The sequence below is a fragment of the Lampris incognitus genome, chromosome 1, assembly GCF_029633865.1.
Source record: "Lampris incognitus isolate fLamInc1 chromosome 1, fLamInc1.hap2, whole genome shotgun sequence".
NCBI lineage: Eukaryota > Metazoa > Chordata > Actinopteri > Lampriformes > Lampridae > Lampris > Lampris incognitus.
Genome location: NC_079211.1, coordinates 100,578,359 through 100,722,537, shown reverse-complemented (window position 1 = coordinate 100,722,537; position 144,179 = coordinate 100,578,359). Strand labels below are relative to the sequence as shown.

General features: G+C 44.8%; 4 protein-coding genes across 6 annotated transcripts; 1 reads left to right on the top strand and 3 right to left on the bottom strand.

The window, feature by feature from the left end:
- Positions 1–15,777: 15,777 nt before the first annotated feature.
- LOC130114845 (proliferating cell nuclear antigen) lies at positions 15,778–19,165 on the bottom strand. The gene is made up of 6 exons (XM_056282746.1): positions 18,748–19,165; positions 17,601–17,698; positions 17,374–17,441; positions 17,054–17,248; positions 16,702–16,825; positions 15,778–16,562 (listed from the first exon to the last, which is right to left on the bottom strand). Exons 1-6 carry the CDS (start codon positions 18,966–18,968, stop codon positions 16,486–16,488), a joined length of 783 nt encoding a protein of 260 aa, XP_056138721.1. The 5' UTR covers positions 18,969–19,165; the 3' UTR covers positions 15,778–16,485.
- Positions 19,166–24,679: 5,514 nt separating this feature from the next.
- On the bottom strand, positions 24,680–34,115 carry zgc:152830 (uncharacterized protein LOC767682 homolog). The gene is made up of 16 exons (XM_056285058.1): positions 34,041–34,115; positions 29,710–29,751; positions 29,509–29,599; positions 29,237–29,385; positions 29,005–29,113; positions 28,749–28,876; positions 28,569–28,668; positions 28,245–28,320; positions 27,986–28,071; positions 27,053–27,157; positions 26,556–26,631; positions 26,294–26,412; positions 25,893–25,976; positions 25,707–25,764; positions 25,371–25,552; positions 24,680–25,263 (listed from the first exon to the last, which is right to left on the bottom strand). The coding sequence occupies exons 1-16, from the start codon at positions 34,049–34,051 to the stop codon at positions 25,126–25,128; spliced, it is 1,554 nt and encodes a 517-aa protein (XP_056141033.1). The 5' UTR covers positions 34,052–34,115; the 3' UTR covers positions 24,680–25,125.
- A 282-nt stretch (positions 34,116–34,397) lies between these two features.
- fahd2a (fumarylacetoacetate hydrolase domain containing 2A) lies at positions 34,398–51,279 on the top strand. 3 transcript variants are annotated; one of them, XM_056292240.1, is made up of 8 exons: positions 34,398–34,440; positions 48,702–48,938; positions 49,114–49,330; positions 49,749–49,808; positions 49,897–50,059; positions 50,305–50,413; positions 50,562–50,649; positions 50,979–51,279. In XM_056292240.1, exons 2-8 carry the CDS (start codon positions 48,769–48,771, stop codon positions 51,039–51,041), a joined length of 870 nt encoding a protein of 289 aa, XP_056148215.1. In that variant the 5' UTR covers positions 34,398–34,440; positions 48,702–48,768; the 3' UTR covers positions 51,042–51,279. The 3 variants fall into 3 exon arrangements, with proteins under 3 accessions (XP_056148215.1, XP_056148202.1, XP_056148208.1); XM_056292227.1 differs by having other exon boundaries at positions 34,406–34,440; positions 48,650–48,938; XM_056292233.1 differs by having other exon boundaries at positions 34,411–34,440; positions 48,653–48,938.
- An 8,014-nt stretch (positions 51,280–59,293) lies between these two features.
- Positions 59,294–105,169, bottom strand: gpat2 (glycerol-3-phosphate acyltransferase 2, mitochondrial). The gene is made up of 22 exons (XM_056278554.1): positions 105,107–105,169; positions 103,723–103,833; positions 103,243–103,316; positions 103,032–103,142; positions 102,521–102,643; positions 88,301–88,400; positions 83,722–83,855; positions 83,494–83,593; positions 82,023–82,199; positions 81,096–81,197; positions 80,649–80,731; positions 79,531–79,649; positions 79,344–79,414; positions 73,433–73,593; positions 72,465–72,568; positions 71,491–71,675; positions 70,755–70,832; positions 62,688–62,807; positions 62,269–62,389; positions 61,264–61,338; positions 60,539–60,594; positions 59,294–59,410 (listed from the first exon to the last, which is right to left on the bottom strand). Exons 1-22 carry the CDS (start codon positions 105,167–105,169, stop codon positions 59,294–59,296), a joined length of 2,385 nt encoding a protein of 794 aa, XP_056134529.1.
- Positions 105,170–144,179: the final 39,010 nt, after the last annotated feature.

Sequence of the window (144,179 nt, the reverse complement as noted above, 5' to 3'; positions counted from 1 at the left end):
ATTTTGTCCCCATTAAGATCGAAAAACCTGGTATACCCCCCCCCCACACACACACACACTCATATGTGGGTTTTATTATGTATTGTAATTTTGCAACTTAAATTCGCAATCAGGGCAGGCTAATAATTTGTTTTCTGTTGTTTTGTTTTGTTTTTTTCAACATTTAAATGTTGTTTGACAGTTGTCCCTGTGCCTCTGGTCTCTTCAGGCCCTCTATTGATCCCAAAGAGACAAGCTAGAGAGAGAGGGAGAGGGAGAGAAAGAGAAAAAAATCCAGCTTCTCCTCTTTCTCTCTTTCTGTTTAAGTTCAATGCAAGACTCACCAGACTCCAACCACTTCATGAAGAAAGACAGATGTAGACGGCAAAATACAATGTCTCATCCCGTGTTCCCCTTATCTCCCTGGCCGATAATCCCCTGCCTCCAGAAAGTAATTTAAAAGGCCAGAGAGAGATAGACAGACAGACAGACAGACAGACAGACAGACAGACAGACAGACAGACAGAGAGAGAGAGAGAGAGAGAGAGAGAGAGAGAGAAATGCATCATCATAATAGTATAATAGAGTTTAGACCAGGCTTACTGGACTACAACAGACTACATGAATGAATGAAAGCCACTTTATGTAGTCATTGTACAGTTGTTTGGTTACAATGAATGTGTTCGCCGCATTTAATCCATCCTATAGTATAGGAGCAGTGGGCAGCTGCAGCACCCGGGGACCAACTCCAGTTCTTCTTTCCTTTGCCTTGCTCAAGGGCACAGACAGGAGTATTAACCCTAATATGCATGTCTTTTTGATGGTGGGAGGAAACCGGAGCACCCGGAGGAAACCCACGCAGACACGGGGAGAACATGCAAACTCCACACAGAAAGGACCTGGGACGGCCTGGGGTTCGAACCCAGGACCTTGTTGCTGTGAGGCAACATCGCTAACCACTGGGCCACCGTGCTGCCTGTTGTTCTACCAATACTACGCACAGATGTGACTGCAGACAAATGTTACCGAGAAGAAAATCATGCTTGTTGTGTGTGAGAATCACATCTACTGTAAAAAGTCTCACAGGTGTCTGGTCTCAAATGATATCTGCTCCGGTGGCCTGCCTCTGCTAAAGGCCTGGATGTACGAGTATTTGCACTGATTTCATCATATCGATACATGCCGTAGGCCGCCAGCATGACCAGTAGAGCTCCCAAATGTTCACAAAACAGACTGTGCAGTTCTGAGAGCGACTTTTGGTTTTGCTTTTGTGGCCTTTGGCAAAATTCAGTTAGGGTGTCATTTTTTTTGTTGGGCAGACAAAATAAAAGGCTGTAAGGGGCCAGTAAAGGCCCGTATCTGCCAAATATCAGGTCACGTTGCTTTTTGAAATAAAATATACTACAGGCTAGCAAACCACCCTGTGGACCCACCACCCGAAGGGATGAGCATTGGGGTGGGGTGCAATGCAGGCTGGGCGGCAGGCAAAGGCGGGGATTGGGGTGTGCTGACTTCCGTCATCACAGACTGGTCCTGGAGGACCAACTGGGAGGAGACCCCGGGGTGGACCCAGAACTCACTGGAGGGACTACATGTCCAATCTGGCCTGGGAATGCCTTGGGATCCCCCAGGAGGAGCTGGAGGGTATTGATGGGGAGAGGGATGTCTGGGGTGCCCTACTTAGCTTGCTGCCACCATGACCTGACCCCAGAGAAGTGGCTGATGATGATGATGATGATATGAGCGAATGAGCGAGAGAGCGAGAGAGAGAGAGGCTAGCAAACTTGGTCCGTAATGATAGCATTGAGGGTTTGAACCTTTTATACTCTATGTCAGCAATGACCAACTCTCAATCCAAGGAAGATATGTAAAACATGTCAACATAATGCCAGTGAACTAGAATATTAGTAAAATTGTCACAAGCTTTAAAGTATGTGGACCATAGATGAAGGCAGCATGTGTTGGAGGCTCTAATATTGTGTCTTTAGCCTGGTTGTGAGTCTACGACGACCAACTCCTCCACTGCTGATCCCACTCCAACCATTTAATATTCATTACCACAGTTTTCCTCTAATATTATTTGAAGTCACTGAAACGTGCCTTGTACAGAATTGCTGTGTAATTGGCAGCAGTGCGACAGCCTTGTTCCAGATTGGAAACCTAATCCCAAATACCAGGTTGCAACTTCTCTTTTCTTTCCAGGAAGCAATTAATCTTGACCTGGACGGCAGTATTGAGGCGGCTGTGATGGTCTACATGGTTACACTGTGGTTTTGCTTTATTGGGTACCGCCACAGATCACCTCCCCCCACCCCCACTCATCTCCCTCTGTTCCTGTTGGCTCTCGCTCAGCTTTGAAAGCCTCCCCTCCCTCCTCTCGACCGGGGCTCTCTCGAGTAAACTCAACGCTTCATTTTCATGACAGAAAATAGCCTCAGCAGTCCCATGGGCCCAACTTGCTTCATCCCCTTACAGAGATGTGCCTCATTGTAAAAGAGGAGACTGTAGCTAGCCTGTCCATCATAAAAGGACATTCAAGTATTAGTCCATGGGCCAGAGCCCAAAATTTCCTATTTCGGTACACTCAAGGTGGCAAAACTTACTTATAATTTTTGAAAGGATCCATGTCTGTAGATGATATTTTGGTATGATAACCATTCCTGAGTGGCAGCTGTATCACAGTTATCAGCTCATGAAGTTAACCACCCCCTAAAGTAAATTGCATTTTAGACGCTCGTGCATATCCTGGTTTAGCCTCATGGTCAGGACATTTTTCAATGTTCTATAATATTGTCTTTGGTATCATTTTAAAGGGGACCTTCTTAGCTTTCATTCAAGCCCTGTTGTGGATATTTCTCACAAATATAGAGGTCACTTGAGCTCTTCAACCCGTCAATAACACACATCTTTCTGCAATGTTCGCCTAAACTATATACTTTCTTTTAGCCCTGTGGCATCTAGGAATATCAGGGACACAAAACACAAAAACTGGAATACTCACAGGACTGTAAAGATTCAGGAAATGTATAATATACCCATACTATTTCATTGTGTGAGGTGATTGTGAACCTTAAATTAGAAGGGCATTATTACTAAGAAACTAACTAGACCAAAGCCAGTTAGTCCATGGGTCAGACCAGATATCGATATCACCCAAGGTGACACAACTTCACTGGTGCCATTTTATTTGGTACACTAACAGATGTAAAATAATACATGATAACCTTTCCAAATGAGCAGCTATTTCATTTTTCTTTCAGGAAACCTGTTTCTGTGCCTCTCACGATTGTGTATTTGCCCAGATTTTTACAAATATAGCATTTCAACACCCCTGGTACTGATTAGCCTAGCTTAAACTCTGGGACAGTTCTTAGTTGGCCAACAACCAAGGATAACCAGTACTGTGTACTTCCATTCATTGTGCTAAGCTAGGCTAACGTGCAGCCAGATAGCTTTCTACTAAACACATATAGAGGAAGCTGGTATCTATCTTCTTGTCTCACTCTGGAGAAGATTGTAAGCTAATTTCCCATAATGTTAGCATGTTCTTTTAATGTATATGTTAATATGATTAGTTAAAGTGGCTACGAGGAACTTTCATCTTGTGTTGATTTTAGCGGCCTCATGTGGACAAAATACAGCTGTTGCATAGCAACTAGGTAATGTATCTATTTGTGGCTATGTAAGATAAATAATGGTAATATGACGCTGGTGAAGCAAAGTAAACTTTGTTTTAGTAGTGTTCATACACCTAAGTTACATGTATTTGTTTGTATGTGGCAGGTGAAAACTGACTGAATATGGCCACTGGTGAACAAGCAAGTTTTTACCCAATACCAAAGCGCCCACGGGTGGAGTGCATTATCCACTGTTCTGATGATACAGATAAGCTGGTTTCACTACAAAGTGTCGACTCATGGAGAACTCTGCTCAGGGCAGCTCAGATACGAAATCATGCACCAGTTTTGAAACTGGCAAAAGACATTCCTGAGGGACAGATTCCAGCAATCTACTACCACAGAAAGTGTCGCAGTATCTTCACTATGAAGCAAATTCTTGATGGCCTCCTTGCAAAAGAAAAGAAAAGTTGTGTCTCTGCTGAAGGGAAACAATCTAAGAGAGTAGCTCAACATGCTCCAAGTACATCTAGGACTTATGATGCAGAGTGCATATTTTGTCAGAAAAACAGCAAATATTCCAAGAGACAGAATACGAGAGAAGTACTGGTGCAGTGTCGAGAACTGCGAGCTGATGCAAAGATCAGGAGTGCAGCCACAAAGAAAAGGGACAGCAGAATCCTTGCCATTGTGAGTAGAGACCTTGTAGCAGCTGAAGGGCACTACCACAGGTCATGCTATAGACTTTACACCAAAGAAGAGGTTTCCAAAGGAGAGGTTGCCAGCAATGAAGATGATGATGCTGCAGCCCAGTATGAAGCTGCTGTGAATAAGGCATACAATGAGCTGTTCCTCTTCATCAGGATGGAGCTTTTTGGCAATCCTCAGGTGATGACAATGACTGATCTCTCTTCTAGACTGGTAGCTTCAATGAACTCCCAAGGCATTGCCCAAGTCAAGTAATCAACCAAGAAGCACATAAGGCGAAACCTGGAGAGTGAGTTTGCTGGAGCCTTGCAGATATTCCCTGATGAGAAAGGAAAATTCCTCCTCTATCCCGATAACTTGTCCATGAGGGAACTTGCCAAAGAAAATCAGTCTCTCAAAAGGGAGCTGCAGACCCTGAAAAGTGTCAGTGCACAAGATGTTATAGCCAAAGCAGCCATCAAATTGAGAGCAGACATTAAAAGTCAAGATGTTCCTCAAACCTGGCCGCCTGAAGTCAAACCAGAAGCAGAATGTCCTACCATTCCAGAGTCGCTCATTATCTTCCTGTACTCTCTACTCACAGGCTCAAATGATCCTGATCATGCATCCCAGAGAGTGCAGTCCCTTCTGCAGTCATTTGGCCATGACATAGTATATGCAGTGACATGTGGAAATACCAAGCCTTCCAAGCACATTGTTCTGCCATTCAGTGTCAAATCGTTGACAGGAAATGTAGAGTTGATAAACATCCTCAACCGACTTGGTCACAGTGTGTCCTATTCACAGATGGAAGAGATCAACACTGCCCTGTGTCTCCAGAAACTCTCATCATCAGGGAGTGGCATTGCCCTTCCAGCTAACATCCATCCTGGCATATTCACAACTTTAGCCTGGGACAATATCGACCGTCTTGAAGAAACTGTCAGTGGTGAGGGAACATCTCACAGAGTCAATGGGATTGCTGTGCAAGCAAAGCCAGTCAACCCACTTCCTGTCCAACCCATGCCCACTGTTCCCAAAACAAAGAAGAGAAGCATTGATGGACCCCCACCAATGTTACCAACTTACAATGCTGGACAACGGGTAGGGCCACCACAAAGCAAAAAGTCAGATGCCGATACTGCAGCCAATACTAAGCTTGCCAGAGAGAAAAACCTTCTTTGGGTCCTAGCACGCATGTCACAACAAGAAGAACAGTCAGTCAGCAGCTGGACAGGCTTCAACATCCTGACTCGAGGAGAGATGACGGTCATCCCCGACAATATAGGCTATCTGGCTACCATCAATGCTCCAGCGACACAAATGTCTACTGTCAACGAGGTGCTTAACCAGTCACTGAGCATCATGCAGTGCTTAGGCCTGAGGAAGATTGTCTGTGTCTTTGACCAAGCCCTGTATGCGAAGGCTGTCGAGATCACATGGAAACACCATGACAAGTTCCATGATATCATCGTTAGGCTTGGGGTATTCCACACCATCTGCACACTGCTGGCAATAATAGGAAAGCGTTTCCAAGATGCTGGACTCAAAGACCTCTGCATTGAGTCCAGCATGATTGCAGAAGGCTCAATTGCTGGTGTTATGGATGGCCGCAAGTACAACAGGGCAGTGCGACTACACAAGCTCCTGTATGAGGCTCTCATGCGACTGACCTTGAATGGTTTCCTGTCCTGGTTGGAAGAAACTCACAGGAATGACATGGTTCACCTGAATGAGACACTGAAGACCATTGACAGCCTTGGGAAAGAAGTCTCACAACATGCTTTGAAGGAGGTCCTCGAGAACAGCTCTTGTACACGCATCATGGATCTATTTGAAGTCTACCGTGAGTTCCTTAGAGGTGGAAACGGCAGCCTCTCGAACTTCTGGATGTCCTATTTGGACATGGTTGAAATCTTGTTGGGGCTCATCCGAGCATCCAGAGAGGGAGACTGGATGCTACACTTGGCTAGCATTCGAGCAATGATCCCATGGTGCTTTGCTTATGACAGGATGAATTATGCACGCTACCTCCCCTACTACTACGCCCAGATGTCTGAGCTGCCCATCACACACCCAGATGTGTACACAGAATTCATGGAAGGAGGCTTCTCAGTCCAACTGGGCTCCACCAATCCCTTTGGCCGAATCCCTGTTGACCAAGCTATAGAAGAAACGGTGAACAAAGACACCCAAACAGCTGGAGGGACAAAGGGATTCAGCTTGAAGCCAGGAGCTGTGACCAAATATTATCTCACAGCTGAGTATAGAGGCATGTACCTCAGACAGCTGAGAGACCTGACAGGTCAAGGCAGGTGCAAATGGTCTCATCCAGATCTACAGAGTCCAAGGATCAAGAGAGATGAAGCAGATGTCCAGTCTCTCATGGACCTTATGGAGAATAACTGGCTCAATCCTATGTCCCCTGATGAGATTGATTTGGTTAGCCTCTCCACTGGCAACATGGCTCCACCTGATGTGACCATAGATCTCTTGAGAGCTCTTGAGAAAGGAGAAGAGGCCTACCAAGCATTCCAGCAAACAAGGTTAGATGCAGACCCACCACCTGTGAAATTCCACGACAAGATGACCAAGCAAATTCTGAAAACATTCTCCAATGTCAGCACAAAACAAGCTCATGGAAAGAAAGCACAGGATGTAGTTCTGAAGGCAGATAGAAACCTTTTCAGTCACATGATCCTGGTGGCTGAAAGCAGGAAGGTGAATCTGAAGGATGTCCTTGCCTACCCATTGGGCCCACTACCATGGGCACTGGCAAATGCTGATGGGTCCTTACGAAAAACAAACAGAGCTTGAAAAGAATGTATCTCCTGCAGAAGACATCCCAATCCCATCTACTTCCATCATTGATGGGATGAGCCTGGTCCAAAAAATGAATGGCAACAACAAAACCTTTGCACAGGTGGCAGAGTCAGCCTTGACCCAGGTCCTCCATGAGGGAGCACGGAGTGGGAGGATTGATGTTGTTTTTGATGTCTATCACCAGACTTCGATCAAAGATGCTGAACGACTGAACCGGGGTGGAGACATCACTCTCCAGTATAAGAATCTTTCAGGGGGACACCACGTCCAGCAGTGGAGAAAATTTCTGTGCAGTTCCTCCAACAAGACCAGTCTCATCAAGTTTCTGGTGGAAGAGTGGAAACTCCCACGATACAGAGCTATGCTGCATGGCAAGGTGTTGTACATGACCTGTGAGGAAACATGCTACAAGTTGACAGAAGATGGGTGTGAGGAAGCAGCAGAACTGCACTCCACACATGAAGAAGCTGACACCCGTCTGCTCCTGCATGCATTGCATGCAGCAAATGCGGGCTCAAAGTCAGTTATCATCACAGCTGAGGACACTGATGTCATGGTGCTTTGTCTTGGCTTCCAGAAGGACATCACCTGTCCCATCTACCAGAAGTGTGGGACTCAGAACCGCACACGGTTTGTCGACATCACCAAACTGGCAAGTTCACTTGGAGACAGCATCTGTGACAGCCTAATTGGCTTACATGCCTTCACAGGCTGCGACACTGTCAGTGCATTCGCTGGTCGAGGGAAGCTGAATGCCCTGAAGATAGTGAGAAAGCACACTTCCTGCCAAGAGACTTTTAGTCAACTGGGACAGACATGGAATGTGAGTGATGAGCTGTTCCAGAAAATTGAGCAGTTCACCTGTCGGATGTATGTTGCTAATAGCAGCACTGCTGAGGTGAACAAACTGCGTTACCAGCTCTTCTGTACCAAAAGGGGCGAGGTTGAGTCCAGCCAGCTGCCACCATGTAGAGACTGTCTCTTTATGCATGTTCAACGAGCCAACTATCAGGCAGCAATATGGAAGTGCTGTCTGCAGGCTAACCCTGTGGTGCCAAGCCCTACTGAGTATGGATGGACAGACGATGAAGGCAAGCTGGCCATTTACTGGATGCGCTCCCCACCTGCACCAGATGTGGTCTTGGAAATGCTAACATGCAAGTGTGTGCATTCATGCAAAATGCCAAGCTGCATGTGCCTGTCAAATGGACTTCCATGCACAGACATGTGCAGGTTACAGACCTGCAGTAACCAAAAACAGCAGGATGGTCCACAACTGGACTTTGAACTTGGGGAGTCAGATGATGAGAGAAACGAGCAGTTTGATGAATGACAGTGTGATGATTCTGATGGTATTACTGTGGTAGTAGTCTATTGATGCACAGGATGTTGATTCTGGACTTGGTTACCCAGAGCTTGATAACAATAATGTAACCATATTCACATATACCCATTACCCTACCCATTACCATTACATATACCCACTAATGATATGGGACTACATGTATCATTGACTAAGTATATGTAAATGTCAATGTTGTTTAAAATATTAAAATAGTTCATTACCTCACTATGGTATTCCTTTTTATCATGTATTTTGATTGTGTATTTAAACAAATGTATAGAGACCAGTTTGTGACCTAACTGGCTTTGGTCTAGTTCTCATTTAAGGCTCACAATCACCTCACACAATGAAATAGTATGGGTATATTATACATTTTCTGAATCTTTACAGTCCTGTGAGTATTCCAGTTTTTGTGTTTTGTGTCCCTGATATTCCTAGATGCCACAGGGCTAAAAGAAAGTATATAGTTTAGGCGAACATTGCAGAAAGATGTGTGTTATTGACGGGTTGAAGAGCTCAAGTGACCTCTATATTTGTGAGAAATATCCACAACAGGGCTTGAATGAAAGCTAAGAAGGTCCCCTTTAAAATGATACCAAAGACAATATTATAGAACATTGAAAAATGTCCTGACCATGAGGCTAAACCAGGATATGCACCAGCGTCTAAAATGCAATTTAGTTTAGCGGGTGGTTAACTTCATGAGCTGATAACTGTGATACAGCTGCCACTCAGGAATGGTTATCATACCAAAATATCATCTACAGACATGGATCCTTTCAAAAATTATAAGTAAGTTTTGCCACCTTGAGTGTACCGAAATATCGTCTGGCCCATGGACTATATTGGGAATTGTGAAATATATTTCTGAACTACACGCAGTGCAAACTAATCCTCAAAAAAAAAAATTTTTTTTTAAAATCTGTAAACCTCAAAATAAAAGAAATCCTTTGCCTCCTGCAGGGGCTGCAGACATTTAAACTCGAACCTTTCAGCTGATGGGTGTTGATCTCTCGGTGGAGTCTGGGATTACTCTGGCAGGGCCTTAATCTGCTCTGCCCATGACATCCTCCGTTAGGCTGTTTTTAAGCTTTATTTACTATGTTGGTCGCTTAAGAACACACTAGTTACCTACAATGCCCTAGAAAAGGCAAAATACAGTGCCTTACAAAAGTATTCAACCCCCGTGACAGTCATCACTAATTTCTGGATTATAAAGGATACACATCTGTTCCTGAACAACATTATTTTTGTGAACCCAGAAGCTCTGACAGCGTGTTCCTAAAGCCAAAATAAGTTATGTTTCGCTGACTTTTTATTAATAAATTAAAAACTAAAATATAGTGCTTGCATAAGTATTCAACCGCTTCTGCTCTGAAAGCTCCAAGTTCACACAAATGACAAATTATTCCTAAAACAAATTGGACATAATTAGTGTGCCCCTGTAATATTAAAGTAACGGTCTCGTTTATGGGTATAAAAAGCACTGTGTGTAAAGTTCATTAGCCAGGCGTGAACTCCATCAGAAAATGAAGACAAAGGAGCATAACACTGAAGTAAGAGACAAAGTGATTAAAATGCAGAAGGAGGGAAAGGGACACAACACAATATCCAAGAGTTTGGATGTCCCGCGAAACACTGTTGTATCCACTGTCAGGAAGTGGAAGCTGTATCACACCACCCAGACGCTTTGTAGGACAGGCCGTCCCTCAAAGCTTAGTGTCCGAGCAAGACGTGGACTGGTGAGGAAAGCAGCCACAGATGATCCTGCAATCACTTCGAAGGAGCTCCAGGGTCAGTAGCTGAAACTGGAGTAAATGTGCATGAGTCAACCAAATCACAGGCTCTCCATACATCTGGCCTGTATGGGAGGGTGGCAAGAAAGAACTATGCATATGAAAGCACGCTTGGAGTTTGCTACCAAGCATGAGAGAGACCCAGTTAGGAAAGGTTTTGTGGTCAGATGAGACGAAAGTTGAGCTTTTTACCCAAAACTCAAAGCGTTATGTGTGGCGCAAACCTAACACTGCTCATGCCCTAAAAAACACCCTCCCTACAGTGAAGCATGGTGGCGGCAGCATAATGCTATGGGGTTGCTTTTCATCTGCAGGCACTGGGAACCTTGTTCAAATTGAGAGAAGAATGGATGGAGCTAAATACAGGGAAATATTGGAAGAAAACCTGTTGCAGTCTGCCATAAAACTGAAGTTTGGGAGAAGGTTCACCTTCCAGCAGGACAATGATCCTAAGCACAAGGCTAAAGCAACAATGGCATGGCTCAGCAACAAAAAGGTGAGCGTTTTGGAGGGGCAAAGTCAATGTCTGGACCTCAACCCCATTGAAAATCCCTGGCACAGACTGAAAATTGCAGTCCAGAGGCGCCGTCCCACCAACCTGCAAGACCTGTACAAATTCTGCCAAGAAGAATGGGCAAAAATTACTCCAGAAGAATGTACAAAGCTTGTACTTACTTACCCCAAGAGAACCACATTTGTTATTGCAGCAAAAGGGTACTCTACAAGGTATTGATATGTGGGGGTTGAATACTTATGCAAGCACTATATTTTAGTTTCTAATTTATTTACAAAGTCAGCTAAACATAACTTACTTTGGCTTCGGGAACATGTTGTTTGAGCTTGTGGGTTCACAAAAATGTTGTTCAGGAACAGGTGTGTATCTTTTATAATCCAGAAATTAGTCATGACTATCAAGGGAGCTGAATACGTTTGCAAGGCACCGTATTTCAGATTTCTATTTTTAATTCAGATTTCTATTTTTAAGTCAGATTTCTATTTTTAAGTGCTTTTACTGTATATATTGTGCTGTCTGTTTTCTTTTTACAGAGAGGTCTTAACTGTTGATTGTAAATTGTATATTACAAATTGGAATGCATGTGTACCTGTTGTACTTTGTTGTTTGCATATCTCGGAGCTCGTACCTTTTTTTCATTTCACTGCACTTGGGACTTGTACTTGTGTGTACGTGACAAATAAAACTTGAATCTATTTCCCAATGGGGCGGCGTCCGAGTGACGTCACAGCATCGCTGTCGCTATGGACGCGTCACAGGAAGTCAGACATGCGGAGCACGTTAGACAGTACAAGCATGGCTGTTTACAACACCAACTAACGTATATGCTGCCATATATCTGATATGAAATTACACAAAAAACGAAAACAATTCCAACAAACTGCTTACTTCTGATGTAGTCTAAAAGGGCTAAAAATAGCTCATGGACGCTGCCCCACTGCAGCGGAGACCAGCTCCTCAATCAAACCCAATTAAGAATTGAGACGATGCATATAAAGGCATTTAAACAATGAGGCAACAGCCAGAGGAAGCACGGTTAGAAAAGTAATGAGACAATAATCATTTCAAGATGAGAAAGGGGCATCAGCAAATAGATTTGCTGTAAAATTAGAGCATAATTTTTTGGTCCTCTGCTGTGCTTCCAGTCCGTGTAGCAGTCCACGGCCAGATGTACCAGCCGGTCTGACTGATGTTTTTATAGCCCCACACAGACTAGCCCCTAAACAACAGGGCAGCGGAGACATGGATCTGTGCCCTGGGCAACTTTTAGTGATGTAAGCGGATGAGCTCTTCCAATATTCCTACTGCATGAAACATCTAAACCTGAATTTACTACGAGTATTAACAATCATGTGATGTAAGGATTGTATGAAAGCTTGGGCAAGTGGATAAAAAAAAATTGCGCATCAACATTTTGGCATCTGAATATCCAGCCGAATAGAAGCTTGGCAAAAAGGGGGGGGGCGGGATTGTTCTGCTGCCAGCTTTGGCAATGAATTCAAATTAATTTCGAAATTGACAGTCATATCTGTCTGGAACAAAACAAGGTGTCACCGTGCCCAGATCGCCTTCTCAAACAGAATACTTACTCCAAATAGTATAAAGGGCATGAAATTACGTTTAAGCGACAGGTCAAGACGTGGTAGAAGAGCGCCGCTCAGTGGTAGATAATAGTCACTGCCACATGGTGTGCAAGATGGTGAATTCAACGGCATCGCCAGCACAATTAAAAGTGCAAGAGAAGCCCCACAGCAGTGTTTCTCAAATGGGGGTACGCGGACCCCTGGGGGTACGCGAGAAAAGTTCTCTTAATGTGTGAAAGTCTTTATCATAGTCATGAATAATTCATAAATGAATGTACCAATATAATAAATTCAATTAAATTTCATATCTTAAAGTTCAATAATCACCTTTCTGCAACATTGATGTGAACAATGGTGTTTCCAATAGCAGCGAGCGCAGTCACATTATCAGTAGGCTAACGTTACGTCGACTGGCGTCGTTCACTTTGAACCTTGGAATGAGAGTTTTCGAATTAACGTTAGCAAGCAAAGACAATGAATAGGTGGCTGAAACGTAGCAGCTGCAATGCAGCTGAACATCATGAGAAAACAGATGAAGAACCCACAAAAAAGAAAGAGAAAACGGACTCTAAAAAATATCGTCAGTATCAGGAAGAATCCAGTAGCGAATTCGGGGGGCAGTCTGGGAACCGCCACAGCCGGGACGCGAACCCGTGTCTCCCACTCCGCAAGCCACAACGTTTACCAGTCGACTAAATGGTACGAATTAGTAGTTAAAGACCAACGTGTCTATTTATTCATGCACGTTACAATACATTTCTATGGGCTTCACCTACATGAGCTCCAATCCTCCCCAGGCGTTGTGCTTTTTTTGGGGGGGGGGGGGGATTAGCTCCATGAAGCCAGCCCACCTCCAACGACACCTCGTCACAAAGCATCCATGTCACTGGGTACACACGTTGTTGATCAAGCGGTGGAAAAACTCAAGGTCTGCGAATCATTTTCACTCCAGCTCGATGAGTCTACTGACGTGAGTGGACACGCGCAGCTAGGTGCTTTCGCGAGGTTTGTGGATATGGACGATATTTGTGAACGTGTCCTTTTTCTCTTTTTTTGTTGCAAGAGTTTAGGGGGGAATACAACTGGAGAAGACATTTGCAGCGTTGTTAATGCGTTCCTCTGCAAACGGCCTTGACTGGAAATCCTGCACCAGTGTGTGTACCGACGCGGCTGCGTCGATGGCAGGCCGTGTGAAAGGGCTCATTGCGCGGATTAGGAAGCAGAATCCCGACGTGCAGTGGACTCACAGCATCATACACAGGGCAGCATTGGCGTCCAAGAAAAAGCCCTGTGTTGCATGCCGTTTTAAACGACGCCGACAAGGCAATTAACGACATTAAGTCAAGGCCTCTTAATGCACGACTGTTTCGCAGACTGCGTGAAAACTGCTACATTGTAGCGAATTCGGGGGACAACGCAACCACAGAAAGTGCCGCGGCCGGGAAGCGAACCCGTATCGCCCGCACCGCAGGAGGCATCGCTAACCGCTCGTCTAAAGGGGCCGCGGCAGTTCCTGTGGTTACGTTGTCCCCCGAATTCGCTACAATATATTGTGATTATACCTGGTTCGTTGCTGCCACCTATAGGCGGACCAGGGTATTGATATTACGGGTGCCTCGGAGTGTCATGTGACCGTCGTTGTAGACTAAAACCACCGGCTGTCATGGCGGCAAGTTTCGAGCCCCTCTCCCGACCGATTTATGTTGTAACCCTAGCAGTGTAAGTTGGTCAATACTCTAGGGAAGGTACAACAAAACACATGGAATCTGAACACACACAATGGTTAGTACACACCGAGGTGCGCTGGCTCGTGTTAAGTGATATTAAATATAACCCGAGTGTATTTGTATTACTCTGTAACCAATGTATGCAACCAGAACAGAGGGTGAAGAAAGACACATTCATGTACATGAAATATATTGCATGCCTCGCACTGAATGTGGGTTGCCCTCCCCTGGGGCCTTGGGAGAGATACCGTGTCTGGTGCAAGGAGGGCCCCCGATAAGAGTTACAGGTCCAGACAGGATGAGCACTCCCTAAAGCTCAACCATGAAAGGGAGCATTGACCAAACATAGTGGACAGGAAAATAAGGGTCATGTGTGATGAATGAACAAGGGAGGTTTAGCATATAAAGAAGCTCACACACAAAGAAAGTCAGACACACACGACGGATTGGCAGTGTGTCTCCAGATCTGTACTCAATAAAATTATTTTAATCTCCTAAGACGTGGTGGCTGTTTTCTTCACATCAACGGACCCGGGGACGAGGAACACGAAGGTGATTCCCAACACTCGCCCGCGGGAGGACCTCAACAGGCCGTTTGAACTACGAGCTGAAGAGGTGCGCGTCTTTCTGTCGGACCATGGCTCTCCCCACATGCCAGGTTGTTTGAGGACGCCGACTGGCTTGCAAAGTTAGCGTGTCTTTCAGATATATTCACAAAGCTGAATGAACTTAATGTGTGTCTGCAAGGCAAGGACACTTACCATTCTGAACCTGTATGACAAGGTGGGGGGTTTTCTCAAGAAAGCAGAGCTGTGGAAAAGTTCATGTGCAGGGGGGGGATCTCACCTGCTTTCCTGGGGTAGACGCTTTCCTCTCCAATGAGGATGTGGAGAGCACCGGTGACGTCAATAATAGAGGGACACTTGGCCAACTTGACTTCTGATTTCAATTCCTACTTCCCCTGACATTGAGAAGAGCTCTGCACAGCTGGACTGGGCGAGAAATCAATTTCTCTCTTGTCTGAAAGCAACAGAAGCAAGCTTCCTGCCAGTCTGCAAGAAAACATCTAGGATGTTTTATGTGACTGTGGTCTACAGATGATGTTCGAGGGATGTACTCTCACAGTTTTGGGTGTGTGTGAAGAAGGAACACCCAGAGCTAGGAAAGAAAGCCTTGGAACAGTTGCTCCCATTTGGATCCACCTATCTGTGTGAAACATCATTTTCTACGACAGATAAAAACAAAGAAACAGACTGTCTGGAAAACACCTTAATCACTGCAGTTGCCTCTCTGCCACCCAGAATGACAAAACTCATCAGTGAAGTACAAGCCCACGTCTCACTAAATTGTAAGTAAATCTATATTTGTGCGACTCTTCCTCAATTGGCTTACCTGGTTAAATGAAGGTGACAAAAATATCTCAAACTGTGTGTGTGTGTAATGTGGGAATACATGGGAAATAGGTATTTGGATAGGGAGGGGGTGGGCTGGAGGGAAAAAGGTACACTGTGGTATATCAGTTGTTGAAATGTTACTGATGGGCTGTGCTTATTGTTCCAACTAACAGATGATATTGATGTAAATAAATTGTGTGTGGCTGTGGTATGTTATTTTTTCCTTCAATGGGATTACTTTAATGTACATGCTGTCTGAAATAGTTGTTACTGTTCACAATAAATATATTATAAAAAATAAAAACAATAACATTGCATATTATTTATTTATTCATTTTTTCTAAAAGTTTTGGGTTGGCCAAGGGGGTACTTGTTGAACAAAAATCTAAGAGGGGAGGGGGTACAGCAGCCAAAAAAGTTTTGAGAACCATTACCCTACAGTGTAATGCTGGGGAAATATAGTTACTATACACCATTGAAGAATACACAATTGTTGGAAATTTTGGAAACAATTTCAACCACGTATCTGGGAATTGAACAGGTGAATAAAAAATAAAATGAGGCTGGCTGAAACCATGGGACAAAGACAAGTATTTACAGATGCATATTTACAAGTATGTTTGAAGCTCAGCTACCCTAGAACAGAGATGGGGGGGCGGCTCTTTCCACTTGGGATAGTGGCCACAGGTTTTACAGAACCTCGCTCTGAATATTGCATAATAGGACAACAGTTGACAAATTGTCTAAAACAAGTACTCTGATAAATAAAAATCTCAGAACCTGTTAAAATAAAAATTTTGTGCTAGCTATACAAGTAGAGACCTTCCAATGGCTCCTACAAAACATTTGTACATAGACAGACAAGACTCAACAGATGTCAAAGAGAGTAAACTGCCCAGAATGTGCAGAATTTCCCCTCAGGGATGAATTAAGTATTCCGATTCACTTCAGCGCTTTTTTCAGTGGATGGAATACCCATTGCACGCTCTTTTCAGCATTCCCTTTTGGGTTGTTCCGCGTTTATGAAGCCTCTTCATCAATCTTGGGTGCAAGGTAGTATCTAACATGCCCCATGTCAGCAATCTTGTACTCCACCACTGTAAATTACAAAGAAAAATAGGTAAAATATAAATGCAGAATCTCTACATATGGGCAAGTTAAAATTAAATGTGTGACTATGTGGATCGGGTTTCTCTTATTAGCATTTGTCAGCACAAGTGGAACAGCTGCCCTTACCAAGGGGGATATCTGCAGACATGCTGAGGGTGACAGCCTCTGACAGTGCTGTGGCCTTAGTGAAGAGGTTCAGGTAGTTGAGGGAAAATATCAGCTGGGCAGGCTCATTCATCTCAATGGTCACCTGGAGATCAAGGAAGACAATGAATTTGTGACATCCTTGGAGCACAGCAGTGGAGACCATGTTGATAGTGGCAACGAGTATGCGTCTCCCCCCCCCCAAACAAACTCCTACGACACACTTCACCAATTTTGAACTGCTTGCTTTGGTAATAAATTCTGTATATCACTTGATGGCCCCAAGGAACAGTAAAAACTAAAGTGGTCTGTTTTATATCAAGTTTAGACTCACTGCTTCATCTTCCTTGTCCACATTGCTGGTCTGGGACAGCTTGATGTTCCCAGTGCCCAGCTCTCCACTGGCAGAGAACTTGACTCCGTCTTTGGCACAGGATATCATGACTGCGTCACTGATCTGGGACAGGTCACGGCAGATTCGGGCAAACTCCCGTGAGGGCATCTTCACCACACAACTGTATTCCTGCTCCTGGAAGGGCAGAGATGGGCAATTTGAGCATTGTGAAGCAATGTGGAGCCATTAGCATCGGTGAAAAAATATGTAGGCAATGCACAAATGTGACTGATCATTAGATTGGTTTGACAAATTCTTACTGGGATTCCAAGCTGCTCCACATCTAGGTCCATCAGCTTCATCTCATAGTCCGAGACTTTCTCCTGGTCTAAAATAAAAACAGATGATCATCATCTAGACCCAGTTTTAAAAAAACGTCAGCATGAGTCCAGTTGTGACTTGACGCCGTGCCCCCCCTCCCATGTTGTGATTCCTCTAAGTAAAACAATTCAACAATTAACTTTTATAAATAACAAACATGACTCACTGACTGTCTCAAACACAAGGGTAAGTGTATCTGCATTGTCCTCTGCTCTGAGGGTGATGATATCTTCGTTCCCTGCACATTTCAAGATTTTTGACATACTGTGTGGGAGAGAAAAAAAAATCAAATGATTACAGATAGCAGGTAGAATATGCAAGCTATAAGTATTGTTGCGAATTCGGGGGACAACGTAACCACAGGAAGTGACGCGGCCGGGAAGCGAACCCATTTCGCCCGCACCGCAGGACACATCGCTAACCGCTCGACCAAAGCGGCCAGCGTGTCTTCTTTTCTATGCACGTTACACTATAAACATTTACAAGACCAACTTTAATTTCATGATAGCCCTTGGTTGAATACAGCACTCCCAAAAACAAGATACAGTTCTTATTAACAAGATAAAGTTCATATTTTCTCCTTTGGTTTGGGCTGCGAGATCAGATTTATCAAGCCACCCAAAACATCCCGAGCGGGTACATTATGAGCGCCGTTAAGTAGCAGCGGAAGTAAAAGTTCCCGGGTTGAATATTTCCCGCCAGCGAATCTGGCGCTCAAATGACGTCACTGGGTAATTTCATAAAAGCGCGCCACGCGCGATAAAGGAGCAGCTATCGCAGCGGCACATCTTATGATATTCGATGTTACACGTTAATCTATGTGAGTAACACGACCATTTGTTAGCCTGACGTACATCGATCTTAAACGGCACCAAACTAACTTCAGGGCTTGGTCTGCGAAACGTCAGACATCGAAGGGTAGACATCACGTCTGGGCAACCGGGCCACCTGTCGGCTTTCCGCTGCCACTCTCTTACTCTAAAGCCGGTGAGATACGAGATAAGACCAACAGCGGAGCAAGTATTTACACAAAAGTGCACCCCCACCCCAATATGCGTCTTTTCACTCGCTGACGCCCAACAAATAAGTTGCGTCAGCTGAATCTGACAGCAAGCCCACGGTAGAGATGACGCCTTATCCTAGCCAGGTTTAGCTGCAACAACCAGGCCGGCTCGTCCGCCGAGCCGGGTCACACATACGAACTGCTTTAGATCACAGTCCGTTTTAACGACCGACCCTCACCTCGACTCACACGCGGTTGACAAGAGAAAACCATGTCCCCGATACCTACACGCAACCGGCGTATTCCTCACCTGCCGAGGTTAATTCCCATAGCCAGGTTTCTGTCGCAGCGGTAGGAGTCGAACCCATCGCTGCGGAGCGTGAGCTGCACCAGAGCCACGTGAGAGGAGTCCATGCTCTGCAGGGAGATGCTGGACGAGCTGACGTCCCAACACGCTTCTGTGATCAGGTCTTTCAAAGCCTCCAGCACTTTCTTCAAGATGGAGCCCTGGATCAAGCGAGCCTCAAACATGACGTCGGGTTCAAATAATCGTTTTGAGAGAGGAAAGAAAAAGAAAATCTAGGCGTTGCGGGATCCCGTTAGAGGCTTGTGCAGCAGGTCAGAGCTAAAGGTTTTGGTCCGAATCGCGGTGCGGCCGAAACGGGACGCCCGACGCTGTTTACAGGAAGCGGAGTACTGCGAGAGCGCGCCAACGCGAAGTTTTAATGGAGTCGTCGTCGTCTTCTTCTTCGTCTTTTAGGTTTATTAGCGGTTGGCAAACAACGATTTGGCTCATTACCGCCACCAGCTGGAATGGAGAGTGGACCAAAATATATCTGTTAAAAAAAAAACCCTCATATTTTCATTCATTATCCAAACCGCTTATCCCTACTCACGGTCGCGGGGATGCTGGAGCCTTTCCCGGCAGTCACTGGGCGGCAGGTGGAGAGACACCCTGGACAGGCTGCCAGACCATCACAGGGCAGCCCCCCCCCACCCATGGCAGCAACCCCCCCCCCACACACTCACACCGAGGGACAATTTAGAACGGCCGAGTCACCTGACCTACATGTCTTTGGACTGTGGGAGGAAACCGGAGCACCCGGAGGAAACCCACGCAGACACGGGGAGAGCATGCAAACTCCACACAGAGGACACATGTAACGTACATGTAACGTGTAAGGTGTAACAGAATCCACCAAATTGGAGGACTTGACGTGATGTGACCATAACGCCGACCCGGTCTGGTTTCCATCCTTCTCCATGTTGTTCTTTACTTTTTGTGGCCTTGACAACATCCATGTTGTTTGGCAGCCGCATACATTCTTCTTCGTTGATCCAATTTGAAGGCACTACTTCCGCTTCATTTGTTTTATCAAAAATAACAATGTGATACATTTGTCTATTGATAATGACAAAAAAAGACTCAAATTTAGTTTAACATGTCTGTAAGAACTGACAACTTGAGAACAATATGAGGAGAGACTTATCATTCACCAAATAGATTACTTAAAAAAAGGTGATGGCAGGAGCAAAAGGTACAACGGTGATCTCAACTTGAACAAGAGTTCATGCGCAAATGCATACTGCAAAGAATATGCACTCATATCTTCTCAATTAAACTAATTATTTTGCAGGTTTCTGAGAGGGACTAAACACCTCTCTCAGAAGCTTCTGCACACCTTCTCCAGAAACTTCCACAACACCCAGAAATATCCTTGCTGCATCTACAATTAAGTCACTTCTCTAAGATTTTTTTTCCCTTTTCCTGTAGTACAGTTAATGCACATTGCCAAAAATTTAATCTGGTCCTTACAACAGCAAAACTCAGCATGCTTCCTTCATTCTTCTCCTTAGCTTCTTGTCTGGCATCATTTTTGTTTCTCTCCATTCACCTAGCAGCTTCAGCATACAGCAATTCCTTCTCTGCTCTCATCTTATTCGCTTTATTTTCCCTAATTCGTTTTGGACACTGTGCTGAGCCTGTATCATTATGTCACTTGCAGTGCAGGCACCTTGCTTGTGCATTCTCAACTTTACAGTCGTCCACATTGGAGTTATCCTTCCCACAATCCCACATCTCCCACATCCTCTGACTCCATTACATAGTACAGTTGCAACATGCCTATATTCTTGCCAACAAAACAACTGAGAGGAACTCTCTCATATGGCCTCACCCTCCAACTCACATATTCAAGGCACACTCTTTCAGGCAATTCCCATTCCAAAGTCAAACAGACAGACTTACTGTCCTCCTTCCTCCCTTCACAGAATCTAGTCATTCTTCTTGCCTCTCACACACCTGCAACATCCCGAAATGACTCAGCCTCTACTGACAGTGGCCCGCCACTCATCACTCCCTTCTTCTTGGCTCTTAATCCGAGTGGGAAGCAAGTCACACAGAGGTACCTTCTAAATACCTTGATCTTAAGGGCTCTGTCTCTCTGACGCTTTGATATACAATCAATGATAACTATTCCACTTCTAAAATAATAATAATAATAATTTTATTCATATAGCACTCCTCTTCATGTGTGGCATGACCGGGGCATGGCCCAGCTGTCTCAGGTAGATCTGGCGATGTCGGCCAGGTTCTGAAAACTTCCAACCTGGTAAGTTCCCCGTCCAGATGATGAAGGCAATGATGACAGCAACATTCACCATGTTCATAAACAGCACCAGCCACCCTCTGTTTATTTTTCTTCTGGGTGTGAATATTTTGGCTAGATGATCCAGATGATCCACACTGCTTTTTGTTGCATTGTAGTGTAGTATGATCTCTGGTTTGTGCTTCTCGCCTTCAACTTTCGTGTCATGGTGCATTGACGACAGCATCAGTACCGCTTTTCCTTTTGCCGGCACATATGACCCCACAATTAGCTACCCATGAAAGCTAAACCGTGAACTTTTGACCTCTATATCATTGTTAGCCTTCATCTTCTCTGGGGTATGAGGCTTGTTTGACTTGATAGTGCCAACATATGTCGGTCCATCCTCTTCAGCTAATGGAACGGATGGAAAGAAATTATCGGCTCTGACATTTTTGCACCAAGACCCCACAAGCTCTTTGACCACAAAGGCCCCTTGACCTAATTATCATTGCTGTCCATGTTTTCTGCCAAGGTATACCTCAACTTTGAGAGGGTAGCTGGTTTCTGCATCACAATTCCACCAGATCTTTATTCCATATTTGTCAAGCTTGGCTGGGTTGTATGGTCAGAAACTGCACTTGCCTCTGAAACCAACAAGTTGATCATCCACACGTCTGTGCCTGGAATGAGGAACTTTGAGAGCTGGGCTACAAACATGGTCCATATACCTCTGAAAGGGGCAAGATTGTCTGTTGCCATTTGCTCTCCCCTTGTTGATTTATAGTCAAACTTCATGTCTCTCACTGTGTTGGTATCATGTTCTGGACATAGTTGCAGTAAACACAGGTTTCCAGTCAGTCTCTGACCAGAGGGGAATCTACAGGCTCACTTGGTTGATTTCTGATGATGTAAGCTACACGTCTTCACCGTGCTGGTGCAGGTTTTTTTCCCCTCCACACTGTCCCATTTTTGGTGTAATATAGTCTGTCATTGGCTTTGCCTCTAGCTCCATCTGCTTCTTTAACTCTATGCCATGATTTCACCCACATGCATTGCTTATAGCTCTGCCCTTACCCCTAGCCCTGGCTCAACTCACTGAACCTGTAAACCAGGGGTGGGCAATCTTATCCAGAAAGGGCCAGCGTGGGTGAAGGTTTTTGTTCCAACCAAGCAGTTACACACCTGATCCCACTAATCAACCAGTAGAGTCTTTGCTGAGGAACTTGATCAGGAGACACAGGTGTGCAATTGCTTGGTTGGAGCAAAAACCTTCACTCACACCGGCCCTTTCTGGATAAGATTGTCCATCCCTGCTCTAGCCCTTCCCCTTTCTTGTCTCCGTTCAACCAGTGGTAGCTTAGTGGTATTGATGTGCAGTGTTGAGGGTCCTGTAGTGTCAGAGTCAGCCTCGGTGGCCCCTGCAGTATCAGGGTGAGCTTCAGGTGCATTTTTAGTGTCACACAAGCCTCTGAATCATGGTCCTCATAATTAATCCCTGAATCACCACTCTCCTCAGAGGTCTCCTCATTTAGAATTTGTCTCAAAACTTCAGCAACGCTAAATCTGGCCAGTCTTTATCGGTTTGCCATTGTTGCCTAAAAAACAAACACTGATGTCATCCAAAACCATATTATAGAGATATATTCTAGATTTATTACAGCCAAACACACCTTGGAGCTCTGAGAAACAGAGGAAACTTCCTCAAATCCTTCTCCTTGCATACTGCTCCTTCTCGCCCTCTCCTTCTACAGCCTCAAAACCCTTTTTTTCCATTTGTGCCCCCCCCCCCAACACTCACACCATGTCCCGATCATGCTCTGACTTCATGTCAATCATATGCATGACACGCTATTTTACGGTCTTATCTCGTATAATAGAGCATAAACATTTAATTTGATAGTCATAAAACATTTTATTATGAAATTATGTATTCTATTTCTGACTTTGAACATCAGCTTATCTTAGGAAGAGCAGTATTTAGGGTTGTTGATGGAGCACATGACGAAATCTGTGTCTGCCTCCTTCAAAATGACTGACAGAGTGCCCCCAAACCGAATAACTTTGAAGAGCAAAGTACAAACATTACGCGGTTCAAGAAGTACAAAGGACTGATTATCAAGAGATACAGGGATAACGAAAAGTTGTGTTAACTGTTAAAGTTTTACTTATCTCCAAACATAGATAAAAGTGCTCAAGAAATGAGGAGTGGAATATTAAGACAGATGTAGGGGGAAAAAATGCATTCAAGCTTTTTTTTCCTACATCTATCTTAATATATATATATATATATATATATATATATATAAAACCTTGTTAAAAGAAACACTCAGCAGTAGGGAAAGTGCTCATCGAATAAGGAGCAAAATAATTCGGTGAGTCAAGTAAATTCTTTGAGACAAGACAAGCCTGTTTCATGCCATAAGCAATCATCAGCTGTCAATAAAGCTACACGGGACACAACACACCGTTTACTGCCTCGTCATGCACATCACGTGCACAACGGCCAATGGGGGAAGGGAGAGGTGCAACGTTCAAAATTTCAAAAACACGTGATCGCTAATGGGGAGGGGGTATTTGTCTATTGTCATGATTTATTTATAATTACAAAATAGGTGCTTGTGTCCATGTCTGCAATTGCTGGCCAATTCATTCCTGTTATTCAGTGTGGACATTTCTGGTTTGCAAATGATAAAATATTCTTCAGTGAGACATAGGTTGCACATTTTACTACTGGTTGAATATGCTTTGTTCTTTGAGAGGGTTTTCCAGGTGGTTGAATAATTAATGTTTCTGTCCGCCAATGACCAAATATAAGGGCTTAAAGATGTTACACTCTTTAAACGGTTGTTTCTAAAGCTACACGTGTGCATTAAACCTCTTTTTGAGTGTTCCCTGTGTTAGACCGACGTATGTCTCTATGGTGCCGTTATCATCTCTCATCACCATAGCGTAGGTAGTTGCAGTTGGGGGAGTCCGGTTCTGATGAAGGTGTCATTGATTTGTTCATGAGTCTTGTGTTGTGGGACGATATTATTTGTTGAATGTTAGGCATGGTGTTCCTATTGAATATCTTCCTCAGTTGATGGTCCGGGGTAAAGCACTTATCCAAAAGTTAAAAAAAGCTGCTTACCAATGTTTGTGGCCCGTGTAGCTTTCTTGACCGCTGATGATTGCTTATGGCATTAAACAGGCTTGTACTGTCTCATAAAGAATTTACTTGACTCACTGGATTTTATATATATATACATATATTCTTTTGTCATATTTTTAGTTATATTTTTTTCCCTTTTTGTAATGTATAGTAGCTGAATTAACAAGAGTAGGCGAGAAGGGGTAGGAAAAAATAAGTGTATACTCCTCCTACTCCTTTTCGAACATGTAACAAATAATCTGATGTATGTGGAGATCTGTTCGCCGAGTTTGATGTGTGGATTTGTCGATCACTTTTGATTACTGGCAATGGATTATCTGTATGTTATATTCTGCTTGTTTACATGTTAGATAAATCATTCATTCATGGGCCATACAAATAAACTGACATTTGCAACTCTTAGCTCAGATTTTTAGAAAATATAAATGACCTCCTGCCCTTTTCTCTGCCCTGATGTATAATGATGTCATACATGTGAGCTTTGGCAAGGCAGTTTGTTGGACTGAGAGAACACCGGACTTTGCAAACATCTTTTATTTATTACCGTGCTTGATCTGTCTGACACACACCATTTTGTCACAAAAAAGGATGGCATTTCTTCTAATTGACCCTGAGTAAATATACAGGCCACTCAAGTTTCAGGATAAGGACTCTTGATGCCTGGTATGGATGGGACGGATATTACCAATCTTGGAAAAAACAAAACTTAGACAACATTCTCAAATAATATTGTTGATCTGGGGCATTAGGGAATGTAGAGTTAAAATGCTGCAAACTTTGCACTGCATGTGTTGATCATGATGTCATCTCTACTAGTTGGACAGCTGTGCAATTGGTGTTGGGGTATAAGCACAGTATAGTGCAGGAGCCATTCTATTTAAACAAGTTGTATAATGATAGTGATTGTATAATAGAGAGGAGACAGAGATAGGAAGTGCATGCCTCCTTAGTGAGCATTAGATAGGATGTAGTTTGTTGCCATGGCAAGGATAGGGGCTCCTGTTGGCACACCGGGGAAAGGACCACTGGACCCAGCAATGTCAACATGGGAGTATGGCAGGGGCTTGTCAGAATCCACACCATGCTGTATCAGCAATACAGGGAGGGCAAGAAGACAAATTACCACTGACCAGTTGCACTTTGCCATAATCATACCGTACACATAATACACAGGTTATATCTTACGTTTACCTTGTCGAGCCCCGAGGCCATGATAAGGAAAGCTGCTGGGGTCTGATGTCCTCGAGGAGTGGCAGTGGATGGCAGGTTGTTGCACTGAAGAATGTCCTCGTACTCAGACTTCCCCTTATGGAACTCGTAGTCCTCACGCCTAATACTGGAAATCTCAAACATGTCCCCCAACACCTCGCCAGCTGCACAGATAGGAGAAGACAAAAGGACCGTGTGTTAGCGCAAGGACTGATACCCATCTGTTGACAGTTGTACCGAACACTGGCTTACAAGGACAATGGGTGTTTGCAACAGATTCAAATGGTGCTCTATATCATTAATCTGTTTTCTTTTCACCTTTCTGCCACTGAGTGGCGTTTCCTGTGCTATGGGCCGGTCCATTATCCATGATAATCTGCAAAAAGATAAATTAAAAAAATCTCAGCAGAGCATAGCACTGAACTGTTGACCATCTATTGTTTGATTATTTAAATCATGCGAGTGTTCGATCTACACTAGTGTTTGTAATGCAGCAGTCCTTACGGAGTAGTTGGGTCCCATGGCTCTGATAGCATGGCCAGTCAGTGTAGCAATAGTAAACAGCTGGGGGGAAACCTCTTCTACTGCCTACAGAGAAAGAAAAGATACAATTATTGTTACTACCATCATTAAAATAATATCAAAATGACAGCTTTACAATTTACATCGTTTCATATACGATTCAGGGCAAACCAAAGACTCAGAAAAAGGGTCACACAACAAGAGGACAGTTGCAAAAACAAAGACGCACTATCAGGAGTGCAGGGGGGACCCTGGCTATGTTAGGGCACACTAGGTTGAGGTGTTAAAGATGGGGAAACTAGTTAGATGGTAACATAGGTTGGATATCTGTGTAAAAAGTGAAGGGTGTGTATGAATGTGGCGTTATGACAGGATGATCTTACCTTCTCCTTCATCTCACAGAGCAGGTCCACCATAACCATACGGCCCTCAGCATCAGTGTTTCCCACCCTCACCCTGCGACCCGCACGGGACACCACCAGCTCATCGGCAACATAGCAGTCTGAGAACACACACACACACAAACACACACACACACACACACACACACACTTATTTCAATGTCCCAAGTTATATGAGAAAGACCCTCTAACAGAGGGAGGGAAAAACAGACACTGAAAATGTAAAAGAGTGATTGACACTGACCTGCCCCCACACTGTTCCTCACCATTGCCATAGAGCCAACAACTTTTAGGTGGCTTGGCTTCAACTTGGCTAGAATCTTTAAAAGAAAGGGAAGGCAGAGAAACAATGGAGGGTTATTGCAAATCCTGAGTGTAATTGCGAGTTCGGGTTCTAGTGGCGAAGTCCCTTAAAGAACAACTTGGTGGTTCTTACATTCCCTCCAAGGGACACTGCCTTCAGCCCAAGCAGAACCAAAGGGTGAAGTACTCGTTTCTCTCATGAGAGCAAATGAGTTGCAGTGTATATTCAAAGTCATCATCGAAACTGATCCCTTTATTTCAAAATTAAGGGACATTTTTAAGTGTTTTCGTATTTAAATCCAGTTGTAGATGTCAGCCTTTGAATTTGTTTTGAAAGAAATGAGCCGTACAAACACAAAGAGAGCATCACATCAAGTATATATACATATATATAAAAAAAAGACACTTGTCAATCAAGTCCTGAAGGGAATGTTTAACCTGGAAGAAGCCGGCAACGGCAGCAGCTCCACATTTGTCCCTGTGCATTCCAGCCATGACGCCTCCAGCCTTGATGTCTGCTCCACCAGTGTCGTAAGTGATACCCTGGAAACAAACATATGCACAAGCCATCATCGCTGAAGTTTGTTAAGCAAAGATGATCTCTGATGTCCGTGGTTCCACAACCCGCTATTTCAAACCTGCTTTTAAAAAAAAAATGCTTTAAATCCATCCCCACAATTCAGCACACCGTTGGAGCACAAACAATCTGACAGCGTTAAGTTTTTCATATCACATCTTCTGGATGTATGAACATTTAATTTTTAGTTTTTTAAAATACTGAGCAGATATTCTTGGCCACGCAGGAGAAAGGAGGTAAAAACCTACAATTTCCCGCTGCATAAGTATTTAGGCTTGTTCTTACTGCAGTATTATTGCAGAGTATGAATATGAAATTAGGCATGTCAGCAGAGGTTTTTTGGGGTGAGGAACTATTTTGACAGATATGAGATTTGACTGGGGAATGGGTGAAATTGTAATAACACCAGAGGTCTACAACCTCTTTTGCTGCCCAGTTACATGACTTCAAATGTGGCCCTATTGGCGACCTGGAAGAATTGGGAAAAACTACAATTTTGTGCTTGATTGCAGGATGCAGTAAAGTGGGCCTGCATGAACACTGTAGTTTTAATGGTATTGCACTATTATTGGAAGACTTGCATATGAAATTGAGTATGTTACCTACCAGAGGGGTAGGAGAGCAAACCCCCGTGATCCAAGACTGACAAAGCACAGCTTAGACTAATGAAAGCAGAACTGATTCTTACCGCAGCGCTGAGCCTGACAGGCTGAGTCTGAGATGTTCTAAAATGGCTGCCGTACTTGTGGTTTAACAGCAGGGTTGTCAAGTGTTAGAGGAATGTCGTAGCTTACCTTCCCAACCAGCATCAGAGTGGTTTGAATGGGTCCCTCCCCACAGTACTGGAGCTTGATGACTCTTCCTTGGTGGCGAGGTATAGCTATATGAGGAAAAAAAAAACCACCACCACCATATAGGTATTACGAGCGGGTCTTTCCCACACTGGCATTCCTAGTACATCTTTTCAGTCATCTAAGTAGATGCAGAGAACTAGTTGTGGCTGAGAGTGGAAAGGGTTTTTTCTCCCCAGTGGTTGGGGGGGGGGGGTCTTACTGTTGGCACAGCGGTTGACTGCAGCCAGGCAGGGGTACTCGCGCTCCAGGGCCTTCACATCACTCAAAACTTCCACCTAAGGGAGTCAGCACAGAAAATTTCTCAGTGTATTGATGACTTAACTCTGCAAAAGAGATCTAGCAGAATACCATGCAACTCTTCACTTGCATACTACATACTGTATTCTAGCTCACCATTTGCCAGTGTAATCACATCTATTCACTTTCCCTTTTTCTGTTTGACAACATACTTGATTAGAATGCCTACTGTCGTGAAGGGATTAATTGGATTCTCTATGTTAAGTTTACAACAGTTTAAGGTCACCTGCACAAGGCTGTCTCTGAAGAGGTTTTGCACATACTCAGCCACGCGGGGGGCAGCCATACGCTCAGGATCTGAACCACCAATATCACGGCACACCAGCCTGAGAGAAAGGAGGATGGGTGAGAGCAAGCAAGAAACAAAGCGAAAAATCTCAAGTGAGGAATGGACGGTTACATTTACCTGCCACTCTCCAGAGCACTCGCCATATCCACCAATCTCTGTCCCAGGGGCTCATGTGGTACCCACAGCCCAAGAACGCACACCTTGTATTGAGTGGGTTTCACCTTGGCCTCCCTAACTTCAATTGGCTTTAGTGACAGGGCCACAAAATGATATTTTGTCAAGAATATACATCCACTTACTCTTCATCTAGAGAATAAGTTGGGGTTAGGGTTTGATATGTCTTTTAGCTGCTGTCTCAAAAAGCGGCGCTCACCATGTAGAGAGCTTGAAGGGCACCCAGGGCGGCCACCAGGGTGTTCTTCTCATAGTTGCTGTGAGACGGGCAGATGAGCAAGGGGCGCTGCATACCCGCTTTCAAGGCCCTGAGGATATCAGTCAGAATCATGTTTATTGTTATTAATATACAGAGATGAGTGAGACATCACAGAAACCTAGAGTGAGCCAGTAAAACTCATCCACTGTTTTCCTTTTGAACAAAAACTGACCGATTAACGCCATTTACAGCAGCATCACTGAAACGCCTGACATCGTCATAGTCACGATTCACCGGGCCAGTGGAGGCATACACCAGTCGGTTGCCAGGGAGACCAGGGACCTTTAGGACCACCACCTCCTCCCCCAGGCCATTGTCCACCTAGGGAGAGAGAGGGAGAGAAAAACAGAAAGAGCAAGAAAACTTTAAGTGTGCGTAAGACAGTAACAGAGGGAATACAGGTACAGAACAAGCGACATGGACAGATTAAAAGGAAAGTCATACTGAGCTGTAGTCCTGTAGAGGTGCTTTGAGACTCTCCAGCTCAATGGGCAGTGTTTCATAGCTCTGGGTCACCAGGACAACGCCATCAAACCTAACGGTAGACAGCACAATCATCCACTGCAACATTTTTTGTTAAATTACAGGGAATAATTATTAACCCCTAGCTTAAAGATAAACCAATGAAGTTCTTTCAATACTCACTTCTGGTTCTTGCAGTCAGTGGTCCACTCGATGGATTGGACGCTATATTTAGAAACATATCAAGTAATACCATGTTAGGGAGTGATGCCATCTACTACTACTACTACTTTCGGCTGCTCCCGTTAGGGGTCGCCACAGCAGATCATCCATTTCCCTCTCTTCCTGTCCTCTGCATCTTCCTCTGTTACACCAGTCACCTGCATGTCCTCCCTCACCACATCCTTAAACCTCCTCTTTGGTTTCCTCTGCTCTGGCAGCTCCATATTCAGCATCCTTCTCCCAATACACCCAGCATCTCTCCTCCACACACGTCCAAACCATCTCAATCTTGTCTCTCCTGCTTTGTCTCCAAACCGTCCAACCTGAGCTGTCCCTCTAACATACTCGTTCCTAATCCTGTCCTTCTTCATCACCCCCAATGAAAATCTTAGCATCTTCAAAACGTGCAAGTTGGCGATACTGTAATTGTCAAGGAAGAAGAGATCCCTTGTAATGAATGGAAACTTGCCAGGGTTCTTGACGTACGTAAGGAATCGAATGGCAATGGACTGGTATGAAAAGCTACAATACAGATAGGAGATCGGAGGTTGAAAAAGGGGGTGAACGCCTCAGCCAGCCATCCATTGTTGAATGACCTATTCAGAAATTAATTATTCTTGTAGAAAGCAGCTAAAAAAAATTTCTGCCTTCCAGCCTTGGTCCAGTCAGTCACTGATCACTTATCCTCCTTTTCTAGGTTAGTATAGGAAGGTTGTTATTGAACCTGTGTGTTGAGAGCAGTGTTCTTAATTATATTGAAACATCCACGGTGTCGAGGTATACCTAAAATGTCAATTTTCTTTAAAGGTTTTTATAAATTGTTAATCAACCAAATCGCTCACTTTTCAAATGTTCCTTGAGTGATCTTAACAAAATGCTTAGAAATTACCACTGATTTACTTGATGAAGAGTGTGTAATGGATTAAGCAGCACTGTTATATATTTGGTTATTCATTAATAGGTAGATAAGATACTTTATTGTCATTGTGTGCATACAATGAAATTTCATTTGGCAACTCTCAGGGCAGCAGCACTAGACAAAGTAAATGATTAAAAAAACTAGATAAAAACAAGGACAAACAACATTTAGTATTATAAATAAGTGAGGTAGCAAAAAAAGTGAGGTAGCAAAAATGATGATGAGACAATGAAAAATATCAACGGCTTTTAAAGTTCAAAATAGTGCATGGGATTATTGCACAGTTGTCCATATTGCAGCGGCTTTAGTACCAATTAGTCCTCAGCAGCTATAGGCAGGTGTGTGTGTGTGGGGGGGGTGTAGGGCGATAGAGGCTACATCTCTGGGGAAGAAGCTGTTCATCAGCCTGTTAGTCCAGATTTTAATGGTGTGGTATCTTGGCAAGGTAACATCTCTGGGGAAGAAGCTGTTCATCAGCCTGTTAGTCCAGATTTTAATGGTGCGGTATCTTGGCAAGGGAACAAACAGACAGTGACTTGGGTGTGTTGCGTCTTTGCTGATGTTGCTGGCTTTCCTCTGTAGGCGGCCAGCATACACAGCATCCAGGCCTGGGAGCACAGCTCCCACAATCCTCTGTGCTGTCTTTACCACCCGGGCCAAGTCCTTCCTATTCTCTGCTGTGCAGCTGGCATACCACACTGACACAGTGACAGAGGATGCTTTCTATTGTACTTCTGTAAAAGTTGATCAGCAGCTGAGACCGGCTTGTTTAAGTTTCCTGAGGAAGAAAAGCCTCTGTTGTGCCTTCTTCACCAGGTGGGAGGTGTCGAGTGACCATGTGAGTTCTTTGGTTATGTGGATTCCCAGGAATGTGATGTTATCCACAATATACACCTCTTCACCGTTTATGTGCAGTGGGGGTGGTCTTCCTGGATCTCCTAAAGTCAACAATGATCTCCTTTGTTTTACTAGTGTTCAGGACCAGGTTATTGTCTGAACACCACCCAGCCAGATGTTGGACCTCCTCTCTGTAGTGGGTCTCCTCGTTGTTGGTTATGAGTCCCACTATAGTGGTGTCATCAGCAAACTTCACTATAGAGTTGGAGGAGTGAATGGGGGTGCAATCATGGGTGAAAAGGGTGAAGAGGGCTGGACTGAGCACACAGCCCTATGGCACACCTGTGTTCAGGATGAGGTTGAAGATGTCGGTGAACACCCCTGTTAGTTGGTCAGCGCATGTCTTCAGTGTGCGGCCCAACACCCTGTCTGGTAAGAACTGGTTAAACATGTCGGGGAGTGCGCTGTCACTATTGATGTGTGGGGTGCTGCATTTGTAATCCGTTGTGTTTTTAATACCTCTCCACATGCTCCGGGGGTTGTTGTTGTTGTGTGTGAAGTTCCCCTTAATGCGCCGCTTGTACCTGCGTTTAGCCTCTCTAATGCCCTTCTTCAGGTCCCTCCAGGCATTTTTGTAGGCCAGCATGTCACCTGTCCTAAAGGCACAATTTCGAGCCCTGAGCAGAGACCGCATATTCCTGTCCAGCCACGGCTTCTGGTTTGGAAGTACCTTGACAGTTTTGGTGATTAGTACTGTCTCAGTACAGAAGTGAATTTAGGCCAGGATGGCTGAAGTGTATTCCTCCAAGTCTACTTCCCGTGCAACACTTCCTAGTACTTTGTGAGTTCAACTCATTATGTTGCTTTTTGTTATATTCATGAATTCATGATGATGAACAAGTTTTTTTATTGAGAGTCACATGAGCACATGACCCGGACATTTTGGAAAAAGTTCCGAAAAGGCGAGGGAAATACCGGACAAAGGCAGCGAACTTTCATGCTCGTGTCTGTGGTCTATCAGGCAAACAGTAATAATTAAGTTACCTTATTAAGTATTGTTACACTTTGTTTTATAAGAAAATAAGAGACATAGATTATTCGTTTCTTTGTTGTTGTTTTTTTTAAACTTTGTTCTTAAAATTATTTCGTTTGTCTTCCGGTTTTCACGGTGTTCCATGATACTTCAAGGAAGAATAAATGTGAATGTGGACATCAGTAAGAAGCGTGGACTCTTTTATGACCAGTGTAGTTATATACACCTCACCACTGTCACACTTCCCTCATACATATCCTGCACCAGCGGCACGGTGGCGCAGTGGTTAGCATGGCCACCTCACAGCAAGAAGGTCCTGGGTTTGAGCCCCGGGGTAGTCCAACCTTGGGGGTATTCCTCTGTGTGGAGTTTGCGTGTCTGTGGGTTTCCTCCGGGTGTGCCAGTTTCCTCCCACAGTCCAAAGACATGTAGGTCAAGTGAATCGGCCATACTAAATTGTCCCTAGGTGTGTATGTGTGTGGGCGGGCCCTGTGATGGCCTGGTGGCCTGTCCAGGGTTTCTCCCCACCTGTTGCCCAGTGACTGCTAGGATAGGCACCAGCATCCCCGCAACCCTGAATGCAGGATAAGCGGTTTGGATAATAGATGGATGGATATCCTGCACCACCACAACATACTTCTCTGCAATTCCCAACTTCCTCATACAATGCCACACCTCCTCTCTTGGCACCCTGTCATATACTTTCTCTAAAACCACAAAGGCACAATGTAATTCCTTCTGGCCTTCTCTATACTTCTCAATCAACATTCTCAAAGCAAACATCGCATCTGTATAGATGCTATGCTATGTTAGGGAGTGATGCAATAACCACTGGGTACTTATTGCCATCATGCTACTTTTTAACCCATGTTATGCATTTTAGTGATATGACCTTTGAGACGACTTTGAATTCAGTCCTTGACAAAGAGTTCAACCGAGTCATCAAGCACAGTAAACCCAAACTGCACGTAAATTTCCCCTAAGGCTGTACAAGTTTTTGGTGCTCTATTAGAGTATTCACACATATTGACTCATGTGAAAGTACAATTCAATCACGATGTGCACGTATATGGATTTATGTGGAATTCTTGAGCCATTATTTTGGCAACAAGGACATAAGGGAAGTAATATCAAGACAGAAAGTGAAGAGCAAAACCAAAAAAAAATAATCACATGATTATCTGCCAAATAAAGAAGTCAAAGTGAAACCAAATCCATTATGCAAGGAAACCGGCGTCCTGGCAGGAGATTTTTAGTACCTTTATTAACGCTAATATCACCGGTCTGCAGAAACGTACATAAATCAATCCTGAAAGACGGTTTCAATCTGCGAAATAGCCAATTATAAAAGGAGACAGTTGACGACGGTATGACTTCCTCAAGCCCCCCCCCGCCACTCATTAATGAACATATAACACTTTACAAATGGCTGCACATTAGGGGGGGGGGATGCAATTTCTAAAGATACGAAAAGCAGATAGATCGGATTAAAGCAATACTTACGTGGTACACATCGCCACGCTCCTCCGATGTCTTCGGAGATAAAGAGAGACAGCTGACGTCCGTCCACGGGTCCTATAAAACTGCGTTTGTCCACGTGATTTATCAGTCGCTCTTTGTGGGGCTTGGCGCGCTGCTGGGAATTGTAGTTTTTTTCAAAAAATGGATTAAAAAGGCTATCAAAACGGCATTCGCGTTTCCAGTCATTTGAAATATCCTGATACGTAGTGTGATTCCGTAACACATTAACATGTGCGTATTATGACTCGTCACAATTAGCGCCGAGAATACTTTGTCTTACGTGTTAAAAAAAAAAACGAGACGCGTGACGTCACGAGAACGCCTAACGCAAACCCGGAAGTAAGCGAGTCTTGCGGCGGTGCTCGAGCTCGGCTGCGTCAAGGTAACGATCGAAAGGGAGAAGACGAGCGGTAGTCAAATGGGTCTTTCTTGATTCACAACCAAATTCAATCAATCAATCACAATCAATTTCACACGCACAAAAAAAGGAGTCACAATCCGAACACGTGTCGTCTCACGTAGTTTAACCAAAAAACAAAAAAATAATCTCGGTTAATCCATTGGGGGGAGGCCCCGTAATTCGCTAACGGTGTTTTTGGGGCTTCTGTAACACGGCGTTTATAGCGTGTTTGTGACATTGGCGGGATGTTGTTAGTTGTGCGCTGGTCCAATGCGAAATTCGTCTAATCCGCAAATTAGCCAGTAAATATAAACTCATGTAAACTACTAATAAGACACGTTAGCCCCTAGCTAACGAGTCTGACCCTTTAGCCGGGCGGTTAGTGATGTCGCCTTGTGGTGCGGTACACCCGGTTGCGAATCCCGCATCGGGCAAGAAAGTAACCGGTTACAATAGTTTATCTACGTTTTGTGGTTATGACTTACATAAGCTATGCGTTGTATAATAATGTCAGTTATAATTGTACGAGGTGGCAAAAGGAAATAATTGTCACCCCCGAAAAACCAATATAACTTGTGGGCAATTAAAAGGCCCCGTTGAAATCATGCGTCCTAACACTTTGCAGGCCCAGCAAACATTTAGACGTCTAATCGACGTCTTTTAAAGGTCATTTTTGAACGTCCAATTTTAGTCCGTGGTGGGTGCAGACTGTGAGTTTTTCTGACGTCTTCTGGACGTCCAATTCTGACATCCACAGGACCTCTATATAAGGGCTGATTCTAGTCCAAATGTGGTCATTTTGGACGTCTTTTCAACGTCAAATTTAAACTTCTTTTAGACCACTTTTTAATACTGCTTAATCAGTGCATACGCCCCCATTTTCAGACAGTGGCCCATTTTCTGTCAATTAAAGGACCAGGTTGCCGTAAAAACAAGTTATTTCTAAAAATTCCTCAATTTTCTGAGCTTGGCAAAACAAAAAAGTAAGTCTCCAGCCCCTTCCTAAGATTTGTTATGATTTAAAAATGACAATTAAGCAAAATCTTTAAAAATTCATAAATCACAGGAATCAGATAGAGACTTACTCCAATACCTTTTTGCTCGGGAATTTATGCACAAAAACTAGTTGCCATTAATTTTTCCAAAACAAGAAGTACGTTGAAAAATTATACTTCCTGTTTTGGAAAAATGAATGGCAACTAGTTTTTGTGCATAATCTCCTGAGCAAAAGTCTCTTTGAAAAAGTCTTACTCATTCCTGTGATTTTCTTTGAATTTTTAAAAATGTTGCTTAATCGTCGTTTTTAAATCATAAATCATAGGGAGGGGCTAGACTTTTTGTTTTGCCAAGCTCAGAAAATTGAGGAATTTTTAGAAAGACCTGTTTTTACGCCAACCTGGTCCTTTAATTGCAGGACTACACAGGTTAATACTATTCCTAAGGTAGATTTCAAGATAATGTAACATTGTTCCTATTTTAAGTACAAATTGCATTAATTAACCCATCATACATATACAGTTTAAGACAGATCAACCCAATAATCGTAGTGGGCTGATTTGCTTTCATTCTGTAGTGCACGCACGCCGCATGTGCACACACACACACACACACACACCATACCCACACAGAAACTATTCAGGGCTTTGCAGTTGAGACATTTATTTCTCCACAGAGTGAGTAAAACAGTATGTATATGGTAATACATAGGTGGAATAATAAAGCAATAGAACACGAGCAGGAGTGCAATATCGTGTGATATCGACACTGCTGTGATTTGGTCGTAGGCAGTACCACAGACAATCACAGCAGTGCTGCTATCACACGATATTGCACAACCTCAAGTGTTCAATTGCTTTTATACAACAAGTCTACATGTTAATTTCACCAATATAGGCTAGGACAATCATGTTGTGTTATTCAGTGGCTCTGCCAAGACAAATAGTTCCTCAACTGAACATTTTGCACCTTCCAATCAGTAAGGTAATACTGAAAAACAAAAACTGGACCAACTGGTCCTTCTGTCCAGAACTTGGCACACGATCTCTAAAATACAAAAATAAAGCCTCTGTGTGGGCGGGGCTTTCCCTTTGGTGGCGGCCACCTACCCCTGCCCACCCATGGCTACACGGCTACCCTACTGAGTGCCTGGTGTGTGTCCACCACCTCCCCGTCTCGCTGGAGCGTGCTTGAGATGGTCTGCGGCATGCTGCTTAATGATGCCCTCTGGCCTTACGGTCAAATTTCATGACTGCATCTGCATAGAAAAAGACAACATGCATTTAAACAAGTCTCCATATTTATGCAAAAAATACATTTCCTGTACATCCACTACTGGTGTAATCGTTAGCTAGTTATCGTTTATTAAGGAGACGCCTTTGTAGAAAGCGACTTACAAAAATAGGTAGACATAGTTGTGCATCTATACAGTCAAACTCCAAAAGGCTGAATGATTGAAAGTGTCCTTTTCTTTCAGGGGGAGGTCCCTTATCCTTTGGCCTCACGAAGGTATTTTGACAGGTAGAGCCATACTGAGTGTGGCCTCTGCCCATGGAAGTGTTCATGCGCATTAAAGACTTCCTCTACCCTGGCACAGCCATCCCTACTACGTTGTTATCATTTAGAATGAGATATTGATGATGTAGTAGAGATGGCTGTCTATCTATGCCCATCCCTACTATAGCATCAATATCTCATTCTAAATGATAATGTAGTGGGGATGGCTGTGCCAGGCTAGAGGAAGTCTTTAATGCGCATGAACACTTCCATGGGCAGAGGCCACGCCCAGTATGGCTCTACCTGTCATTTAATTACCATGGGCCTCACTGCAAGCAAGGTATTTTGACAGGTAACGTCATACTGGGCGTGGCCTTTGCCCATGGAAGTGTTCATGCGCATTAAAGACTTCCTCTAGCCTGGCACAGCCATCCCTACTACGTTATTTAGAACGCGATATTAATGATGTAGTAGGGATGGATAGGGATAGACAGCCATCCCTACTACATCATCAATATCTCATTCTAAATGATACCAACGTAGTAGGGATGGCTGTGCCAGGCTAGAGGAAGTCTTTCCTGCACATGAACACTTCCATAGGCGAAGGCCACGCCTAGTAAGACTTTACCTGTCATTTAATTACCTTGACTGTCTCCCATCCATGTACTAACCAGGCCCTACCCTGCTCAGCTTCCAAAATCTGACAAAGGTCCACATAAGTGACTACTCCGGTGTGTGTGACAATCATTAGGACTTTATGAATTTACCCTTGTGATGCTTAAGTTAAAGGTTATTGTATGTTAAAACATACCTGTCAAGAACTTTGTGAACACAGTCTTTTGTGTCTTTCCCGCCAATACGGGAAAGTTGCAGCACCTGTTGGAATAAGTCCATGAAAACTTTGACCTAAAAATAGTGTGCAAGTGCACCTTATACTGTGTTATGCTGTTCATTAATTCCAAACTTTTGTAAAACTTACCAGGGTATTGAAAGCTTTGGCATCAGACAGGCGTTGTTCCTCTCTCTTGAAGGCTTCCATGTCCTCCATCCTCTCCACACGACTGGCTGAAGAGACCGGTTCAGCTCTTCCTATGAGTCTCACCTCATTGCGAATGTCTATCAACATGTTTAGCACTTTCTTCTGGTACACTGAAAGAAAGAAAAGTAACACTCTCAAAGCTTTTGTTGAAAACAAGGATGGGTTTGCCGTACTTCCTAGAGGTATAATCCCGTGAAGCACGGTCTTATTGCTTAAGTAATTGAAATACCGGCTCAGTGGCCTAGTAGTTAGAGTGTCTGCCCCGAGTCCGGGGAGGCTTTTGAGTTTAATTCCCGGCCAAGTCATACCAAATACTACTTAAAAATAGTACCCATAGCCTCCCTGCCTGACACTCAGCATCAAGGGTTGGTTTGGGGGTAAGTCCTTACGACATACTAGCGCAGCGGTCGGGAACCTATGGCTCGCGAGCCATATATGGCTCTTCCGGTGACGGCATATGGCTCCCAGACAATTTTGAGTTGAAAATTATTTTTTTTTCAAAAAAATCAGTTTGGAACTGATTTTAAAATACTTGTGATATTTCTTAATAATACTGTGTCATTTTAAAGTAAACAGAAATTAGTTTTGAAGATAAATTTCACGGGTCACGGGTCACCCGTGGGTCGGGTCGGGAACCAATGGCTCGCGAGCATGTAAAGGTGAAGAAATCAATTTTATCAGATAGCCAACTAGTTTATCCGCTTCAACCCTTGTAACGGAAAAGATGGCGAAAAGAAAAAAAGACGATGATTACCATGCATTCCAGGCTGCGTGGACAGAGGAATTTGCATTTGTGGAGAGAGCAGGATCTGCGGTATGTCTAATATGCAATGATAAAATTGCATCGATGAAACGGTCAAATATAAAGCGGCACTTCGATACGCACCATGCTTCATTTGCATCGAAATATCCAGCGGGGGACAGCAGGAAAAGGGCATGCGAGGAGCTACAGCGGAGAGTGCAGACGAGTCAGCAGCAACTACGTGTGTGGACCAAGCAAGGTGACGGGAATTCCGCTAGCTTTGCGGGGGCTTTGGCAATAGTAAGGAATCGAAAGTCATTCACAGATGGCGAGTATGCCAAAACATTCATGCTTGATGTGGCCAATGAACTGTTTGATGACTTCCCAAATAAAGACAAGATAATCAAACGAATAAAAGACATGCCCCTGTCAGCAAGAACTGTGCACGATCGTAGCATCATGATGGCAAATCAAGTCGAGGAAACACAAATTAAGGACATAAACGCCGGGACATACTTTTCTCTCGCGTTAGATGAGTCAACAGACGTTAGCCATCTATCTCAGTGCAGTATCATTGCCAGGTATGCTGCAGGTGACACACTGCGTGAGGAAAGCTTGGCTGTTTTGCCAATGAAAGGGACAACAAGAGGAGAGGATTTATTCATGTCTTTCATGGAGTTTGCTAAAGAAAAAAAACTACCGATGGATAAACTTATTTCTGTCTGTACTGATGGTGCACCCTGTATGTTGGGGAAGAACAAAGGATTTGTAGCGCTTCTCCGTGAACATGAAAAGAGAGCCATCCTAAGTTTTCATTGCATCCTGCACCAGGAGGCGCTTTGCGCTCAGACGTGTGGCCAGGAGCTTGGCGAGGTGATGTCTCTGGTCATTCGAGTGGTCAACTTTATTGTTGCCCGAGCTTTAAATGATCGCCAGTTTAAAGCTCTGTTAGAAGAAGTTGGGAATCATTATCCCGGTCTGCTTTTACACAGCAACGTGCGTTGGTTGTCAAGGGGGAAGGTGCTCAGCCGTTTTGCAGCTTGCCTGAGTGAAATCCGGACTTTTCTTGAAATGAAAGGCGTCAAGCATCCTGAGCTAGACAACACTGACTGGCTCCTGCAGTTTCACTATCTCGTGGACATAACTGGCCATCTAAACCAGCTCAATGTGAAAATGCAAGGTATTGGAAATACAATCTCATCCCTTCAACAAGCAGTGTTTGCATTTGAAAGCAAGCTGGAAGTCTTTCTCAGGGACATTGAAACAGGTCGTCTTCTGCACTTTGAAAGACTGCAACAATTTAGAGATGCATGCTTAGCAAGTGACTCCACTCAACATCTGGATCTCCAGCAGCTAGCTGGCTTTACGTCCAATCTCCTGCAGTCATTCAAAGCACGTTTTGGAGAATTTCGTGCGCGCACTGGTCTTTTCAAGTTCATCACTCATCCACATGAGTGTGCAGTGGACAAAATCGACCTGACATGCATCCCCGGGGTCTCTATCGGAGACTTTGAGCTGGAAGTTGCTGACCTGAAGGCATCAGACATGTGGATGAGTAAGTTCAAGTCACTTAATGGAGAGTTGGAAAGTCTTGCGCGACAGCGAGCAGAGCTGGCGAGGGAACACAAGTGGACAGAAATTAAAAATCTTCAACCTGAAGACCAGCTGATTCTTAAAACTTGGAACGAGCTTCCTGTGACATACCACACAATGCAGCGTGTGAGTATTGCCGTATTGACCATGTTTGGCTCTACATATGCATGTGAACAGTCTTTCTCGCATATGAGGAACATTAAGACCAACCTACGCTCACGTTTAACTGATGGAAGCCTCAACGCCTGCATGAAGCTCAACCTCACCACGTATGAACCAGACTACAAGGCCATCAGCAAAACCATGCAGCACCAGAAGTCGCATTAAAAGTAAGACATATTTAATTTATTATACGTTAAAAATACTATATGGCTCTCAATGAAATATATTTAGAAATATTTGGCTTTTATGGCTCTCCCAGTCAAAAAGGTTCCCGACCCCTGTACTAGCGTCATGTCCAGGGGGTGTACTTGTACATCAAGCTGCCTCACGCTACGGAAACAGGAGATATGCTCCTGCCCTATGAGCCTAACGGCTTGAGAACCATTGGTTCAAGGCTACTTACTAAGTCATTGAAATAGCTCAGCACTTACCTGCTGGTGGCAATGGGAATGTCCCTGCTGGCCTCTCAGTCACTGTCTCAACACCTGTAGTAAGAAAAAAAAGTGTTTTAGATTGCATTAAAACTTCCAAAGACACAGAGGACCATACATTACACGAATAGGGATGCACCGATACTAATTGTTGGCGAATTATAAAGACTGATTACTTAGGCACTCACCATGCCTGTCCCTGGATCGGTCAACTCTGGACCTCGTGTCCCTCGACCCATGACTGCGGCGGGACCTGTGATCATATCTCGAGCCACTGCTGGACCTTTCGCTGTACCTAGATTCGTGGGTGGACCTGGACCGCTGCCGGTATCCGACACTGGGTCTAGAGCCGCCACTGTGTCCAGAACTGATGCTGGCTCTGTCACTGGACCTAGAACATAAGTGACCATTTAATTATTGGACATAATACTACAATACCATGTCACATTGAAAAAGACTAACCCCTACTGGTCTTCGATGTTGACAATCACGCCTCCTCTGATACAAACACAGTTGCCCTGCCCTGCTGACAGGTGCCCTAGGCCTGTCGGAAATCGCTAGGGCAGCGATAAGCCCTAGCCTCGGTACCACGCTCACCATTACAGTGTATGGAGAGCATGGAATTTTTGTGTATGAGCCTCTAGACAGCGGCTATACAGATGACGTTATGGCTGTATTCCATGCAAATAGGTCAAAGCAGTTCTGTAGGCGGGCAGTGGCGCGAAGCTAACTAGCCATTGGCCGATTCAAAAACTCAGAACCTATCAGATCCCTGCCTCTGATTTCCGAAGACTCGCCATCTTTGCGGAAGACTAGTTGAAAGCGGGAACTGGGCCAGATGTGTCTTTACCCCGTCCACCTGTCACACGACACGTTTGGTACACAGACTAGCCTGGCCTAAGCCATCCTGAAGGCCGTAATCACAAATGTGATTTGGTATGTAGGCCTGAGACCAACCAGTAGAAGTCAGTCGCTACTGATTCTGTGCCCTAACCATATTACACTGTACCTGGAGCGATAGCCATGCCTTGGAGGACCTTCATCCTTTCTGCGGTTTTCTTGTCGAGCTCCTGAAGAGACAAATGTTTTGAGATTTAACTTGGCTGATTAGTTAGCAAAAGGGTGATTTTTTTAATAAAGTGTGACAAATACTCACTGGGTGTTGAAGTTTCTCTGCTTTGAGATGCTGCACTTGCATGTGGAAAGCCTGAAAGCGACAAATAATGTTCTTAGATTAAGGTGACCAGATTTTCGAATCCTAAAACCGGGACACTTAGTGCACGTCTTATCCTTGCACGCGCATGTGACATCCTTGTACGCGCACACATTTTTCAGATAGATCACATCAAAACAATGGTAAACGGGCTGCACATTAAGGGGCCTTACATAGTCCTAGCTCCGCGTAGTCTCGTGCACAAGCATGCGTGAAGTTACAATTGAGTGCACTACACACTAATGGCCCGGGTTTGACCCCCGGACGAGCAAAAACCCAGCGCGTGTTAAAAACCGGGACCGTTCGTTGGTGCATCACAAAAACCGGGACAATTCTGTTTTTTACAGATATCTCTCGAGTCGGGACTCGGAGCTTAACACCGGGACTGTCCCGAACCAATGGCCACCCTTTCCTGATTCCATGACAAATGCTCACAAGACCAATGCTCACAAGACCAATGCTCACAACACTAAAAGAAAAAGAGACAAATGCTCACAAATTGTTTTACAATCTATATTCACAGCGAAAAATGATAGTATACAGATATACAAATATGAAATATGTTTACATATCGATTTAATTATGAAAATATGTACAAATACTTTCAAAACCCAATGCACTAGTAAAATATGTACATGAAATCGATTTCCTTTGTAGTTCTATGACTCTATAGACACTGCTTTAAAATCTCTTAATTAGGTCACTGTGATCCCTATTACATGCTTAGACCTATGTGATATTTCTTGTGACATGCAACAGACTGTTCAACGGAATATTTTTCCATGAATAAAGGTTAATTTAGATAATGTATTACCAAACAGTAATTGATAGTGTCATTATCATGATTATCTTTAAGATCATCATTTCATTTGTCAGGGAGATGTGATCCCTCTCACATGCTTAGGCCTATGTGATATGTCTTATGTGACATGCAACAGAATGTTCAGTTGACTTTTTGAAAAATAAAGATTGTAAAACAATTTGTGAGCATTTGTCTCTTTTTCTATTAGTATTGTGAGCATTTGTCTTGTGAGCATTTGTCTGCACACCCCCTTTCCTAGATTCTAGTTTTGTGAAACGTTAGCTAGCTAGCTGTTAGCTAGCTAACGTTACGTTAATTAGCTACAAGCTGTTGGCTGATTCAGACGCAAATGCTAGCTAGCGAACGTTAACTAACTAGATCGACCTCATGATATGGTTGAGACAAAGCTAAGTAACAAACACATTTAGAAACACAACATTAAATTAGCTGGACTTACCCTCAGCTTTGTAGCTTTTCACAACGCGCGCACGACAGTTGACATTGACAGCTAGCTAATTCTGAATGGCGGGGTCGGAACGGGCGACCGTGGGGGCGACGATTAGACAGAACACGTCATTCAGCCAATCAGAATGACGTTCACAGGCTGACCGTTGAGAAGTTTTTTAATAATAATAATTGTATATGAATTAATCATGTTTTTAACAACAAGAACTTTGTTAATCATTTCTCCAATCATAAATAATAAAAAATATTGTAACGTGCAAGGATAAGAAGACACGCTGGCCGCCGGCTACGAATCTGACCCTTTAGTCGAGCGGTTAGCGATGTCTCCTGCGGTGCGGATGATACGGTTTCGCTTCCCGGCCGCGGCAGTTCCTGTGGTTGCGTTGTCCCCCGAATTCGCTGCAGTATACCCTTCCCTAATCCTATGAATTTCTTGCACCTGTTTTAGACGTCCACAGACGTCCAAAAAAATGACCTAGCCAGACGTTCAGGTATTGAACTGCATATTGACGTCTAAGAGGGGTTGTAGAGCCGAAGGAACGGAGAAGACCGTAGGTTCACACTTTAGCCGTGTAGGCAACTTTCTTTAATCCACGGTAAATCAGAGAGAGAACAAAACCACAGCTCGACTGAGCGGAGGTGGCAAGAATAATCAGAAAACTGGCTGGACAACCATAACTTAACCCTGCGTTAACCTGCCAGGGCAACCATGACTTAACCCTTAGTTCCTGGGTTGAATTCTGTCCCCAATACGTGTCCACCACATGAGCCCCCCCCAGAATTCGCCCTAGTAATCGAAGTCAGGCAGGCGCGGGGGGACGACAGGCCGTCCGAGGCGGCTCCGGATAACAGGGGCCGGAGTGTCTCTGGGAGGCATTGACGCGGGCCTGTGGAGGTCGGCCTGAGGAGCAGAAGAGGCAGCTCGGGCCTCCACGGGGGGAGGAGGCGGAGCCGGGGGACGACCGCGACGAGGAGGTTGGGCTAACTCCAACGGCTGCGTCAAGTCCAGGTGTGCGGGTTTAACTCGGTCCACTGAAACATGCTCGGCCGTGCCCCCAAAATCCACCACCAGGTGCTTAGTTCCCCGTTCCAGGACGCGGAAGGGGCCGTCATAAGGGGGCTGCAGAGGGGGGCGGTGTGCGTCATGACGGATGAACACGTAGTCCGCTGACTGCAGACCTGGGGGCACCTGGGACACCGGAGCGCCGTGTTGGGCGGTAGGGACGGGTGTGAAAGCTCTGACCCCGTCCAGCAAGGAGGCTCGTTGGTCCCCAGCTGACCAGGGACGCGTTGCATTGGGCATGAAATCGCCTGGGACTCGCAGCGGCGTGCCGTACACCAGCTCCGCAGAGGAGGCTTGTAGGTCTTCCTTCGGGGCGGTCCGCAGGCCCAGCATGACCCATGGGAGCTTGTCGACCCAGTTGCAGTCCTTGAGAGTAGCCCGAAGCGCAGCCTTCATGGACCGGTGGAAGCGCTCACATAGGCCGTTCGCCTGAGGGTGGTAGGCGGTAGTGCGATGAAGCTTGACGCCCAGAGCCTCACCCACAGCATTCCATAGCTCTGAGGTAAACTGTGGCCCGCGGTCAGATGAAAGGTCGGAAGGCGTACCGAAACGTGAGACCCACGACCCAATAAAAGCCCGGGCCACATCAGCAGACGTCGTGGATGCCAGGGGAACAGCTTCAGGCCAGCGCGTAGTCCTGTCCACCACAGTGAAGAGGTAGGTGAACCCATGGGAGGGGGGTAGGGGACCAACCAGGTCGACGTGGACATGGTCAAATCGTCTCTCCGGCACTGCGAAGCGTTCCAGGGGCGCCTTAATGTGGCGGTGTATCTTAGCCCGCTGACAGGCAACACACGAGTCGGCCCACGCTTTCACGTCTCTCTTAAGTCCCTCCCACACAAACTTAGCAGAGGTCAGGCGCACGGATGGCTTACCGCCTGGATGAGAGAAGCCGTGCACAGCTTCAAATACGGGGCGTCTCCAGCTGTGCGGGACGATGGGCCTGGGCTGTCCTGTGGAGACGTCACACAGGAGGGTGACACCTGTGTCGCTGAAAGGAACGTCCTGCAGGCGGAGCCCCGTGTCGGAGGCCCGGAGACGGAGGATGCTCGGGTCCGTGGCCTGGTCAGCAGCCATCTGTGCATAGTCAAGGCCTAGGTGGACCGCTCCAATCACCGCCCTAGAGAGGCAGTCAGCTACCTGGTTAGACTTACCAGCGACGTGCTGGATGTCGGTAGTAAATTCCGAAATGAAGGAGAGTTGTCGCTGCTGGCGAGCGGACCATGGCTCGGCCGTCTTGGACATGGCAAACGTGAGGGGCTTGTGGTCCACGTACGCAGTAAACTCGCGGCCCTCTAGCAGGAAATGGAAATGCCGGACGGCGAGCCAGAGACCGAGGAGTTCCCTGTCAAAAGTACTATACTTGCGCTCTCGGGGTGTAAGCTGGCGACTGAAAAAGGCCAAAGGCTGCCAAGCCCCCCCCACCCACTGTTCGTGAACCGCACCAACAGCATAGTCCGATGCATCCGTGGTTATGGAAATAGGCGCTGTAGGTGAAGGATGCGCTAGCAGGGTAGCCTGGGAGAGCGCAGCTTTAGTCTCGGTGAACGCACGGTCCCGCTCTGCTGTCCAGTCGACCGCCTGGTTGGGGGACATGCCTTTCAGCGCCTCGTACAGTGGCCGGATGATAAAGGCGGCTCGGGGAATGAAGCGGTGGTAGAATGTCACCATCCCGATGAACTCCCTGAGCGCACGAGCTGTTTGGGGGCGCGGAAAGGCCGCCACCGCTTCCACCTTTGAGGGCAGGGGGACTGCCCCGTCCCCAGTGATGCGGTGCCCGAGGAAATCAATGGCTGTCAGCCCGAACCGGCACTTCGCCGGGTTGACGATCAGCCCATGCTGGCTGAGGCGTGTGAAGAGGGCATGAAGATGGGACAGGTGTTCTTCCTCGGAGGCGCTGGCGATGAGTATGTCGTCCAAATAGACGAAGATGAAAGGAAGGCCACGGAGCACTGAATCCATCAGCCGCTGAAAGGACTGGGCCGCGTTTTTGAGTCCAAATGGCATTCGTAGGAATTCAAATAGGCCGAATGGGGTAGTCACCGCTGTCTTGGGGATGTCTGAGGGGTGCACGGGAACTTGATGATAACCACGGACCAGGTCGACTTTTGAGAAGACGCATTTGCCAGACAGGTTTGCAGAAAAGTCCTGGATATGCGGGACAGGATAGCGGTCGGGCGTGGTGGCGTCATTTAGTCGGCGGTAGTCCCCGCATGGGCGCCAACCTCCATCAGGCTTAGCGACGATGTGGAGTGGGGACGCCCACGGGCTGTCAGAGCGGCGGATGATCCCCATGCGTTCCAGGTGCTCGAACTCAGACTTGGCAATGGCGAGTTTGGCGGGGTCGAGACGCCTGGCTCTGGCGTAGACCGGGGGCCCCTTCGTAGCAATGTGATGCTCCACCCCATGCTTAGCGGTGGGTGCAGAGAAGGTAGGCTGGGTGAGGTCAGGGAACTCAGCGAGGAGGCGGTTGAACTTGTCTGCCTCTGAGACAGAGTTGGCTAGACCTGCATAGGCCGCTTCCCTCCGCGTACATGCGAAGGAGGAGAAGGTTAAGGCATCGACCAGACGGCTGTTCTGAATGTCCATTAGCAAACCGTAAGCGCACAAAAAATCAGCTCCGAGGAGGGGAAGCGTTACATTGGCCATGACGAACTCCCACGTGAAACGTTGTCCACCAAAACACAGTTCTACAGACCGCACGCCGTAGGTGTGGATAGGGCTGCCGTCAGCCATCGCCAACTGGGGGCCCCGCTCCCCGCCCATGATGTCGACGTCAGTAGCAGGGAGCACGCTTCTCTGTGCGCCCGTGTCACAAAGAAATCGCCGACCGGAGATGGTGTCGAGGATGAAGAGTAGCCTGCTCGTATCGCCAACACTCATGGCCACTACTGAGTGTTGGCCCTCTCGTTTCCCGTCGGCCTGTAGTTGCAGGGGGAACGGCACCGTTTAGCTTTCGCACCAAATCGAGCGTGGTACATACAGAGTCCAGAGGGCTTGTAGCGGTCTGATGCTGTGGCGCCACCGTCGGGCCACGCCCGCGATGTCGGCGGGGGGCCAGTGAAGGTAGGAGCCAGCACCCCGGCATGGGAGGAACGTTGTGTAGCGACGAAGAATCGGTCAGCCTCCTTTGCCAGCTCACGGGGATCAGTGATGGTGGAGTTAGCGAGCGCAGTCTGGACGTGGGGCGGCATGTTGCGCAGAAACAGCTCCATAAACAGGAAACATGGCTTTTCTTGACCCAGTAGGTTTAACATCCTGCTCATTAGCTCCGATGGTTTGCCATCTCCCAAGCCCTGAATTGCGAAGAGGCGACGTGCTCTCTCCGTTGTTGACAGTTCAAAAGTTTCAAGGAGGAGATGTTTAAGTGCGGCGTATTTACCGTCGGCCGGTGGGTTGGTTATGAAACCGCTTATCCTGGAAGCCGTAGCGCACCCCAGCGCTGCCACTACGTAGTAGTACCTGGTCTCGTCTGCTGTTATGTCTCTGAGCGCGAACTGTGCCTCAGCCTGCGCGAACCACGTAGCCGCGGAAGACTCCCAAAACTCCGGCAGTTTAATTGCAACGGCGTTCGTAGCCATAATGTGTGTGGTTTCAGAAAACTTATCCGAAAACCGACGTCGGGGTCACCAGTGTAGAGCCGAAGGAACGGAGAAGACCGTAGGTTCACACTTTAGCCGTGTAGGCAACTTTCTTTAATCCACGGTAAATCAGAGAGAGAACAAAACCACAGCTCGACTGAGCGGAGGTGGCAAGAATAATCAGAAAACTGGCTGGACAACCATAACTTAACCCTGCGTTAACCTGCCAGGGCAACCATGACTTAACCCTTAGTTCCTGGGTTGAATTCTGTCCCCAATACGTGTCCACCACAGGGTCATATTTAGACGTCAAAATATTGCACGTCGCACAGACGTCTAGAAATGCTCTTTGACGGACTGACCCAATATAGACCTGATCTGCACGTCCCTCAGACGTCCAATGTTTGCTGGGGGGCCCCTAAATAGGTAGGATGAAGTCTTGAAACACTCCGTCAAACACTTAATTTTATTATTTTTTTTGCACCCAAAGAATGTGCAAATGGTTTGTATTCAGGTATAAATCTAACTTGAACTTTGCTTGTTCTCAGTCTATATCTGTCCCTCACTGACCTTCCTACCTAATTTCTTTTTTGTTTTTGTTTTACAGCAGTTCATACTTGTTTTCTAAATAGCATGAGGCTTTCTCTTCGCTGCTTTAGTATCTGGAGAAGTTTCTCTAAAAGTCTGTTGGCAAACACGGGGAAACGTGGCTTGTGCAGTGCAGCGATGCGGTTGGTGCAGTTCCAACGTCACAGTGAGGAAGGAGTGATTCGAGTGGGAGTAGAGCAAGGCGAGGGGCTCGGCGTTGTGGATTTAAAGGCCTTCGATCCCTCTATGCCCTCCACAATGAGAGAACTGCTGGAGCTGGGCGACAAGGGCCTGGAGTGTGCACAAAGGTATCGACGTGCACTCTCAAGTCGGCAAGCTATGACATTGTCCCATTAAACCCAGTGACTTACCCAATGTCACTGTTCTTAGTCCCTCGCTCACTCTGATCTCTTTCTTTGCTTCTTCTACCCTGACCCTTCAAGGGAGTTTTCATTCCATGTCTTCCGTTTCCTGTCTATCCAGGGTGTTGGCATCTGGTCGGTGTGCAGTGGAGCGCTCAGGCATCCGGCTGCTTTCACCTGTCCTGGCGCCAGAGAAAGTGGTGTGTGTGGGAATGAACTACCGCGACCACTGCTTGGAGCAAAACGCTCCCATTCCTCGGGAACCGATTATCTTCAGCAAGTTCCCCAGCGCCATCACAGGACCATACGACCACATCACTCTCCCCGCCGAAAGCCAGGTGAGAGAGCCCATCATGTTCAGGAGGTCATTTATTTTTAGGCTTAGATGCTTTTTCACTGAAAGAAAACTAAACAAAACCTGCTGAAGGGGTGGTATCATTTCTCTAGTTTACAATACAGTTTCAAAACTATTTGTTTTTGTTGGTTACATTGCTCACCTTTTAAAAGCCCACATGTATTTCAACCCAAATATATTATTTTGATGGCTTTCTCTGTAGTGTGTTAGAGACAGAAAGACAGACAGGCAGACGAACACTAAATTAACATGCGACGCTTTCTGAGCCAATGTCTTTTGTGGTTGACCCTGCATTCAGCTACGTTACTGCAGGGGTTATATGTTGACCAAATCCTGGATAAAGGTGTCATCAAGCTGACACACTGAGCGTTCTTTGATAAGTCTCTATTGTCTGACTGAAGGAGGTGGACTGGGAGGTGGAGTTGGCCTTTGTGATTGGACGAAGGGGAAAACACATCAAGGTGAGCGTCACATCATTTAAAGGGTGGCAGACAAACCATTTCGTTGGCCAACAGAGAACCCCTTTTGACACTGTCATTTACGAACCAGGAGAAGGACGCTCTCTCATACGTGGCAGGGTTCACTGTGGCCAATGATGTAAGTGCGCGTGATTGGCAGATGAAACGCAACGGGAAGCAGTGGTTGCTGGGAAAAACGTTTGACAGCTTCTGTCCTCTCGGCCCTGCCTTGGTAACCACCGATGCTGTGAATGGTGAGCGGGAGACACAAAATGCAAAACCACAGCAAAGAGAGTAAAAGATGGAGGTCAGGCTGAATCAAACATTTCCAAAGGAGTTTATTACTTGCAGCAATATCAGCGTGGTAACAACGCGCAGTTCTCTAAAACCTTCATAGCTGTTGGTGATGAGATGGGCAGGGTAGCCAGGTAACAGTATTCAAAGCACACTTAACAAGAACCCGGGGGGGGGGGGGTTGTGTCGTCGACTTTGCCTCCAGATCCCCACAACCTGGGTATCCGCTGTCTGGTTAATGGAGAAACTGTCCAGAGCAGCAACACTGATCAGATGATCTTCAAAACAGAGAAACTGGTTGCATGGGTGTCACAGTAAGTCCAGTTAGCGTTCCAGTGCTGCTCATGTTCATGTCCTCTTTGTACCAGCGCCTAACAGTGACACTATCGACACAAATGCTACAGAGTGTAGTCAGGATGCATTTAACCTGCCCTTCGGCATGACGTCTTCTTCTCCCGTTAGGTTTGTGACTTTGACACCTGGAGATGTGTTTCTGACAGGCACTCCTCCAGGAGTGGGCGTATTCAGAAAGCCCCCCGTCTTTCTTAAGGTGATTGAATGAATGCGATTCATAAAAGCGGTCCACACAACAGTGATTGAATAATAACCAGGTGACACCTGTACTATAGCCACGGCTCAAATCCAGTTGAACCCTTCACTTTATGCAAAAAGATGCAACTGTCCCCTTATCTGTTCTAATCACTTTCACACTCTGCTCCAGGTTAAAGAAAAGGCTTGCAGTGTAATAAGACAATACTATGTAGTTAAATGCAATCTGTATACGAAAAATGGCATGTTTTTGATAGGAAGGAGGGACAGCGGTGCCTTGTGAAGTTGAGGGATGGTGCACATTGATGAGTTGTTAAAACTGTTTTTCAGAGAGGAGACGTGGTGGAGTGTCAGATAGACAAACTGGGCTCCATACTCAACAAGGTGGTCTAACCCAGAGACAGCTGAGAGGACAGCAAGGAGGACACTGACAAATCTGGAATCAGTTCACAACAGATTGTAACGTGTCCCCCACAACTCCTCTCATTGAATATTCACCACTTTACTGTTAATTAGTCTTACACGAAGAAACACATTTCCAAATGTGTATTTTCTTATGCTGTGAAAGGATTTTTCTATGTGACTTTGAATATTGACTGGGAATAAAAACGGCTTCTCTGCTGTGCTGTGATATAAGCCAGTAAAAGTGTGGTATTTTCTAATGCATCATATAATTACATGACTCACGGGGGTGTTCATAAATCACGCTGGTTCATTTGGTCATCATCACCCCTAAACTCTATAGCTCTCAAACCATTCAATGGCCACCCACTCCTCCTGAGTCACTGCGCTAGAAAGCATAAGGACCTACTGCCTTGATTTTGCAATAAAAAAAAGACGAGAATATATTTTTTCATGTAATCTAGATAGGGGATGTTGGGAGGGGCAAATTCTATATTTATAAATGACAACTATTAGTTTCCTTCATAAAACCTTTCCTACGAAACAGATGACCTCTGGCACAAAATGTAAGAGAAGAGGGAGAAGTGAGAGGAAAAAAAAGAGGAAGAAATGTCAAAAACTTGTACTAAAACGTGTCATTTTAACTGTTTTCCTTAAATGAAATCTTTTCAGGGAATCATACACAGCTCATTGCAGGTTTATCCACTGCATGCCAGCTAGACATCTCGGAGAAGGCCAACTCTCATTTCGGATGTGGCGCCGTACTGACTGATGGTATATTTTTACATATAAAGGCACAAGTATCTGTCAATCTGTCATTACATAAGACTTGAGGGGCAAGGTGTTATGACTAAGCACTTATAGCCAGTATTATATAACAAGGGCAAAAAGTTATGAGACGATGAACTTGTTTATGCCCAAAGGCAGGATAAGTGTGATTCCAAAATTACAGTGTAACTATTAAAATGTCAAGACGACCATTAGAGTGTCAAAGTGGAGTGACTGAAGACATCCTTGCATAGATAGAGCCGTCTGTCCGTCACTTGAAATGTGCAACTTTAAACTTTTCACCCGTTTGCAGGTGAAAGTTTGTTGAAAAATCTGTACGTGTCGTTGACATTTATCCATGGTAAATCTTGCAGGCATTATGAAAAATATGCTACTGTCAACAGCACAGGCCAACAAACAGAACTGTATGACCGCTGCAGTAGAAACCGGAAGTCAGTGGACTACAGTTATGCACAGAGTGGACTGGCTGTGTCTGTGGGTGGGAAGCCGGATGTGGGTATGTGCCCTGATCGCTGCACTAGTGCCTCCTCTGGTTGGTTGGGGCACCTGTTTGTGGGGGGGAGGGGGAACTGGGGGGACTAGCATAATCCTCCCATGCACTACATGCCCCTGGCGAAACTCCACACTGTCAGGTGAAAAGAAGCGGCTGGTGACTCCGCATGTAGCGGAGGAGGCATGTGGTAGTCTGCAGCTCTCCCCGGATCGGCAGAGGAGGTGAAACAGAGATTGGGACGGCTCGGAAGAGTTGGGTAATTGGCCGGACACAATTGGGGAGAAAAGGGGGGGGGGGCTTTTAGCGTGTCCCATAATATAAAACTATTGCGAGAAAAAGCATGGTATCTAAAACAAAAGCGGCCAGAACTACCTTGGCTTTTACGAAAGAGCTTAATTTGATGACTTTGTGGAGACAAATGCACCCTCAAACCAGGGACTACTACTCCTATTCCTGCCCCACAACTCTTAATACTAGGATGGACCTTTTTCCTGTTATCAACACAGCTAATTTACAGAACATTAGAATCTGAATACTTATCTAGAAACCTGTCACATCAGTCACCTTTGACCCTGTCTATCTTGATGCCAGAAAGAAATCAGTTAATATAGATGGTGATTGAACCCTACCCTTCAAAATCCAGATTTTTTGCAAGTTTATTAGGGACCAGATAGAGCTATTCTGTGAGACGAACGGTGCCTCTTCTCTCAATAGTTTTCTAATATGGGACACGCTAACAGCTTCTCCCCCCCCCCTTTTTTTCTCCCTAATTGTACCCGTCCAATTACCCCACTCTTCCGAGCCGTCCCGGTCGCTGCTCCACCCCCTCTGCCGATCCGGGGAGGGCTGGAGACTACCACATGCCTCCTTCGATACATGTGGAGTTGCCAGCCACTTCTTTTCACCTGACAGTCACGAGTTTTGCCAGGACGTAGCACATGGGAGGATCACACTATTCCCCCCAGTTCCCCTCCCCCCCGAACAGGTGCCCCAACTGCTCAGAGGAGGCGCTAGTGCAGCGACCAGGACACATACCCACATCCGGCTTCCCACCCTCAGACACAGCCAACCGTGTCTATAGGGACGCCCGACCAAGCCGGAGGTAACACGGGGATTCGAACTGGCGACCCCCGTGTTGGAATGGAATAGACCACTACGCTAACCAAACGCCGGGTAAAAAAAAACAAAAAAACAAACAAACCCTAAAACTAAAAGCTTATTTAAGGGGACAGATAATCTCCTATACAAAAGTATCAAAAGGAAATAATAATAACAATCATTTACATATTGGAAGCAGACATTTTGAAAAGGAGTTCCAACAATCTGGGTCCAAGGTATTATACCAATCACCGGTAAACAAAAAGCTCAATGCAATACATTACATACTTATAAAACTGAAAAGGCAATTTTAAGAGCTAAACAAAAGATATTATGAATTGGGAGAGAGGGCACACGAAATCTTGTCATGGCAACTGAATACAGAGGAAAGCTCAAAGACAATTAATGCAATTCAAACTGAAACGGGTTCAGTCTCATATAATCCATTAGAATTTAATGACACATTTAAACAATTTTATACAAATCTATACACATCGGAATCTCCAGAAGACCTGACTAAAATGGATGAATTTCTGTCCACCACTGAATTGCCCAAACTTGGCCAAAACTAAATGAATCTTGATCTTCCCTTCACACAGAAAGAAACTGAAAAGGCCCTGGGCTCGTTACAATCTAATAAATCACCAGGGGAAGATGGTTTCCCCCCTGAATTTTACAGAGAATTTAAGGATGTACTCATCCCCCTTATCCTGACTGTGACTAACTTAGCATCTGAAACTCAAACGCTCCCCAAATCATTATCTACTGCTTTAATTACTGTGAATCACAAAAAAATAGAGACCCATTAAAGTGTTCTTAATTTTCCTATTTCATTATAAAATTCAGACTATAAATTGATCTTTAAGGCCCTAGCTAACAGGCTTGGCCAATATCTGCCACAGTTAATAAATTCAGACCAGAGTGGCTTTATCCTGAAATGCTCATCAGCTAACAAATTATGTGGGCTCTTGAATATCATCCACCTAACAAAATCCAAAACTGAGCCTAGAATAGCTGTAGCTCTAGATGCTGAAAAGGCCTTTGATAGGCTGCAGTGGTCGTATTTATTTAAAGTCTTGGCCACGTTTGGGTTTGGCCGTTTTTTTATTAATTGGGTAAAAACCCTTTATCATGAACCCCGGGCCAAAATTACCACTAACGGACAGATCTCGACAGCATTTCCCTTGAGTAGATTGAGTCGACAGGGTTGCCCTTTGTCTCCAGGACTCTTTGTCTTGGCTACTGAGCCCCTAGCCAAACCAATTAGACAGGACCCCGATATAAAGGGTTTTAAAGTAGAGCAAACAAATCATAAAATTAATCTCCTGACAGATGATGTAATTTTGCTAATAACAGACCCTGGTAACTCCCTCACCAGATTACAGACTCTATTAAATGCTTATGGTGTTATTTCAGGATATAAGGTGAACTGGGGGAAAAGTGAAATTATTTCACTAATGGATTTTGATTACACTGTTTATCAGCAAACAAACCCATTCAAGTGGCTTCCAAATGGTATAAAATATCTTGGAACAACTATAGACAATGACCATTTACAAACATTTGTACAAACTTAATTACCTCCCATTGCTCAGTAGAATTGAAGATGATCTACATAGGTGGATGAGTTTGCCCATTGTGGGAAAACAAATATATTACAGAGGTTACAGTATCCAGTCATTGCCCATTCCACTACCCAAAACGTTATTTAAAACCCTCAACAAACATGTTAGATAATTAATATGGAATTGTAAAGTGCCCAGGGTATCTATAGAAAAATTAACACCGGATTATAGATTAGGGGGGGGCTTAGATTACCCAGTTTTAAGAACTATTATTTGGCGGCTCAAATGCAATTTATTTCATCCTTTTTTGAGGGCGACAGTGTCCCCTTTTGGATACAAATTGGATTACACTCCCTGAAAGAAAAGGTATCCAGGGATTTTACTTATAAGTGGAACTCCAGAATTATATCCAACAGGACAGACAATCCTATTTTAAAGCATTTAATTAAAATATGGTGTGAGACTCATGGAAGTCTTGGACTGAAAACGGGACTGTGACCAAAAATACCTCTGAGAAAAAATGAACTATTTACCCATGACCCTAAACAAGAAGATTTTGGAGACTTTGCATCATAAAGGGATCCAGCATTTGGAAGACTGCTACGAAAAAGGACTTCTCATGTCCTTTGAACAATTGAAGAGGAAATACAACTTGTCCAACAAGACACTCTTGGCCTATCTTTAGTTAAGATCTTTTCTTAGAACCAACCTGGGACCTGGAATGACTGCCTGTACTTACTGATGTGGAGAAGCTGTTTCATGAGGGAAATGTGTACTCCTTACTGCTGAATGAGGGCCCAAAGTCAGGTCTGCACAAATCCAGAGCGAGATGGGAATCCAATTTGAATATAGTAATTGATGAACAGCTCAGGTCAGATTTATGTCAAGGCAGTTTGTCAGTTATCATTAATGCCCGGTACAGACTGGTTCATTATAATTACCTCCATCACCTGTACCTCACCGCACAGAAATTACATAAATCCATCCATTCATTATCTGAAACGCTTATCCTGCTCTCAGGGTCGCGGGGTTGCTGGAGCCTATTTCCAGCAGTCATTGGGCGGCAGGCGGGGAGACACCCTGGACAGGTTGCCAGGCCATCACAGGGCCGACACACACACACACACACACATACATACACACACATTCATACCAAGGGACAATTTAGTGCGGCCAATTCACCTGACCTACATGTCTTTGGACTGCGGGAGGAAACCGGAGCCCCCGGAGGAAACCCACGCAGACACGGGGAGAACATGCAAACTCCACAGAGGACGACCCAGGATGACCCACCAAGGTTGAACTACCCCAGGGCTCGAACCCAGGACCTTCTTGCTGTAAGGCGACCGTGCTAGCTACTGCGCCACCCGAAATTACATAAATCCAAATCTGAATTGTTAGAAATGTGCTTCTGATGTGGCACAGAGGTCGGCTCCTTCCTGCACTGTACCTGGCTTTGTACAAAGGTGAGGCCCTTTTGGTACGACTTCTATGACACCATGACCAAGATCACAGGAGTTACCTTCCCATTAGATGCTGAGCTTTGCTTACTGGGGAATTTCACAAGTGTCAGTAGATCCTCAACCTATTCCCAAATCAAATTTATGGAAATCGTTTTGTGTGGCCAGGAAACGCATAACAGTGACGTGGAAATCTGACTCCTCTCTCCTCATTGACAGACGGTCTTCGGAAATGAACAATTGTATTCCTCTTGAAAAGATCACATATAGTATTAGAAAAGGATACAACACCTTTGTGAAAATTTGGCAGCCTTAGCTAGACTACATAGGCACATCACTCACGCCACCATAGCGGTGTGATCATTTCTGGTTAGCCAGAAGGCCGCTTTACAGGATATAACACTGTGTTAGTGCAGTGTCTCTGTATTTCACTCTATGCGCTGACTTCTCCCCCCGTCTTCCATTTTTTCTACTTGGGCTTGTGTGTGTGTGTGTGTGTGTGGGGGGGGGGTTGGGGTTTCTTTGGTGTTTTGTGTTCTGTGTGGTTGTTGAAATGGGTCTGAAAATGAAAAATAAAATATTCCAAAAAGCAAGAGCATGTGTGAGGAGGACTCAAAACTTGTTTGTGCAGTTCTCAAGCCGACACTAGGTGGCATTAGTGATTCGTTGGAAAAGGTAGCTGAAGAGCCATCTCATGAGTTGGGAGAGGACCAGCAGCTGCAGGGACTCCTCCTAGGAGTACAAATGGACTGCCGCAGTTGCTGTGAAATTCTAAATTATTATGCCTCCCAGAAAGGAACTGTCAGTCCTCTTCTGAGCGAGGCATTGATTTCTCTCCCTGCATCTCGGAGTCAAAGGGTCACTTTCTTTAACATACGGCGTCTCCTGAGGTCTGACTCAGCACATCTGGGGCTTCACTCCGAAGGAAGGCTGTTCCGACTGATAAGAGTGGCTTGGAAAGGAGGACTTTTATCAGACTGAGCATAATATATTGGTACGAAATGTCAAATCAGATTTTGTTTAAGACCCTGTATATGGAATGATTCAATGTGGTTCCTGAGATGTTGATAATGAGATAGGCATTAAATACTATTCTATATATATATGTGTATATATATGTGTGTGTATATATATGTGTGTGTGTGTGTGTGTGTGTATGTATATATATATATATATATATATATATATATATATATATATGTTTAATGTCAGCAACATTCTGAGTTATGAAACCGAGAACAACAAGGACAGAAGCCATTTTCAGAAAACAACCATTGCTCATACCAATAATCAGAATCAGCCATCCATCCAGCCATTATCCAAACCGCTTATCCTGCTCTCAGGGTCGTGGGGACACTGGAGCCTATCCCAGCAGTCATTGGGCAGCAGGCGGGGAGACACCCTGGACAGGCCGCCAGACCATCACAGGGTTTATGCATGCTCAGTAATCCAGGTAAGAAAGTCAAAGAAGGTTGAATCAGTTTATCGGGACACGTTTATTGACAGAAACGTTTCATCGCTCATCTAAGTGACCTCTTCAGTCTAAACTGACTGCAGGTGTCCCCACCCTTATACACAATACAGCTGCATAACGACTGAAACCAGCAACCAGTTTCATATGCAGATACGGGCGTGGCCATTAACTACAGTTGCAATGGACATGTGTACTATTCACAGAGGATTTGGGAATGCTCGCAATCACAGCATTGTAAGATGGTGACAGATGTACTCTTACTGATTCAACCTTCTTAGACTGTTGCAAACTGTTCTCTTCTCTCACGTCTTTTCTCTCTCTGAATGATGTCTTCTCCTTTCTCTTCTCGTGTGTGTGTGATCGGTGTGATGCGAGTCTCCCTTGTGTACACGTGCAGTCTGTCCTCCTCCCAGGTCTCCATTGTGATGGTGGTTGCCTCCTGGACACTGCATGTCATCCCCCTCATCACATTTTCTTTTTATATATCATATAAATCCATATAATTTTGTCATCCTGTTTCAATGTTATATCCTTCTCTCACCAAGATGTGTGACTAATATGTTTTTTGTCCACATGGTGATGCTGGTTGCATGGTTTGGGTCCTGGGCTGTTCCAGTGGCATCTGGACACTGCTTGGCATCCTCGTCATCATATTCTTCATATATTTTATAATTCCATTATAACTCTGTTTGCCTCTTTTAATGTTGTATTGTGTAAATTGTGTAAACACAACATCCATTGCACGTTGTCTGTCTTGGGAGAGAGACCCCTCCTCTGTTGCTCTCCCTGAGGTTTCTTCCTATCTTTTCTCCCTGTTACAGGGTTGTTTTAGGGAGTTGTTCCTTATCCGATGCAAGGGTCTAAGGACAGGATGTTGTGTTGCTGTCAAGACCCCTGAGGAAATTTGTAATTTGTGATATTGGGCTATACAAATTAGGGATGCTCATTTTGAATTTTTTCCCTGACCGATAACCGACGCTCATTAACTGATCATTAACCGTAACCAACAAGATTAAAATGTAGACACTTTATTTGTCATTAAAAAAAAGTCTTGAAGACAACAGAACCATGTCAAGAACAAGCAGCTACTTTAAATGAGCGCTAAAAACTGATTCAAGGATCCTCATTTCCTGTCATCTGATGCCAAAGATCAACTAAAAATCACTGTGTTCTCTCCCAAGTAAACAGAAAACAATCAGCCTCATCATACGAACACCACGGCTCAATTTAAACTCTTCTGAACTAAACACGAGCTTCTCCGACATTTCCACCGAGGCTGGGTCGGGTTTCAGCTCCTTGAAGATTGAGAGGTCAGCGCAGTGAACAGTGCGGTACGATGTGCTCATTCCAAAATGATGTGCTGGCTAATTGCAGATGTACTGTGAGATGAAGCGGTGCAGTTTCTGCCTGTTGTCTGCTAGCTGGAAGAGGGGACTAACCCCTAGGGCCACCTCGTGCCCTCGCTGCTCCACTACAAGGACCTGGGGGCAAAAGGACAGGGTAAAAGGAAGGACAGGCCGGCACCTGGTTTCTATCCGGCCTTTATTCAAGCAGAGGTAACCCTCTGAGAGCAGTCAAATGAAACAGGAGAAGAACTGTTCTGTTATCTCTTACATTTTGTGCTGTGTATACAAAGGGGGAAATAATCATCACTGCAGTAATTAAATAGATAGGAGGCATAAAAGGAGCCATTCAAAGAGAATATGAATGAGGAAATAGAAATAAATCATGTAACTACTTTGCAGGGGAAAAAGAACCAGTCAAACAGCCCATTCATCCAGTAAACTCTGAACTGGGCGAGAGGGAATGAAGTGCCCAACTTGAGACGATCTTATCGTCTGTTGCCTTTGCTGGTTGTGTGAAAACTTCAGATTTCCCTGATTCCCTTGAGACATGTAGAAGATATACAACCAAACGTTTTTGAGATGAGATATTAAAACCAGTTGGTGTAAAGTCTCAATAATGACGAACAAGATAATAAGACTATTAACTTTCCTTTTGAGGTCTTTTTGTAGATAAATAATGAGCAAAGCCGCATCATTTCTAAGGCAGAGCTTCTGCACCCGCAGTGATCCATTAGACAGTGATGGGTGCGGGGGCTGTGTGCTTAATAAAACGCATGGCCGCATGGTAAACTGTCTCCAGCCATTTAGAGACCGGCCCTGCGCCATCCATGTTAAGTTCATCACCAAAATGGATGAGAAGAGGGAGTGGTGCTTGGGCTCCTGAAACATTTTCCCGTTCTTCGTTTTAAATCGCCTGTGTCCTTGGCCCACTTAATTCTCTCAAGGGCTTCACACATCTGCTTTGAACCTGATTGGAACTGGCTGGATCGGGTTGAGCTGAATTCATCAATAAATGCCTCGAAATTAGGCCCAGTTTGTGGTCAGCTCAATTTTTCATTTATTTAAAAAAAAAAAAAATTGGGTTAAACCTCAGAAGGGCTTCAAAGTTCAACAGAATTCATCATTTTATTCTGTAGTTTTGGAGGAGGTGGTGTTAGATCTTTAGTGAAGATCTAATATTGAGAATAACATTTGCACGTGCACGCATGCATGCATGCACGCACGCACGGACACACACACACACACACACAGCCTGTCACTCACCCCTAAGTCTGCCAGTGTCCTAACTGCAGTGCGAGCCATCTCCTCTGTGCAGCTCTCTGTGCGTACAGAATACAAAGACACGCATGCTTCAGAACTACAGTCAGACACCACTCACGATGGTACGTTATAAATAGTCACACCATGATCACGGGGAGTACTGGTTTATGATTGGCTGGAGGGTGTGTGTGAAAACCGAATAATGTACATGTAGCTCATCTCAAGTTTAATTAATCGCTGCTCTTAATTCATACGCCAGCCACAAAGCTATTTGGTAACCATGGCAACACACTGAATCAGTAGCAGGCAACTTTAGCTTAGCTGCTAACCTTCGCTTGCTGACACAAAAACGTCCTAAATAAATAAATAAATAAAGAAGCGAATGCTTTTATTTTAGTGCTTTGTTAAGTGACATCTTGCTAAAATCCTTTAACACACACTTTGTCTACTGTACATGGTGCTTTTACTCAGACAATAGATGGTTTCTGATTGTCTTCTATGTACATGGGCAAGAGGAAGAGAGCGTGACATTTGAGGGTGCTGATGGTGAAGTGTTTGTTTTCCAGCCTCCAGTTACTGTTGGAACATGGGATGAATCAGCCGAGTTGCTTTTAACATCTGGCCATAACACTGTTATCCATGTCAAGATGTCACCATACATGTGTCAGTGATTTTGTGTGCATGTGTGTGTGCATGCGACTTGCTGTGTGGTGGGAAGTTGTGCTCACCATAGTAGCGACTGTCCTTTTCTTTCTTTGCCAAGTCGTGCAGATATGAGTGTAATTGGGCTACACACTCGGCTTCTGCAGGAGAAAAACACTATTCACATCTGTGACAAACTCCTGCACCAGAAATGGAGCCGACCATTCAACCCCAAAAAGGATGCGGGGATGTGAGCTCAATCTACCAAGATATATAAGATATATTGTGTCCTCGCAATACAATACTCGGAAATATTCTTGACAGAAGGGCGAGCCAACAGGCTCACCAGCAAAAAATAAAATGAAAATAAAAGCTTAGTTTACAGCGCTAGGTATCGAAGACATGGAGCGCTGAAAAATACTCATCATTTTGACCTGGCACAGCATAAAATGCATGGCCTTTTAAGTACTTCTCTCAGTGCTAATTTCTCATCTACCAACCGGAGTAGAAATGGTGGATAGTCTTGAAATGGCTCGCCCAGCCTCTTTCTTAACAATCCATTCTCTTCTGTGCCAAATCAAATAAATTCAAAACCATCCCTCTGCATAATGAGTTTTTACTCCACATTTGCAAATCCACAAATGAATGCACAGATAGTACATAAAAATGTAACTTATTCATTCATTCTTTCAGTAAACCCACTTAATAAAATCAAGACACTGGATAAGGCACCAATCCATCACTGGGCTCAAATAAATTATTTATACCAAGGGGCAGCTTTATTCTCCTAACATGCATGTATTTAGACCATGGGGGGAAACCAGTGTAAACAAGGGGAAGATGTGCAATCTGCACAACCGCAATAAAACCCAAGCTCCCTTTGCTGCGAGGCACCAGTCCTACCCACTGTCATGCCATACGTACAACTCATGAATATAGCAATATTGACAGTGGAATTCAAAAAGACTGCCCCCCCTACACGTGCACACATGTACACAAAAACTCACACACATGCACGCGTGCAGACACACACACACACACACACACACACACACACACACACACACACACACACACACACACACACACACCTGGAAGAGGTTTGTGCAGGAGATCAAGCCCCTCCGTGGCCCAGCGCAGTGCTCTAAGATAGCTGGCAAGCATACTGCAGAGGTAGAAGAGCATCTCTGGACAATTTGACGGCTGGCTTATCTAAAGGAAGACACAGGAGGGCAGAGATGAAGGAGGAGTGGAAGAAAAAAGCTCAAGATACAGAAGTTCAGGGGTGAAAAAGACTTTGCAGAGTGTCATTTTTTAAGGGTTATTTTCCATATCAATTTAAATGGATGGGCACAGTAGGGAATAGCAGGAGTATGGGGGGGACATTATGCTGGAAGTATTCTCCTAACTGAACCAATGGGACACTCCAGATTGAAATATTTTAAAATTCTTTAATCTATATGCTGTATGGATGTGGTTGTGAGTGTGTGTGGACATTTCTATTTATGACCTTGTAGGACTGTGTGCTCTGCTTCTCATACTCCGAGTCACTGTTGTATTGGTTGTCAGTGGAGAGCCAAAAAACTGAGTTGTTCCTTTTCCAGAAATCACAGACAGGGTCATCAGGAACCTAGCCAGAATGGACAGCAGGATGGACAGATGGAGTAAGCAAATAAAGAGGGATCGGAATCTGAATCAGAATCAGAATCCTTTATTCATCCCCGAGGGGAAACCGGGTTCTATTACAGACACTCACGCTCTAATAACTAAAAACTAACAAGATATAAGATCAGAAAATAGAAACAAGAAAAACTGAAACAAATAGAAATAAAAGATAAAATAAGAATGGCAAAGGAACCAGACAGATTGCAACCATATTTTATTGTCCTGCATTATCATGTGTGATGTGACCCTCAATCTTATTACATGATTATTACGAAAACATCTCTTCTCAGGATGATCTCCATCAGTAATGCTGGCAACCTGATGTGATCGCAGTTCATGTCTCTTTTGTCAACAGCTTACATATTTGTGTGTGTGTGTGTGTGTGTAAATGTGTATTTTGCGTGGAGGACACTGACAGGTGTATTTCTAAAGTGACAGATATAGTATTTAGAAAAAAGTGACCTTTGCTCTGACAAATTGATAGTTAAATTAAAAACTAGGGTGTCTGGGTAGCGTAGCAGTCTATTCCATTGCCTACCAATTCGAGGATTGCCAGTTCGAATACCCGTGTTACCTCCGGCTTGGTCAAGCGTCCCTACAGACACAATTGGCCGTGTCTGTGGGTGGGATGCCGGATGTGGGTACTATGTGTCCTGGTCGCTGCACTAGTGCCTCCTCTGGTTGGTTGGGGCGCCTGTTCAGGGGGGAGGGGGAACTGGGGGAATAATGTGATCCTCTCACACGCTACGTCCCCCTCACAAAACCCCTCACTGTCAGGTGAAAAGAAACAGCTGGCGACTCCACATGTATCGGAGGAGGCATGTGGCAGTCTGCATCCCTCCCTGGATCGGCAGAGGGGGTGGAGCAGCAACCGTGACGGCTCGGAAGAGTGGGTTAATTGGCTGGATACAATTGGGGGGGGGGGGGGGGGACGAGTAAACTTTTTTTTTAAAATAATGGCGTAACCTCTAAGGGGTTAAAGGGTAATGTGGTGACCAAATCTTTTGGTAACAAAACTGATTAAACCATAACAGATGGAGCCTGGTGTAACTTTTTAAAAAAAAATTTTTTAAATATGATTTATTTATAAGACTTTCAACACATACAACAACATAATATAGCATAACATAAAACACATATACATAATTTTTAAAAAAGCAACAAGAAAACTTTCACAAGACAATGTGGTGACAGTAACATACTATACATACTGTGTGCATTTTATATGGGAAAAACAGGACTCAGCCAAGAGTAGCAAGAAGTCGGTACAGTGCGGGGGGGGGGGGGGTACCTAGTCAATGGGGACAGAATCCAGTTGGAGGGACCTGACATGTCCCAGGAAGGATTGCCAGATTTTATAAAATTGTCCATTAGAGCCATAAAGGGAGTGTTTAATTTTACTAACTTCACAAAGGATAGGGCATCCTTTATCTAATGGGTATGAGGGGGGGATAAGGGCTCTTCCAGTGCATCAGAATAACACAGCTCACTAATGTGAGAAAAGCTACAAGTTCCGCAAAATAGGACGGCAATGGGCGGCCAGTGGGTAGGACACCAAACAGGGCAACTAAGGGAGAGGGGTGGATATAAGAAGACGTGATAGCTGAAAGGGAATCAAAAACCGACTTGCAAAACAAAGACAGTGCGGGACAAGCCCAGAACATGTGGAGGAGATTAGCTGATCCTGAGTGACGTTTATCACAGTTTGGATCAGTTCCAGGGTAGATGCGGGCTAGTATGCTTTTAGACTAGTGCACTCTTATGAACCACCTTACATTGTAAAACCGCATGACGGGCGCAAATAGACGATGTGTGGACTTGCCTCAAAACTGACTGCCAGACCTCAGGCTCTATTTCAATATTGAGATCCTCAGACCAAGTCCTGCGATGGTTGGCATGTGAGGAGAGTGTTGTATAACTTTGAAATAGTACCTTTGAGGTAAGGATTAATATTAAGAATGGTGTCGACCAAGGTGGAAGGAGGGATAGCAGGGAAGCCAGGGAAGTGATTGCGAATAAAGTCTTGGATTTGCAAATATCTGAAGAAGTGGGTCCTCTGCAGGTTAAATGCCTTGGTTAACTGATCAAAGGATGCAAATATGCCATCAATGTAAAGATTCCTCACAGAAGCAATCCCATGGTCTGCCCAGGTTGCAAAAGCTTTATCAGTGACAGAGGGAGGAAACAGAGGGTTGGAGTGTACAGGGGATAAAAGAGGTATTGCCTGGAATCCAAATCCTGAGACAGTTTTGAACTATTATATTACTAGAGCATGATTGACACGGTAATGCCAGGGGGAGGCACAAGAGGGACAAGAGGGAGGAGGAACTACATGAGGCATCCTCAATCTGCAACCACGGGGGGGGGGGGGGGTTGACTGTTAGTATGACACCAGTGCAAAATACTGAGAATATTTGCAGCCCAATAGTAAAATACAAAGTTGGGTAATGCAAGACCACCCAGTTCTTTTGGCTTTTGTAGGACATCTTTACAAATCCTGGGATTTTTTTTTTGTTGTTCCATATGAACCGAGAAATCAAACTATCTAGTGAGTGCAAAAAATGCTTTGGGATAAAACCGGTATGCATTGACAGAGATATAGGAATTTGGGAAGCACATGCATTTTCTTTTTTTTTCTTTTTTATAAATTTATTTCTATTTTTTTCCCTTATCACACCCGATTAGCCCAATGGCATATGGCCAGAACTCTTGCCGAATAACTCCCCTGGCTCACGTTTCCACTGGAAGGAGATAGTTGTAACACCAGCTTCCTTCAAACTCGTGTCGGCTGCTCTCACTATTTTACACGCTGAAGCCTCACATGGATTGCATTACCTCCAGGCTGCGAAGGAGACGTAGGGAGAATGCTTTTAGTTGCTTGGTTGCAGGCGCCCGGATGGGCCAGAGGGGTCGCTGGAGAACAATGGGTCCCCGAACACTACACCGATCTACACCCACTATCCCTCGGGTAAGGGTGGCCTAATGAATGCCTTACCCTGTGGATGCTCTGGCCGTGACCGGTTACGGCGAGTCTGGGATACGAACCTCCCAGCCACACGACGAGCGGATTGCAAGAACGGCGGTTTATTCCACTCGGCCGTCAGAGCAGCCCTAGCATATTCATATACAATTTATCTGGCCAGCAAGAGACAGAGGTAATAGAGACCAGCGGTGGAAGTCTTCAGTCAGTCGAGAAAGTAGAGGGGAGGAATTACATTTGATCAGATCTGAATAGTTCCTAGTTACACAGATACCCAGATATCTAAAACTTTCCAGAGATGTCTTCAATGGTAATTTTGAAACGGGGTACACTGTAGCTGTGGCATTAATGGGTATGAGCTCACTTTTATGAAGATTTGATTTGTAACCCAAAATTTGCCCAAACTCCTTCAACAAAGCAAACACTGGGGAGATAGATCTATCTGGATCAGAGGTAAACAGTAAAAGGTCATCAGTGTATAACGCCAGTTTATGCTCATAGCCTCCCCTTGAGATGCCCTGCATCTGACTAGACCTGAGAGCAACCGCCAGTGGTTCGATGGCAATGGTGAACAGTAGCGGAGAAAGTGGGCAGCCGTGACGAGTTCCACGTTTGAGGGGAAAATAATAAGAATAATCATTGTTTGTGTGGATGCAAGCTACGGGGGATGTATATAAAAGTTTAATCCATGCAATAAATGTATTAGCAAAACCAAACGTTTTTAGTGTATGAAACAGATAGGGCCAGTCCACTAGGTCAAATGCCTTCTCGGCATCCATTGAAATGACCATTTCCAGGGAATCTGAGGATGAAGGTGAGTATGTACAATATATCAAATAGCCGTCTGACATTATGAAAAGAGTGTCTGTCCTTAACAAACCCCGTTTGGTCGGTGGAAATAATAGTCTTCAGGATAGACTCTAGACGTATTGCCAGCATCTTAGCTAAAAGCTTAACAGCCGTACAAAGCAAAGTGATGGGGTAGTAATTACTGCAAAGAAGGGTATCTTTACCCTTTTTTAGTATAAGAGAGATAACAGCTTGACATAACGTAGGGGGGAATATGCCAGATTCTAATGAGTCATTAAACATATTTAGCATCAATGGGGATAATTATCAGAAAATGCCTTAAAAAATTTGGCAGGGAAGCCATCGGGGCCTGGGCATTTCCCATTCTGCATCAGCATTAGAGCACTTTTGAGTTCACCAACTGTGAAAGGTTCATCCAACCCAGCAGATATTTCAGGATCTATGGAAGCGATGTCTAAAGACCTAAAAAAGTTTTCATATTGGGTCTTATCAGATGTGCTCTCGGATGTATGTAATGAAGCATAAAAGTCCCTGAATTGATTGTTGATGGTTTGAGGATTAATAGTTATTCCACCCGCAGTATTAATTTGGGTAATATGCACTGATGAAGATGATTGCTGAATTTGATGAGCAAGTAGTCTACTTGGTTTATCTCCAAATTCATAATAATTATGGCATGTTTTTAGTAGTGATTCTGTTGCCTTATTAGAGGCCAAGATGTCAAATTCAGCTTTTTTCATTAGTAATTCTTTAAAAAGATCAGAGTCTAGTCTGCACTCTGATAGACAGACTATCAGACAGACTAATCCTCTTTTCAGAGGTAATCTTTCGCTGGTAAGCAGCATATGATATGATTTCTCCTTGCAGGTAGGCTTTGCATGTCTCCCAAACTGTTGCAGAAGATATGGATGGACTAACATTAGTTGAGATGAATGTGTCAATGCTATTGCTAATAATATTGATAAAGTCGGGATCAGCAAGTAGAAATGAATTAAAGCGCCAAGGGGATCGCAACAAGGATCTGCCAGGAAGGGGGATGTCAACTATGACCGTTGCATAGTCTGATATTACTATAGGGCTGTAAGAGCATGAACTAACAGAGGAGAGTAATTTGTTGTCAATGAGAAAAAAATCTATTCGGGAGAAAGTACCGTGGACGGGAGAGAAGAAAGAGAACTGCTTGGTGCTAGGATTAAGAAAGCACCAAACATCTGAGATTGCATATCGCTCCATAAACAGCTGAATGACTTTAGATGATTTAGATAGGGCAAAGGGCTTGTTAGATGAGCGGTCAAGTGAAGGATCGAGGCAGCAGTTAAAGTCTCCCCTGAGGATGAGCTGACAGGAATTTAAGTCAGGAAGAGAGAGAAGAAGTTTTTGAAGAAGTCCTCACTGTCCCAGTTTGGACCATACACATTCGCCAAAGTCATATTTTTACCACAGATTTTCCCTGTAATTATAATAAAGTGCCCGTTGGGGTCTGATATAACCTTAGACATGGATTTGTGAATAAGAATTGCAGCCCCACGGGCCTTACTTGAAAAAGAATGGTAAAGCTGGCCTACCCACCCTCTGTTGAGTTTTGGTGATCTGAAGGCTTGAGATGGGTTTCCTGTATAAAGGCAATTTTGGCGTTTAAATGATTTAAATGGTTGATGCTTTGATATGTTTCACAGGCGAATTCAGCCCTTTGACATTCCAGCTAATACATCTTAAAGCGCCACTTGGTGGTGACAAGGTGTTAGAGCTTAACATTAAGTGATACTTTGGAGGTTAAGCCAAGTGTCTTTCCTTCATGCGTCCATCCCCATGACTCACACCACCACCTGTAGTTTAGCAGGATTGAGACTAAAGGTATAGCACCTGACTAGGATAAGCCCGCTGCATTAAAGAAGTAGCACACAAGTAAGAGCAAAGAAACCATGAATAAAAATACACATAACAGAAAACCTAACTAACAAAACATTAAACATACAATCCTCCCTCCACCCAACCCCTCCCATTAACCCCAACCCCAACCCAGTTGCTGCAGAGAAGAACAGCAACAAACAACACTCTGATACATTGATCAGCTTATCTTAATACTTCCTCAATTCTATCCCTTTACTCCCATCTTATGTTGATCAACTTTTTTTTTAAAACAAGAGTTGAACCTTTTTAAATACCTCTAGTGAGCCATTAAAGCATTTGCAACAGGCATATGCAGGATCTTTAAGTGTTGAAACCTTGCTATTATAATAACATGTTGAATATATAGCTTAAGGAAGGCTTAAAGACGGTATTGCGTCGGAACAGTGCAGAAATATGTAATTACATGTCGTGTTCTTCCCCTCTGCTTCCAGTTAGTCAGGCAAATAATGTGTTTTAAAAAAAGAATATACAATTACCAAAGCGAAGACAAACTTGGAAGGGAGATGACTGTTAGGTCTATGTGAAGCAGTAACAGTTGTCTTTCAACTCCCGTCAAAATAATAGTTTAAAGTCCACTGCTCTCGTAGCCTATTTCGAAAAAGAGTTCCGTAATAGTCTGATAAAGACAAATACATGACTAAATCATTAAAAGGAATACTGATTAAGACAAACGCACAACTTGTTCTGAATGCAGTTAGTTAGCTATTTGGTAATTGTTAGAAGAAGAAGAAACTAAGAAGAAAAAAAAAGTCAGCCATAAACGGCACAATAATAATAACAACAGGAACGTATGTCAGCTCACTTGCTTAGGGAGTTGTGTTTAAACCTTCAATAAACTTTGCAGTCTCTGAGGCGGACAGGAGCCATGTCTTCTTCCCGTTAGGTAGGGTAATGCGCAGCTTGGTAGGGTAATGCGCAGCTTGGCTGGGTAGAGAAGAGCCGGCTTATATCAACGCTTATACAGCTCAGTCATGGAGCTTTTGTACTCAGCACGCTACTTTAACACGTCCGGGCTCTAGTCATCATAAAAGCAGATCTTATGGCTGTTGTAGGTCAGAGCACCTCGTCTGCGAGCCTCATGGATCACCAAAGGCCTTATGTATCAATCGTTACAATGGGAAAATTTGTGCGTACACACCCATGGAATTTTTTAGCCCTCAAGATTGTCTGACAGTCAGCAGCAAAGCATGATGGTTATTTGTAATTCCTTCCGCCTAACATCTACTGTCTACCTCTTGCAATGAGCAATCACCCAGGCCTGCAAAGACATCAGTGTTAGCCAACCGGTGTCTAAATTCAGGGGTTACCCAGGTTCTACATTGGTCTCTGAGACCAACTTCAGAGCTAAAAAATCTCATGGGTGTGTACGCACAAATTTGGCTATAGTAACGTTTGACACATGAGGCCCCAGGTCTTTAACTTGGAAGTGCTGGAAGGATAGAATGACAGGTCGTGGCCTCTCTCCTGAAGCAGGTTTAGGTGCAAGCCTCCAGTGTGCCTGATCTAACGCAGGGGGTGTAGCGAGGATTTCCGTACCGAAGATGTCAACGAGAAATTGGGAGAAAAACTGATGGCCGAGAACCTTCTATCAATTCAGGTAGACCTACAATCAGGATGTTTTGGCATCTACTGCGTCGCTCCAGGTCTGCTAATTTAGCTTTTGAGTGATTCGTTCTCTCCTTGCAAAGTGGAGCATAAGTTCCCAAGTTGTTGGAGACGTTGGTCAACCCCATTAGCATTATCTTCCAAAGAGCCGATATGCTACCCATGATCTGCAACAATGGAATGCAAGCTGTCCAGTTTGGATGCCAGATACTCCATAGATGATTTGAAATCAGCTGCGATACCCACTCTATGTTCTTCCAGTAGCAAGCTAATCTCAGCCATAGTTATGCCAGCAGCCATGCTAGCAACTATGCTAGCAGACGAGGATCCCTTGTGTTTTTCCAACTGCTTCCCCCCTACTTTGGACATGGTTGTGTAGTCCTTATCATTAGTACCGACTCATAAACCTGTTGCACACAGTTTGTATTGAAAATGATGAGGTTTAAAAGATAAATAAAAATATGATAGCGGGAGCAAGCTGTACATGCGTCTACTCAGCACGCTTCATACCGGAAGTCGCCGGGCCTGGTGTAAGCTATGTTTGGGGGATGAAGAATATGCATATAGAACTCCTGATTTTTGATTATGTGCGTGACTTTGTTTTACCTCTTCCATGATCAGGACACCACAGCGTACTAGACTGTCAAATGCATCCACAGCAAAATCCTGAGAAGACTGACACGGCTGGGAGAGAGAGGAAAGAATGAGTAAGTGAACTTAATGCTACTGTACCATTCTCCTTCTCTTTACTGCAACAGGAAGAAAGGTTCAGGAGCCAAACAGCTTCAGCACATGACATATCTAAGAGCTGCAGAGTGGGGACAGCTGACAGCATAAAGTGTGCAGAGGAGATGTTGTTAAGATCAGAAAGGGAGAAGAGACAGCTGACAGGGGAATGAGAGTAAAGAACGTTGTTATTTGGTGAGGAGTGGTTGAGACACACAGCTGCAAGGCAGCGATGCAGGAAGGAGCAAGTGATGGAGTGAGCGGTGAGCATGGAGAGAGAAAAAGGGATAGCATTTATGGATTAGATTAAGAGCCCGTCAAATCAGTCAACACACATACACATACACAGACTGACACAAACACCCATTGCATGCATGCGCGTGCAAACACACGCATGCACGCACATGCACACACACACACACAAGCACGCACACACACACACACACAAATGCTCACAATTCAAATCCCTTTTCTGGCTGAGACAGAGGCGGTGGGGCAGGATGAATGGCTGTTTGGCTCCATTAAACATCCATTGAATGAGACACGCTCGATGGGCACACGTGTATGTGTGTATGTGGGCGCGTGCGGGTGTGTGTGATGTGAATTCAAAACTCACTGGCTTGAAACCCGGAGGCAGAAGATGGCAGAGCTGCAGGGCCTTCTCTGTAAGTTCCTCCTGGCAGAGCACCACATCAAACTCCAAGCTGCCTTTGACCTCGTCGCCCTCCACCCCATCCCTCCTCACCCTGCCGCTGACGCCTCTGCCGGCCACTTCGCTCAGCATGGCGGACACGGCACATGCTGAGAACACAGGCACATTGCTTCCATGATTTCTCTGGATAATACATGAGCTTATGCGGGTATTTGATAAGGGATGGTGACGTCCATCTATGCGTCAAGCCAACCGGTACAAATGGAGACAGGCCAGTGACACTAAGAAAAGAGATATCTTCCAGTCAGGTGAAGGGAAATGAAAGCCGTATGTCCACTGGGTGAATTGTCTTTCCAGTGCCAGCTCCTTTTTTGTTGTTTTTGGATTTTTTTTGGGTTTTTTTTGTTATCGGCACGGCGTTTCATGCAGATGCATGAATTAAAGCAGGGGTGGGCAATCTTATCCAGAAAGGGCCGGTGTGGGTGCAGGTCTTTGTTCCAACCAAGCAGTTACACACGTGTCTCCTAATCAAGTTCCTCAGCAAAGACTCTACTGGTTGATTAGTGGGATCAGGTGTGTAACTGCTTGGTTGGAACAAAAACCTGCACCCACACCGGCCCTTTCTGGATAAGATTGCCCCCCCCCCCCGAATTAAAGGATTTGAATGGATGAATGAATGCTCTGGGTGCCAAGATGTGAAGGCTAAATATCACAGACAGATGTTCAATAGCTGCCTATTGACAGTAACAGAGCTGGGGCCAGGGCTTTACACACACACATACACACACACACACACAAATCAGTGTGGCGGTGCAAGTTAAAAAGAAGGAGCCCTGTGGATACAGTCTGGGTGTGACATTTAGGACTGAATGGTGGCGGAAAAGCTAGCCTGCCACAAACAAATGCACACACATCAACATAAATGCAAAGTCACTCACCGCCAACAGCCTCTAATATGAATGTGTGGGTGACAATCTGAGCGTGGTTAGAGAGGCTGCGGATAGCAGGGATGGTAGGACGAATAACTATCAACGGGTCTCTCCTAGGAGGCAGATAAGAGAGATGGTAGTACAGTAATAGCAAAAGAAATATTTCAGTTAAGTAGACAAACTGGGCTTTTGGACTAACAAGTAAACCGTTTTACAGGTTCTGCTGTATGCGCATCCACCTATAAGTATGGTAACATGTATCAAAAATAAACATTTGAATCCCAATAGGAAAACTGAACTGTGCCCCAGGAAGCAGACTCCCCAATGAGTGCAACAATTCAGACTCAACAGCACAAGAGACAAAAAAAATACTGTGATAACACATCTACTTTACAATCTTTACATAGTACAGTGTACACAGGAAGACAGTGCCCTTCAAAAACACAACTGAAAACAATAATATCATATTTTTTCTGCCCCTCTCTTTTTCTGTCCCTCTGCCCCTCGACGAAAAGACAGGAGATGGGGCTGGAGGTGACAGAGATGAAGATGCTAAGATTTTCATATTGAGTGATGAAGAACGACAGGATTAGGAACATATACTATAACATATATTATATTATATAAGTATATTATATTATATAATGTATATTAGAGGGACAGCTCAGTTTGGACAGTTTGGAGACAAAACAAGAGAGGCGAGATTGAGATGGTTTGGACATGTGGAGGAGAGATGCTGGGTATATTGGGAGAAGGATACTGAATATGGAGCTGCCAGGGAAGAGGAAAAGGGCAAGAGAAAAGATGGATGTGGTGGGAGAGGACATGCAGGTGGCTGGTGTGACAGAGGAAGATGCAGAAGACAGGAAGAGATGGAAACAGATGATCTGCTGTGGCGACCCCTAACGGGAGCAGCCGAAAGTAGTAGTAATAGTGGTTTTTCTGCCCCTCTATGTATTCACAGAAAGCAAACTAACCTGGAAGGCACAGCTACAATTGTAAGATGAGGGGTGAGCAGAGTGAGAGAGTGGTGGACCAACTCCACCAAACTGCCCCCAAAGCCCACGTCTTTGTTTCTGAACAAGACTTCTTCTATCAGCCATGACACATCGCGGCACAAGGCAGATACGCACACACCCTGAGGGGGAGGAGACAGAGAATATGGAATGATAAGTTCTTTTCAAAAACATTATGTGGGGTATTAATAAAGGAAAGACAATTTACATGACATTTAAGTAGATGTCATTGTGGGATGTTTTTTTTCAATAATATGCTATGACTACAAAATGGAACTCTTGAGACCCATCTAAGAATGACGTGACAGCTGAAAAATAATCATCTTGACGGATATATGAGCAATAAGCCACAAGAGAGGATGTTCTTCACGATGGCTTTATACCAGCAGTACAGTGGTGAATGAGGCGTTAGGTGATATGACGGTAAGCAAAATGCCTCAAACCCTCTTAGCTGGTCCAAAATCAATGTACAGTATGGCCGTGAGTGGTTTATGGATTATAAAATGACAGTAACACACAAATTCAATGAAATAAGGGATGTAAATGTATTAATATCAATAAAATAACTTTATGCCACAGAAAGCAGTTCTTGAAGATTAGCTAACCAAAACTGTTGCCTGTCACACTGTGATCGCTCCAATGCTAAAAATGAGCAAACATTAAACTGCCTAAAAATTCACAAAGAACCCTGCTTTTAACATTTATACCATGGAAGAACACACAATACTGTAAACGACAGACAAGTGGTGAATGGTGACATGGACTGTGGAACCGGTAGGGCCGGACCCTACCTACTTTTGAACATCAAACATGTAAAAACATTCGAATCCATCAGTAGCCACATACAGTGCATACGGAAAGTATTCACACCCCTTCACTTTCCCCCCATTTTGTTATGTTACAGCCTTATTCCAAAATGGATTAAATTCCTTTTTTTTCTCATCAATCTACACACAATACCTCATAATGACAAAGTGAAAAAGGTTTTGTAGAAATTTTTGCAAATTTATTAAAAATAAAAAACTGAAATATTGCATGTACATAAGTATTCACACCCTTTGCTATGACACTCAAAATTGAGCTCAGGTTCATCCTGTTTCCACTGATCATCCTTGAGATGTTTCTACATCTTGATTGGAGTCCACCCGTAGTAAATTCAATTGATTGGACATTATTTGGAAAGGCACACACCTATCTACACTGCTCAAAAAAATAAAGGGAACACATAAGCAATGCAATGTAGCTCCAAGTCAATCACACTTTTGAGATATCAACCTGTCCAGTTAGGAAGCAACACTGATTTGTGAATCAATTTCACCTGTTGGTAAATTGTCTAATTTCCACCAGGGGGAAATTAGACAATTTGCAAGACAACCCCTATAAAAGGAATGGATATGCAGGTGGTGGCCACAGACCATTTGCCTGTCCTCATCTTTTCTGGCCGATCTTTGGTTAGTTTTTCATTTTGCTAGTGCCCTCACCACTAAAGGTGGCATGAGGCGGTATCTGCAACCTACAGAAGTTGCTCAGGTAGTGCAGCTCATCCAGGATGGCACATCAATGTGTGCTGTGGCAAGAAGATTTGATGTGTCTCCCAGCACAGTGTCCAGAGCATGGAGGAGGTACCAGGAGACAGGCCAGTACACCAGGAGACATGGAGGGGGCCGCAGGAGGACAACAACCCTGCAGCAGGACCGCTATCTGGTCCTTTGTGCAAGGAGGAACAGGAGGAGCACTGCCGGAGCCCTGCAAAACGACCTTCAACAGGCCACTAATATGCAGGTTTCTGCTAAAACAGTGAGAAACAGAATGCATGAGGATGGTATGAGGGCCCGACGTCCACAATTGGGGCCTGTGCTCAAAGCCCAACACCATGCAGCCCGATTGACCTTTGCCAGAGAACATCTTGGTTGGCAGATTCGCCATTGGCGCCCTGTGCTCTTCACAGATGAGAGCAGGTTCACACTGAACACATGTGACAGACGTGAGAGAGTCTGGAGACGCTGTGGAGAACGTTCTGCTGCCTGCAACATCCTCCAGCATGACCGGTTTGGCGGTGGGTCAGTGATGGTCTGGGGAGGCATATCCTTGGAGGGCCGCACAGACCTCTACGTGCTAGCCAGAGGTACCATGACTGCCATTAGGTACCGGGATGAGATCCTCAGACCCATTGTCAGACCATATGCTGGTGCAGTGGGTCCTGGGTTCCTGCTCATGCATGACATTGCTCGTCCTCATGTGGCCAGAGTGTGTCAGCAGTTCCTGTATGTCGAGGGCATTGATGCTACGGACTGGCCTGCACGTTCCCCAGACCTGAATCCAATCGAGCACCTCTGGGACATCATGTCTCGTACCATCCGCCAATGCGATGTCGCACCGCAGACTGTCCAGGAGTTGACCGATGCCCTGATCCAGGTCTGGGAGGAGATCCCTCAGGAGACCATCCGTCGTCTCATCAGGAGCATGCCCAGACGTTGTAGGGAGTGCATACAGGCACGTTGAGGCCACACACACTACTGAGCCTCATTTTGAATCGTCTTGAAGAATTTCCACAGAAGTTGGATCAGCCTATGTTCTCATTTTCCACTTTGATTTTGAGTATGATTCTGAATCCAGACCTTAATGAGCTAATGATTTTGATTTCCATTGATCATTCTTAGGTTATTTTGCTCTAAACACATTCCTCTGTCTAATAAATAAAGATTTTCAGCTGAAATATTTCATTCATCGAGGTCTATATTGTGTTTTTAGGTGTTCCCTTTATTTTTTTGAGCAGTGTATATAAGGTCCCACTGTTGACAGTGCATGTCGGAGCAGAAACCAAGACATGAACTCAAAGGAATTGTCTGTGGACCTCCAAGACAGGATTGTATCGAGGCACAGATCTGGGGAAGGGTACAAAAAATAGTTCTACAGCTTTGAAGGTCCCAAAGAGCACAGTGGTCTCCATCATTCGTAAATGGAAGAAGTTTGGATCCACCAGCCCTCTTCCTAGAGTTGGCCGCCCAGCCAAACTGATCAATCAGGGGAGAAGGGCCTTGGTCAGGGAGGTGATCAAGAACCCGATGGTCACTCTGACAGAGCTCCAGCGTTCCTCTGTGGAGATGGGAGAATCTTCCAGAAGGACAACCATCTCTGCAGCACTCCACCAATCAGGCCTTTATGGTAGAGTGGCCAGACAGAAGCCTCTGCTCAGTAAAAGGCACATGACAGCCCGCTTGGAGTTTGCCAGAAAGCACCTAAAGGACTCTCAGACCATGAGAAACAAGATTCTCTGGTCTGATGAAACCAAGATTGAACTTTTTGGCCTGAATGCCAAACGTCACGTCTGGAGGAAACCAGGCACCTCTCATCACCTTGCTAATACCATCCCTACAGTGAAGCATGGTGGTGGCAGCATCATGCTGTGGGGATGTTTTTCAGCGGCAGGAACTGGGAGACTAGTCAGGATCGAGGGAAAGATGAATGGAGCAAAGTACAGAGAGATCCTTGATGAAAACCTGCTCCAGAGCGCTCAGGACCTCAGACTGGGGCGAATGCTTACCTTTCAACACGACAATGACCCTAAGCACACAGCCAAGACAACGAAGGAGTGGCTTCGGGACAAGTCTGTGAAGTCCTTGAGTGGCCCAGCCAGAGCCCAGACTTGAACCCCATTGAACATCTCTGGAAAGACCTGAAAATAGCTGTGCAGCGACGCTCCCCATCTAACCTTACAGAGCTTGAGAGGATCTACAGAGAAGAATGGGAGAAATACCCCAAATATAGGTGTGCCAAGCTTGTAGCTTCATACCCAAGAAGACTTGAGGCTGTAATCGCTGCCAAGGATGCCTCAACCAAGTACTGAGTAAAGGGTGTGAATACTTATGTACATGCAATATTTCAATTTTTTATTTTTAATAAATTTGCAAAAATTTCTACAAAACCTTCTTCGCTTTCTCATTATGGGGTATTGTATGTAGATTGATGAGAAAAAAAGGAATTTAATCCATTTTGGAATAAGGCCGTAACATAACAAAATGTAGGGAAAGGGAAGGGGTGTGAATACTTTCCGGATGCACTGTATATCACACACTGCTTCCCTGTTTGCCCCCACACAGCACTATCACCCATCCATCCATTACCCCAACCGCTTACTCCAATTCGGGCTGCGGGATGCTGGAGCCCATCCCAGCAGTCATTGGGCGGCAGGCAGGGAGACACCCTGGACAGGCCGCCAGTCCATCACAGGGCCGACACACACACACACACACACATTCCGACCTAGGGACAATTTAGTACGGCTGATTCACCTGACCTACATGTCTTTGGACCGTGGGAGGAAACCAGAGCACCTGGAGGAAACCCACCACAGACACGACGGGGAGAACATGCAAACTCCACACAGAGGACAACCTAGGATGACCCCCCCAAGATCGGGCAACCCCAATGTTCGAACCCAGGACCTTCTTGCTGTGAGGCAACCGCGCTAACCACTGTGCCCCGTGCCACCCACAGCCTATCAGGAACTAGTAAACTCTGTTTTCTAAAAATGTATTGGCTAATTGTGTCATGAGACATGAATCGGTTTTCACATCCAACACTGCTCCCTTCATACAGTTAACATTAAACCACCACTTCATTCTTTGGTTAGCTAGTTAGCTTTTACTGAATAATGAAACGCTGATAATTAACAGATTTTTTTCAGGGCAATACCAAGAAAATTGGGGCTTGTCAGGGACTTCATCCAGCACAACGGCAGGCGGAGACAGTTCTTCGGCAATATTTAAAGAGCGGTGGTGAGTTTGACTCTTATTCTTAAATTCTATATGACTTATGTATTCTTTAGTGTCTTAATGATGTGTTAGCTGTGACATTGCAATGATAGTAAAAATGGCGGAAGTCAAGTCGGTTCAATGTTGGGGAGCGAGGGCGAGGTAGTGGGGGGCGCTGATGGGCCCGACCAATTTGAAATGCGTTCTGTGGTCCATGACTGGTGATATTTAATAATTCATTAATTCATTTGAACACTGCAACCGATAAAAGAAGTGTTCAGCAAAGTGTTTTTTTATTTCCACTGTGAAGCCTCAAAACAGGTTCAAAATCCACATCAAAAAAAAAAGAAAGAAAAAAAAAAGAAGTTGCACACAGTGGTGCAGTGTAAGTCGTGATTTGTGCCAAACTGAGGAATATTACAGTTAGGATTGCTGTAGTGAGAGGTACGTGTTTCGGTGAGAGATCCACTGGCGGTGCATTACTTCCCCTGTTAAGGTCAAGTACCAAAACAACAGACACTCTGTTTAAGCTTGAACATGTTCTCCAGTGTCATAACTGATATCATACTTACGAGGGCTACATTAGGGATTTAATGACAGCTTTGAAAGGAACACATCTAATGAGAAGTGAGGACTGTGACTACATGTTTTATAATCAGGAACACTAAGCAATAATAATGTCAAGGAGACTGCAGTAGAAAGAGATGACTCCATAGGGAACAACGAGGTATGCGAGTGTGTGTGTGTGTATATGTGTGTGTGCGCATGCGTGCATGTAAGGCAGAGACAGAATGAAAGAGATAGAAGAATTTCATGGCAAAGTATGCAATAAAGGAAATGTACTGCATTAACCTCCCAGGGATATTAGACAGAGACTTTTGAGTATGACTCAGGAAATGACTGCCATATTCTAATAAACTACCAAGGAAACGGATTCATTTTATTGGTCTTCTGGGGTATTTATGGGTCCCTTAGGCTTATGGCTCCATGGCGGTACAAGCGGAAACTCAACACTGTGGTGTCAACCTGCGAAAACTCAAGTTTACACATGCACACACACAAACACACACACACACCACAAACCCACCACAAACAAACCACAAACACAGCACATGTACCTTCCGGTGTCTGTGGAGCAAAAGGCTGGACACCAGACTGGTGGACATCACAGCCATGCAGGATGTTGTCGCTACAAACAGGGGGACACACAGACATCATGCAATGTCTTATTTTTTAGCAAAATAAGACCAAAGGCTTTGGAGGATTCATGTCTGATTCAGTAGAGGTACATAATCTTGGATTTACAGTGGATGAGGTGGAGGGTGAGGGCAACGCTGAGGTCTCTCTCTGACTGAACAAGTTCAGGCACATAATGACAGGGAAGGAGCCACGACATCTTCCGCTGCCCAAGTATAGCATCCCTTCTCAAGAGACAGAAAAAAAAATGGGGGGTGGGGGGGGGTAGAAGAGGAAAGGTAGAAGGGCCAGAAAGGAGGAAAATAAGAAAATGATGGGAATTGTTTTTTGACATCTTTGTTTCTTGACCTGCAACAGAGCGCAACAATTTTGACCAAAAATACAGAAATTGGAGCTGTGTGCATCCATATAAACATACTAAGTGTGTGTAGTCTTTTAATTGTGACTAGAACAACTTTCCCTTTCCCCTGCTGTCCATTCATCATCCATGGGCATAAAAACAAAAGAGGTATCAAAAGAAAAAGCCCTCCTTGGTCACAGAAACAACAGATTCAGTTTGCGTGGCAGGGACACAATGGGGAGGACCAAAGCATGTTAATCATGCAGATTTAGAAAAAAAACCCATCAAATTACTATCATCTGATAACAATCCAATCTAACCATCTCTCTCTCTCTTCTAACCTATGAATTGTCTTTTCCATTCATGTCTTTTCTTCTCTGCTTCCTTGTTAGCCTCTCTCTTTCCCTCTCTCTGTCTCCCTCTTTCCCTCTCTCTCTCCCCTTCTATCTGTCTCTCTCACTCTCTCCCCCTCTCTGTCTCTCTCTCGCTCTCTGTCTGCCCCCCCCATATCTCTGCCCCCCCCCATCTCTCTGTCTCTCTCTCACAAAAATTAAACATATGAATGGAGCAGAAGCCAAGCAGATTGGGCTTGGATGACACTTTCCTTCTGTTATCTCCTTCACTGGCAGGCTGTGTAATACTGGTGCTAATTGGACCGAGTCTAAAAACTCCAAGTCAACTTGCATCATATCTACACCAAATTTAAGGTTTAGAGGAAAGTTTATCTATGAAAGTTTAAGGGGAAGTAACTTTTTAATTTCACAGATGTTAGATAAAACACAATCCAACCCAAATCCCATTGTGGAACGATTTCTCTCCCCCCCCCCCCCCCCCGCCCTCACACACACACACACACACACACACACACACACACACACACACACACCTGTTGTTGAGTATGGCAGGCAGCAACAAGTCCTGTAGAGGGCGCCATCCATCCATTCTGCGTCTTCCCGTCTCGCACATCTCCTGCAAACACAAAACACAAACACACAAGAGAACAAACAGATGTGTGCACACATGCACCTATATGTGTATGCACCCTTGAAGAGGCAGCATGTGTGAAAAAGTGTGTTTCTGAATAGTCAAACGCTGACGCTCCAGCAGCTCCAGGTAAGGTAAGCACAGGGAAACCATGAACATGTTCTAACCTTATCCATGAAAGCCGACATATTTTGTTTAAGAGTTAGTTTGTATTAGTTCGTCTGTAAACAAAATTTACATGGCTTAACCCAAGTGCAACTAGCAACCCGGCAGTTAACTCGTAGTCACAAACAGCGAACTACTAATAAGCCTGGTATCGTTAAAAGCTGTGCTAAACTCGGTTGTGTACCTTGAGAGAGAAGGGCTCTGCAAGGTGGATCCTGACACTACCGCTGCGTGATCTCCCACAAAGAAGAGACCACAAGCTCAGTAAAGCAGATTTCAAGCTGACCTGTGAGGAACACATGCACATGCACACACACACACACACAGGAGTAATAAATGGTAAGTTAGGCGTAGCGATTATATCATAATGAGCCCCTGACTTTAGGAGGGAGATAACAAGAGCAATATCACTAATGAGCAGGATCAATGACGGCAGTAAAATTAACTGCCAGTCCAGAAGTGTGTGTGTGATAAGTGTGTGTGTGTGTGTGTGTGTGTGTGTGTGTGTGTGTGTGTGCCTGTATTGAAACTACCAAAGTGATGAGGACATTATTGTGACAATTAACCCATGAGGCAGCCACTTCCCAGCACCCCTATGGAACACGGGGGACCAATAGCAATCAGCATCATCTCATAAAATCCAATGCTAGCCCGGACAGAAAACCCCTGGCTGTTATCTGGATGTTACTGGCAACCGTGAGACATTCTGTTTTGCCTCTAAGCTAAATATGGCCACTTGCCCCAAAGGATATTAGAGTTACAGATGGCTCCCATTAACAGGTGTGCGCGCGCGCGCGTGCGTGTGTGTGTGTGTGTGTGTGTGTGCTGGGTGGGTGGGTGTTCCGAGTCTATGCTTTTGTGACCACGTGTGTGCCTGTGGATGTTTGATTTGGCATGTATCTTTGTGAGTGTGTGTGTTGTGTGTTTATTTTGGTGAGCACACGTGTTTATGGGCGAGTTTGACTCTGCATGTGACTGTATGAGCTTGTTTGTGTATAAATATATACATATACATATATGTTGTATCTGCTAATGTGTGTACGAGAGAGCGTTGTGTATGTGCGCGCGCGAGTGGACACATGTATGTGTGTATTTCCATTTGCAGGTGTACCTCTAAGTTGTTAGGGACACAGTCGTAGGCGATGCCCACGGGGACCAGGCAGACATCGGACACAGCTCCCTCTTTGACGAGCTGTCTGACACGTGCCAGCCACTGCCCACCTTGGCCAGACTTGCACGCCACGCTGACACTTATCGCCTGGCCCTCACATAGCAGCTCACCGACCAGCTGGAAAGAGAGCGGAACAGGGACACGGAGAGAGGTGGCGGAGACAGGGACACGAGAAGTTGTGGGATTAGGGAGGAAATGTATGGAAACAATGGGTCACAACAAAACCACAGACAGACTTCAGACATCAGTTCTAAAAGACCATATAATGGCGTGGTATGTTTGTGTTTGTGCGTGGGGCGGGGTACAGGAGGAACAGAAAACACAAAGGAGTCAGCATACGTTGGACGGATAGGATAAAAAGTGGAAGTAAAGGTGGGCTGTAGGGGACACTTCACAACATCCAGAGATACTTCCATGGCCTCCAGTATTGTTTCCCCCTTACAGAGAAAATTCAATTACTATTGAACAGCAGCTGAACAGGCCTACACTCAATAAACAATGAGGAACTATTAACATTGAAATACAGCCAATAAACAACACGCTCTCTCATGCAGAGCCAATATGCTTCCTCATACAAATGGCCATCGGGAAAAAAAAAGTCCTACTCATTCGTTCAGTCATAAACAACCTGCTTACGCTCCACTGCAGCTAGAGTCCCTTAGAGTTATGTCGCGTTGAGCTATTTTATCAAGCTGTATAGCACAATATTGAACTTAATAAAGCCAGTAACTCCTCTAAATGAAACACTTTATTTGGCAAATGGATATAATGCACAAAACCATTTCCCTTGCCAGACGAAATGGAGGATGGTGATGATAACCAGGTGCAAGGGACACAGAATGAAGTCAATAAAGGTGTAAGTAAAGTAAATAAAACAATAAGGTGAGGCAGAAAAGGGAGGGAAATATCGCAAATTGTGATGAATTTAACAAATGTGGCGAGAACGCCGAGATGGAGATCAGAAATCCAATGCACAGAAGTCTTCTTCATCAAGCAAAACCCTCACACACACACACACACACACACACACACACACACACACACACACACACACACACCAGTCAAGCTATCCCCCATTTGGTTCATCCCCCATCCTTTCCTCCCTTCTGCGTTCCCTCTTTTGACTCATCTCTCCAGCTGGCTCCCAGGATGCAATCTCTGTAGCAAAACTCAAGCATGATAGTAATTTGTAAGTGAGAATGAACTGAGAGAAGAGGGGCTGAGACTGGGGACTGGGGAGGGGAGGAACAGGCAGGTTGTTTTTTTATTAGGAGTTAGCTGTGGAAACAGCATAATAAGGGAAGCAATAAAAGGTGTGTTTATGGTGTGGTGTTGGTATGAGGTCTTGGTTGTGTTACTACTGAATGTGTGGCTACATCACATAGCAAATTGCAGTCAGCGTGTGACTTACCGAGGTCATGACTGGCGAGTACAGGCCGTCCATCTCAGCGTCCTGTTCAGTCGGTGTGCCAGGCGGCAGCGGGACCACGCCCACTTTTCTCAGGACTGACCTATCAAATGATTAGCCCCTTCTCAGTTTGGATGTGAAGAACAGCTGACACGCTGGCTAGAACATCATCTTGTTACCTTGACAGGAATTGCGTAACAGCCTTTCTGTGCTTTCTTTGTTTGTGCGTACCGTAGCAAGGAGCTGTTAATCTGTAAGGAGCAGAGAGTGTAAGGGACTCTCAGCTTGTGGCAGAAGAGAACGAGGGAGAGGAGAGCACAGTCCATGATGCTCTGACGCATACACACATACATCAGCAGGGAGCCCTGGGTAGGACACAAACAGACAAAGGCCTGGTGAGCTATGGGTAGCCACATTGTCATTCATCACGACAAACAATGCCAGACTGTGCAGGGCCGGAGTGCATGCAAGTCGGGAGCAGAGACAGACATGCACCCAACAGACAGCACACACAGAGCTCAGCAGAGTAATCCCTCAGATTTATGTTTAATCAACATCGATCAAAGACCTTGCCCTGACCCTCGTCTGTTCCCCTGTCTCAGTTAATGTTAGCAGAATGAAATGTCAAACATGAAACCTTTATATATTAAACCAATACAGGTAGGTAGCATTCAAACTATCTATAATTTTTACAACCACATAATGCAGGGAGGTAAAAAAAAATAAAATATATATATATATATGAATGTCGGTGTCTTTGACACAAGCTTACATAACACTTTTGTTTGTCCAGCGTCGGTGTTACACATCATTTTAGTCAAGGCATTTGGTCTTTTTGTAAGATCTTAATTAAACATAAAGATGTGCTCAGATTTGTTGGTACCCTTACACCTCATTGAAATGTTTCATTCCTCCTGAAAAGTGCTGAAATTAGAAGCTATTTTGTCATGTATACTTGCATGCCTTTGGTGTGTGATAGAATAAAGCAAAGAAGCTGTGAAAAGAGATGAATTATTGCTTATTCTCTAAAGATATTCTAAAATGGCCTGGACACATTTGTTGGTACCCCTTAGAAAAGATAATAAATAATTGGATTATAGTGATATTTAAAACCAATTAGTTTCTTTAATTAGTATCACAAATTTCTCCCATCATGTAATCAGTCATTCAGCCTATTCAAATGGAGAAAAGTCGTCACTGTGCTGTTTGGTATCATTGTGTGCACCACACTGATCATGGACCAGAGAAGGCAAAGGACAGAGTTGTCTGAGGAGATCAGAAAGAAAATAACAGACAAGCATGGTAAAGGTAAAAGGCTACAAGACCATCTCCAAGCAACTTGATGTTCCTGTGACAACCGTTGCAAATATTATGAAGACGTTTTAAGGTCCGTGGAACTGTAGCCTACCTCCCTGGGCACAGCCGAAAGTGGAAAATCAACCCCAGGTTGAACAGAAGGATGGTGCAAATAGTAGAAAAAGAAACAAAGATAACTGCTAAAGAGATACAAGCTGAACTCAAAGGTGAAGGTACATCAGTTTCTGATCGCACCATCTGCTGCTTTTTGAGTGAAACTGGGCTCCATGGAAGAAGACCCAGGAGGACTCCATTTTTGAAAGACAAACATAAAAAGTAATAAAAAAACACACGAAAAAGGGGCGGCACGGTGGCGCAGTGGTTAGCGCAGTCACCTCACAGCAAGAAGGTCCTGGGTTCGAGCCCCGGGGTAGTCCAACCTTGGGGGCCGTCCTCTGTGTGGAGTTTGCATGTTCTCCCGTGTCTGTGTGGGTTTCCTCCGGGTGCTCTGGTTTCCTCTCACATTCCAAAGACATGTAGGTCGGGTGAATCGGCCATACTAAATTGTCCCTACGTGTGAATATGCGTGGGGGAGGGGCGCTGTGATGGACTGGCGGCTTGTCCAGGGTGTCTCCCTGCCTGCTGCCCAATGACTTCTGGGATAGGCTCCAGCATCCCCGCAACCCTGAGGGCAGGATAAGGGGTTTGGATAATGGATGAATTAAACATAAAAAAACCAGACTGGAATTTGCTAAAAATGGATATTGACAAGCCATAATCCTTATGAGAGAATGTTCTTTGGACAGATGAGTCAAAACTGGAGCTATTTGGCAATTCACATCCATTCCATAGCCATGTCCATTCTTGTCATGGCTGACGCAGAGACTCTAATACATGCATTTGTTTCATCCAGACTTGATTACTATAATGTTGTTTTCAGGTCTGTCACATTCTAATACAAGTCTTGAGATGGTTCAGAATATTGCAGCTAGAATCCTATCAAAAACTAGAAAATTTGATCATATTACACCAATTCTTTCCTCCCTTCATTGGCTTCCTATCCATGTTAGATGAGACTTCAAGGTGCTTCTGCTGACTTATGGGCTTGCCCCATTTTACCTGTCTGATCTCCTTAAAGGGTATATTCCATCTTGAGCTCTTCACTTTCAAAATACAGGGCTCCTGTGTATACCCAAAGTAAAAAAGAAGCCAGCTGGTGGCAGGGCCTTTTCCCATCAGGCCCTGTTCTTGTGGAATAACCTGCCTGCTGCCATCAGACAACCAGTCTGTTGAGTCCTTTAAATCCAAACTTAAAACTCATCTTTTTGCCTTAACCTACATTAGTTGCCTTTAAGTTGAATACTTCACAACCTGTACTGCGTGGCGGGTTGATTTCTGTCTCAGTGTTTTTATCAAGTACTACTGACTATTGCAAACTATTCTCTTCTCTCACATCTTTTCTCTCTGTGAATTATGTCTTCTCCTGTCTCCTCTTCTGTGTGTGAATGGTGCGCTGGGAGTCTCCCTTGTGTGCACACGCAGTCTGTCCTCCTCCCAGGTCTCCATGGTGATGGTGGTCGCCACCTAGACACTGCTTGGCATCCCCCACATCACATTTTCTTTTTATGTATCTAATAACCATTTAATTTTGTTAATGTGTGACTAATTTTTATTTTTATTTTTATGGTGATGCTGGTTGCGTGGCTCGGATCCTGGGCTGTTCTGGTGGTGTCTGGATACTGCTTTGCATCCTCCTCATCATATTCTTCATATATTTTATAATTCCATTATAATACTGCTACCCTCTTTGAATGTTGTATTGTGTAAATTGTGTAAACACAACATCCATTGCACGTTTGTCCGTCTTGGGAGAGAGATCCCTCCTCTGTTGCTCTCCCTGAGGTTTCTTCCTATTTTTTCTCCCTGTTAAAGGTTGGTTTTTTTTTAGGGAGTTGTTCCTTATCCGATGTGAGGGTCTAAGGACAGGATGTTTTGTTGCTGTAAAGCCCCTTGAGACAAATTTGTGACATTGGGCTATAAAAATAAAAGTGACTTGACTCAGTGTTCACAGACGAAAAAATTAAGCTTTCAAAGAAAAGAACCCATACCTACATTGAAACAAGGAGCAGACTTGGTTATGTTAGGGGCTGCTTTCCAATGAAATCCTCAAGAATATCAAGGCATTCTGGAGCGAAACGTACTGCCCGGTGTCAGAAAGCTCTGTCTTAAGACGCAGGTCACGGGTCCTCCAACAGGATAATGACCCAAAACACAGAGCTAAAAGCGCCCCAGAATGGATAAGAACAAAACTTTGGACTATAATGAAGTGCCCTTCGATTGAGTCCTGATCTGAATCCTATCGAACATCTAGGGAAAGAACTGAAACTTGCAGTCTGGAGAAAGCACCCATCAAACCTGAGGCGGCTGCAGCAGTTTGCTCAGGAAGAGTGGGCCAAAATATCCGTTAACAGGTGCAGAAGTCTCATCGAGAGCTACAGAAAAAAATTGATTGCAGTGATTGCCTCTAAAGGTTGTGCAATAAAATATTAGGTTAAGGGTCCCATCATTTTTGTCCATGCCATTTTCATTTGTTTTATTTACAATATTACGTTGAATAAAAAAAATCAAAAGCAAAGTCTGATGTCTATGAAATATGGAATAAACAATGGTGGATGCCAATTACTTTTGTCCCTTCCAAGTTATTTCAGAAAATTGTGCATTCTTCATTTTTTGTGGAAGGGTACCAACAAATTTGAGCATGTCCGTACATTTGTAATCTCTTAGAAAAGTGTATCATACATGGTTGTGAAACAAGGGTCTGAGCATCTGACGTCAACCACATTAAGGCAGATGATTTTCCTTTTAAGACGCTCCTGTAAAGTTTTGTGGGAAAATGAGTAAAAAGAAACAACCGCTGAACTATCTTATGATAATTTTAGACATTGGTTTACTTGTACTCATCTAGCCAACCATGTAATTAGGGTTGTATCCAAAGCTGGAACCTCACAGATATACGCTGAAAGGGAACGCAAGTGAAAAATGAACCTTATCTAAGTTTTGCATGTTTACTCCAAATCTTTGTTAACATTTGATTTCATTGCAACATGGTAAAATATGAATTTAGCATTATAGAATTCCTTTTGCTACCCTAAAGATGGTAATAGTTCCTTAAAATATCATGTGGCTAAAAATGCCCCTGCTCTAAAATGACTGCTTAATCACTATGTCAAAGGAAAACATCGCACACTTCTAGATTGCAATTGTAGATATCCATACGCAACAGAAAGAGTAATTTGAAACAGAAGTTACAAGAGTGTGTGTCTTTCTGTGTGCACTTAAATAGGCTGTATTTCTGTATGCACCATAAATGGTTTTACTCTGGGAAGTCAGTTATTCTCACTGTCTCCATGACCCAGAAGCAGTGTTTGATGTAGTGTGTGTGTGTGTGTGTGTGTGTGTGTGTGTTTGTGCATGCATGCGTGAAGTGTATGTGCATCTGCAGGACCTTGCTTACCTGCTCTGAGGCCTGATGCAAAGCTCTTATGTGGTTAAGGTTAACCTGGATGCTGCAGAACACTGATCTGAGTGTCTTTAACATCACCCAGCCCAAACATCTATACAGGAGAGGAGAGCGGGTGCGGGGTGTGGAGTGACAGGATAAGGTGAGGGGGGTAAATGAATGACTGGAGATAAGGAAGAGAGGAACGGAGCAGAACCTAAAAGCACAGAAGGGACAATGGGAGATGTGGTGGTCGTATTGATTTTCATCAATACGACCACCACATCTCCAAGTGACGCAAAGTTGCAAATCTGATGGAGAAAAAAACAAGAGATGGAAGTGAGGATGGAGTGAAGTGGTGATGACATGTAAATGAGGCTGAGAATGAGGAAAAAAGAGATAATGGGGTATGGTGATGACATTAGTATTATTTACAAGAACACAATTTGAAATGCTAGACTCCCTTTCTGCCACTTTTCCACCCTCCACCCTTAAGTGTTTCAATCAAGTATACTAAAATAACCACAATAAACAAGACCAAGCTGGCAAACAAGGCGGTGATGGTGTCTGTTATTTCCTATTAGGAGAGAAACCACAAATAATAAATTCTTCTGACAGACAGTGACTTTGCCTAACAATAAGAAGGCTCTCTTGGTTTGAAATGACTGATTTGTGACCAGCCATTAGGGGAATGTGTTCTAGGTGGGAAAAAGCTGCTGGCTTGTTTGAGAAGAAAATTCGATCTGAGCGACGTTGTGGTGACTCAGTAGAAAAAAACTTAAGTCAGGCACACCAAAACTTTGCTATTCTTTTCTGATTTTCTATTGCACTAGTCATCGATTCCATAGTGGCCAAATGAGACAATCCATTCCATCCATCCATCCACGATCCAAACCGCTTATCCTGCTCAGGGTCATGGGGATGCTGGAGCCTATCTCAACAGTCATTTGGTGGAAGGCAGGGAGACACCCTGGACACCCGCCAGGCCACCACAGGGCTGACACACACACACACACACACACACATACACCTAGGGACAATTTAGTATGGCTGATTCACCCGACCTACATGTCTTTGGGCTGTGGGAGGAAACTGGAGCCCCCGCAGGAAAGCCATGCAGACACGGGGAGAACATGCAAACTCCACACAGAGGACGGCCTGGGATGACCCCCACAGTTGGACTACCCTCGGGCTCGAAACCAGGACCTTCTTGCTATGAGGCGACCGCGCTAACCACTGCGCCACCGTGCCACCCTCACAATAACATAATTGCACACTAAAATGCAAAAACGGGGGGGCGCTGGTGAGCAGTAACATGTGAGGACGTCTTTAGATTGAGCTCCTGATCAGGGCGAACTTTTCATTAATATTTTAACTTTTCAGATCAAACACAGATAAATTAGGTTTAACACACACGACACTTAACCGCTAGAACACCGGACTCACAACCCTGTACTTGCATATCGATCATCTAGAAGACGCGATGGGCAAAAACAAATCCAGCAGTGACCAGGCCGCTAAAGCCTCGGGCTCTGTGAAAGCCCCGGACGAGGAGTCTACAGACCTATCTGGGGTGATGGCTGCCATCGCGAGCAGTGAGAGCAAGATCTTGGCACGGATAGATTCATTCACAGAGGATCTGAATGCAAAAATAGACGCTATAAAGGCCGGCATGGCGAAACAAGAGACCCGTCTGAAAGACGTGGAGGACAGCCTGAACACATACTCAGACAAGACCACGAAAATGGAGGAGGACATCGGCCAGCTAAAATCTGAAGTCGCTATGCTACGCCAGAAGGTAGACGGTATGGAGGGGCGACAACACCAGTGTAATGCACGCATTGTCGGGATAAAGGAGGGATTCGAGACCAGCGGAGGTCAGCAGCCTACTATTAGCATCGCTAAACTACTGCAGGAGTTACTGGGCCTCAGCTTCACCCCGACCCTAGACTGGGCTCACCGCGGCCTGCGGCACTCGACCAACAAAGGAGAACCCCCCAGGATCATCGTGGTGAAGTTTCACTATTTCTCAGAGAAGGAGGAGGTTTTCCGCAAAGCTGCCCGTTCAGCTCCGTTGAGCCTGCACGGCAAGAGAGTGAGCATCTTCCCGGATTACACCGCGGCAGTGGCGAAGAAGAGAGCGGCCTTCTCCGAAGCTAAACGGCTCCTCCGGAGCTGCCAGGGCGTCAAGTTCGGGATCCAGTTCCCGGCGGTGCTTCGTATCACTTCATCATCCGGCCAAGAAAAGCGGTTCGAAGACCCATCTAAGGCGATGGGTTATATCAGGGAGAATCTAAAGCCTCAGGACAATGTACAGTAAGATGTTGATAAACTCCAATATATTTGTGGCTAACTGGTATTGGCGGCTAATTGATATTAGCTGCTAAGTGCCAACAGCTAGCGAAAGTAACTAGCTAAGACACCAAGACAACAGGGTAACGTTATGGTTTAACTTTATCTATTTACTTTAACTTTTGTAATTTGAGACTCACAGATAATGTTACATTTTTCATTTAATAAGAATGTCTCATACCTGCTGCCCATTTAAAAAAGATATTTGTCTGTTTTATTATTATCGTGTGTGTGCATGTATGTGTGTATGGATGCTAATTATTATGAGACCCGTAACAGTGCTTTGGTGACGACTGCTAGGGTGACACCCAGGTCAGTGTCACTTACCTACAAAAGAACTGTATTATAACTGCTGTTATATGGGTGTAGATATATTTTACTTCCTTTTCTTTTTTTTATTTTAATTTAAAAAATTTTTTTTAATATGGGTGTTGATATATAGTTCTTAGGTATATAAATACTTTTTGGATTTAATATAATCTTAACAAGACCACTGTTCGCCCTGGTTGGGGCTTGTTAGAGGGTTTTTATATGGTTATTTGCCAGGTTATACTAGAAATGGGGGATGCGATCTCTAGGGAACTAGTAGATCAGCATGGGTTCTCAAGGCTCTGTTTTTGTTTTGTAGCTAGTAGGCAGGGACTTTTTCTTTTCTTTTCTCTTTTCATTTTTAGAAAAAATGTTTGACACTCAGAATACAGGTTATCTTCGTTTTTTGAGCTGGAATATAAAGGGAATTCACAATCCAGTAAAGCGTAGTAGGGTTTTTGTACATTTAAAATCTTTGAGAGCTGATGTCATGTTCTTACAGGAAACCCACCTTCGGTCAAGTGAACATACAAAACTAAAAAAAGCTTGGATAGGACAAATTTTCTGTTCCAGGAATGAGAACAGAACGCGGGGCACGGCCATCTTGATCAGGAAGGGTATCCCATTCGTTCCACTACTGACTATTTCTGACCCCAGGGGAAGGTATGTGATAGTGATGGGTAACTTGTATGGTACACCTGTGGCACTGGCAAATGTATATGGACCAAACTGGTATGACCCACTTTTTTTCTCTAGTTTCATAGCAGCCCTCCCAGACTTAAATAATTACCGATTAATATTGGGGGGAGATTTTAATTGTGTATTACATCCATATTTGGATAGATCAAACCCAAGACCTAATAGTAAAGTTTCGAAGGCAGGTGCTGTTATCCATTCATTTATGGAATCCTACTCTCTTTTTGATCCCTGGAGAAGAAACAACCCAACTACTAAACAATACTCCTTTTTTCCCCCAGTGCACCATTCTTACTCAAGGATTGATTTTTTTCTCCTGGATAGTAGGGTCCTTCCTATGGTTAGGGGGAGCCAATATAATAGTATTGTTATTTCGGATCATAGTCCTGTACATCTAGATATAGGTTTCATAGACTGCCCTAAACCCCAACGCACCTGGCGATTTGATCCTCTATTACTGTCCAGGGACTCCTTTAAACATTTTCTCTCCCAGCAGATAGATTTCTTTTTTTTTTTAATAAATTTATTTCTGATTTTTCCCTTTTTTCTCCCAATTTAGTGGCCAATCGATCCCTATTTTAATTCAAACACCCACCCTCGCACTGTATGCGTTCGCCAACTGCATCTCTCCGGCCGGCAGTCTCGAAGGAGACCGCCTCGCCACTTTCGTGACAAGGCGACTCCAAGCCGAACCACTGTTTTTCCGACACACACAGAGACGCATTCACGTGACGAACACAAGCCGACTCCGCCCCCCTCCCGAAGACAGCGTTGCCAATGATCGCTGCTTCGTCGAGTCCGGCCATAGTCGGATCTGACGAGACCGGGGCGCGAACCCCAGTCCCCAGTGGGCAACTGCATCGACACAGAGCCGATGCTTAGACCGCTACACCACCGCGGACCGCCCAGATAGATATCTTTATGGAATTCAACCATACTCCAGATATGCCACTAACTATTGTTTGGGAGGCTCTCAAAGCCTACCTTAGAGGCCAAATAATCTCATACACAGCACATGAGAGAAAGAAACATAAACAACGTCTAACAGAACTGTCCCATAGTATAGCGGAAGTGGACCGTTCATATGCCGATTCCCCAACACCTGAACTTTATAAGAAAAAATTATTATTAAAAACAGAATTCGACAATCTCTCCATTAAACAAACAGAACAATTATTCTTTAAATCAAAACAGACATTTTATGAGCATGGAGAGAAAGCTGGAAAACTATTAGCCCATCAGGTTAGACAGTCCATAGCCGCTAACACTATTTCTGAAATTTACACAGCAGCTGGGGTAAAGACTGCCGACCCTGACACCATCAATAACCAGTTTAAACAATTTTATGTTACCCTTTATAGTTCAAAACCGCCCAGCGACTTGTTGCATATTTCAACTTTTTTAGACGGTCTGACCACACCAAAAATTGCCCTTGAAGACAGAGCACAGATAGACAGAGAGATATCAACAGAGGAAGTGATACAAGCAATTAAATCCATGCAGAGCAACAAAGCACCAGGTCCGGATGGTTTCACAATTGAAATGTATAAAGAATTTGCTACCAAGCTGGCACCAATACTTAACCTGATGTATCAGGAAATTTTTAACCAACAGAAATTGCCCCAAACTATGATGCAGGCAATCATATCAGTGTTACTTAAAAAAGAAAAAGATCCCCTAATGTGTGGCTCCTACCGTCCTGTAAGCTTGTTGAATTGCGACTACAAAATCCTTACAAAAATCTTGGCCACCCGTATTGAAACTGTTGTCCCAACGGTTGTTAACCCTGATCAAACTGGTTTTATACCAGGCAGGCAGTCATTCTATAACATGCGCCGCCTATTTAATGTACTGTACACACCACATTCCGTAGAACAGACAGAAGTAGTGATTTCTTTAGATGCTGAGAAGGCATTTGACCGCATCGAATGGCAATATTTGCTGTTCTAGAAAGGTTTGGCTTTGGTTTCACATTCCTAGCATGGGTTAAAATATTGTATTGCTCACCGACAGCCGCAGTGCGGACGAATAATATTATTTCTGATTATTTTTCACTACACAGGGGCTGCAGACAGGGCTGCAGCCTCTCTCCTTACTTGTTCGATTTGGCAATTGAGCCACTCGCTATAGCTCTTAGGGCAGAGGATGGCATTAAAGGTATCTCACGAGGTGGTAAATTGCATAAGGTATCACTTTATGCAGATGACCTGTTGTTATATATATCCAACCCAATAGAATCTATACCAAGACTATTACTTACCCTGGATAACTTTGGTCGCCTGTCAGGTTATAAGATAAACTATTCAAAGAGCTTGCTTTTTCCGATTAACCACACTGATAGAGACTACTCTAGCTTTCCATTCAAACTTGAACATAATGTATTTACATATTTAGGAATCAAAGTCACTCATACAATGGGGAGGTTATATAACCATAACTTTAAAACACTAATAGAACGAACAAAACAAGATTTTAAAAAGTGGTCAATGCCACCAATTTCATTAGCGGGCCGCATTAATATAGTTAAAATGACAGTCTTACCCAGATTTCTCTATCTTTTTCAAATGATTCCCATATTCATACCAAAGACAACTTTTCAACAATTAGATAGATTAATTTCATCATTCATCTGGAACAATTCAAACCCCAGGATGAAGAAAATATACTTGGAGGTCCCTAAGGAGACAGGGGGATTAGGTTTGCCTAACTTTATTTGTTACTACTGGGCTGCGAACATTGTAAAACTTTTACATTGGGCATTTACATATGAGAATCAACAGGGTACAGATTGGGTTCACATGGAACTCTTATCCAATCCTTTACCGATATTCACCTCTCCACTACCACATAATCGTAACATACAAATAACAAACCCAGTGGTTAAAGCTTCACTTAGGATATGGCTCCAGTTTAGGAGGCATTTTGGATTAAAGCATGCTAGCGGTCTTTTTCCAGTAGCAAATAATCAATTCTTCTTGCCATCTGTGTTAGATAACACATTTCAACTTTGGCATAGAAATGGACTGGTGTTTTTCTGTGATCTATTTAAAGATGGAACATTCGCCTCATTTGAAACACCAAAGACCATAACATACCCAGATCCCATTTTTTTAGATACCTTCAAATCCGTAGTTTTGCCAAGAAAGTGTTTCCCTCATTTCCGTATCTGCCAACCAGGAGCCAATTAGATGTTATTCTAGAGAAGGATCCCTTTGGGGAAAAACGGGTCTCTATAATTTACACACTGATACAGGGATTGAAACAGATATCCTGGGACAAAACAAAAACTGCATGGGAGAGAGATTTGGGTGTAGAGCTTTCTGAAGAGGCATGGCGGGACAGCTTAACTCGTATTCATACGTCTTCATTGTGTATACGACATGGGTTAATTCAGTTTAAGGTGCTTCACCGTCTTCACTACTCGGGGGACAAGCTTGCCAGAATCTTTCCCACCACAGACCCTAGCTGTCCGAGGTGCAGTCATAGTCCAGTCTCGGTGGGACACATGTTCTGGGCATGCCCCTCCCTCAACAGTTATTGGGGACAGATATTTAATGTATTCTCACATATCTGTAAACAGACCATAAACCCCGATTTTCACACAGCCGTCTTTGGCATACCACCCCCTAACTGTAAGGTCACAACTTTGCAGGCAAATGCTCTAGCATTTGCCTCATTACTAGCACACAGACTTATCCTATTTAACTGGAAGTCAAATAAAGCGCCATCATTTTTGCAGTGGTTGAGGGAGGTGCTGTCCTTTCTACCTTTAGAAAAGCTCGATATAAAATATGTAAAACCCGCAAAAACTTTACTTTGACCTGGAGTCCTTTCATAGACTTTATTGAAGGGTTTCCCTTTTATTGAATGTACTTTTTATTTACCTGGTTGTAACGAAAATACTTATAGATATATGTGTACAACTTTGGGTTCGCGAAGCGAACCCTAGTTATATGAACAACGACAAAATGGCTGAGAGGGTTATTGCATTGTGACATCATCCACAATAGCTCGCTGGAAAAAAGAAAAACGATGGAGGTGCATTCCCCGTGCCAATCCCGGACAATATGACCCCCTGTGGTCATATGTCCTCCCACCGACCCCGTATTGGCATGCCCACCGGAAGCGCTATTCCTCTTTGTAAGTCGAACCATCTCCAACTAAATGAGCACCACACCTGTGGCCCGGGTAGGAGGAGAACGGCTCTATTCTCAGCCATTTTGTCGTTGTTCATATAACTAGGGTTCGCTTCGCGAACCCAAAGTTACATTTCACGTACTCCAAAATGGCTGAGAGGGTTATTGCATTGAACAACGACAGGATTCGTGCCTCCGTTCCCTAGCCGTCCAATGAACCCTTCAAACCCCTGGTGGGAAGGGGTACGCGTTCTGATGAGAGCATCCTAAGAGGCCTGCTCCAGAACAGCGTCGGCAACCGACCGCACCTTAACGTGCCGGTAATAATGCTGTAAGAAAGTGGTCTCACCACTCCAAACCGCCGCCTGGCGGATGACCTCCCAGTCGTTACCTGACAACACAGCTATCGACGTAGCAGTCCCTCGGGTAGAATGCGCCTTCAGCTTAGGAGCTGTTTTACCCGCTTTGGTATACGCCTCCGTAATACCATCCACCAGCCAGTGTGCTAGCCTCTGGGTGGAAAGGGCATAACCTGGTTTGCTCACTCCGTAGGTCAACAGCAGCCTGTCAGACCTACGAATATCTGCTGTGCGCCACATGTAAATGCGTAAAGCCCGTACAGGACACGAGAGGTGCAAGCGTTTCTCATCCCTAGTCACCGGTGACGGATGAAACGCGTGTATCACCACCGGGGCCCTACTCGTCAGGACAGACACAGTTTTGGGCACGAAGCTGGGGTCTGTAAAGAGCGTGACCATCAGATTACCAGAAAACACCATCCCCTTGATGGTGAGTGCAGTGAGCTCACAACCCCTCGCTGCAGTGGTAAGTGCCAAGAGCACAACCAGCTTAGCCGAGACATAACGCATGTCTGCCGTAGACATGGGTTCAAAGGGATCTTTCTCTAGTGCGCGCAGAACAAGGGAAGCATCCCAAGTTTCAGCTCTCGTAAGCTCCTTAGCTGAGAGCTTCTTAGCACCCAACAGGTACTGCGTCATGAGCGGGTGCAGTGAAAACTGTGCTACCCTCGATCTTCCCCCCGGAAGAACGTGAGAGCCGACACACAGACTTTGACTGAGGAGAAAGACCATAGTCTATCACTCCTACAGACCTCCACAAAAGTCAGTATAGGCCCAATCCCTACTGACAAAGGGTCCATGTCGCGTTCAGCGCAAAATTGGTCAAATCGATTCCAGTACCCCTGGTACCTGGAATACGTGGAGTCTTTACGCGCCGCTAAGATGACACGAATCACTTGCGCACTAAGTCCCATAGCTAAGAGCCTGGCTTTGTAAGCATCCACGCCGCTAATCGGGAGCCTCCTATCCAGGGGCCCTCCCATAGCAGCCCTCCTGCTTGCGTGAGCGCGTCCGCCCACTCCGGGACGTCGAACCGCTCGCCTACTATCCAGGGCACTATTCGCGGAAACCACGGGGTGCTCGGTTCGTACGGGGCCACGAGAACTAACCGACCCCCTGTGCGCTCGAACTTGACCACCAGGTCTAGGAGGCACCTGCGCGGGGGGAATGCGTAAAGCATCTCCTCGGGCCATGGATCTAGTCCAAGCGCATTGACCCCCAACGGCGCTAGGTCGGACGGGAGCATCGAGTACCAACGAGAGCACTTGTAATTGAGTTTCGATGCGAACAGATCCACTTGAGCTACCCCGAACCTCTCCCAGATCATAGCCACTATGGCTGGGTTGAGGCTCCAATTGTCCGCATGCGGGCCGCCTCTCGAGAGGATGTCCGCTGCTTCGTTGTCCTTCCCATGAACATGAAGCGCCCTGATTGATAGCGCGTTGCTGTTGACCCAAATCCAAATTTGCATGGCCAACTCTCTGCAACACTTGGACTTCATACCGCCTTGGCGGTTGATGTAGGCCTTGGCCGTCATGCTGTCTGTCATTATCAGTATGTGACGGCCTACGAGATCCTGAGCGAAATGCTGGATAGCCAGCCAAAACGTCTCTGTCTCGCGCGCGTTGATGTGGACCTTCTCCCCAGACGGCCACACTCCTCGCGCTGTTTTGTAGCCAAGGATGGCCCCCCAACCCGAGAGGGACGCATCCGTATAAATCGTTACCTCGGGTCCCCTGGGGCCCATAGGGACCCCAGACATGTCCACGCAGGTTCTGTTCCAGTGGTCTAGGTCCTGCGCTACCACGCGCGGGACCAGGATAAGATGGTTGTTGTACCAGCGTTCGTTGCCGTATTTCAAGAAGTGAACTGCGAACCACAATTGCAGTCTCCTCATGAACAACAGACCTAAAGGAACAACTTGGTGAGCCGATGCCAGAAGGCCCAGCAGCCTCCTGATCATCCGATAAGTGACATATGTCCCCGGGACGAAATGTGCTAACGTGGTCCTGGTGGAATGCCATCTCTCTTGCGTAAGGGTTGCGCGCATGGATACCGTATCCAAACGCAGACCCAGATACGTTGCCTGGCACGAAGGCCATGGCGCGCTCTTCTTTATGTTGATAGTGAAACCCATGTACTCCATGAATTCCATCAACTCCTGAGTATGGAGTATTGCTTGTTCCGGCGACCGGGCCAACACCAACAGGTCGTCTAGGAACCATGCCAAGCGCATACCTTTGCGCATCAACACTCCGAGCGCTGCTTTCACACACCTTGTGAATGTCAGAGGAGAGAGGCGATATCCGAACGGGAGGCATGTGTACTGGTAACACTGACCCCGGTAACAGAACCGAAGATACTTTCTGTGTCTTTCCGCAATCGGACAATGATAGAAAGCATCTTTTAGGTCGACCGAAGTTAGCCAATCGGACTGTGTCACCATTGACAGCAGAACCGGTGTGCGTAGCATTTTGAAACTGATCTTCTCTACATACTTGTTGAAGGGTTTCAAATCTAGGATTGGGCGCATGCCCCCATCCTTCTTCGGGACCAGAAAGTAACGGCTGTAAAACCCTTCTTCTCTTTCTAGGGGAGGAACCACCGTGATTGCCCCTTTCGAGAGTAACTCTGTGAGTTCGTTGTCTAGGATTTGTGCTTCGGCCACCGACCCCGATTCCGTATGCACTATTCCCAAGTACGGGGGTACAATACCGTTCTCGAAAAGGATTTGGTGTCCGTGGGCTATCTGATCCAAAACAGAGGCCGACGGGACCAATTCCTTCCACCTGTGTAACATGCGTGACAGAGGTCTCGTTGCCTCCTGTACCTTGCTGTTCAGGTAGCACGCGTAAGTTGCGCGTAAAGGGTCTGGGGAAGCCCCGCCCGCCATGCCCTGCATCCATGGGGGGGGCTTCGTCCTTGTAAAGGAGACCCAGATGGGGGAATTGGCGTTTTGAACCTTTCCAAATTACCATTTGACCCATCAGAGAGACTAAACATTGTCGCATCATAGTCCCCTCCCAGGGGCTCATTTGCGCTCATGTCATTATTATCCAATATTTCCAGCAGGGATGTTATTACATTGTTATCATCACCTTTACCTAAAGATTCAGACAGACAATCAGACTTGCATTTCAAACCTTTTAAAACGCAATCACCATCATCACCAACATAAAAACTTTTATTCACATTCACAACCTTTGGAATAGAACAAGTAGACTGTGCATCAGAAACCAAAATAAAAGGCGCAGTGTTTAGCCCTGCGCACGCTGTGTCCCCTGAACAAGCGTCTATATCGCCGGAGACGGCTCTGGAATCAGTCTGTTGGTGTGGGTCATAACATCCTGCTGAAACACGTCACTTGGCAGCTCCCTTCTTGGAAGTGTCTGTGCTGTCCGGCTTGGCCGCTGGATCTGTGGAAGACTGGGAGTTTGGACGTGAGCCCTGCCCACGCCCGCGCCCCACTTTACCACCTCTTTTTGGATAAGTCTCTCTCCATTTCTGCTTGTGCGCAGGCTTGTCCCCCTGCCCTGTGCCCACCGCGGGCTTAGGGGTAGGCGGGTTCTTCATCATCGGGAGAAGCTCCTTGTGCAAGGTTTCGCGCTCGGCCTGGGCGGCCTTGTATTTGCTGATAATGTCCGGGGTCGTTCCAAACAGGCCCTGGTTCCCTGCGCAGGAGTGGGCCATCCACTCCTTGCAGAATTCCTCTTTTACCCCGGCTGTCTCTAGCCAGAGATGTCTGCGCGAAAGGGTGGAGGCAGCTGCGCTAGAACCGCACTCTAGAGCGATGGAATACAGCAGCGATCCCAGGGAGTCAGCTATGCGTTCCATTTCCAAGATGTACTCACAACCTGCTTCGCTGGCCACTACGTCACCGAACTCGGCCCCGTCGATACCTGCTGTAGCGATGGCGGCTTTGCTTTGCTCGACGTTTGATAGGCTGCAGAGCTTGCGCATGTACGCCGTTATCATCCCAGCCGTTGAGACGAGTCCAGCTGCGCGTGTACTGGCGTGCCATGCATCACACGCGTAACGATCCACCTGTTGGCCCCACTGCGAAGGGTGTTTGGGAGTATCGCGAGACCCCACCTTGGTGTTAGGGTTGAACGATAAAATGTCCCTCTCTGGTTGCGGAATTTTCCAGTCTTTGTAGTTGAGGTTCCTAACCTCGACTGCTAAGACGTCAACCCCCTTCTGACTGAACTTTGAGGACGATTTAAGTAGCGGATCCGCCTCCGCCCGCTTAAACGCTCGTTCGATGTGAGGATGAGGTGGTAGAGTGGAGTCCCTGACCCTCTCTGCCATTCGTGGAAGATCGGCTACCACCGGATCTTGAGGATTGCCCGGCTCGGTAACGATGTCGGCAGACTTGACCGTTCGCGCGAACAGATCGCGGAAACTGGCGAGGAATGTTTCGGACCCACGTTGCATGGCGTCGCCATCTTTGTTTGGTTGAGACGAACTTGGCTGGTCGTCTTCCACGCCCTGATCGTCTACTTCCTCAGGCAGTGAATCCTCGGGTTCCGCACCCGCCGAATAACATGCCACGGATTCACCAGGGAGAGATAGGATCTCATTGATCCAGTCCTCTCTAACTATCCCGGATGGTGGGATAGCCTCTGGCTCCGGAGCCGCCATCCCGTGACTGTAGCTAGGAAGCATCGGAGGGATGTTGCTAGCCTCCGCCCCATGGCTATAGCTAGGTAGCACCATGCTAGCCGCCTCGTTAGCAGGTGCGAAGGGATCTGCAAGTCCCCATCTTTGACGGTACAGGGCAGCCCACCTTTGGCGCCCCGATCCTCTGATGGTTTTACAGAAATTGCAGTCGATCCCATTATGGTCTACATCCCTCAAGTAGCCCGTGTAGTGAACATGCGGGATATGGGAGACACAGTCCGGATGGGGGTCCCATCGGAGCGTCGCCGGTTTAACACACCCGCACCAAGTGTAGAATCCGGCCACATCGACCGGATTAACGAACATCTTGGCGATAAAAGGTAAGCTAACTATAAGTTAGTATCTAATATACCAGTATATCACTAGATTACTTGCGTATTTGCAGTTTTCCTCTTAGTCCCAGCGAGAGAGAAACAGCCATCGACCGATCTCATTTAGTTGGAGATGGAAAGAGGAATAGCGCTTCCGGTGGGCGTGCCAATACGGGGTCGGTGGGAGGACATATGACCACAGGGGGTCATATTGTCCGGGATTGGCACGGGGAATGCACCTCCATCGTTTTTCTTTTTTCCAGCAAGCTATTGTGGATGATGTCACAATGCAATAACCCTCTCAGCCATTTTGGAGTACGTGAAATGTAACTTTATATTGTCTTCAAAAATATGGTTATTATGTGGAATTGGAATAAGAAATCCCTGCGTAGTCTTTTTTTTTTTTTTGAGCCTTGGGGGGGAGGGGGGATTCCTGCATGTTTATTTTTGTTGTTGTTGTTCATGTGGTTTGTATACCTGTTCCAAAAAAACTTAAAAATTGGAAAATAAAGTTTATAAAAAAAAATAAATGCAAAAACAAGGGTTCCCCCCCTCCCCCATTTTCTCCCCAGTTGTACCCGGCCAATTACCCCACTCCTCCGAACAATCCCGGTCACTGCTCCACCCCCTCTGCCGATCCAGGGAGGGCTGCAGACTACCACATGCTTCCTCCGCTACATGTGGAGTCGCCAACCGCTTCTTTTCACCTGACAGTGAGGAGTTTCACCAGTGGCACGTAGTGCATGGGAGGATCACGCTATTCCCCCCCAGTTCCCCCTGCCCCCTGAACAGGCACCCTGACCAACCACAGGAAGCACTAGTGCATTTACCAGGACACACACCCACATCCGGCTTCCCACCTGCAGACACGGCCAATTGTGTCTGTAGGGATGCCCGACCAAGCTGGAGGTAACACGGGGATTTGAACTGGCGATTCTCATGTTGGTAGGCAACGCAATAGACCGCTACGCTACCCGGACCCCCCTGGACTATCTTAAATAAATTGTGACATTAAGTCAATTTCTCCAACAAAGCATGACATCACAGAGTATTTTATTTCTCAGAAGTCACCTGACAGATAGACGACAGAGAGCAATGTCCTCTGCACTTTCTTACTCACACACGACCCACATGTGTGGTGAGGGTGACAGCTGTAGATAGAAAGGTAGAGGGAGTGAAGGTATGTGTATGGGGACGGGGTAGAGGGCAGATTTCAGGGAGACATTTCGACCCCACCTCCACCCCCACAAAGACACAGAGGGGAAAAAAGGACTTCAACAGACTGATAGAATCCATTCCACTAGCTACTCAGATGGTAGGCTCAAACAAGGGCTTTTACAAACGTATATAATCCCCTCCCAAAGAACACACACACACCCACATGGTACACACCGTAGAAAACCAGCAGAAATTGAGGTATTGATGAGGGGCAGGTATGCGGAGAGCTGCTTGAGTTGCTCTTGGCTGTCCCCCTGCACAGGTGCTGTGTGCTCTGCTGTAAGAGCGTCTTGCACCCTAAAACACACAGACACAGGACAGCAGGGTTAATGCATCATAAAGCTGCCTGCTAGTAAGCCAAAAGCGACATCCTTGAACAGGGTAGGCTGTATGAGTGTCTAACTCAATTACACCTACAGAGGCTAAGAAACGGGGCTCTTTTACTGAGGGCTCAGAGAAAGAGAATGGGAAAAAGTCTAATGACAGTCTGAAGTTAGCCCATTTCCCTTCATCTGCTCTGTGGCGACCTCACTTTGCTCTATCATGTCTGTACCTACCTCTTATCGCTCCTTCCTTCTCCTTCACGCTTTCTAGACCTGTGGGTACATATTTCATTTTATACATCCCTGCCTGTCCCTTGTTTACTCCCCTCTGGCCTCTCTACTCGTAGATCCACGCAGGTTACCTGTTACTCTGACAGACTCTAGCCAGTCTGTCGCGTACTGGACTTGGGTAAACCTTGCATCCCCTCACAAACAGTACACAGCAAACCCTTCGCACCAGCCAGCCACGGTATCTACAATACAAAACATGAAACACAGGCAGTTTGTCGGGGGATGAGTAAGTTGGGGGGGGCGAAGTGAAAGAACTTCTATATAGGTAGATGTAGACAATACCTGGTGTGTGTCTCGTTGATATTCAGGATGCTCTGGAGACCAAGGGATGGAGAGTTTTTTCCTAGCTTCTTGTTCTGAGCAGTGCCATGGAAAAGAAAACACAGATGGACAGATTTATGCACCATCAGATAGGATCCCATTCATCACATGTCAGCTACCATTATAACACTAGCTCTCCGTGAAAAAGCCATCTAAATGAGGTCATCTATTAAAATGCTTCCGACTTGTACATCGCCTACTACAACCTATTTATTAGGCTGATTAAAAGCGGAAATCGGTGGCAATAAACTACAGTATAGGAAATCATGGGTGTACGCAGTCTCCCTCTCTGATCTCATTACTGCCTCATTAAAGGTCTATCCATCCCTTCTTCTGCCTTCTCTCTCCCTTTTGCTCTCTCCACCTTCTCCCTCCTCTTGATCTGCCTCTCCTTACTCCCCCCCCCCCCCGCCTTCTGTATGAGGTTCCAACTGCTCTCACCAGGCTGTCTGGGGTGCACTGGTGACAGCATTGGCCCACACGGGGTCTGTATTTGCCCAGGTAGGGAGGGATTATCTCCAGCTTCGGCTTGATCTTCACTCCCCAAGACAACTGACAGGAACAAAAACACAACAGTGCAGAGACTTCGTCACACAGGCTAATTGTTAGTTCCATAGTAATACAGGCCAGCATTCGTACTTGAACCAGGCAATATCCTGCACAAACAAAATGCCTGACGGCATGGGCCTGACTACATAATGCACAGTGATCAATCACTCTAATATGTGCCTGCAGTAGGCTGACCACAGGTCACTGCTGTAAGCAATTTTGAACTTGAATGTCATTTGAAATTTCACTGCTAATGACATCGAAAAGATGATCATCCTCTGTGTGTGTATGTATGTGAGATAGCACATGCAGTACATACAGGATCTTCAAAGGACTGCTTAAGTTGTGCGTCACTGGGTTTGCTTGTGGACTCTTGCTGTGTGTTTGTGTGTGTGAGAGACAACACATTCTATGTGGAAAAACTGGATTGATTATCCTGTTTAGGAGTGAACTGGAATAATGAATCTCTGAGCATCAGTGACACTTTTTTTCATGGTCGAATGAAGATGACAAATAACCCAAAACAGAGCCTTTGACTCTGAGTCAATACCTGGCAAGGTTAAGGTTTTCTAAAGACCCGCTGCTGTAACAAAACCCAGAATATTGATGATTTAAATGACTAATCAGCCGGATAATAGGAGAAAAGGCAGCGAGGTGAGGTGAAAATGTGTGGGTAATGCTGTATGCTGAAAAAGGAAATTTACTGGAAAATCAAAGTGTATTGTACACTTTTTACTCGAAAGAGATTTCTGTTTAAAAGAGCAGTCCCAGCCTGTCATCTTTACCAGACCACCCAATTCAATCACAAACAAGCTCTAAAAACCCAAGCAGCAATTCCTTGGGGTAAAATCAGACTTTGGAGAATTAGTAGGGTCGGAGCTTGACTAATTTTAGCCAAATCCCAACTTTTTACATCCCACATCCCCTGACAAACCATACAAAAATGAGATGCTCACAAATGCAATTACATATAAACTTGGCTTGAAGGCTCCTCTCCCCTACGACTGAACTTTCTCCGTTATTAAAACTGACCTTTCTTGAACTCTGTCCTTTACTTGGAAGCTTAAAATCAGTAAGTATTGTCTTTGCAGACCGTGAAGAGCATGTGTTTATTTCTAATTTGTGATTTAAAACATGGACTGTCTACCATAAACAGACTTGACGTGTACCCGAAGAGAAAGCAAGGGTGCCCAGCTATCCTGTGTAAAATAGGTACTGCAGGACATGACAATGGGTGGGTCAGTAGTAGGGTGTAGCAGCTAGGCAGTGGTCTTACTGCAGGCTTCCTATACTGAGTTGGTGGAGGGGACACCTCTTTACTGACGCCGTCAGTCTTCATCTGTGTCACAGTCGATGGTTCCATAAATTCACCTTTCTCACAAATGTACCTATAAAACAGACATTTGGGGAAATGAGGTACAGATTAGATCAGTGGTATTCAACCATGCGGCATGGAGAGCCATGCCACATACAGAATTGGTTTTCTTTCCAACCCCAAACTACACCAGCTGATTTCACCAATTAGTCCTCCCATCTCGTGTTGAAGGTGTTCTGATTAGTGAAATGAAATGGAGTAGAGTGGGATTGGAAAGCAACATTGCATACACGTGGCACTTACAGTAATGGCCCATAGCTGAACACCAGTGGATTAAAGCATTGTGAGCAGTGTTTCCCAACCCAGTCCTCAAGGACCCCCTATCCTGCAGATTTTCATTGCAACCCTGCATAGGGAGCCCTGCTTGTACTTACTCAACCAATCATCTCGTAGCACTTAATTATGCAAGGTGTGCAACATGTGACATAATTAATTGCTGATTAGTTGAATAACTACAAACAGGTACCTGCAGGATAGGGGGTACTTGAAGACTGAGTTGGGAAACACTGTGTTAAAGGACACACAGAGCAATCTCTCATAATGCTTGGAAGGAGAAATTGTTGTGTGCACGCGCACCCGTGTGTGTATGTTCTTTTCCAGCAATATTTGTGAGGACCAATTTGAGATGATGAATCTGGCTCCCAACTAACTCACAAACTGACATTTAGTCTCATGTTTATAGCTGTACCATCTGCATAGATATCTACACAGATATCTACCATCTGTGCAGATACCTAAAAATGTATCCTGTTGTAATAGGTTCAAAAAGGTTTGTGTCTTTTTTTTCCCCCAACTGACAATCAATCCTCACTGACAAGAAAGCTGGAAATATATATTTCTACTCCACCCCCACCACCATTCTCTCTTAGGCTCTCCCTCATATTCTGTCACTTGGTATTTCATTTGACGTAGGATTTCACAGAAACACCACTGACGGTGATGAGAGTAAGACGTTCTCTATCACCTTTAATTTGCTCAACACAAATCAATCTTCTGATAAAAGTTGTGAAGTGTTTCTGATGTGTCAGCTTGCTTTTTTTGGGTTGTTGGTTAGCTAAAAACATGATTCAGATGAGCTAGATTCAGATGGTGCAAAAGTATTTATTTTACAATGTCAATGTTGAGTGTTAAATCAGGATATTATGTAAATCAAATGTAAAATTAACTACTTGATGGAAACTGTGAAGTCAATACTAGGTCTATTTCCAATTACAAACTTAAAACAATGATCCTGTATCATTCTGTTCTCAACAAAGCCACACAACAATTGTTCTCCACATCTATGACTGTTTTTCCTTGTTTTGCATATTGAGGAAATTTTGGATGGGCCTTACATTTTCAAGGGTATATTCTATGGTTAGGACTTGGGTTACTTGGGTTTAGGGTTGGGGGCGTCTGGATAGCATAGCAGTCTATTCCGTTGCCTATCAACATGGGAGTTGCCGGATTGAATCCCCGTGTTACCTCCAGCTTGGTCAGGCGTCCCTACAGACAAAATTGGCTTTGTCTGCGGGTGGGAAGCCGGATGTGGGTGTGTGTCCTGGTCGCTGCACTAGTGCCTCCTTTGGCTGGTTGGGGCACCTGTTCAGTGGGGAGGGGGAACTGGGGGGAATAGCGTGATGTCCCCCTGGTGAAACTCCTCATTGTCAGGTGAAAAGAAGCGGCTGGCGACTCCACATGTATCGGAGGAGGCATGTGGTAGGTAGTCTGCAGCCTTCCCTGGATCGGCAGAGGGGGTGGAACAGTGACCGGGAGGGCTTGGAAGAGTGGGGTAATTGGCCGGATACAATTGGGGAGAAATACAGAGGGGAGGCTTGGGTTTAGGGTTGAAATTAGAATTAGCATTAGGTTAAGATTAGGTATGTAGTTGGTTAAGGTTAGGGTTGGGGCGAGGCTAGGGAATAAATATAGGCGATGATGCACAAGTATAACACATATCACAAATATAAAAAAAAACAAGGCTGTATGTGTGTGTGTGTGTGTGTGTGTTTGTGACCATGTCTGCATGCAAGTAGGCGGGTAGTAAATTTTGAGCTCAAGGCCACATGACAAATTCTTCAGAGGACAACAATATTGAACATGCATAAAGCCATGCAGAGGACAAAGTTTGGAGGAAAAGCGAAATCTTTCCAATTACAGTTAACACACCGACACACAAGTTGCTAAGTTCTAGGTCACAAAAAAAAAAAAATGTTGTCCTCTAGTGCTGGCAAGGATGTTGGCGGTACTCTATCAATCTATCACCGTGATCATAGCTACAATTGCATCCCTCTAACCACCTTCTCGTTCTTTCTGTCCTACTCTTCACGCTTAACGTTTCCGTCATGCTTTTTCTAGTTGAAAAACACAAGTTTCAGTTCACAATTTCCTTTTGTTTCTTTGCTATAATGATCGTTTGAGAAACTTTAGTTTCAATGTCAGAGTTTGGTGCTTTTCTGCAGCATGTGGGAAGACACAACAACAGATGGGCAATGCCTTTAAGATATTGGAGGCTGAGAGAGGTAATTGAAGGCGTATGTATGCAGCAAACTACCAAAGGTGAAATAGAGCAGACACTTAAGGGATTCTGAATTATTGAGATAGCGTACATAGCCATAAGCTAAAACACACTTCTTATGCAACCATAGTCCCGTTTGCCCACTCAGGAACCCTGTAAAGATAGTTGGTCAAAGCAATATAGGTCACAGTGTAACATCATCGAGCTTATTGAGGTTATCTAACTGGCTGTGCTGGAAGAGCATTTCTGTCATCTTAGGTTAATATTTCAAAACTAGATCAAGTGCTACCACGTCACTCAATGTAAAGGCTATCTACTTTAGAGAACTGAGCAAAGCTCAGTGACTGGCATCCTTTGCAAATCCTGTCCTACTTTGTATTGGAGCCAAGTTTTACACAAGCTACAGTGGAGACACTGCCAATTGAGCTGCTGTTTCTTGCCTTGCGGATAAATCATTGCATGACTCTAGCCATCAGGTGCAAGTCGTTAGGTTCAGTCGGGGAATCGACATTCAAATCTCTATCTCCCACTCTGCCGACCCTACCCTGCCCCATTAACTTAGCTAATTAAAACCCAACCCTTCTCTATCGGGAGATGCTCCATTTCAACTGGCTCAGATTCTCACATTCATTATTGACTCCTGTGGGAACACAAGTCATCGATTAAAAGGTTCCCAGGGCTTGGTGATGCCTTATAAGAGTAAAGGGAAATTGGGAAGGAGGAGGAGGGGAGGGGTTGAGGTTGAGAAAGGGGAAATAAAGGGTGTTAATTTGTGGATTGAAGGTGCGGAGCATCAGCCGCTATCACAGCAGAAGCTCTAATAGTGTTATATAAGATGTCCCTGTGGGAAAACAAGACCACACAGAAACTGCTCTTACAGATTACAGGTCAAACCTACGTGATACCCCAAACAATAGACACCTGCAGGACTCGCTAACATGACCACACTGACTTCATAACATGCAATAGATCCAGTGAATGACAACATGCACAAACACGAAAACAGAGAGAAAAGCAGAGATACGATCACACACACGTATAAAAACATTGACAACCATGTGCATAAAAAGCATTGGCCTCAATATCCTTTTCACAGCATGGATAAGTATTGCTTGGTCTATCCTCTTCCTAGTAATTAATTCATGAATTAAAGTCTTTAACTGATATGCCAAGATTTACTAATGTGATATGCCAGGCCTAGTAAGTGGGCTCCTGATTGGGAGGGATGAACATCAGCAGTGATTAGGAGATGCCAGGTCAAATTAGAATTAAAAGAATTTTCTAGCAGCATCTGATATGACTGAGTTCCTCCTCTAAAACCCTGCTGCGAAAGAGGTCTTGGACACTTGGAGTCTTGTGTAAGTGTGTGTTCGTCTGTGCTTGCACATAAATGTTTGCGTGTGCATGTTAAACTGTCCCCATGAACATGTATAGAAGACAGAAGGAGCTCAACTTATTTTTCTTAACCCAAACTGACTTTTTTTGTAAAGCTAATTCAGCCTTACGCAGTGCCCCCCCCCCCCACATAGACCCCAGACCATACCCAACATATAGATACAGGGGTCTTTACGTTAAAGAGGGACTGATGGTTACATATAACATTAAAAGATCCTTTTTTGTTAACCGTACTGGTTGACCTTTCATACCATAGTCACCATTCATTCCACTTATAGGGAGGTGCAGCCATCTGCAGAGCTCCCTTGTACTTATCATGACTATGACATAGTTTGGCACACGCAAGGGATGTGTTTTCTTGCTCAAAAGGAAGAAAAATCTTTTAATCCTACCATCACCATAACTAGGATCGGATAAATAAGAAAATCTGGCGGTGTGTGCTGGGCGATGGCGTTTACAGCTCGTCTTTGACATGCTAATGAGCTCCCTATGATCGTCCAACAGGGAGCAAGGATTCTGTTGAGCAGGCAGAGACATAATGCCATAGAGACAATGATGTGATGGGCTTTTAATTTACAGTTAGCAAGTGAACCAAGGCTATTCCAGGAGAATGTTAATAAAGTGATCACACATAAACCATATATGCTTGGATGCAAGTATTGTCTTTCTGGTGCTCTTAATGAAGCAAACACATAGACATACAAACTGACCAGAATGTGTTTGTTGTCTTTCTGGTTTCTTTTTCTTTTTTGGATTTTCCCCCCTTTTTCACCTCAATTGTATCTGGCCAATTACCCCACTCTTCTGAGCCGTGCTGGTCGCTGCTCCACCCCCTCTGCCAATCCGGGGAGGTCTGCAGACTACCACATGTGTCCTCCGATACATGTGGAGTCGCCAGCTGCTTCTTTTCACCTGACAGTAAGGTGTTTCACCAGGGGGGTGTAGCGCATGGGAGGATCACGCTATTCCCCCCAGTTCCCCCCCCCAAACAGGCGCCCTGACCGACCAGAGGAGGCGCTAGTGCAGGGACCAGGACACATACCCACATCCGGCTTCCTACCAGCAGACATGGTCAATTGTGTCTGTAGGGACGTCCAACCAGGCTGGAGGTAACAAAGTGATTCAAACCGGTGATCCCCGTGTTGGCAGGCAACGGAATAGACCGCTATGCTACCCGGACGCCCCTGTCCTTCTGGTTTATTGAACACTTATCACACACACACAACACACACACACACACACACACACACACACACACACACACACACACACACACACACACACACACACACACACACACACATCAAACACTAGTTCTGGGGTCATGGAGACAGTGAGAATAACTGACTTCACAGAACAAAACCATTTACAGTCACTTTCCCTCCCTGGCCTCCTTATACTATTAATCGGTTTCCATCACCTTTTCTTATCTGCATTTATATTAAAAAAATGTTTAAAAACATCTCGGAAACCCATGGTCATCTAAAAATATCCATCCATCCAGCTATGGGTTAAATAGTGCCACTGCCTAGTGCATACATCGGGAGAGGAATAGGCTACAGGAGTAAACCCCTGCAGAAAATCAACGTGCAGTGTTGCTGATTTTTGTTTTTCTTGCCCTTTTGTATCTGTTTAAGTTGGAGAGTACTGCTGGCATCGTATGTGGCTGCCCCCCCCTTTCCATCCACCCCTGTATGTCTGTGTTATGTTTATCTGTTGTCTTGTTTCACCCCATTTATTGTAAAGCAACTTTGAGTGTTAGAAAAGCGCTATATAAGATTGATTTATTATTATTATTACCATCCATCTATTATAATGCCCATTCTTCCTTCAGATACCTTGCATAAAATAAAACAATCGCTTCCTCGTTGATGGCTCTGCTACATATTTTGAAGACAGTCTTACCAATATCCAATTCCCAAAATACACCACGGCTTAAAAGAATGCAAGACTGTATTTAGGCTTGTTCAGACTTGTAATTTTAGCTTAACAAATGCACAAACCCATCTGGATCTCATACAAAGACCTTTCTACACAGAATCTCCAGCCTCACTCTATTTTTTTTTCTCTGTTTTGCTAAACTTTCATCCTCGTCCCGGCGCCTATTTTAGTCATTTTCTCAGCTGGGCACTATTTTTCAATAGTTACACACAATCCAGCATTGGTTGAGCATGACCACACGCATTGCCTCAAAGAATAACAAGGTAGTCTAAGGATTAAATGGTGGCCTCCAAAAATTCTTCATCTTAAAATAAACATTATCAACTTTATCTAGAATACTCCTTCTAGCAACAGACAACACGTCTCTAATACCAGTTCATCCTGTGTAGCCAAGGGAGAGATGGAATACGTGTTGCCTGGATAATAAGTGCACACAAATATTAATACTTCCAACAAAGAGCTGCTGAATTGTTTTCTGCATTTTCTGTTACAGTGGCACTGCTGACCGACTTTAAGACAAGCTGCACAGTCGCTTTAGGGTTCAGACATCTTAACCCCATTGACACATAACAGGCCACAAGAGAACAGAAGTGAAAATGAAAGCCCTTTGGCAAGGAAATGAGGCCTCCATAAGAAAATGTGAGAGAAACATTAAAAGAAATGAATAACAAGTTAGTCAAGAGCACAAATGCTAAATTATTTATGGAAAAACATGGTCATGCAAAAAGTTATTCTCTGATGTGGCTTAATTGTTCGAGGAAAACAAATTAAAGGAAAGGTCACATTACCATTGATGCAACCAAAATAATTCTGTTCCCCCTGATGAAGATGGACATAGCTGGATGTGATATGCTGGGCAGGAGGCTAAAAGCTATAGCTGCCAAGGCTTAAAACATCAAGAAAATAACAGGGTTATAATGGGATATGTATAAGATCTGCTCAGGTTTCCCATGACACAACAATCTATGCTGCCTCCCTTTAGGTGTTTATTTTTTAAGCTGAGAAATCAATATTATGAAACACTTAATGGTATGAGATTTTGAGAACCTCGCTTTCCGCATGTGTTTGAATTAAAGTCAAGCATCCATGAAAGTATAGTGTGACCACTGCTTTAGGCCACTGCACACCGGCACCGGCTGGTGGCAAGTCAATAAGAACGCTTCTGTTCATTTCAGTATAAAACTTCCATACCAGTGGTGTCCAGTGTTGAGTTGACAGGCGTGGATAACCTGTGACCCCTCAGAAGATGTTTCTATTCCCAGGCATCCACACTCCTACTGACATTTTCATGGGAAAAAATGGTGTTTGCTGGGCATCCGGGTGCTGCGGCAGTCTATTCCATTGCCTACCAACTTGGGGATCGCCAGTTCGAATCCCCATGTTACCTCTGGCTTGGTCGGGCATCTCTGCAAACACAATTGGCTGTGTCTGTGGCTGGGAAGCCGGATGTGGGTATGTGTCCTGGTCACTGCACTAGCGCCTCTTCTGGTCTGTTGGGGTGCCTGTTCGAGGGGAGGGGGAACGGGGGGGGGGTAGCGTGATCCTCCCATGTAATACGTCCCCCTGACGAAAAACCTCACTGTCAGGTGAAACAAAGTGGCTGGTGACTCCGCATCTATCAGAAGAGGCATGTGGTAGTCTGCAGCCCTCCCTGGATTGGCAGTGGGGGTGGAGCAGTGACCAGGATATCTCGGAAGAGTGGGGTAATTGGCTGGATACAACTGGGGAGAAAAAAGTGGGGTGGCAGGGAATGGTGTTTGCTGGTTTTGCAGCACAGTGCTAAATAAAACATTTAGATTTGACGGGCATCAGCTGGTACTTCTCGCGTGTCACAGGTGGCACTAACTCTACACTTTTTTGCTGCTCGGTTTCTGCAGAGGTGTGTGCAGGCCTTTGTGAACAGCTCCAGACATAGCCAGGCAAAAATCCTGTCGAAGTTACTGTCCATCATCAGAGGTATGCAGTTTTCTATATCCAGGTGTACTTGTGTCAAAACTTTGATAATATGGCTTCTGTTGAAGACAAATCCCCTATAGTCGAGACAATCGACGATGGATCATTCATCCATTTGGCACGATGTCCCAGATAATCCCCGGTTTGATTTTGATAAAACGTGGGGGGGAATGACGCATTCTGAATCTGTTATATATTTACAAAATAACAGTGACTGGTCCAGCATAATGCCACCTGCCAGCCAAAATGATCCCAAACTTTAAAGAACCTCAACTTTCTTACCAGTGCAACAAGATTCTTGAAATTTGGTTCATTTATTTGAATACTTTTGTCTCTTGGGAGTATTAAACTACAACCACTTATATTTTCTGCAAATTTACACAATGTTTTTTTTTGTGCAAATTCCATTGTCACTTTCTTAATATCCATCTAGTGAATGTTTTTAAAATTTGGTGCAACTATTTCTGGGAGACCCTTTCACAAAAATAAACTGATTTTTCTCAAATCTGAACAAGCACAACTCCACTTACCTTACATGTAAACCCACACCAAGTCTCAAGGAATATGATGTGCGCATTCATCTCTTCAAGCTGAACATTTCTATTCCCTATAATTTGGTTCAGAACTTGCGGGAAAGAAGCAATTTACCTTGGAAAAAAACTGCAAAAAAGGGCAGGTTATAATAACTTTGCTTTAATTGGGACAGTGGAATCACTGCATCATTTTTGGGGGAAGGCATCTTTACTGTTGTTTGATCACTTGTTAATGGGATTGACACGACAGAGATAGGCCTGATTACTGAGGACGCTGAGATGGCCTACAGGAGAGAAGTCAACAACCTGACACAGTGTTGCCAGGAGAACAACGTCACTCTCAGTGTCAATAAGACCAAGGAGCTGATCATGGACTATAGGAGGAAAGGAGAGAAGCTGGACCCCATCGAGATCAGCAGGTCTGTTGTAGAGAGTCACCCGCTTCAAGCTCCTTGGCGTTCACATTACTGAGGGTATCACCTGGGATGAGCACACTGGCCATGTGGTGAAAAAGGCACAGCAATGCCTCTTTCACCTCAGACGACTGAAAAAGTTGGGCATGGCGCCCAAGACCCTGCAGGCCTTCTACAGAGAGCATCCTGTCTGGATGCATCACAACCTGGCAAGGGAATTGCACTGCCTTCAACCGCATGCCACTGCAGAGGGTCGTGCGGACAGCCCAGAGCATCAGCAGATGTGAGCTTCACTCCATCCAGGATATTTACAACGCATGGTGTGTCAGTAAAGCTCACAGGATATCGAAGACCCCAGCAACCCCAACCACTGTTTTCAGCTGCTGCCATCTGGCAAGTGATATCGCAGCCTCACCTCAAGGCCCGAACCAGCAGGTTCCGGGACAGTTTCTTCCACCAGGCAACCGGGCTTATGAACAATAAACACTAATGGCCTGTTGCCTACCTGTCTGTAACATACATACACACACACACACACACACACACACACACACACACACACACACACACACACACACACACACACACACACACACACACACACACACACACACACACATCATCAGTGGTCACTCGGGGCTGAGTATGACTGTCCTCCTTCTAGGTCCTTGTGGGTCTTCAGGCGGGCGTAGAGGCCGATTCTGGAGCCACATATTTTGGGGCAATAAGGGCAAGGGTGTGAAGAAGTGGTTGAGGATGTGGTTTGGGCCTTTCTGGTAACTCGGCTACTTTCTGAGTCTGTGCTTGTTTTCAGCATCACGGTGGAGGTCATGGTTGTAGCACTCAGTACCCCTATGGACAGCCAGTCACCAGGCCTCCCTGTTTTTTGCTGCTTGTTCCCAGGTGTTAAGGTTGATGCCAAACTTTTTGATGTGGGCCCTTGATGTTATCTTTATATTGTTTATTTTTTCCTCCTGGGGCACAGGGCCCTGTTACGAACTGAGAGTAAAGGACTTGTTTCGGGAGGTGAGATTCAGACATACAAAGGACATGGCCAGTCCATCTCAGCTGATGTTGTGTGATGGTGGCAGTTATAGTAGGCATGTTGGCCTCCTCATGGATGTTGAAGTTGGTGCACTTATCTTCCCAGGTGACCTTAAGGATCTTCCTGGGGCATCACTGTTGGTATGCCTCGAGTGCCTTCAGGTGCCTGCTATATGTAGTCCAGGTTTCTGACCCATACAGTGGGTTGGGCAGCAATGCCACTTTGCACAGCGATTTCCTCTTTTTCTTATATTTTAAGTAGCAGGGCACGGATATGTCTGAGGAGTGTAGGTTCACCAGCCCTCTGTACTTCTTCCGGTACTCCATCAGGACTAACAGCCTTGTTGATTTTTATGTTACTGATGGCATCCTGGACTTCTCTTAGACTAGGTGGCGCTGCCATGTCCTCCTCTTTGGGTTGTTGAGGGAGTTGCTGGAGGTCATTCATCTCAGGGCTAGAGTCCTGGTTTAACAGGTTGTGGAAGTGCTCTTTCCACCTCTATTTGATTGACTCGTTGTCTGTTAGCAGTGTGTGCCCATCTTTGGAGCAAAGACGGACTAGACGGCAGTGGCTGGGACCATATATTGCTTTTGTAATGTCGAGATGCCTCTGGTATTCCCATCATCTGCAAGGTGTTGGGTCTCAAGGGCCTTCCACCACTGGTTCTTCAATTCCCTGACCTGGCTTTGGACAGCTGACTTTGCTCTTGCATGGGCAGATTATTTTTGGCAGTTGAGGTCATTCTGCCAGATGGTAAAGGCTTGCCTCTTGATGGTGATTAACCATTGGCATTCCAGGTATTTCTCATCACACCAATCTTGGTGGTTCTTCATCTTATGTCCAAGAGTGGTTTTACAGGTGTCAGTGATTGCAGTCCTGAGCATATCCCAGTGGCTTTCAGTATCATCTGGATACTGCTTGGAAATTGACATACTGAGCATGGCCTCGAACTGTTGACGAGAGGAGGTATCAGTACATCTTTCGAGGTTGAGCTTTGGGCGGCTCTGCTTTTTCTGCACCTTTCTTTTCCGGTGAAGTTGGATAGACAGGGTGGGGCAGGTAAGGCGGTAGTCAGTGCAGCAGTCATCTGCACAGATCATCACTCTGGTGTTAAGTACCTCTCACTGGTCTCTTTGACGGATGACAGTGTAGTCAATGAGGTGCCAAATGTTAGAACGAGGGTGCCTCCAGGTTGTTTTAAACTTGTTCTTCTGGCAGAAGAGTGTGTTGGTGATGAGTGTTAGGCTGTGTTTTGAACATGTTAACAGCAGGATGCCATTAGAGCTTGACACGCACGCACGCACATATAGCTGAGCATACACAAACATACAAAGATCTTTTTTTATTTGTGTTTAGGACCCCCTTGAAAACGACACGGTTCACCTCAAGGGGTTTATCCTTCTAATAAAATGTTATCAACTACATACACATATGCACTTTTATTAAGGCAGGGCCTACACACACAACACCCTACCTACATTGCACACTATATCATTTATATTATTATTGTATTGTCTTTTTAGTACTATTTTTATTGTTGTTTTATTGCTATTGTTGCTGCAATGTCGAGGAGCTGAACCACAAGAATTTTACTCTTATACTTGTATAACGGGATGGAACAATAAAGGATCTTGATTGCCTCAGATGTTGCCTGATGGAGTCAGTCCAGCTCTCTCACTGAACTCTGGCTGACTCTACAAGACACAGAGGGAATCTCTGACAGGAAGAGGTGGACAGAAGAACGGATAAATTGACTTTTGAATCCCTTTATGTAAACATCATAAAAGCAAGTGAAAGGAAAAACCAAAAAAAAAAAAGAAAAGGATATTATGTTTAAAACAAGACAGGCAGAGGGAGCCGGTTCAAAATAAGATGCTCAGAGACAGAAGTAGAAACGGAGATGCAGAAAGAGAGAGACCTTGACCCCCCCCCCCCCAAAAATCAGACGTGGAAAAAGATCCAGGAATAATTTCAGTTATCAGTGAGTCATCCTTATCAGAGTCTGTCAGATGTAAAAACAAAACTGACACAACGCTCAACTGCGGCTCCACAGGACAGTGGTGTAATAATTGCAAATCAAGTTCTCACTCTAACATCACACTCTCTCCCCCCAGATTCATCCCTCTACAGAGTTTTTGCTTTCAGCAGCTTTTCAACTTTTTCAGACAGCTATGATGTTTTATTAAATACAGTTGGTTAGAAGGAACCTAAGCCGACCTGTCCAGATGGAACGGATTACAATGAGTTCTACTGTGGACAGCAATGAAATCCATGCAGTTACTATGGCTGTCTGAATCCTACAGCTTCCGGCTCAACTCCAAGCACACACAGTTGTGCATGCTGTGAACAAAAGCACGTGTGGACACAGTACAGGCACATGATTTTTTTTTTTTTTTTGGATTTCCCCCCCTTTTTCTCCCCAATTGTACCTGGCCAATCACCCCACTCTGAGCCATCCCGGTCGCTGCTCCACCCCCTCTGCCGATCCGGGGAGGGCTGCAGACTACCACATGCCTCCTCCGATACATGTGGAGTTGCCAGCCACTTCTTTTCACCCGAGAGTGAGGAGTTTTGCCAGGGGGACATAGCGTGTAGGAGGATCACGCTATCCCCCCCAGTTCCCCCTCCCCTCCCCTCCCAACAGGCGCCCTGACCGACCAGAAGAGGTGCTAGTGCAATGACCAGGACACATACCCACATCAGGCTTCCCACCCACAGACACGGCCAATGGTGTCTGTAGGGACGCCCGTCCAAGCCGTAGGTAACACGGGGATTCAAACTGGCGATCCCCGTATTGGTAGGCAACGGAATAGACCGCCACACTACTTGGATGCCCACACACACATAAATATGGCACAGACACACATACACGAATATGTAAATGCAAGTAACTGAGTGTAAACCTACAAAGCAACATTGGGAGCGACTTCGCAAAATGTAATCCAATGATGCAACCCTGATATCTTATGTAAGCAGCATATATGTAAATTGATTCAAGATTTGGTCCAAATATATTCAGCAAGTGTTTGTAGCCCTTATGCAAAGCTTGAGAATTGTCTGGGTAAACAGATGTAAATGCACCGTTCTGTGTGCCAACACAAATTCAAACATGAGGGGCTCGCAGAATACAAAACTGATATTCAACAAAGCCTGTTTGATCACCACTGAGCCACTTGCTCATAATAATAATGATAATAAATACTAATAATACTTTTATTTATAAAACACCTTTTAAAAAACACAGAAAGTGCTTCACAAACAGGATAAAATACACACACACAAACACAGGGATACCTACATACAACATCTTAAGTGTGACATTAAAATGATGTTGCTACAAACAAAAACTCATTTCATATTTGACCCAGAGATTTCCCCCACCTATGGTACACTAAAAGACTGTGCCCACATGTCACACAGATTTAAAATTTAATAATTAATTTAAGGCATGACAAATGTGCGCAGGCTTACACTCACTGTGCAGTCACAAACATGTTTCCACTACTGGAGAACAACAGTTACATAAATGCTTGGTAGATTTATACGCACGCCGTGAATGATATGAGTGTGCCTCCTATTTAAAAGGATATTATGGCTTCCCCGAAGCATAACATGACTAAATAATATAGCAGGGGCTGCTGAATGGTACTGATTGAAACAAAGTAAACGACTCGTGGCATCCCACTCTGCAGATTTCCACATTTAAAAATCCCAGGAGCTGGGCCAGCGTAGTTGCCTTGATGCCCCATCCCCGGGACACACACAGATATGTATGGTCCTGATTTGTACACACATAGGTGTGTGTTTATGTTTAGAAATCAAGTTGAATCAGGGGCTAACTTAATCATTGACTCAATGATCAAACTAGGGCTAAAAAAATATATACACACACACATACATACACACTATATGGACAAAAGTATTGGGACACACCTCTTAATCATTGAATTCATGAGTTTCATTCGGACCCATTGCCACAGGTGTTTAAAAGTCCAGCAGCTAGCCATGCAGTCTGCATTTACAAACATTTGTGAAAGAATGGGCCGTTCTGAAGAGCTCAGTGAATTCAAGCGTGGTGCTGTCATAGGATACCACCTTTGCAATAAGTCAGTTGGTGAAATTTCTTCCCTGCTAGATATTCCACAGTCAACTGTAAGTGGTATTATTGAAAAGTGGAAGCGTTTAGGAACAACAGCAACTCAGCCACAGACCATGTAAAGTCACACAGCGGGGTCAACGAGTGCTGAGGCGCGTAGTGCGTAAAAGTCGCCAACGCTCTGTTGACTCAATAACTGCACAGTTCCTAACTTCCTCTGGCATTAACATCAGCACAAAAACAGTGTGCCAGGAGCTTCATGGAATGGGTTTCCATGGCCGAGAAGCTGCATGCAAGCGTTACATCACCAAGCACAATGCCAAGCATTGGATGGAGTGATGTAAAGAACGCTGCCACTGGACTCTGGAGCAGTGGAAACGTGTTCTGTGGAGTGACGAATCACGCTTCTCTGTCTGGCAGTCTGATGGACGAGTCTGGGTTTGGCGGATGCCAGGAGAATGTTACCTGCCTGACTGCATTGTGCCAACTGTACAGTTTGGTGGAGGAGGGATAATGGTATGGGTTGTTTTTCAGGGGTTGGGCTAGGCCCCTTAGTTCCAGTGAAGGGAAATCTTAATGCTTCAGTATATCAAGACATTTTGGACAATTCTATGCTTCCAACTTTGTGGGAACAGTTTGCGGAAGGCCGTTTTCGGTTCCAGCATGACTGTGCCCCAGTGCACAAAGCAAGGTCCATTAAGACATGGTTGGGTGAGTTTGGTTTGGAAGAACTTGACTGGCCCGCACAGAGCCCTGACCTCAACCCCATTGAACACCTTTGGGATGAACTTGAACAGAGAATGCGAGCCAGGTCTTCTCGTCTGACATCTGTGCCTGACCTCACAAATGCGCTTCTGGATGAATGGGCAAAAATTTCCACAGACACACTCCAAAATCTTGTGGAAAGCCTTCCTGGAAGAGTGGAAGCTGTTATAGTTATAAAGGGGGGACCAACTCCATATTAATGCCTATGGGTTTAGAATGGGATTTCATAAAAGCTCCTGTAAGTGTAACGAACAGGTGTCCCAATACTTTTGTCCATATAGTGTGTGTGTATGTGTGTGTGTGTGTGTGTGTGTGTGTGTATATATATATATATATATATATATATATATATATATATATATATATATATATATATACACACTACCGTTCAAAAGTTTGGGATCACATTGAAATGTCCATATTTTTGAAGGAAAAGCACTGTACTGTTCAATGAAGATAACTTTAAACTAGTCTTAACTTTAAAGAAATACACTCTATACATTGCTAATGTGGTAAATGACTATTCTAGCTGCAAATGTCTGGTTTTTGGTGCAATATCTACATAGGTGTATAGAGGCCCATTTCAAGCAACTATAACTCCAGTGTTCTAATGGTACAATGTGTTTGCTCATTGGCTCAGAAGGCTAATTGATGATTAGAAAACCCTTGTGCAATCATGTTCACACATCCGAAAACAGTTTAGCTCGTTACAGAAGCTACAAAACTGACCTTCCTTTGAGCAGATTGAGTTTCTGGAGCATCACATTTGTGGGGTCAATTAAACGCTCAAAATGGCCAGAAAAAGAGAACTTTCATCTGAAACTCGACAGTCTATTCTTGTTCTTAGAAATGAAGGCTATTCCATGCGAGAAATTGCTAAGAAATTGAAGATTTCCTACACCGGTGTGTACTACTCCCTTCAGAGGACAGCACAAACAGGCTCTAACCAGAGTAGAAAAAGAAGTGGGAGGCCGCGTTGCACAACTGAGCAAGAAGATAAGTACATTAGAGTCTCTAGTTTGAGAAACAGACGCCTCACAGGTCCCCAACTGGCATCTTCATTAAATAGTACCCGCAAAACACCAGTGTCAACATCTACAGTGAAGAGGCGGCTGCGGGATTCTGGGCTTCAGGGCAGAGTGGCAAAGAAAAAGCCATATCTGAGACTGACCAATAAAAGAAAAAGATTAAGATGGGCAAAAGAACACAGACATTGGACAGAGGAAGACTGGAAAAAAGTGTTGTGGACGGATGAATCCAAGTTTGAGGTGTTTGGATCACAAAGAAGAACGTTTGTGAGACGCAGAACAAATGAAAAGATGCTGGAAGAATGCCTGACGCCATCTGTTAAGCATGGTGGAGGTAATGTGATGGTCTGGGGTTGCTTTGGTGCTGGTAAGGTGGGAGATTTGTACAGGGTAAAAGGGATTCTGAATAAGGAAGGCTATCACTCCATTTTGCAACGCCATGCCATACCCAGTGGACAGCGCTTGATTGGAGCCAATTTCATCCTACAACAGGACAATGACCCTAAACACACCTCCAAATTGTGCAAGAACTATTTAGAGCAGAAGCAGGCAGCTGGTATTCTATCGGTAATGGAGTGGCCAGCGCAGTCACCAGATCTGAACCCCATTGAGCTGTTGTGGGAGCAGCTTGACCGTATGGTACGCAAGAAGTGCCCATCCAACCAATCCAACTTGTGGGAGCTGCTTCTGGAAGTGTGGGGTGCAATTTCTCCAGATTACCTCAACAAATTAACAGCTAGAATGCCAAAGGTCTGCAATGCTGTAATTGCTGCAAATGGAGGATTCTTTGACGAAAGCAAAGTTTGATGTAAAAAAAATCTTATTTCAAATACAAATCATTATTTCTAACCTTGTCAATGTCTTGACTCTATTTTCTATTCATTTCACAACATATGGTGGTGAATAAGTGTGACTTTTCATGGAAAACACAAAATTGTTTGGGTGATCCCAAACTTTTGAACGGTAGTGTATATATTATAGCGTTTTTTCTCTCTCCAGAAATCGTCAAATGGTGTTGATAAAAGATGTCTGTGAATGTTCTCATTCATCCAGGTCATGGTTATCCAAAGGAGTTGAATCAAGTGCAACTGGACTTGGTATATATCCGTGAAGACGTTTCGCCTCTCATCCAAGAGGCTCCCTCAGTTCGTGCCTTTCTGACTAGACCAAGCTAGTCTGACTGGCTGGTGATGAGACTCAGAATTTATCCTATTGGAGTCGTTGTCAGAGCTATTGATATGCGTAGCTCTGACGACGACTCCTATAGGATAAATTCTGAGTACTGCTATGTATTAAAAGTTTTTTTTCCTACATCTATATTGATATTCCGCTCATCATTTGTTGAGCACTTTTATCAACACCATTGGCGGTTTCCGGGAAAAAAAAGAAGAAAAAAAAAGCTATCAAATTTTCAGGAGCCAAAATATAGTGATGACATATGTTACATTGTTTAAGGGCTGCCTCATACTGCCTTTTCTCTCCCTTCTGTACCGTCTGCCTTTGTTTGCTCTGCCTCCCATAGTCTACACAAAGTATTCTTTACATACACAATATGCGCAGTTTTCAATATACTTCCTGCAATCATATTACCAAAAACACTTCAATGTCCAGTCTTATTTTTTTCACTTTTTTCTTCAACTGAATCGGGCTGGGATGACTCAAACGTCACTTGAGAACTTGTTGAGTTGGTCTCGACCTCGTCAACATCTGACGTAGAGGAGTCTGGGTTTGGACAGGCAGGGAGTGAGAAAAGGTCTGATATTTTTTTTTTGTGCATTTCGTTTTCTTGCCAGCTGGCTAACGTTAGCTCACTACGCAGTTAGCTACATTCAGAGTTCAAATTACACAGTGGTTTTTAGGGGAGCTCTATTTTCCAGTGTGCTACTACACGTCACATGCACACGTGGATGGCTACAGCAGGATTACACACAGCATTATCGTTAATATAGTGGAGACAAACGTTCGGAAATTTGGAATGTAATGAGCGAATAAACACAACATTGGCATATTTTTACTATTGTTATTTCCCCCTCCCCTTTTCTACCCAATTGTATCCGGCCAATTATCCTACTCTTTTGAGCTGTCCCAGTCGCTGCTCCACCCCCTCTGCCGGTCCGGGGAGGGCTGCAGACTACCACATGCCTCCTCCGATACATGTGGAGTCGCCAGCCACTTCTTTTCACCTGACAGTGAGGAGATTCGCCAGGGGGACATAGAGCGTGGGAGGATCACGTTATTCCCCCCAGTTCTCCCTCCCCCCCAAACAGATGCCCCGACCGACCAGAGGAGGCGCTAGTGCAGCAACCAGGACACACAGCCACATCCGGCTTCCTACCCGCAGACCCAGCCAATTGGGTCTGTAGGGATGCCCGACCAAGCTGGCGGTAACACGGGGCATTCGATCCGGCGATCCCCGTGTTAGTTGGCAACGGAATAGACCGCTATGCTACCCAGATGCCCCGACTATTATTATTCATTTAAGGAACCTAAATGTACAGAAAAAGAAAAATGTATAACCTGTGACACAAAAATGGACGATGTTTCAGAGCGCCCCCTAAATTTCTCAAGTAGGCTTTCGGGGAAGCTCATGACCTTTTCAGCGGGGCCAAGCTCCCCTTAGAACCCCCGTAATTTGAACCCTGTCAACATTCATCCATCCATTATCTGAACCGCTTATCCTGCTCTCAGGGTCGCGGGGATGCTGGAGCCTATTTCAGCACTCATTGGGTGGCAGGTGGGGAGACACTCTGGACAGGCTGCCAGGCCATCACAGGGCAGACACACACACAGACACACACACACACACACGTGCACACACACACACATTCATACCTAGGGACAATTTAGTATGGCCGATTCACCTGACCTACATGTCTTTGGACTGTGGGAGGAAACCAGAGCACCTGGAGGAAACCCACGCAGACACGGGGAGCACATGCAAATTCCACACAGAGGACGACCCAGGATGACCCCCAAGGCTGGACTACCCCGGGGCTTGAACCCAGGACCTTCTTGCTGTAAGACGACCGTGCTAACTACTGCGCCACCGTACTGCCCACCCTGTCAACATCTAACTTCTAAACTCAAACTCCATCGAACTAAACCCCACTGAACTAAATTAAACACCGTTCATGAACTGTCTTCAAGCACCGTTTCTGTTCATCCGTGTAGCCGACGCTTCACCCATCACAGGACAGGAGTGCAGAAAAGTTTATGGTGGTTGGTTGGTTTTTAATGGCCGCTGGCATCCGAAACCTTGCACTAATGCCATCCACTGAAATGTAAGGACTTCCCAGTACTGATTATTTTCACTGTACGCCCAAAATGATCCCATTCATTATACTGTCCATTCTATAACTCAGAACAAGCCCGAGTCAATGCAAATCTTTCCAGTGGAACATCTATATCTTCTCCAGATATGTCAAATACATTCAAGTATCTCCTGGTAGCTTCCAGCACCAACTTGATTCTTTTTGACTTCCCCTTTATTTCAGCAGCACAATTTATGTCCATGGCAATAAATGCCAAAAATATTTTCTTGTCCATGCAGATGTTCTTTTCAGCTCCATTCCTTTTCTGCTCTGCTTCTTTTTGTACTCCCACCATCTTGTCATTTCTCTCCACTCTCTTGGCAGCTTCGGCATATGACAATCCCATTTCTCCTCTCGTCTTATTCACTTTCTCTCCCTTAATGCTTTGTGGACACTTTACTGACCCCATATCATGATTTCACTTGCAGTGCAGTCACTTTGCTTGTGCTTTCTCAACTTCATGATCTTTCACACTGCAGTTGTCTTTCCCACATCCTCTGACTCCATTACATACAGCTGCAACATGCCCATATTCTTGACAACAAAACATGTGAGAGGAGCTCTCTCATATGGCCTCACCCTCTAACTCACATAATCAAGGCACACTCTTTCAGGCAATTCCCTTTCAAAGGTCAAACAGACTTACTGTCCTCCTTCTTGCCTTCATAGAATCTAGTCATTCTTCTTGCCTCTCACACACCTGCAACATCCCGAAATGACTCAGCCTCTACTGACAGTGGCCCGCCACTCATCACTCCCTTCTTCTTGGCTCTTAATCCGAGTGGGAAGCAAGTCACACAGAGGTACCTTCTAAATACCTTGATCTTAAGGGCTCTGTCTCTCTGACGCTTCGATATACAATCAATGATAACCATTCCACTTCTAGTTATCCTGATCGATCGTACATCTCCAAGTTTTCTCCAGACAAACTCTCCGACTTCATGTGGGTCCTTGAAAAACCCGTCTTCTCATGTCAAGGCTATCATACTAACAAGATACATCTCCTCTGTTCTCAACGACTGACTAGAATCGCTTGAGCAATTTGATGTAATCTTCATTTTCTTACTTTCAAACCCTCTCGTCTTCTCATTTTCATATCCAATTTTGCTCTCCAACTCCGATGCCATTTCCACCTCAGAGGGTTATGTATTTGAAACTGTACAGCAGTTCATGCGATAAGGCAGGTAGACACAGGCGCAAGAGAAGATGAGAGTTCAGTACACAATCAAAACGTATGGCCATTTCTTTTTTTTTGTGTGTGTGTGTAATGATGTCCACTAGCTGTAAGAAAAAAAAATGGTCGCAAAATTAAAAAGTTAGTCACATTGGCAGACATTTTAGTTACCATCTGGAGCCCTGCAAACACAAAACAAGTATGTACTACACACACTAAGACAACACATTATAGCATATTATCATTGCAGCACAAGCCGGTAGGCACTGTTCACACACTTTTTCCACATCGACACACAACACAAACCAGTGACCCTAGCCACGTTAGGTGTGATGGATGTGGCAGGAGATATGAGATCATGAGGTCTTGTGGAATTGACACTACTAGTAGTCCATGGGCCAGAGCCCAAAATTTCCTATTTCGGTACACTCAAGGTGGCAAAACTTACTTATAATTTTTGAAAGGATCCATGTCTGTAGATGATATTTTGGTATGATAACCATTCCTGAGTGGCAGCTGTATCACAGTTATCAGCTCATGAAGTTAACCACCCCCTAAAGTAAATTGCATTTTAGACGCTGGTGCATATCCTGGTTTAGCCTCATGGTCAGGACATTTTTCAATGTTCTATAATATTGTCTTTGGTATCATTTTAAAGGGGACCTTCTTAGCTTTCATTCAAGCCCTGTTGTGGATATTTCTCACAAATATAGAGGTCACTTGAGCTCTTCAACCCGTCAATAACACACATCTTTCTGCAATTTTCGCCTAAACTATATACTTTCTTTTAGCCCTGTGGCATCTAGGAATATCAGGGACACAAAACACAAAAACTGGAATACTCACAGGACTGTAAAGATTCAGGAAATGTATAATATACCCATACTATTTCATTGTGTGAGGTGATTGTGAACCTTAAATTAGAAGGGCATTATTACTAAGAAACTAACTAGACCAAAGCCAGTTAGTCCATGGGTCAGACCAGATATCGATATCACCCAAGGTGACACAACTTCACTGGTGCCATTTTATTTGGTACACTAACAGAAGTAAAATAATACATGATAACCTTTCCAAATGAGCAGCTATTTCATTTTTCTTTCAGGAAACCTGTTTCTGTGCCTCTCACGATTGTGTATTTGCCCAGATTTTTACAAATATAGCATTTCAACACCCCTGGTACTGATTAGCCTAGCTTAAACTCTGGGACAGTTCTTAGTTGGCCAACAACCAAGGATAACCAGTACTGTGTACTTCCATTCATTGTGCTAAGCTAGGCTAACGTGCAGCCAGATAGCTTTCTACTAAACACATATAGAGGAAACTGGTATCTATCTTCTTGTCTCACTCTGGAGAAGATTGTAAGCTAATTTCCCATAATGTTAGCATGTTCTTTTAATGTATATGTTAATATGATTAGTTAAAGTGGCTACGAGGAACTTTCATCTTGTGTTGATTTTAGCGGCCTCATGTGGACAAAATACAGCTGTTGCATAGCAACTAGGTAATGTATCTATTTGTGGCTATGTAAGATAAATAATGGTAATATGACGCTGGTGAAGCAAAGTAAACTTTGTTTTAGTAGTGTTCATACACCTAAGTTACATGTATTTGTTTGTATGTGGCAGGTGAAAACTGACTGAATATGGCCACTGGTGAACAAGCAAGTTTTTACCCAATACCAAAGCGCCCACGGGTGGAGTGCATTATCCACTGTTCTGATGATACAGATAAGCTGGTTTCACTACAAAGTGTCGACTCATGGAGAACTCTGCTCAGGGCAGCTCAGATACGAAATCGTGCACCAGTTTTGAAACTGGCAAAAGACATTCCTGAGGGACAGATTCCAGCAATCTACTACCACAGAAAGTGTCGCAGTATCTTCACTATGAAGCAAATTCTTGATGGCCTCCTTGCAAAAGAAAAGAAAAGTTGTGTCTCTGCTGAAGAGAAACAATCTAAGAGAGTAGCTCGACATGCTCCAAGTACATCTAGGACTTATGATGCAGAGTGCATATTTTGTCAGAAAAACAGCAAATATTCCAAGAGACAGAATACGAGAGAAGTACTGGTGCAGTGTCGAGAACTGCGAGCTGATGCAAAGATCAGGAGTGCAGCCACAAAGAAAAGGGACAGCAGAATCCTTGCCATTGTGAGTAGAGACCTTGTAGCAGCTGAAGGGCACTACCACAGGTCATGCTATAGACTTTACACCAAAGAAGAGGTTTCCAAAGGAGAGGTTGCCAGCAATGAAGATGATGATGCTGCAGCCCAGTATGAAGCTGCTGTGAATAAGGCATACAATGAGCTGTTCCTCTTCATCAGGATGGAGCTTTTTGGCAATCCTCAAGTGATGACAATGACTGATCTCTCTTCTAGACTGGTAGCTTCAATGAACTCCCAAGGCATTGCCCAAGTCAAGGAATCAACCAAGAAGCACATAAGGCGAAACCTGGAGAGTGAGTTTGCTGGAGCCTTGCAGATATTCCCTGATGAGAAAGGAAAATTCCTCCTCTATCCCGATAACTTGTCCATGAGGGAACTTGCCAAAGAAAATCAGTCTCTCAAAAGGGAGCTGCAGACCCTGAAAAGTGTCAGTGCACAAGATGTTATAGCCAAAGCAGCCATCAAATTGAGAGCAGACATTAAAAGTCAAGATGTTCCTCAAACCTGGCCGCCTGAAGTCAAACCAGAAGCAGAATGTCCTACCATTCCAGAGTCGCTCATTATCTTCCTGTACTCTCTACTCACAGGCTCAAATGATCCTGATCATGCATCCCAGAGAGTGCAGTGCCTTCTGCAGTCATTTGGCCATGACATAGTATATGCAGTGACATGTGGAAATACCAAGCCTTCCAAGCACATTGTTCTGCCATTCAGTGTCAAATCGTTGACAGGAAATGTAGAGTTGATAAACATCCTCAACCGACTTGGTCACAGTGTGTCCTATTCACAGATGGAAGAGATCAACACTGCCCTGTGTCTCCAGAAACTCTCATCATCAGGGAGTGGCATTGCCCTTCCAGCTAACATCCATCCTGGCATATTCACAACTTTAGCCTGGGACAATATCGACCGTCTTGAAGAAACTGTCAGTGGTGAGGGAACATCTCACAGAGTCAATGGGATTGCTGTGCAAGCAAAGCCAGTCAACCCACTTCCTGTCCAACCCATGCCCACTGTTCCCAAAACAAAGAAGAGAAGCATTGATGGACCCCCACCAATGTTACCAACTTACAATGCTGGACAACGGGTAGGGCCACCACAAAGCAAAAAGTCAGATGCCGATACTGCAGCCAATACTAAGCTTGCCAGAGAGAAAAACCTTCTTTGGGTCCTAGCACGCATGTCACAACAAGAAGAACAGTCAGTCAGCAGCTGGACAGGCTTCAACATCCTGACTCGAGGAGAGATGACGGTCATCCCCGACAATATAGGCTATCTGCCTACCATCAATGCTCCAGCGACACAAATGTCTACTGTCAACGAGGTGCTTAACCAGTCACTGAGCATCATGCAGTGCTTAGGCCTGAGGAAGATTGTGTCTTTGACCAAGCCCTGTATGCGAAGGCTGTCGAGATCACATGGAAACACCATGACAAGTTCCATGATATCATCGTTAGGCTTGGGGTATTCCACACCATCTGCACACTGCTGGCAATAATAGGAAAGCGTTTCCAAGATGCTGGACTCAAAGACCTCTGCATTGAGTCTGGCATGATTGCAGAAGGCTCAATTGCTGGTGTTATGGATGGCCGCAAGTACAACAGGGCAGTGCGACTACAAAAGCTCCTGTATGAGGCTCTCATGCGACTGACCTTGAATGGTTTCCTGTCCTGGTTGGAAGAAACTCACAGGAATGACATGGTTCACCTGAATGAGACACTGAAGACCATTGACAGCCTTGGGAAAGAAGTCTCACAACATGCTTTGAAGGAGGTCCTCGAGAACAGCTCTTGTACACGCATCATGGATCTATTTGAAGTCTACCGTGAGTTCCTTAGAGGTGGAAACGGCAGCCTCTCGAACTTCTGGATGTCCTATTTGGACATGGTTGAAATCTTGTTGGGGCTCATCCGAGCATCCAGAGAGGGAGACTGGATGCTACACTTGGCTAGCATTCGCGCAATGATCCCATGGTGCTTTGCTTATGACAGGATGAATTATGCACGCTACCTCCCCTACTACTACGCCCAGATGTCTGAGCTGCCCATCACACACCCAGATGTGTACACAGAATTCATGGAAGGAGGCTTCTCAGTCCAACTGGGCTCCAACAATCCCTTTGGCCGAATCCCTGTTGACCAAGCTATAGAAGAAACGGTGAACAAAGACACCCAAACAGCTGGAGGGACAAAGGGATTCAGCTTGAAGCCAGGAGCTGTGACCAAATATTATCTCACAGCTGAGTATAGAGGCATGTACCTCAGACAGCTGAGAGACCTGACAGGTCAAGGCAGGTGCAAATGGTCTCATCCAGATCTACAGAGTCCAAGGATCAAGAGAGATGAAGCAGATGTCCAGTCTCTCATGGACCTTATGGAGAATAACTGGCTCAATCCTATGTCCCCTGATGAGATTGATTTGGTTAGCCTCTCCACTGGCAACATGGCTCCACCTGATGTGACCATAGATCTCTTGAGAGCTCTTGAGAAAGGAGAAGAGGCCTACCAAGCATTCCAGCAAACAAGGTTAGATGCAGACCCACCACCTGTGAAATTCCACGACAAGATGACCAAGCAAAGTCTGAAAACATTCTCCAATGTCAGCACAAAACAAGCTCATGGAAAGAAAGCACAGGATGTGGTTCTGAAGGCAGATAGAAACCTTTTCAGTCACATGATCCTGGTGGCTGAAAGCAGGAAGGTGAATCTGAAGGATGTCCTTGCCTACCCATTGGGCCCACTACCATGGGCACTGGCAAATGCTGATGGGTCCTTACGAAAAACAAACAAGGCTGCACTTGCCAGAGAGTTTGAAAAGAATGTATCTCCCGCAGAAGACATCCCAATCCCATCTACTTCCATCATTGATGGGATGAGCCTGGTCCAAAAAATGAATGGCAACAACAAAACCTTTGCACAGGTGGCAGAGTCAGCCTTGACCCAGGTCCTCCATGAAGGAGCACGGAGTGGGAGGATTGATGTTGTTTTTGATGTCTATCACCAGACTTCGATCAAAGATGCTGAACGACTGAACCGGGGTGGAGACATCACTCTCCAGTATAAGAATCTTTCAGGGGGACACCACGTCCAGCAGTGGAGAAAATTTCTGTGCAGTTCCTCCAACTAGACCAGTCTCATCAAGTTTCTGGTGGAAGAGTGGAAACTCCCACGATACAGAGCTATGCTGCATGGCAAGGTGTTGTACATGACCTGTGAGGAAACATGCTACAAGTTGACAGAAGATGGGTGTGAGGAAGCAGCAGAACTGCACTCCACACATGAAGAAGCTGACACCCGTCTGCTCCTGCATGCATTGCATGCAGCAAATGCGGGCTCAAAGTCAGTTATCATCACAGCTGAGGACACTGATGTCATGGTGCTTTGTCTTGGCTTCCAGAAGGACATCACCTGTCCCATCTACCAGAAGTGTGGGACTCAGAACCGCACACGGTTTGTCGACATCACCAAACTGGCAAGTTCACTTGGAGACAGCATCTGTGACAGCCTAATTGGCTTACATGCCTTCACAGGCTGCGACAATGTCAGTGCATTCGCTGGTCGAGGGAAGCTGAATGCCCTGAAGATAGTGAGAAAGCACAATTCCTGCCAAGAGACTTTCAGTCAACTGGGACAGACATGGAATGTGAGTGATGAGCTGTTCCAGAAAATTGAGCAGTTCACCTGTCGGATGTATGTTGCTAATAGCAGCACTGCTGAGGTGAACAAACTGCGTTACCAGCTCTTCTGCACCAAAAGGGGAGAGGTTGAGTCCAGCCAGCTGCCACCATGTAGAGACTGTCTCTTTATGCATGTTCAACGAGCCAACTATCAGGCAGCAATATGGAAGTGCTGTCTGCAGGCTAACCCTGTGGTGCCAAGCCCTACTGAGTATGGATGGACAGACGATGAAGGCAAGCTGGCCATTTACTGGATGCGCTCCCCACCTGCACCAGATGTGGTCTTGGAAATGCTAACATGCAAGTGTGTGCATTCATGCAAAATGCCAAGCTGCATGTGCCTGTCAAATGGACTTCCATGCACAGACATGTGCAGGTTACAGACCTGCAGTAACCAAAAACAGCAGGATGGTCCACAACTGGACTTTGAACTTGGGGAGTCAGATGATGAGAGAAACGAGCAGTTTGATGAATGACAGTGTGATGATTCTGATGGTATTACTGTGGTAGTAGTCTATTGATGCACAGGATGTTGATTCTGGACTTGGTTACCCAGAGCTTGATAACAATAATGTAACCATATTCACATATACCCATTACCCTACCCATTACCATTACATATACCCACTAATGATATGGGATTACATGTATCATTGACTAAGTATATGTAAATGTCAATGTTGTTTAAAATATTAAAATAGTTCATTACCTCACTATGGTATTCCTTTTTATCATGTATTTTGATTGTGTATTTAAACAAATGTATAGAGACCAGTTTGTGACCTAACTGGCTTTGGTCTAGTTCTCATTTAAGGCTCACAATCACCTCACACAATGAAATAGTATGGGTATATTATACATTTTCTGAATCTTTACAGTCCTGTAAGTATTCCAGTTTTTGTGTTTTGTGTCCCTGATATTCCTAGATGCCACAGGGCTAAAAGAAAGTATATAGTTTAGGCGAAAATTGCAGAAAGATGTGTGTTATTGACGGGTTGAAGAGCTCAAGTGACCTCTATATTTGTGAGAAATATCCACAACAGGGCTTGAATGAAAGCTAAGAAGGTCCCCTTTAAAATGATACCAAAGACAATATTATAGAACATTGAAAAATGTCCTGACCATGAGGCTAAACCAGGATATGCACCAGCGTCTAAAATGCAATTTAGTTTAGCGGGTGGTTAACTCCATGAGCTGATAACTGTGATACAGCTGCCACTCAGGAATGGTTATCATACCAAAATATCATCTACAGACATGGATCCTTTCAAAAATTATAAGTAAGTTTTGCCACCTTGAGTGTACCGAAATATCGTCTGGCCCATGGACTATAGCATCTGAGTTCAACCTTACCTCTGTTTGTGTGTGTGTGTGTGTGGGAGTGAGTGAGTGAGTGAGAGACAGAGAGAAAGAGCGAGAGAGAGGGAGAGAGAGAGCGAGACAGTCAGTGTGTGTGTTTGAGACAGGGCCATCAGTGATGTCTGACCTGTAGATGAATAACTGGTGGTTCAGGGTGGAGAATATGAATATAAATGGTCACAGACATTGTAATAATGGACCTTCAATTCAAATTAGACATTACCACCTTCTCTAAGTAACACTGCAGGACATCTTTCCAAATAGAGCCACCAAAGATAATCTGTAGCTCAGTCCCACACTCACATCATGCACCAGCTGGTTGTGCTTTAGCAGGATAAAAGTGCCTATTTTCAATGGCAGACCGGAGTACTTAAGGAAAAGGAGCAAAAAGTTGTGGGCTGAATAACAGTATGTTCTCTCTTAGTGCCTGTCACCCAGCTTCAGAGAGGGAGAGTGTTGTGTTGGCCTGATAACAAATTGAAGGAGCAGCAAAGCAGAAGTGAAAAGGAAAGACAACAGGCACTCTCAAAGACAAATGGCAGGGAGGGTGTCGCAGTGAGTAGAGGCAGCCTAGTCCTGGTGGAAACAGGTTAGTGCCCCAGTGTCGGCCAGCATCCACCTTGCTCAAGTGTCCTTGAATTAGACATTATATCTCCACCAGCTCCAGAAGCCTTTTTCTGTAGCTGACCCTGTGCTCTAGCCTTGCCCTGCTGAGGGGGAATATACCCACAGGGGCCAATAAAATGTCCATTTCACAAGCATGTGCATGACCACAGCTTTTAACTGATTTATTAGATAGTTCCATACAGCTACCGAGTTAGGCCTGCAAAATTTACATAGATCCGTCCTGGTATTGCCCTGCTGACACCTGTATAAGTTCACTGCTCATGCCTATCACATCTCCTTATGGACTGAATTTTTTATCATTACCCCTGTGAAACAAACTTCCTTTGTAGTGCGTGCGTGCGTGTGTGTGTGTGTGTGTGTGTGTGTGGGTGCGTGCGTGTGTGTGTGTGTGTGTGTGTGTGGAGGGGGGGGGTAGGAGTGAAGAAGCATAATTTGAATTGACATGCCATTCTGCCACGTGGCCTCGAGGTCTTCCAGAAAAAAAAAAGGAAAAAAAAACAAAAAAACAAAGAAGGCAATTTATTGAAGTCTTATGATCTCAACTATAAAAACATACGAATCTAATACAATCAAGGCTAAGGGCTCTGTGGTTGTGTGCAAGGGTGAGAGAGGAAGACATGTGAGGATCATTAGGTGGGCCCAATGAAGAGCCTGTAGGCCTGACAAGGGTGTGTGTTTGAGTCTCTCTCCCCCTCTCTCTCTCTCTAGATGTGGGTGGTGTAGTTGGAGGAAAATACTGGCATTGTTGTTGAATCTTATGTATTTTTTGCTCAACTTAAATCATTAATCTAACATGAAAAGCACTGGTATTTTACTACCGGGCTTAATGGCAGAGAGAAACTCTACTTTAAACACTCTTTGTAGTTCATTAAAAACAAGAAAACCTACCCAAAGTGGTGTTTTGAAACTAGAGGCCGATTGAAAATTAATGGCTAGAGTACAGATAGAAGCAATGAGAAGAAGAAAAACACTGGAAGAAAAAAAACAAATAGGGGTACTCCTTTGTCTTTTCTGTGCAAATGCAATCTTAAATGAATTAGAAGCAGCTTTCAAAAAGCGGAGTCATGATGTAGTTATAACAATACACAAACTGAACAGAACTTAATTATAGAATTATGTCAGAAAGAGGCAGCAAACAGTTCAAATAATACTGTCGAACAAGAGGAATAACATTAGCAATGAAGCAAAACAGAAAGACTGGAGGCTCCACGCCTTCTCTCGTGGTTTACAGTAGCTTTTCTGTAGCTCTAGCTCTCTCTTCACTGTACAGCAATGGCTTGAAAGAACAGACTTAAGGCCTGACATGTACTTGCCACGCACAACCCATCAATCCAATGTACACAATGACAGTGTCCCGCATAACTCGCTTGACCAAGACTCGATATCTATTTCACTATCACTGATATGTTCAAGAAAGAAACAGCCCCACCTAAAGTGGTTCTGTCATCGAATACTTTATTTGATTTAAACTTTGTTTGTGGAATCAAAGCAAATGCTGTACTTCGAATTCAGAGACAAAGGAAGAAGAGAGGCGCAAAAGGAGATACAAAGAACCGATTGAAGGGAAGAAATGGTGGGAAAATAAAAGGAAAATGGGGAGGAGGCAAGGAGAAAAGGCAAGAACAAATATAGGAGTTAAAGACAGCCTCAGCTAAATCTCTTCTGTCATCAAATACTTTATCTGATTTAAACTTTGTTTGTGGAATCAAAGCCAATGCTGTATTTCAAATTCAGAGATAAAGGAAAAAGAGGGGAGCAAAAAGGGACACAAAGAACCGATTGAAGGGAAGAAATTGTGAAAAATAAAAGGAAAATGGGGAAGAGGTGAGGAGAAAAGAAGGCAAGAATAAGTGAAGGGGTTAAAGAGACGAGAAGAGATAAGAACAGAAGAGGAGAGAAGATTGAATAAGGTCTGTAACAGTGCACTTGCTCTGGCTGCAGTTTCCCTGCACAGTATGCTTCCCATCTGCCCATCTGTATTACAGTCCTTCCATCATTTTGCCTCACTGAACTACACAGATCATTTTTTCCCTTTCAACTGAAATTATACAAAAGTGAAAGCTTTGGCAAATATAATTCACAGCTTCAGTAAATACTGCTGAGTCGTCATTGGACACCTTTGCAGAGGGTCTACGTCTTCTAAATGGCCTGAACAAGCAATTCCATGCATGTGTAAATTCAAAGGCATGCACAAGCCCACCGCAAGCTGCAATTTACCTGACTCGCACAGAAATGATGATACAGCAATTTTGTTCAGCTCTATGATAAGATGCAGAGAGAAAACAAGAAGTATAATGGACAAACAGGCAAAATAGTGGAAAGTTGGGAAAATCCTTGAATTGGCTTGAATAATCTGAATGAAGGCGGTCAACTAGAAGTCCTCATCTAAACTTCAGCAACCACAGTCAAAGAAAGAGTAAGGCGATAGGGACATAGGACTTGGTGGAATCAGTGGTGGAGTGAACTCCCCACTGATGTCAGGGCAGCGGAGTCGCTGCCCATCTTTCAGCGCAGGTTGAGAAGTACCTCTTCAAGAACTACTACCCTGTTACTTGTTCTTAGCACTTATTGTATTCACTCAAAAAAAAAAACTTTTTCTTGCGCTTTTACTTTAGCACTGGTTTCGCTCTTAGCTGCTTGTTTAGATGCACTTATGACCTCTGATGACTAGTAGTTCTCCTGATTTCCTACATTAAATGCACTTATTGTAAGTCGCTTTGGATAACAGCATCGGCTAAATGATTGTAATGTAATGTAATGACTTGGCCTCATCACAAAAAAACAGGACAGATTTAGATAATTTTATGCAAGGATCACATCATGTAACACCAGGGACTAGGCTGTGGCGAGGAACACTGGGGTTCAAAACGGAGCCAGTTATTCTGTCACACCAAGGCACATGCCTGGTTACCAACATACACCAACACAATGATGATGATTTCATACTTAATCTGTTGTATTAACTTTTTATTGTCCACCCCGCTTTGTTTTAATTTTATGCTGTCTGATACAGTGCCGCTTGTTTTTTTTTTAATATTGTGTTCTGTAAGGTGTCCTTGAGTGCTCTGAAAGGCACCCACAAACAAAACATATTATTATTATTATTATTATTATACTGTCACAAAAACCACGTATCTGCAAAGGCACCAATTTTACAGGACGTTCAAGAAAAATCATTAAGGCCTATTTTACCATCTTTATTTCAGCACCCCCCCCCCCATTTTTCTCCCCAATGGTACTTGGTCAATTACCCCACTCTTCCGAGCCGTCTCGGTCGCTGCTTCACCCCCTGTGCTGATCCGGGGAGGGCTGCAGACTACCACATGCCCCCTTCGATACATCGATACATGTGGAGTCGCCAGCCGCTTCTTTTCACCTGACAGTGAGGAGTTTCGCCAGGGGGACATAGTGCGTGGGAAGATCACGCTATTCCCCCAAGTTCCCCCTCCCCAATGAATACGTGCCCCGACAAACCAGCGGAGGCACTAGTGCAGTGACCAGAACACATACCCACAGACATGGCCAATTGTTTCTGTAGGGACGCCCGACCAAGCCGGAGGTAACACGGGGATTCGAACCGGCGATCCCCGTGTTGCATCAGCATCTCTGACATATTCTCTGCACCATTACACTTTATCACCCCTAGCTTCACCTGTATAAGTCAATCCTTGTGTGATCTGAAGATCGTTGTGTTGTAGTGTTGTTATTCTATGTTAAGTACACTGAGAGAGCCACAAAACTGGAGTCAAATTCCATGTATGTGCAAACGTACATGGCCAATAAACATGATTCGGGATTCTAACCAAACACTACATTTTCACATGCTTTCTAAAACACTTTTCATATCAGGGACTTTGAGGCATTCACACGCCTTAAAGGGGTACAATGGCATTTGGTTAATGGGATGAAAGGAAAACCGCCAAATTCAAAGACGCGTTTTTTTGCCCGACAGCAACAATACTCCACCGGTTATTTGGTTGGTGGTGGTGAGGGAGTGATCGTGTTTATGAATAGCTTCTGTCACACCTGTTATTCGTTATTCATGCGTTCATTCACATGATGTTGGACTTGAATGCCAATCTACTCAGAAGTAGTTACCATCTATTAACAATTGTGTGTGTTTAAAAGGACATTTCACAGATGGTTTTGTGCATGTGCAATCAGTACTGATGAGTAACATAGTTGATTGAAGGAATAAAGTCTTCAATATGTATTATACTGATGAAGTAATCGGCATTACAGAGTCTTTCCCACAATGCCTACACGTACCAGAATGCATTGCTTCACACAAATCTCTGTATTGTCATCCATAAAATCCTCTGCACTAGTGTTGCGGGTCGTCATTTCCATCATCAGAAATGTAGCTTAGAATATTAGAAACCCTGCTAGGCTGTTGTTTTTCCAACTGCAGGTACTTTTCATGTGCCATACCTGTCGTAGATAGACTAAGGTTGAAAATTGGTGACTTCACCCTTTAACTAAGATGTAGTTTTGATGCATGCATGTTGACATATATTTGGCAAGTATCCCAGTTTTGCTCAGGCATGAACCTCAAGACCAAAGTTTCTCACTCTCATCAGCAAATGAGACACGTTAACCAACATGTTACTGAAACCTTGGCGGACATGCACATCACAGGGTGACACGGGAGCGGAGTTTCCTTTCTCAATCACTCAAAAATACTCGTGTCCTGTCCCAATCCCATGACAGAGTAAAAAAATTTTTTTTTTAAAAATTCCTGTCACGTCCCAGTCACGTGATGAGTAGTGAAACTGACTCCCATCCCGCGGGAATCCCACAGGACTCCCGTGACCCAGAGGATTCCCGAAAAAATGTCAGCCTGAAAGCATAATCCCATTTGATTATAGCAAGATTTTTGAAGCAAATATAAAAACATCTTATGATAAATGGAATCTCTTTTAAATGCCACTATGTTTAAAACTTTGCTCTTCTATTTAGCGTCTCGCGTGGCCAGCAATCTATCACATCCCAACTGTTTTGACAACTTCTATGTGCTGCAAGAAATTATGGTCACTGTAGACTTTACAGACGCTTTCAGGGCTTGACAGCATTACAAATGCTTTGAACAACAGCAAAATGAACAGCCCCCACATCTATACAAAAAAAAGAAAGAAAAATATAAAATTTTATATATATAAACAAACAAAAAAATAACAGGGATGGCTTTTAATTTTTCTAGGTGGGCCATGAAAATATAAATCAATGGGCAACACTACAAATGAATGCAACTTAATAATGTTATCTCAGAGCAGAAGAAATGTTTGGGCTAGTGGGTATTAGGCATTAGCATATCTTTCTCAAAAAACACAGCACCCCTCGTCTTGTTGCTTCTCTTACTTGAACATGTGTTTGTTTGTTTTTCTCATGCTCCCTTGCCTCTTTTGACCAGCTGTGGAGATAAACAACAGCGGTCTAACATGGAGAACAGCAACGTCCCTGATGGCTGCCTGAGGTTAAGAGCTCTTCTAATAACACAACAAAACACTGTGTTGACTTCCACTGACTTTCCTAAATTCCTCCTGCCCTCCCTTCTCCTGAACTCCCCATCTTCTCACCACTCCTCCCTTCCCTCCTTATTTTATTTTATTTTTTGTCATTTCTGCTTTATTTGACAGTAGAGAGAGACAGGAAAGGCAGAGGAGAGATAGGGGATGACATGCAGCAAAAGTCCAAGGCTGGATTCAAACCCAGGCTGCTGTGGTAAGAACTCAGCCTTTATATGTGCTAAGCACTCTACCATGTGAGCTACCGGAGCACCCCTCCCCTCCTTCCTTTGTGATGGTAATCTGTCATCTCCTGATACCGAAGTCAACCTTTTCCTATCCATCATCTGCTTTCCTTTGGTCTTCCTCCCTCTCTCTCGTCCTCTTCTATTGACATTCATCTCAAGTGAATCAGAATCAGAATCTATATCAGAGTCTGTTTTATGCACCACATTGGCACATAAAACAGATTCTGATTTCATAGGATACAAATACTGAAACATATAACACATGACTATAAAGCAGATTATCCAGATTATCTGGATAATCACATCTATGTGGAATAGGCAGGAGATTTTTAAACGAATTTCAGGGAAAACAGGTCTCTTTATCTGAAACAGTCTTTTCTTTAGTTTTATCCTGTCTTCTCCATTACCTCCTTCCCTCTGTGCTTCACTGTCATTCCTTTCGCATTACCAATTGTGTGCTACAGTCTCCTGCATTATAGGTTTCATTCTCTTCCCTCATCTTCCATCTTCTCTTTAACTCAACATCATCTGTCTTTATTTTTCACAAATTGTCTTCTGTTCTGGCATCTTCTATTACCCACTTTCTTGTCTTCCCTATTTCCTATCTTCTCCAAACAGCTACCAAATGTTTCTACTTCAGTCAGAGGGCCCCATCCAAAAAACAAAAAATCTCCACCATAAAGGGATGTGAAAATCCTAGTTGAAATGTCTTAAAATATCTAAGTATAACTGGTATAATCCAAAAGAAAATCTCAGGCTCTACAGAGTTATTTGAGAGCTGCATGAGCTATCGGCGATCTGAAAACACACAGGACTCATCTAAAATACTGAAGCTTTGTAATATCCCAGCCACTGAGGATGAACAAGCCAGTGCTTTCTTAGTGCCGGTCCCAAGCTCTGGGAGGGTTGCATCAGGGAGGGCATCTGGCATAAAACCTTTGCCAAATCAAATATGCGGATCATAAATCAGATTTCTATACTGGATCGGTCGAGGCCCGGGTTACCAAGGACCACCACCAGTATTGTTGGCCAGCAGGGTGCTGGTGGAAATTATGCTACTGTTGGGCGAAAGAGAAGGATAGGGGGAAAGTATGTCCAGAGGCAGCAGGAGAGGAGGAAGGGTAGGAGTGTGGAGGTGAGAGTCAGAATTTGATTGTTGGCACTATGACTGGTAAAGGGAGATAGCTGGCTGATATGATGGAGAAATAGAAGCTAGATATACTGTCTGTGCAAGAGACCAGGTGGAAGGGGAGTAAGGCCAGGAACATTGGAGGTGGTTTCAAACTTTTCTACCATGGTGCGGATGGGAGGAGAAATGGGGTAGGGGTAATTCTGAAGGAAGAGTATGTCAAGAGTGTGTTGGAGGTGAAGAGAGTGTCAGACAAAGTGATGGTTTCAATGAGAGGAATGTGGAAGGACAGATGGTGGTGGATTTTGCATAAAGGATGGAAATGGCTGTGGTGAATACATATTTCAAGTAGAGGGAGGGAACACAGGGTGACGTGTAAGAGTGGAGGAAAGTGCACAAAGGTGGACTATATCTTATGCAGGACATGCAATCTGAAAGGGATTGGAGACTGCTAGGTGGTGCTGGGGAGAATGCAGCTAAGCAGCACTGGATTTTGGCCTGTAGGATGACTTTGGCGATCAAGAACAGGAAGAGAGTAAAGGCAGAGCCAAGGATCAAATGGTGGAAGTTGAAGATGGAAGACTGTTGTGTGGAGGAGTTAAGACAGGCACTGGGTGGTAGTGAAGAGTTGCGGGATGGCTGGGCAACCACTGCAGAAGTAGTGAGGGAGACAGCTAGGAAGGTAGTTGGTGTGTCATCTGGACAGAGGAAGGAAGACAAGGAAACTTGGTGGTAGAATGAGGAAGTACAGGAAAAGTATACAGAGGAAGAGGTTGGCAAAGAAGTGGGATAGTCTGAGAGATGAAGAAAGTAGACAGGTGTAAAAGAAGATGCGCTGTAAAGTGGAGAGGTGGCAAAGGCAAAGGAATGGTGTATGGTGAGGTATATAAGAGGTAAAGAAAGGGGGGAAAAAAACGGACTGATTGGCTAGACAGAGGGACCGAGCTGGGAAGGATGTGCAGCAGGTTTGGGCGATCAAGGATAGAGATGTAAATATGCTGACAAGTGAGGAGAGTGTGTTCAGAAGGTGGAAGGAGAACTTCTAGGGGCCGATGAATGAAGAAAAAGAGACACAGAGAAGGTTGGATGTGGGGATAGTGAATCAGGAAGTGCAGTGGATTAGCAAGGAGGAAGTGAGGGTAGCTATGAAGAAGATGAAGAGTGGAAAGGCGGTTGGTCCAAATGACATACCTGTGGAGGCATGGAAGTGTTTAGGAGCGATGGCAATGGAGTTTTTTTTTTAAAATGTATTTCTGATTTTTCCCTTTTTCTCCCAATTTAGTGGCCAATCGATCCCTATTTTAATTCAAACACCCACCCTCGTAATGCATGTGTTCGCCAACTGCATCTCTCTGGCCGGCAGTCTCGAAGGAGACGCCTTGTCACGAAAGTGGCGAGGCGAATCCAGGCCGAACCACTGCTTTTTCCGACACACACAAAGACGCATTCATGTGACGAACACAAGCCGACTCCGCCCCCCTCCCGAAGACAGCGTTGCCAATTATTGCTCCTTCGTCGAGTCCGGCCATAGTCGGATCTGACGAGACCAAGGCAACCCCGGTCCCCGGTGGGCAACTGCATCGACTCAGAAAGCCAATGCTTAGACAGCTACACCACCGCGGACCGGCAATGGAGTTTTTAACTAGATTGTTTAACACAGTCTTGGAAAGTGAGAGGAAGCCTGAGGAATGGAGAAGAAGCATACTAGTACCAATTTTCAAGAATAAGGGTGATGTGCAGAGCTGTAGTAACTACAGAAGTAACTGCTGTAGTAACTACTAGCTGTAGTAACTACTAAAGTTGATCAGCCACAGCATGAAGATATGAGAAAGAGTGGTAGTGGAAGCTAGGTTAAAAGGAGAGGTGATGATTAGTGAACAGTGAACCCATTAGTGGTTTCATGCTGTGAAAGAGCACTACATATGCGATGTTTGCTTTGAGATGGAGATGTTGATGGAGAAGTATAGAGAAGGTCAGAAGGAGTTACATTGTGTCTTTGTGGATTTAAAGAAAGCATATGACAGGGTCCCAAGAGAAGAGGTGTGGTATTGTATGAGGAAGTTGGGAGTGGCAGAGAAGTAAGAGTGATGCAGGATATGCATGAGGGCAGTGTGACAGTGGTGTGGTGTACGGTAGGAATGATGGATGGGTTCAAGGTGGAGGTGGGATTTCATTAAGGATCAGCTCCGAGCCCTTTCTTGTTTGCGATGGTGATGGAAAGGTTGACAGACGAGATCAGGCAGGAGTCTCCGTGAACTATGAACTATGGCTGGCATGACAGAGGAAGATGCAGAGGACAGGAAGAGATGGAAACGGATTATCCGCTGTGGCGACACCTAACAGGAGCAGCCAAACGTAGTAATAGTAGTAGTAGTAATAGTAGACTGAAGCGTTGTAATCAAATCAAATTCAGCTCTGTTCTGCAGCAGAAGAGATCCAGCAACACTGTTGAAAATCTGTCCCAGCTCCGTGAACTTTTAAAATAACGATATTTTATTGACACCTGATTTGAAATTTGCTTTTCCTTTCCCTTTTTCTTCCACAGCCATCAGCACATCAAGCTGCAGAACAACACATTTGGAGCTGACAGTGATTCTGCAGGGGGGAGTGTTTGCTGACAGTGGAGCTTGTGTCTAGTTCGCAAGGTTGAGGGGTGGTCTCTCTGAACACAAGAACGCCTTGCTGTTCCACAAAACACGTGAGCTACAACATCAGTTACTTCTTGTTAAGAAAGTCTCACCGGTCACTGGCACCTAATTCTTGAGTGAGTGAGTGAGTGAGTGTGTGTGTGTGTGTGTGTGTGTGTGTGTGTGTGTGTGTGTGTGTCTGTGTGTGTGTGTGTGTGTCTGTGAGTGAGTGTGACAGCTGGTTCATTACAGTGTAATGGGCTGGTTAACCTTAGGGCTGCTCCAACAGAATGTAAGGTGATCAGAGGGAATCAACCCAAGAGGAAGATTGAGAAGCTTGTAGTTCCACTATCTGTTTCACTCTCTCACTCTACCTACACTTTTCTGCCTCACTGACCATCTTGCTCTACCTCCCACTAACACACACTGGGGAAAACCACAACATGCAAATGGAGTCTAGTACAGTAAGCCACTGGTAGATGTAAGCCTTGTGGCGCATTCGACAAACTCAAGAGACATGGGAGGGCCCAGGGAAGAAATATAAAATTTGGTGTGTGTGTGTGTATGCATTAACAGTACCAACCTTCTTGGTTTTAATATGCAGCTCTGTTTAACAGTCTCAGTGTTTTGTTCCTTGCCCCTTTCATCCTGCCCTGGGGTGCTGTTCCAGCCAGCCTTAACTACGCCCCCCTCCAAGCCCTGCATTTTCTTTGTAGATGCCAGCCAGAGGCAGAGTTATCATGCTTGCCTGGACCTAGTTATTGCACAGCTAGAAATAGAGTGTGACTTCAGGGCTGCGGTCGAGAGCATCAAACAGCAGAGTCAAAAGCAATCTGAGTCCTGGGCACAGTTATCCTAAAAGTTAAGATGCAGCAGAAATGACACAGTCAACACTTGTAAAGACATACCCTGTTTTCCAATAGAGCAATGGGTACCTGCACAGGACCACTTGCAGGGTTAAGAAGACGATATTCTGTGCAATTCTGATCTCAACTGGGCTGACTTCATTTAAAAGGAACAGCAAAATGTTCACCAAGAGTGGGAGGAGGAAGAAAAAATTTGCTACAATTCTTTGCGGCTGTCAATGGCTGCTCATGCAAGCTATAACCAACAATTTACCTGAATACGATTCGCCACTCACTATCTCTTCCATTGCTCTTTCATTTGTGAGCCCCTCCCCACCCACCCACCACCACCACTAGTAAGTGCAACATCTAAAATGAATGTGTGAGATAGGACTGAGACATGGCTACATGGCTATAAACATACTTTATGTGACTCTGATTTTCTTTTTTTTCCAGATTCTGGAAGGTGCCATGTCCAAATGCTCTCCAGCTTCATTAGTCAGTAAGTCCACTGGTAGAAGCCAGCTACCGTCACCATGAGGCTAAACATCGATTGGTTATGTTGGTTGAACAGGAAACAACGAAATCCTGTTTCAACACATACATGTTTGATGTAGAATAAGAGAATAAAGCCCAATTTTG

Bases quoted from the DNA above. Each gene is read 5' to 3' on its own strand.
- gpat2 (XM_056278554.1), bottom strand. From the start codon at position 105,169: ATGAAGACTGACGGCGTCAGTAAAGAGGTGTCCCCTCCACCAACTCAG. The intron at 72,569-73,432 runs GTTAGTTTGCTT...TCTGCCTCCTAG, and splicing joins ATTGTAGCTGTGCCTTCCAG to GAGAGACCCGTTGATAGTTA. The intron at 71,676-72,464 runs GTGAGTGACTTT...CTGTGTTCTCAG, and splicing joins CATATTAGAGGCTGTTGGCG to CATGTGCCGTGTCCGCCATG.
- zgc:152830 (XM_056285058.1), bottom strand. The intron at 28,321-28,568 runs GTGACCTTAAAC...TGACTCCCTTAG, and splicing joins TCAGAGACAGCCTTGTGCAG to GTGGAAGTTTTGAGTGATGT. The intron at 25,553-25,706 runs GTGAAAAGAAAA...CTATCTGTGCAG, and splicing joins CGCCACTCAGTGGCAGAAAG to CTGGCGAGGTGTTGGGGGAC.
- LOC130114845 (XM_056282746.1), bottom strand. From the start codon at position 18,968: ATGTTTGAGGCTCGCTTGATCCAGGGCTCCATCTTGAAGAAAGTGCTG. The intron at 17,442-17,600 runs GTGAGTCATGTT...TTTTTATTTTAG, and splicing joins CCTTGTGTTTGAGACAGTCA to ACCAGGAGAAAGTCTCGGAC. The intron at 16,563-16,701 runs GTAAGGGCAGCT...TGTAATTTACAG, and splicing joins GTCTGCAGATATCCCCCTTG to TGGTGGAGTACAAGATTGCT.
- fahd2a (XM_056292227.1), top strand. From the start codon at position 48,676: ATGAGGCTTTCTCTTCGCTGCTTTAGTATCTGGAGAAGTTTCTCTAAA. The intron at 50,060-50,304 runs GTGAGCGGGAGA...CTTTGCCTCCAG, and splicing joins AACCACCGATGCTGTGAATG to ATCCCCACAACCTGGGTATC. The intron at 50,650-50,978 runs GTGATTGAATGA...ACTGTTTTTCAG, and splicing joins AGCCCCCCGTCTTTCTTAAG to AGAGGAGACGTGGTGGAGTG.